This window comes from Chionomys nivalis, chromosome 1, assembly GCF_950005125.1.
Source record: "Chionomys nivalis chromosome 1, mChiNiv1.1, whole genome shotgun sequence".
In the NCBI taxonomy this organism is placed as follows: Eukaryota; Metazoa; Chordata; class Mammalia; order Rodentia; family Cricetidae; genus Chionomys; species Chionomys nivalis.
In genome coordinates this window covers 13,222,513-13,327,317 of record NC_080086.1, presented here as the reverse complement: position 1 = coordinate 13,327,317, position 104,805 = coordinate 13,222,513, and the positions used below count along the sequence as shown (strand labels likewise).

Sequence of the window (104,805 nt, the reverse complement as noted above, 5' to 3'; positions counted from 1 at the left end):
CTTGTTTCTTAATTTCTTTGATGACTCAGGTGCTCAAATGATGTTCTGAGTCCTGCATCCACTGGGGCTTTCCTGGATTTGTTCTTTGCCTGCCTATTACCACACTGGCCCAGCAGTCCACACTTCCCTTGGGTGTTGAGCCTTCCTGTGTTTACCTGGTCCTCATCCTTCCTATCTACACTGTAGGAAAGGGGAATACTTTAGAATTTGAACATTAAGGAACTTGGGTCATTTATCCTGGATGCTGGTAGATAATTTCTTGGTAGCATGCCTCTTGTATTGAAGTGAGTCTAAAGAAGTGGGGGCCTACTGGAGAGTCGGTTTAGTCAGTATAGAATGATTTCCAAGTATGAGAACCTTAGTTTGGTTCCCTCAGCACCCACATAGGGTCAGGCATGGTGGTGTGTATTTGTGAACATGCCTACATCCATATGTGATAGTTACATATTAGGATACAGGATTGCTTGGTCATGGCTGCTAAGGTAATGTATGGGTTCTTGTGTTGGGACATGAATATTTTGTCCTTGGCTGTTGGCACTGTTGGTGTTCTAGTGGGTTCCAGGTTTGTAGTGCCTGCTTCTCTTTTGCAAGGTTAAGTAGACAAAATGGTGTTATGAATATGATCTAGATAAATTCAAATTACTTAGAAATAGCTGTGTGTGGACTAGACAAGATGAGCCTCCATGAATGGGAACAAGCCAACTACTATTTAGCTGTGAATCGTGTCTCAAGTATATGCAAACCATACAACTCTGCAAGACAAACGTATTCTGGTCACCCTGTTATGTAGTAAGCAGATGTAATAGTCCTAAAACCTAGTCATTAAGTAAAGTTGAAATTTGGATGGGTTTAGCTCATTAGAGCCCCCACTTCCTAATTGCTCAATTCTTAATTTTTGCTCTTCTTAGTATACATTTCTGGCAGGATTTTCTAGAGATGAAAATGCTTTTGTATATCTGGAAACACCCAGAGCAGTTGATTCATGCTAGACAAACGCATAGCTGAGACGTTTTCAGCCGAGCAGAGACGAATCCATGTATGAATGCAGATTAGATGGGTAACGTCAGCATCGCAAGATTTCAATTTTAGAGAGCCAAGAAATTGTCAGGTAAGGAAAACGAAGTTCACAAAGGCCACAATGTGTCCTAGGTCACATATTCAATTATCCACAGGATTAAGTTTAAGGGAAAAAAAAAAAAAACCTCTTCAAGGCCAGAGGGATGAGCATTTACAGAGTGCTTGCTCTTTCATAGGAGTAGTTTGTCTCCCAGCTCATGACTGGTTTTAACTCCTGCGTCAGAGAATTCTGCCTTGGCTCTGCAGGTACCTGCACAGATGTACGTGTGTCCGTATACACACAAAAATGAAGTCGTGCCCCCCACCTTTTTCTTTTTAATGAAAGAGACCAAGTCTTTCGTCGAATGTGACAGCATCCCCCTACATTCCCAGCAGTGTGCAGTATGAAAGTTTCTGGCTCGCTGGTTCAACAAAGGCAGCCATTACAGATTCCTGTCTCAGAAACAGAAGAAGAAACCGGACGGCGGTGGTGGCGCACACCTTTAATCCCAGCACTTGGGAGGCAGAGGCAGGCGGATCTTTGTGAGTTCGAGGCCAGCCTGGTCTACAAGAGCTAGTTCCAGGATAGGCTCCAAAACTACAGAGAAACCCTGTTTCGAAAAAAAGAAAATAAAGGAACAGAAAGGGAGACCAGGTCTTCCCAGGCTCATGTTCTAGCTGCTCTTATTGAGTCTGGACTAGAAATCGCGCTAGGGCCTAGACCGTGCCTTGGCAGCCATCTGAGTGCTACTGAGGGCTACGTTCAGGCCCATCTCGTTTTGGAGAGCTCTGCCCACTCTAGAACAGCCTCTCTCGGATTAGATGGGTAGCAGTGAACGTACCATTTTAAAATGGTCCGAGGAGACTTTCGGGAGCAGAAGCGTGCTCAGGTCACGCGCCTGGTCAGGAGGGCAAGGGCAATGGGTGTGAGGTCCTGGCTGGGCGTCATGCCCTGGAGCTGCCAGGGAACCTGGTGGTGGCCAGCTGGGCCGGAGGGGCGTGGCTATGGCGGGGCGGGGCTCGGGGCGGGCCCTTGGCAGGAAGAAGGTAGGCCGGTGCGGAAGGCGGCCTTAGCCCGAGTTGGTTGTTGGCGGTTTTCACGATGGCCGCGCACTCTCGGGGCTCAGAACTCGGTAAGGGCTGGCGGGAGGCGCTCCCCGTTTCGCCTGGTCGCGTGCTCGGGGAGGAGCGGGGACGCCTAGGGCGGTCCCTGGCGGGCAGAGACCTGAATCTAGGCAGAGGACGTCCCTGCTGCCTGGCACTTTACAATCTTACCCTTTAAGCAGAAGCAAGGAAGGTTAGACCTTCCCACTTTCTAGCTGGGTGGTCGCAAAGAGAACAAACCCCAGAGAAAATCCTGACAGAGTACTGCTCGATCCACGTAGCTATACCCAAAGTTAACTGCGCTGGTGGGAGAGTTGTCATAACCTGCTTAAAGTGATTTTAGATGGCTTTCAAAATGTCCCTTTTAAAACCGCGTTTCATCTTACTGGTAGTAGTTCAGATATTGCTGGGAAAGAAAACTTAAAAATCTGTTATTCAAACGTAGCAAAAAGGTAACCGAGCCAAATGCGAATGACATACTGGATCCTCTTGTCGTGTGGTTTTGGGTAAATTACTCACTTTGTGCTTAAGCATTTTCATTTATAAAACTTATTAGGAAGCTACTGCTGTCTGAAGGTGGTTCGGATATTGCGAGGATACCGCAGCCTCTGGTCGATTTTTTCTGTACTTAGTGTTGAATATGTAACAATATTAAACGAGTCAGGAAATTCTGCTTGTAGGGGCTGACTTTGAGAAAGTGGCTGTCAGTGATACACATGACTACTTTTTTCCCTTTAAAAGGGCTTTGTTTCAACAGTCTAGACTTGAAGTGTTTACAGTTTTTCCTGAATGGAAAGTGGTAAGCCTGCTTAGCACCTAGTTCCTGTGCCAGGCTTATTTCATTTCAGTCCCTGCCCTCCATCAGATGATGGCTTCGACTTTAGTTCTATCCCTGAAATGTAAACTTTAGCAATGGCTGAAGAAACTGAGCATACCCTGAGTTGGAAGATCCTTGAAGATGGGGGTAAGGGGTGAAGGTGGGGTGTGTCCCTGTCTGTGCACATGTGGAGGGGATAACATAATTTCCCCCAAACATTTACTTTAAAGCTTCACATTTTCCTTTCAGGAGATGCGGTTAAACCATTTTCACTTCTTTGTTTTTGAGACGGGGTTTCTGTGTGTAGCTTTGACTGTCCTGGGACTGGCTCTGGATACCAGGCTGACCTCAAACTCACCAAGATGCCTCTGCCTCCTGAGTGCTGGGGTTAAAGGTGTGTGTCACCATGCCCGGCTCATTTTTACTTTCGTAATTCCTAAGTTCAGACTGGGCACCACAACACACACCTGTAACCTCAGCATTGGAAGTGTGCCAGGCCAGCCTGGACTCTATAAGAAGATCTTTTCTGTTGTAAAAGGTGAGCGGGCTGCTTTTTGTCCTGCCTGGCTCCCGGCCACCTGGCTAACTTTATCCGAAATAATTACACGGAAACTGTATTCATTTAAACACTGCCTGGCCCATAGTTCTAACCTCTTATTGGCTAACTCTCACATATTAGTTTAACCCATCTCCACTAATGTGTATCGCCACTTGACTGTGGCTTACTGGCATGAGTCTAACCAGCGTCAATCTTGGAGAGGAGAGCCATGGCGTCTGCCAAACTTCCCTTCTTCCCAGCATTCTATTCTGTCTACACCGCCCACATATCAAAAGGCCAAGACAGCCTCTTTATTCAACCAATGAAAGCAACACACAAAGAAGGACCTCCTATACCACTTTTCTTAAAAAGCCATTATAAAGCACCTCTCATTTGTTGAAGAGTAACAGGGTAGACAGAAATGTCTGCCATAGGAAATATGCTCTTATTCCCCCATGTTAAGGTTATATTTTTCTTATTATTTTTGTAGGTTAATGCTGTACCTGTAGTGGCATTAACCCTTAGAAATGACAGCTTTAATCTAAACTGCTCAAGTAAATCACATGAAATATACATATATGCCCTAGGGAAAATTGCTCTCTATTAATTTCAACATTGCTTTAATTGATGATTTTTGCTGATTGAAGCACTTTAATATTTTTCTTGAACACTGTTAATTTTTAAAAGAAATTAACTTTATTTAAACACGTTTTTATTACAAAAATTTTAGAAAGTGCAGTTATCACCAGAAAGATAGTAGAATTCATTAATCTAAGTTTTTTTCTTTTAATTTCATGTTCTTGTTTTGCCTGTATGCCCTATGCTTGCAATGCCTGTTGAGACCAGAAGAGGGCATCCAATCCCCTGGGATTGATGTTTCAGATAGTCAGGTCCTTTGGAAGAGCAACAAGTGCTCTTAAACTGAGTCCAGCCTTTAATCCAGATTTTAAAGTAGCATTTATTTATCTACTTTGTGTGTGTGTTGGGGCATGCCCATACCACTGATCACCTCTGGCAGTCAAAGTGCAGCCTCCAGAGTTGGCTCTCCTTCCTCCATTTGCCACCTAGGATTCAAGCTTGGGATGTCTGGCGTTCTGTGTTGAGCAACTTGGTTTCTATGTCGAGAGCTCCTGCAAGGAACATTGCTTTGCAGCCTAGCATGCGGCCGTGTGAAAGTTCTCCAGTGTGGATGCTGTGATTGTATTAGAAGATGGATGGAGGCCCAGCCATCGGAATCTGGTGGTCCTCCATGCCAGCTGCCTCTGCTAATTACTCTGTTAGCATGTTCTAGGCTTTTCTGACTTTGCCTTAAAATGTAGGTGTCCATAAACACGGCTTTTCTTTAGCTCCCTGAGTGACCTATGCAGATGGAAGACCCTCACAATGAGGAATAAACAACTTCCTGTTTTGGGGAACTTGTCCGTACAGCTGGGTTCTGTGTGTGGACATGTGCTATAAGTACCGCGTCTTCCTAGTTTTGGATGCCATTCAAAGGCATTTTGACGACTTCTCTATTTACAATATTTCACACTTACAAGGGTGGTGGATAGTGGCTTTGTCTTAGGGTTTCTATTGCTGTGACAGACCATGACCAAAAACAAGTTGGAGAGGAAAGGGGTATATTTCCCAAGTCAGGACAGGATTCAAACCAGTTGGGAACCTGGCAGCAGGAGCTGATACAGAGACTGTGGAGGGGCAAGCCTTGTGGCTTGCTCAGCATACTTTCTTATAGAACCTAGAACCGCCAGCTCAGGGGTGGCAGCACCTCAGATGACTCTAGCTAATGGCATGTTGACATAAAGCTAGCCTGCATGATCTTCCTTTCAAATTTGGGCATCTTTGGAGGCTTCTGGAAAGTGGAAAACATTTTAGTAACAGCTTGCTGTATGCCCGTCTGTTTCTGTTAAGAGAAAAACTTTCAAAAAGATCTTGAGAGGAAATGGGGACAGCTTAACAGATACTTATATTACCAAGAGATGGATATATCCACAATTGTGGTTGTTTGATACAAAAAGCAATCTTGGTGTAGCCCAGGAACACATACATGGCTGAAGCAGAGTAGCTCTGAATGGCCACTCTTTCTCTAGAAGAAGGGAGCTCCGGAACTCCACCCCTGCCAGCAGCACCCTGGCAGGAAGTCCCCTTGGTTTTTGTTCCACAAAGGAGGTGGCTGTGTCTCTTCCCCATTTGCTGTGGTCCAACTTCATAGTCTTGAGATTGGCTTTTTTTCAAACTTTCTTCTTGTTTATTCTTTGTGTCTTTGACATCTTGCTCCTGCTCCCACCCATCACCTCCCGCCAATAAAACAAAATAAAATTTAAGAGAAAAAAGGCAAAAAAAAAGGAAGAAAGAGAAAATCTTATCATGGAAGGTGCCTTGTAATACAGGGAGTCACGTGGTAAACTCCTTTATCCATACATTTTTACATACAGGCCTTCATCCCAAATAATCAGTGGTCTGGTTCCAGGCTCTTGGTCTCTGCTGTGCCATTAACACTGCCTGGGTGTTTTGCCTTCACATATGTCTGTATACCATGTACATTCCTGGTATCCCCTTGGAAGTTGGAACAGGTCATCACTGTCTGTCCCTGGAAGTGGCTGGAGCTTTAGAAAGTAGTGAGCCACCATGTGGATGCTGTGCCTAGAACTCGGGTCCTCTGTAAGAGCAGCCAGTGATCCATATATATATTATATAATATATATTTGGGTTTTTGAGACAGGGTTTCTCTGTAGCTTTTGGTGCCTGTCCTGGAACTAGCTCTTGTAGACCAGGCTGGCCTTGAACTCACAGAGATCCACCTGCCTCTGCCTCCCGAGTGCTGGGATTAAAGGCGTGCGCCACCACCACCCGGCTTTATATATATATAATTTATTTAACTTTATGTCATGTGCATTGGTGTGAAGGTGTCAGATTCCCTGGGACTGGAGTTACAGACAGTTGTAAGCTGCCATGTGGGTGCTAAGAATTGAACCCGGTTCCTCTGAAAGAGAGGCCAGTGCTCTTAACCTCTGAGCCATCTCTCAGGCCCCAGCAGCCAGTGTTCTTAAACCCCACCAGCAGAATACAAAATCTGAAAACAATAACAAAGACTGTAAATATGATATCAACTTATCTTCCATTTATCTTTGTTTTTTGGGTTTTTTATTTTTATGATCTATTATTGGGAGTTTTATCTACATGTGTGTTTGTGTACCACATGGGTACTTGGATCCTCTGGGACTTGCATTGCACACAGTTGTGAACTGACACGTGGGTTCTGGGAATTGAATTCAGGCCCATGCCCTTAACTGCAGAGCCATCCTCCATTCCCTGAGATGGTCCAGTTTTGCCTAGTTTGTGGTTGAGTGTGACCTTGAACTCCCAATCCTCCTGCCTCTACCTCCCAATTGCTAGAATTATAGGCATGCCTGCTTTAGCCTGGCAATGAAATGAGTCATGGTAACAGAACAGTCTGGTTCCCATGCATCTTCATCTTTCCCTTTTGTTTTTATAGGCGCCTGTGTAAGAATTAGGAGCCTAGGGAGCTCATTTCTTCCTTCCTGTGTCTGGACTCTGCTCTGCTGTGTGCATGGTGTTTACTTTACCTGTATGGACTCCCATGCCCCACACTGGACTTGTGCCCTGTCCCAAATGTGGTGGTTCAAATGTCCATCTTGTGCACCTCCTTTCTTGTCTGTACCCTGGTGGTTTAGGGCATTTGTCTAAGGAAAAGCAGAGAAAGAGCCAAGGTGCACTTTAAAATGTGTAACGGATGCACAGATGTTTGGAGAGTCCTGTACAGAATGCTGCTGTTCTGTAGCTGGTGAACATCTTGCCCCAGGGAATGGATCCCAGGGGCAGCCTGGCCTGCTCTCTGATCTCTCAGAGCAGGCAGGTCACTCCGGTGTTTGCCTGCCGTGTCTGAAGTCCTAGGCTTAGTTCCAGCACTGCGATGTGATCCCAGTTCTAGAAGGTGGGGGCTAGAAGATCAACAATTTAGTGGCCAGCCTGGGATTCATGAGACTCTGTCTCAAAACTAAACCTAAACAAAACCACCACCGACAAAATTGTATTCAAGGGGGCACAGTAAAGAAACTGCCAGCATGACTGCTCTCCTATTAGGTGGAAGGTTTTTATTGTGAATAAAGGAGAGAGAACACCCAGAGGCATCTGGGAGAGTCTAGGCAGAGAGAAGGGAAAGCAGAGTGGACATGGCCAGGGCTGGGAAGCAGGAGAGAACAGTGGAGATGCTGAGACAGCCAGAGATAGAGAGCAGAACACAGGAGAGAGCAAGGGATGGGAAGAGCACAGGAGAGAGTGGCGAGCACGAGAGAGAAGAGTGCAGTAGCTGGGTTACAGGAAGGATGAGTAACCCTGGCGAGGGAGGCCAATGGAAGAGGAGGAGGTGAGAAGCTTAGGGTGCTAGCTTGGACCGTGGAATGTCTAACAGGTTCTTGTGATATTGAGGGAGCCTGGAGGCCAGCAAGGCTTTGATATTCTGTGAGCTGTATGTCCCTTCTACCAGAGGTGTGGGAAATGGCTCCTTTTGGAGGACAGAAGACCTGTTTAATATGTTCCTGAGGAATGCTGGCTTTTACCTAACTGCTGAACATCAGACATCCTTCTATAGTCCAGCTTGAACTAATTTCTGGACATTTCGACTGGCCGAGACCTGCCAAAGAGACTTCGGAACCTCAGGAGGACAGGAAGGGATGGATCACAGCAGTCCGGGCTTCCTCCACGAGGCTGTTTCTCTGGGGATGATTTGTGCATAGGAATGAAGAGACAGCAGTCTACGAGTCTTCTTCAAACACAGGAACCCAAATGTTCAGATTTCTTGTGTATCTTATTCTGCTAGAGTGCATATAGCTAATATTTTGAAGAAGACAGAAATGCTCTAATTCTGTATATGGGTCATTCAGTCAGGATGGTGATTGTCCATTTCTAAATTTTTAGTGGGGTGTCCTTTTATGAACACTTTGATTTTGCTTTTGAAATCTGCTCCATTTGTTTGTAAGCGCACACATCAAGCCTGTCTTTTATTTTTCTGGTACTGTTTTGATAAACAGAAAACTATAAAATAATAATTGGAGTTTGTTGTGTAATTAAATAATTAAAAGTCCTCCGTGGGACCTGCTATTCTGAAACACATTTTTAATAAACGTATCTAAGCCCCGTGGATTTTAATTATTAGGAGGAAAGACAAACTTCAAGCCCTCATTGAAAATGGGCTGCCTCTGCCTGGAAAGAAAGACTACTAAATGAGGCAGCAGACGGAGCCCTTGAGGACGCGATTGAAACATGTCACTAGAAATGGTTTAAGTGGAGACTTCTGGCCCTTTTAAAACACTGTCTGTCGCTTGAGGATCGGGTCACCTTGAAATGTGTTCATCTTTGAATTAAAGGCATGAAAAGGCACTTTGAAACATTTCAGGAGACTTTGTTGTGTGCTGTGAGCGTCCGTGGGTGTACCTCTCCTCCTCCCGCCTGGCTGAAACCGTCAGTTCCCTGGAAACCAAAGTGGCCGCCAGAGGAGGATAAATGTTTAATCTCCATGCCAGCAGCCGTACATAGTTCTTAAAATGCTGGGACGCTCACATCCCAACTCCTTGCTCTTTGTGTCTCTGGCTTCGCTCCACAGAAATGGCAGGCAGAGGAGTAGCTGCTGGTAATTGCTCTCTAAAATGACTCCGCGTGGATAGTGCCGGGGTTGTTTTGGACTCTAGTTAATGATGCCAAGTCGTGGTCTTTAAAGGAAGGGGAAAATACTGAAATGAGCTGATTAGAATCCTGATTCCGATGAGCTTTCCGGTAGAATACCTAGAATACTTATGTCCTCACAGTTCAGAGTAGCGGAGTGAGGGTGCGCAGTTCGTTCAGATACCTAGAGTGGGCCAGGAAGTGGCTCAGTGAAGAAAAGCTGGGACACAGGCCTCAAGGCTTGCGTGCCGGCCTGGGAACCTGCCTGAAAACCCCACAGGCTTGTGTCTGTAACCCCAGCGCTCCTACTGTGCCATGGCAGATGGGGACAGGGCACTTGCCCAGAAACCCAATTGCTGTCCTTAATTTAGCATGGCAGAAACAAGCACCTGCTTCTAAGCAGAAGGAGCCAACTGTTCTCCGGCCTCCCCACTGAGCCCCTGTACACATGTGTCTACACACACACACACACACACACACACACACACACACACACACCCCTCATTGGAAAAGATGAAAATGCCTGCAGTTTAGTAGGGCTTTCTGTATTTTGTTATGAATATTTGAAATGGTTTGACTAGCCCAGGCTAACCTGGAGTTTACACCCTTCCTGCCTCAGCCTCCTGGCTGCTGAGATTACAGGCTAGAGCCACTACACCGGACACTGGAGACATTTTTAAACGGTAGAAAACCAATTACTTGAACACACGCAGTCCCACGGCTGAAGCAATGATCCGATAACAGAGACAATTCTTTGGCAACTTAAGTGGCAAGTAGTGTGTGCGATGCGGTTAATACCAGTCAGAGAATGGCATTGTGCCCCCTGTGTGGCCTGCTGCGAATGGCACTAACTGGAAGACTTCTGCGCTTCCGGCACTTTGGATCGGTACTCTGGGCCAAGGATGGCATGAACTCTGAGAATTAGACTTGTCCATAAAAGGGCCTCACACCTTGTGAGAACTCTCTGTGTCTCTCTTGTTTATCTGCTCTTAAAGCAACTTTTTCATTTGTTGAGTAATTTATTAGTGTAGAAAAGAATGGGTCTTGTGGTGCTATTTGCATATCTGGGTGTCGTCATACCAAGTCACCCTCTCTTATGTCCCTTTCCACAGCAGGCCAACCTGAAACCAGGCACCCTTTAATGGTCATCAGAGAGTCTCTGCTGGCTGCATATGTTTTCCTGGATGCACTGAAGTTTCTCTGTGAAGGACAAAGGTGACCTTCACCTCGAACAGGGACTTCTGTACCTGGTTTGTCCTTTCTTAATTTGTAAGGCCAGGGCACTTGGTTTGAGATATACTATGGGACAGTGGTCTTATATCCTGTAAAGATTTGTCACTTGTATAGGTTTAATAAATTGCTGATTGGCCAGTAGCCAGGCAGGAAGTATAGGCGGGGTGAGCAGACTAGGAGAATTCTGGGAAGAGGAAAGCCTCAGCCTGCATTCGTCGCCCAGACACAGAGGAAGCAAGATGAGAATGCCTCACTGATAAAAGGTACCAAACCATGCGGCTAACACAGACAAGAATTATGGGTTAATTTAAGATGTAAGAATTACTTAATAAGAAACCTAAGCTATTGGCTAAGCTATGTTGTAATTAATATAGTTTCTGTGTGATTATTTTGGGTCTGAGCCGTCTCAGCGTACAGACACACGTGCTACTGTGGTGGCGGATGTTGATAGTGGAAGAAGTTATGCTTATGTGGACATGGGCATCTTTGTGACCTCTGCTAGGTTTTTGAAAACCTAAAACTACTCTAAAAACTCTCTTCGAAACAAGACAAAAACCAACATATAATCTCTGAGACTTGGAGAATCTGTCAGGAGCCATTGTTCTCTTCAGTGGCTCTTCACACAGCCGTGGTTGTGCTTCAGTCTCCCTATAGACTTCCCCTTCCTTGTCTGGCTGGCGCAAGTCTCTCGACTTTCAAGACTAAGTTTCAGTGACATAACTGCATCACCCTTCTCTCTAGGCATCTCATAAATGTCAGTGTTCGTTGTTTTCCTTAGTTGCTCTCTACCTTATTTTTGGAGACAGGGTCTCTCACTGGACCTGGGTTTCACCATTTTGCCTAGACTAGCGGGGCAGTGAGATCCAGGAAGCCTCCCACCTTTGCCTTGAGTAGGGTTCCTCAGCGCACGTGATTGCAGGTGCATGACAGCACTGTTGTCTTTTATGTGGATGCTGAGAGTCTGGACCCGGGTCTTCACGCTTTCAAAGCTAGAGCTTCGCTGACCGACCGAGCTGTCTAAGCACAGAGCTTTTATTTTGTGTTTATCGCTCTGCCTGACAGAGCATTGGTTTTAGTTGTAACGTGTGCTTCCATTCAGTCCTCCCCTCTCTGCTAGTCCCAGGCACGCTCATTCTGTGACAACTACAGCACCTGGTGGTGACACTGCGGTGGATTCAGGATTTTTGGTCCCCTCCAGGAAAAGCTCCATAGCATTGAACTCCTTGTTTTTTGTTCTTTTTTTGTTTCCTGGTTTTTTGAGACAGGATTTCTCTGGGTAGCCTTGACTGACCTGGAACTCACCCTCTAGACGATGATGGCCTCGGACTCAAAGATCTGCCTCCCAAGTACTGGGATTAGAGACATATACCACTATGCTCAGTTTGTTTTTATTCAAATAGAACAATTACATTTACTTTTCAGGTTTTTTTTTTTTAAAATTTGATTCCTTTATAATATACTTCCATTTCCTATTAGGCATATAATCTTTATTTTTTTTTAATGTGTGTGTGTGTGTACGCGTGTGTGTTTGTGGTGGTTTGTGAGCACATGTGCAGGTGCCTACAGACACCAGAGGCATTGGATCCCCCGGAGCTGGAGACACAGGCAGTTGTGAACCTTCTGACATGGGTGCTGGGACTCAATCTCTGGTTCTCTAGAACAGCAGGACATACTCTGTTGATAATAAGTAACCAGACCAGCTCAAGAACAATAGAAAAAGGTGGGAACTCACGCTACAAGAGTGGAAGGTCCAAAATCCAAAATGGTCCGGCGAGCACTGAGTAGAGAGATCACGCACCTATCTACCCCTGTTTTCCTACCCGGGCTCTAGGCAGCCACACCCTAGCCAGATGTGATTGGCTGAGCTTCCCCATCAGTACTCTTAACTGCAGAGCCATCTCTCCAGCCCCACTCCTTAGAAATAACTTCAGCTTGGGAATCCAGTGACCAGAGTTTCCCTTGTAGTGCTGGCAGACACTGTGTGACCTTGAACTTGTAATTGAGTCTCTGATTTTTAGTGCCCTCAATCTGTATTTCTACCCTAGAAGATTAACTTAGGTCACCCCCAACTTGATGAGTGATGCTTCCTTCTTTATTTTCCTCTGAAATACCAGACCTCACTATCTCCAGTCACCATCTCCAGTCAGCACTCCTGGTCTCCGCTGGTCTCCTGGACTCTCTGTGGTCTCCAGCGTATGTATGTGGTAATGACGTTTACCTTCCTGAGGGCAGAGTCTGGGTTTGCTAGGCCTCTCTATCTCTCCCGTCACATAGAACACTGCCTTTCATGACACAACTTTGTGTGTGTGCCCAGAGTCTCATATATCCCAAATGAACCTCAAGCTCTGTGTGTAGCTGAGAAAGACCTCCAAGTTCAGATCCCCTCTTTGCCTCCCAAGTGCTTGGATTCCTATGTGCAGTGCATGCTGACGTCAGACCCAGGCTTCCTGCACGCTAGGTAAGCATCCTACCAGCTGAGCGACAACCCCATCATCTACCGCAGCCCCCTGACTGGCCCATGTATCCAGCCCAGGCGTCATCCTCTTTTTATCGGTCACTGGGCCCCATTCCTGCTCCCCCACTTGCACACCACCGTTACACGAGCCCTGTACTCTTCAGGACATCATGGCCTTTGCTTTGACTTTCGGACATGCTGTCACGGTTCGAAACGTCTAGGGACCTCGTCAGCTCTGCTAGTGGGGCTGTCAGTGGCCTTGGAGGCTAAACTTAAACCCTCCACTTTTGTGAACTTTCTTTCCATCTTTTTCTTATTCTGGGGCTGGAACACAGGGCTTCCTGTAAGCGAGGCAGGCATTCTACCTACTGAGCTATGTCCTTGGCCCTTATAAAGAGTCTCAAAGCTAAGAAAGAGAAAATTACTTTAAAATTTAACTACTTTTGTATTAGCTCTTGGGTAAAGTGGGGAATATTCTGTGGGTACACAAATGAAGACATGTGGGCCGCCCCGTTTGAATTGTTAGTTGAGAAGAACTTCAGTCAGCTGATGTTAAGGATGGCCCTGGGTGTGTGTGTGGGGAGTTTTGTTTTGGGGTGCACCAGTGTTTTGTCACCCTATATTCCACCCCTCAGTAATTGTGTGGGTGGGAGGATAATAAATGTTCAGTTCCCACCAAAGTGCGGAAGTCTGACAGTCTAAAGAGCTACTTTTGCTTGAAGAAACCAGGAAAGGCTGTTAAGAAAGAAATGACAATTGAGTGGTACAGCTTAGCATATGTAACTAAAGGGAGTGCTGGCGTGGGGGACCCTGCCTGCTCTCTGGAGCTGACATTCTGACTGCCGCTCTTCTTTGCACAGGCGATGTTAAGGACTTTCCCCCCTTCAGTTTTCTGTCTCTGTGCCTGTTAAACCCTGCCTTGCAGACCAGAGCAGGTTTCTCTGTGAGTGTGGAACAAAACCCAGCTGGTCACATGACTTCCCCCCCACCTTGGGATTCACTGGGTCAGTGGGGCTGGCAGCTGGGAGCGCATTCTCTCAGTTACTGTCACAATAGCACAAGGGGACTTCTGAGCGACCATGTCTAATGACTTCTTTTGAAGGGGCAGTGCTTTAAGGTTTCTGGTGATGGTCAACAGAGCATCTGAAAGCTCGGGGAACCAGCCCGCCTTATCAAAACCTATGCCACAAAGAACTTCCTCCTAAGGAGATCAGGTACTTCAGGAAACAGTGTTTTGAATCAGCACCCAGCAGGTGGCGATTCCTACTCTAATCCAGTCCAAGAACAGACACTCCCAGGCAGCCCTGCAGTCACTGTGCTCAGGGCTGCTTGGTTTGTTTGGGGAAATATTTTTCCTTCAAGCACTGTGCGCTTGCAGTCAGGACTTTAGCTCAAGTTGGAGGGGTATACCTACAGTCTAAGCTCCTTCTGCCTGGGAGTGTGCTTTGGGTGTGTGTATGTTTGTGTGTGCATGCACGTGTATGTGTGTATGCATATGTGTGTGTGTGTGTGTGTGTGTGCAGGTGCATGTGTATGTGTGTGCATGCATTTACGTGTGTGTGTGCATGTGTGTGTAGTTAAGCACAGATCAAGGCATTCCGGTAGAGCATGAGACTGGTAAGTTGATATCTAGGCAGCATTCAGTTATTTCTTGTAAGTCACAGGGTAGTGGATGACATAAATGTGTGTCACATGTTCAGTCTTGTCTTTCACAATGGTGCTGAGTTTGGTTTAAAGGACAATCTCGTACCCCAGTTTGAGAACTTGTGTGTTTGTAGACTACTCTGTTTAAACTTTTCTGTGAGTAAAATATATACTTTTGGGTGTTGGCTCAGTTAATTAAGTGTAGCCCCAGTCCCTGTTTTGAAAGGAAATTGGTGTGTGTGTGTGTCTGTGTGTGTCTGTGTGTATCTGTGTGTGGTGCCGTGCATACTTGTGTGTGAGTCTGTACTTTGATGTATTTAGAAGGATGCTGGAGATTGACATCCAGTCTCTTGCTAGATCCTACTCCATGTATGTCTTGAGACAGAACCTCTCCTCAGCTGACTGTTGGGCCTATAACACGTAGGCTTCCTCCTGACTCCTCCTCCCCAGTGCTAGGGTTACTGGTTCATGCTGCCAGACTCAGCTTCTTATATAAGTGCTGGGAATCTAAGCCTGAGTCTTGTTCCCAAAGATTGGGTTTTGAAATCCGATGGCCTATGATCCTGATTCTTGTGCCTTTGTTCTTTGAGGCTTTAAGACATGGTGAATGAAAGCTCGGTTGTAGGTAGCCGTGGGCACGACAGGTAGGATGGACAGGTCCAAGCTGCCCAATGTGTGAGCACGGAACTCCTTCCTTTATCCAAATACGTAGTGCTCTGGCCAGCAGGGTCAGAATAGGGAGCTGTGGACAAGGATGCGTGCTGATAGAAATAGACATGAGCTTGGGGGAGGGAGAAATCCCATAGAATGCTGGGATGCGGTGGGAGTTCAAATTAGACGTGTATGTAATACCTTCAAATGGGTTTGATTTCCTTTGTGTGGAAATATGACTAGTGGTGGATATTGTGCGCCCCGCCTTCTAGGATCTTATCCACCTCAGTTTTTTTTTTCTTGATCAGCAATTGTGTACCTTTTACACTTCTATGATCAAGATACCTGAAAGAAACCACATAATAAACATCTTGGCTGGTCACTAAAGTTTACCGTACAGTGTAGAGGATATGACAGAGTGTCCTCTGTGGCTGCATGCTTGTGAGTTACAGCCTGAAGTACGCATGGGTGCAGCCTTTGAAGGCCTGCCCCCTGTCCACTCTCTTTAGCCAGCCAGGCTCTACCTCCTTCCAAAATAGCTCTGTGAATTGGAGACAGAGCACCCAGAACATAGACTCGTGGGGGACATTCGCGATTCAAATCCCAAGGTTGAGTGTCTTTGAAAATTGGCCAATTTTCACATTATAGTGTGTTTATTCAGATAGATTCACTGGTGCCATATTGTCACCTTTTAAGATAAATAGCCAGGGATTAGATAATACATGTGTTCTTACTTCCTTTCTGTGGCTGTGATAAATACTCTAGAAGCTGCTTTGGGGAGGAAAAGGTGTGTCTCAGATTACAGATTACAGTCCATCATGGAGAATGGCAGGGAAGGAGCTAGATTGTAGTCTGTCATGGAGGATGGAGAGGTAGGAGCTAGATTATAGTCTGTCATGGAGGAGAGCAGGGTAGGAACTGGATTATAGTCCGTAATGGAGGAAAGCAGGGTAGGAGCTAGATTATAGTCCGTCATGGAGGATGGCAGGGTAGGAGCTAGGTTATAGTCCATCATGGAGGAGAGCGGGGAAGGACCTCAAGCAGGGACTTGAAGCAGAAACGGTAGAGGATGCTGCCTCACACAGGCCCATGCTCTGCTAGCTCTCTTTTGTAGCCCAGGACCATTGGCTAAGGAATCTCACCACCAGTGGACTGGGCCCTCCTCCATCAATTAACAATCAAGACATTTCCCCATCTACTTGCCCACAGGCCATTCTGATCTGGGTAGTCCCTTCATTGAGATTCCCTTCTTAGGTGAGGAGGCTGTGAGCAGTTGACAGTTAAGGCTACATAGGACATGGTTATTTGTAAACAGCAGCTTTGGGGAGATACCTAAACAGATATGAATTTAAAATGCAAATTCTGAATATGAATTTTAATTAAAAAGTACTAGTGATTCTCAATTGATCAGTTTATAGCTCTTTGCTGGGAATGTAAGGTGTCGGGGTTAATATGAAGTTATAGCTGTTAGGAAATGTAAGATAACACCCTCATAAGATCTTATTCATAGTCCTATAGAAGATACTTCCATGGATCTTCAATTTGAAAGTGGTTGCTCCTAGGAGAGGTTATTAATTGCCATAAATTCATGGTGAAGTGTTGAAGGGGAGCTGCGGGCCTACTTTTCGTCTGCCCGGCTTCCGGCCGCCTGGCTAGCTTATGCCCTGAAATAACAACATGGAAACTGTATTCTTTTAAACACTGTGTGGCCCATTATATCTAGCCTCTTCTTGGCTAATTCTCACGTATTAATTTAGCCCACTTCTAATAATCTGTGTAGCACCACGAGGTGAGCTTACCGGGAAAGATTCAGCATGTCTGACCTGGCGGCTTGCTTCATCGCCTCTGCCTCAGAGAGCAGAGCTATGGCATCTGAGCTCACTTCCTCTTCCTCCCAACATTCTGTTCTATTTACTCCGCCTATCTAAATCCTGTCCTATCAGGGCCAAGGAAGTTTCTTTATTTAACCAATGACCTTCCTCCATCAGTGAAGAATCATGGCGGTTTCCTGAGATAAGATTTACTTGGGGCAGAGTGTGGTCAGAGCAGGGCCTTGAGTACTAGGTGCGGTCACACATCTCATGAAGAATAAGTGCAGATGTCTATGATCAGTAATTTCCACCAGTGTGCTGAGTAATTTCTAGGGGTCACCCTTGCCTCAGTAGGCCATTGCTATTGCTAACCCTACTTGGGGGCCTTTAAACAGGAGTTACGGTATTTTCACAGGATTAATTTATGTAGGTTTGTTACATCATGTGTCTTATCTTGCAGGACTTGCCAGCATTATCAAGATAGCAGCTTCGTGCATGGTACTTGTTGGGTGGTAGCACTGGAGGCATATCACTACCATGCTAGGAAACACTGTCCAGTCTCATTGTGGAGTCTTTAGTGTGAAAGAGGCTTTCTCTGCAGCTCTGTGCTCCTACAACAGCCATCAGATCTTTCCAGAGGACTGAGTGTTGACTCTGCCCCACAGGATGCCAGAGCTGAATTTTCAGCCACGTGAATTTCACTGTGGTATAATGATTCTCTCTCTGTCTCTGTTTCTGTTCCTTGCTCTCTCTCCAGAGTTTCTTTCTATAGCCCCAACCAGCCTGGAACTTGCTGTGCAGAATGGGCTGGCTTTGAACTCACAGAGATCTGTTTGCCCCTGCTTCTCGAGTACTGGGATTAAAGGATTGTACCACGAACTTGACCTGGCCACTCACCATATTTAGGAACTTGGGAAAGCTCCAGTCAGTAATTTTCCTAGAGCACAATTTGTGGGAAGATTCCATATTTAGGCTAGGGGTGTAGCTAGGGGTAGAGTGCTTGCCTTATATACCAATCTGCTGTATCAAGACAAAGCCACAGAAGCAACAAATCCTTCATGTTTGGAAACACAAACATGATTTAGTAATTCTGTACTACTGCTTTTTACATGGTCACTGGAATAGTCACACGTGAAAATGAGCATATTTTAAATGGATCATTTATCTAGATGAAGGCCGTACTTCAGAGTTTTATGTAGTTATTAATCTTGTGCAGATGGGTTCAGTTCTTTAGACTCCATCTTGACGTAACAGGCAAGTTTTGAAGTAGCTGCCTTGCTTTTCAACAGGTTAAGTCTTTTTGTAGTCTGTTAGCCCTTTGCTTTCTGAGGTCCATGCTTGCAGAATGTGCATATTACAGATAATCAGTCTTCCTGAGCAGTGGAAATGTACAATTGCATTTTTCATTAAGCACACTTTTTGAGGCTGCTGGTAGGGTGCATGTGTGTATTGGATGTTAAAAGGCCTGGAGTAACTCCTTACAGGCTTGCAGAGTAGATGGGTGGTAAGAGCCTGGCCTTTGGTCGGCGGTGCTCACTCATGCTTACACTTTCCACACTCAGTCTGTCTGCTTGACCCTGCTCAATGGGGGTTTCGTACATGTTCGTCGCTTGTATGATTGGGCTCAGGCCAGGGTATGTGTATTGAATGTTTGTCCTGTGAAGGCTGGGATGGTATCCAGGGCAACTGCTGTGACATCTTGTTCAGATAGCTGTTAAGTGCTGGTGTCATTCCAATTGATTATTTAGGGAGAAGGTTTTGTGTGTCTCAGGATCCAAGGATGACCGTAGAATCCTAACCTTCCTTGTCACCTCCATGCTCTGAGTGCTGTGGTGGCAAGCTTGCACCATCATGCCTGGCTTTATGCGGTACTCAGATCAAACCCAAGGGCTTCATGCATGTTGAACAAGGTGAGTTACATCTCTGCCTCATTCTTCTCTGTTGAATGGCTCCTGGCTGTTTTTCTAGCTTGATCTTGCAGTTTCTGTTCAGCTGTGAGCCCTTAGCACCCCTCCCTTTCTGCTCCAGTCACCGAAGTAAGTTGCCATTATCTATTTTCAAGTGAAAGGGTTCTAGTAAGAGCTGTGGCACCAGCTGGGAAACGCCGGGGGACTGCATTGATTTTGCCCGTGTGTGATGTCCCATATTGTGTGTGATGTCCCATATTGTGTGTGATGTTCCATATTGTGTGTGATGTCCCATATTGTGCTTTCCCAGCCTTCTTCATGTCTGCGACTTTTCTGCATTTCCTATAGTTTAGGTTGGGAGCCTAACCTCTAATGGCTGAACCATCTCTCCAGCCCTTTCTTGTGATTGGTCACACCCTTGCTATGCCACTGTGTTTCTCGCATCATTTAGCAAAGCAGTTGGCACTTAGGAAGAGCTGACTGTAGAGACAATAGGATCTGCTCCTGGGCACTCAGGTATGTTCCCCATTCTGCTAAGGAGCTGTGATGCTAGCTGTATAACCACAGCCAACAACTGCGGCTGCAGACTTGGGGGCTGGTCACTGACTGATGTGGGATGTCCTTCTGTATATTTATTGGATAATGAATAAAGCTGCTTTGGCCTATGGCAGAGTAAAACCAGGCAGGAAATCAGAATATATATATATATATATATATATATATATATATATATATATATATATATATAGAGAGAGAGAGAGAGAGAGAGTAGGCAGAATAAAAAAGACACCATGTAGCTGTTGATGGAGAAAGGCTCCAGAACAGAACCTTACCCAGTAGGACACAGTCTTGTGGCAATATACAGATTAATAGAAATTGGTTAATTTAAGATGTAAGAGTTAGTTAATAAGAAGTCTGAGCTAATAGGCCAAACAGTGTTATAATTAATATAGTTTCCGAGTGATTATTCGGGTCGGGGGGGGGGCAGGAAACGAATGTGCTGTCTCTGCCTACAACTGAGTGAGCAATCCTCAGGGTCCTGGGAACAGTTGGACCTGAAAACCAGCTCAAGAGCTGTCCAGAAGTTTCTAGAATAAGAGACTAGGTCCTTTCAGTGCTCAGATCACCCTCCTGGTGATACCTGATAAATGGAGAAAGGCAGTTTTCCGAAATGGCAGCTGATTATTGCAGAGCAGTGGCTAGCATCTTAAGGATGGATGGAGAATAAAGGGAGGAGGGAAAACCTTAAGCTCAAGATATGATTCTGCCAGGCAGAGCAAGGTGCAAGACTGCAACCAGTGTGTGATAGGACCCGCAGCTCTCTTCTACTGTGATGATATCCCGAAAGGGTTATAACCCATTTAGGTATGGATGCAAGACACCCCAGACATGACAACTCGGTGGGAGAGTACAGACATTTGGCACAGAGGCAGAACTGTGAGATCAAGTCAGTATTTATCTTGGTACAGACCACCTACCTAAGTTGTGGTTGTTTGAAGGCTATACGAATTTATTCCTCAACCAAATTTGGACCGCTCCCTGTAGGCGAATTTGTGTTGGGTAGGAACTTGAGGGTAGGTGCAAATAGCAGAGGGAGCTGTATTGTTAGAAAGGTCCATCCAGGCTGGGCAGTATGTGCTGCCTGGCTGTAGGTGTTTGGGTTCTTAACATCTGGATTCTCAAGACCAGTGTAACAGGCAGAGTAGTAGTTTTGTCTGTCTAGTGCCCAGAAAGTTCACAGTTGCCCTCAAACCCCTCCCCTTCCAAAGCTGATAGATGGGAGACTCTTGGAAGAAGGCTCCTGATGGAGCTTACCTGCCCCCAGTTAAGGACGAGGCTCACAGCAAAGCTGATTTCGATATTTTTGGGGGCTAGAAACTGGTCAAGGTGATGTCTTCTCATTTACTGTGGAAGTTACATTTGAAATTAGCAGTAGCATCCCGGTGTCTTTGTTTCTAGCCAGCCCACCCCTTTCCAAGGTGAGGGTCGACAGATCAGACATGCTCGTGACATACTTCTCCCATTTCAATGACTGATAATCATACTAACTTGCATCTAGTGACGAGCTCTTTCTGTGTTGTACACCTGTACAGCTGGGAGGGTGTGGCTGATTCCTGGGAGGTTGCAAATTAGACCTGAAAACAAACAATACTGAAATAACAGACAGCTGTGTGGGCACAGCTAAGAAGGGTACTTGGGAACATGAATGGGTGTTAAATACGCACATGCACGTTAGAAAGTGAGGCGCTTGGAGACAGTACCAGAAACAGGTTTAGGTGGAACCGTTAAAATGAATTGAAATTCTTCACTTCTGGAGAATGTTGTTTCTAATAATGTGTCATGATTTTTGTCCCTGAGGAACAGAGGCGAAGTCAACATGTTTCTCCTCATGGAGGGTTATTATTTCATACCACACGGGTGAGGAACTATGTGAAGGACCCAAGCAAATGAAAATGAGGTGCTGGGGAGACTAAGAAGCCCCTCTGCCCACTGAGACTCAAATAAGAAAAATTAAAAAAAAGGAGAGAGAGAGAGACAAATATTTGAGAACAAGTTAATAACCGGCAGAGGGCCCAAAGTGACATTCTGAGAAAACAGCCAGGCTTTTGTCGCTGCCGCCTTCCAGTTACGGTTTCATGTCTGTTCTCCCCAAAGACCTGTGAACTTGAATCTCCTCATGGCCTCTGGAGCAGAGGAGTCTATGGTCCTGAGGAGAGTGTGTGTATTACAGTCGTGCGTTTCTCCTGGTGAGTAGACGCTAAAGGATACTTGAGTGGAATCATAGGAGTTATAAAGGACATAACAAAGGTCACACAATCCTTTCTTCCCCAGACCCCATAATAGGAGAACAAGGGTTATTTGATGAAATTAAAGAGTAGCAAATGAAGTGCTAATAAAATGAGATTGTCACTTATATAATTCACTGCTATGGGAGGTCACAGAGGCAAATTCTGTGGCTGGATTAAATATGGGGCTGGGTAATTTTATGACCATTAATGATATTTTTTGCAGCCGAAGCTGATGCTGGGACAGGTAATTCCTGCTATATTCTTAGTCGATGCCTCAGAAGGACCTATGGCAAGTGGTCGCTTCAGTGTGAGCACTGGCTTCGTGGGCTGTACCCTCGGGAGGGTGCATTGTGTTGGAAGTTACTTTTTAAGGAGAATGTGCCCAAGCATCCTGTCTAGACTTCCACCATTTTCTCTCTTTGTGACCCAGGGAGGGTAAGAGGAAGCCAGTGTCTGAACTTGGAGAGGGCCTCATCTTACTTGAGTGCCACTCACTGTCTCATACTTTGCTTGAGGTTTTAAACACCTATGGGTGGTACAGAGTTTATTAACACTGTCAGTGCTATTCCAAATAGAGGGGTGGGCCTGATAGTAGAAGGCAAAGTCACTTAGAGGAATGGAGCACAAAAAACATGCAACTTGTAAACATTAGAAAGGGCTCCTAAAGAAGGGGACCTCCCCTCTCCTTCCCTTCCCTTGGGGGAGGCTTCTTGTTCATTTCCCAGCTGCCCCAACTCCTGAAACAATCACTCAGAAAGTATCTGAAACACTGCATGGCCAATAGCTTAAGCATATTTCTAGGTACCTCTTATATCTTAAATTAACCCATCTTCATTAACCTGTGTATCGCCACGTGGCTGTGGCTTACCAGATTAAAAAGTTCTATCTGGCATCTGTCTCTGGTGAGGCTACATGGCTTCTCCTTGACTCTCTCTATATATCTTTTCCAGCCTGGCTATATTCTGTTAAGCCATTGGCTGAAAGCAGCTTCTTTATTGACCAATAAAAGCAACACATATACAGAAGGACTTCCCACACCATCCCTCCTCCTTTCCTCCCTTTTCTGAGACTGGACTCTTGTAGTCTACACTGGGCTTGAATCTGCTGTTTTGTCTGAGGATGACCTCATCCACATCCATTCTCCACATGCTAGAATCACAAGTGTTTCTCACTGTAGCTAGTTTACTATAGGCTTCTGGACTGCTAGTCAAGGGCTTGACAACTGAGCAATGTTCTCATTCCCTGACCTGAGTCTTAGCAGGTGGTGGGAGTTCACTGTCCATACAAGGAACGAAAGGACATTCTAGGTCAAGGGAGCAGATAGGACACAAGATCCAGGGAGAGAACATAAAACACCAAATCAGGAAACTTCTGGTTGTTTAGGAGCAGTGGAGCCCAATTCTAGACGGAAGGAAGGAGAGGGAAATGCCTGTATGAAAGCCAAGGGATGGTGGACCCTTTGGGTTTGCGTGAGATCTCCCACCAGCAGAGAACTCAGTGGGAGTGAGGAGTGAAGAGGAACTTGGAGAAAAGAGCCCCAGGTTTGTACTGCTAGTCCAGCTCCGCACGGCTAGCTTTACCCGAAATAATTATACGGAAAATGTATTCTTTTAAACACTGCCTGGCTCATTAGTTATAACCTCTTATTGGCTAGCTTTTACATATTGATCTAACCCATTTCTAATAATCTGTGTAACACCACAAGGTGGCTTACCAGGAAAGATCTTAACCTGCGTCTGTCTGGAGTGGGAGAATCATGGCGACTGACTGACTTGGCTTCTTTCTCCCAGCATTCTGTTCAGTCTACTCCACTCACCTAAGGGCTGGCCTATCAAATGGGCCAAGGCACTTTCTTTATTAACCAATGAAAGTAACTCCTCCATCACAGGTTGGCTGGCTTCAGATTTTGGGGAATGAACCTTATGATTCTATACAACTCTTGGCTTTACTGTCCACCAGAGACAACCATGAACTTAATCACCCATAATAATGGTCATTTGGTTGTTTTGTTTGTTTGTTTAAGCCTCTCCATTTGGGTGGAGCCCGGCTCTTTTAAGTCTTAAAGGAGCTGTGTGCATCCTCCTCTCTGTTTAGGCTTACTCCCCGGGGCTCTGCCTCAGATCCACTCTATCTTTGGGGTAGGAGGAAGGGGCAGCAGTCTGCCTGACCCAGGCGTCTGTTTTCTATCGAGTTGGCTCAGCAAAGAAGCAAGACAAAGTGATATTTTAAGGAGCAGAACAGATGGATTGAAATGTTGAAAATCTGTTTTATTAAATGATTTCAGTTAACAAAATAATTTAATCAGAAATGAAAAAAAAAAACTAAACTTGGTTCCTACTTTAGTGATATTGAATATTTGTGTAAGTCATTCTTAGTCAAATTTGGAATTGCTACCCTATTAATATTGATACCTGTAAGATCCCACAATGGAAATGGAAAAGAAAGCATCTTTGATGAAGACCACTAATTGTCCTGGGGGTCCCAGCACACTCTTTAGGATTGTGCTACTAATTGGTGTGATGCCCAGTGTGGCTGTCAGTGTGATAGGATTGAGGGAGGCCTGTAGGGCTGATGGAATACAGCTATGGGCATGTCTGTGCGGACAGCTCCAGAGGAAGGTAGATCATGAAGGCTCTGACTAATGAATGAGTGAGTTCACTTGATAGGGCCATAATTCATAGGATGGCATTAACGACAGGTGGATCTCCCTGGTGGAAGTGAGTCACTTGCAGCTAAGTATCGTGCCCTGGCCCCATTCCTTCCCCTCCTTTCTTTCACTGTGGTGTGTGTGCATGTGTGTATGTGTATGTTGGTGTGTGTTGGTGTGCAGGTACTTATGTATAGAAGCCAGAGGACATATCTCCAGAGTTCATTCTCTTTAATACCGTGTTTGTTCCAGAGGTTGAGCTGAGGTTGTCAGGGTTGGCGACAAGCACACCCTTACCCTCTGAGCCATCGCAACAACCTTGGGTCCTTTTCAGAGTTATGCTTTCTCTGTTTCCTGGTTGACCATGAGGTGAACACTTTTCTTTTGTTACAAAGATCCCACCGAGATGACATTATTTGCAAATGCACAGGGTTGTTACCATGGGCTAAACTAAGCCCTCTTCCCTTAGTTGTCTCCGGTAGGTATCTGGTCACAGAGACAGCTCACCTGACTGGTACACAGTACAGCCCGCAGTCAACAGTTCTCTAGGCATAGCAGAGAGCTGTGTGATGGGCACATATCTCCTAATGATTACACTTTGCCCACCATTGTCTAAATAAGACATAAATTTCAAAAACATAAAGTTCCTGGAGGAGGGGCAGGGATGTAGAAACGAGGCCAGCTACAGCAGATAAATGGATGCATGTCTAGCTTACCATGATGAGGCTGCTTGCTACCAGAGGTCCATGGGTGGAGTTGAAAGTCCTGGGCACCAGACATCCGACTCCCAAGGGTGAGACCGTGACTCACATTAAGTACAAGAAGCTGTTTACTAAGTACAAGAGGTGGTTCTATCTCTGCTCTTCGAAAATCCCATCTAAGTTCTGTGGCAGAGATGCATCCAGATGTTACATCTTCTGGGGAGGTAGCTGACTTTGCACTAAGGTCATTAGCTGCACATAGCCAGTGCCAATCAATACAGACAGCACAGGAGAGGCCGCGTTGAAGCAGACGTGCCAGCCATGTCTTGTGCAACTTCTGAGTGGCTTTTCCCCTTTCCCTGTTTTGAATGTCTGCTACACCGTTGTTATTTCTAGTGCATTTTGAAAAATTCTCTTTTGATGGGCTGTATCATCAGCATCTAGCAGGTATTAATCTTGTCAGTAAGTGGGTAGAGACCAAAGATGTCTTTAAGTATTCACTAATTCATTTAAGTATATATTAATCATTTGCTCGCCTGGACTGGACACTCACAAATAAGTCTTCTCTGTCAGAGGGGAGATGTGTGCCATGGGAGGAGGGCACACCCACTGCTGTGCTTATGTGTGTAATTAATCAACATGGCTTCTTGTCGCTCCAGATACACTCGAGTTTGCATGAAGTAAATCTTGTGATGACCAGCTTTACTACAAGGCTATGTATTTGTTATTGTGTGTAAAAGAAGCATGACTTTACAAATACAGTTGTTATTTTGTGCATGTGTATCGTGTGCAGGCTCGTGCATGCCACAGAGTGTGTTTGCAGGTTAAAGGTCAGCTTTGCGGAGTCACCTCTCTCATTCCACCTGCAGTTGGTCCCGGGGATTGAACTCGGGACATCAGGCTTACGCAGCAAGTGCTTTAGTCTTGCTGCTCGTAAGATGTGTGTGTTTTTTAAAAGAATAATAATGAAGGAAGGCTATGTTCTTCCACTAAAGATGATAATGGAACTCTTAACACTTAGAAATGTCACTCTTTTCCTTCTAGACCTTAGCTGGATCACCAGAGTTCAGGTGAATCAGGCGGCCGTTCTGAGGCGGGCAGAACAGATCCAGGCTCGCAGAAGCGTGAAGGAGGAATGGCAGGTACAAGCCCTCTTGAGCATTCTGTCCCCACCCACACCTCACTGTGCACGCCTCTTCCCTCAAGGCCACAGTATTGAATTTCGCTCAAGATGCATCTAAACTTAAAGGATTGCAGCTGTCCATGGCTTATTTTAATAATTCATATATGATGATGATAGGTTGGAGAAAGATAATGCATTTATCCAAACAAGTTAAGAATCTTATCACTCTTGAGTGGCCGAACCGCAAATGAATTTGAGGCATCTTTATTCATGAGCGAATTAAATGGCACATTTCCTCAACACATTTATTCAGTTTCTTCACCACGCTTTCTTCAGCTGTCTTCTTTTTTAATTTTAAAGCCATAAATATCTATACCTGGTATGTCTACTGCTGAGGCCCGAGGTAGGAGTTTTCCTCACGACTGCTTTTCATAAAAATTTCCAAAGTGCTGTCTGGTGGCACATCTTCCAGTTAGCATCTTCAGTGCTGGGAAGTCCGAGGTGTGCGGTGCAGGCCTAAAGGACTCGGGAGGTTCATGTCCCAAGAGAAGCAGACCATTGCGAAGGAGGTGTGCAAGCAATGCTTCCTATCCTGCCCATCCTGGCTGAAAAGAGAAGAGGAAATGTTTTAGAGTGGGTTATGAAGTATGGGGATTGTTTTAATAAGGAAATTGGATTAAAAAAAAACAAGGAACTTAGAGAGTTCAGAAAATAGTTCATCACTGTGTTTGCATTCCGCAAAAGAAAGTCAGACGAAGGTAGATCTCACGATAGCACATGTGTGGCTGGTTCCTGGTGGATGAGCTGGAGAAGTCAGAAATGGCAGGAGGTCGTGGGGTTTCTGAGAAAAAGTAGATTAAGTCTGTTCTTTTGTTTCATTCTGGGTAATGTTCATCTTGATTGCCATTCTCTTAAAAACATTTAAAATTTAAATTGTATGTGTGTGTGTTTCCACCCCAGCACACATGTAGAAGCAGAACAAGTTCAAGTTGTTGGAGTTAGTTCTTTGTGGGTGCTGGGGATAGAACTCAGGTCCTCAGGCCTTGCAGCAAGCTCCTTTCCCTGTTGAGTTATCTTGCTGGCCTCTGTTGGTCATTTTTGAGCTCCATTTATACCCCGTATCAGAAAATGCTTTACAGCAGCGTTGACCTCAGCTGGTAACGCTCGTATTTGTCCTGTGTTTCTCTACTCTCTGACTAGGTTTGAGGTTCACCTTAGTTTTGATTCCCTCGTTTCTCCTCATCCAGGCCGCATGGCTTCTGAAAGCTGTTACGTTTATAGACCTTACGACACTTTCTGGGGATGACACGTTTTCTAACGTTCAACGGCTCTGCTACAAAGCCAGATATCCAATCCAGGAAGACCTCTTGAAAGCCTTAAATATGCACGACAAAGGTGAGGAGCTTTGAAGTGTGGTTGCATTTTTCCTGAATATAGTGGTAATGGTTGAAGCCCGGGGACTAAATGTCCACCTACTGATGTGCTGTTGTGGCACCACGTCCCTGGTGGATTTCTGCTCTCGTGTGCAGACAGAACACTGAGATTCCTCTTTCAAAAACCGAAGAGATTTCAAGCCATGGATTCAGGTCAGATTTTGCATCTATGAATTGAAGTTGTTGGCTGAGTTTCCTCAGTTGTTCAGTTTGGGAACTTTTCTGTCTAATGGCTGAAATACAGGCTCTGAGTCCCTAGCCAGTCCCATTACTTAATGATCATATCACCTCCACGAAGTAAATGAATGCATTTGAGAATAAAACACAAATGGGAATTACTGTGTATTAGGTTAGAACTTAAAACAAAACAAACTTGAAACAAAAGAAACTTAAAACAAAACCAGAAACCAGAAACTCCTGTCACTCCCAGTGTACATGAGAGAAATGTTGAAAAGCCGCCCTGAGTTTTGAGCTTTCAAATTTGAAACGTGGAGGAGCCTAGAGGTGGAGGGGATGGTAGTGGTATTGATCGTTCTATTTTTCTTTTCTTTTCTTTCTTTTAAAAGATTTATTTATTTTATGTATGTGGTGCTCTATCTGCATATACACCTGCTTGCTGGAAGAGGGTATCAGATCCCATTTCAGATGGCTGTGAGTCACCATGTGGTTGCTGGGAATTGAACTCTGGGCTTCTGGAAGAGCTGCCAAGGCTCTTAACTGCTGAGCCATCTCTCCAGCCCCAATATTTTTATTTTCTAAGTAAGAAAACCGAGATCTGGGAGCCAGGAGGTACTGCCAGGGCCATGTGTGTTGTCACTTGTTGAGACAGTTTTGGGAGGCAGAGTTCCTCTCTATAGATGCTCCTTGTCTCTGGAGTGCCCACCTTCTGTGCGTGCAGGGAAAACTACCAAGCTAGGCCAGTTCAAGCATTGCAGATAATCGGTGGGCAATTAGTAGACCTAAGTGACTCCATCATTTTAGGAAACTGTTTATTACGTTTCTTTTCAAGTGACGTTAGAACATGACCTTTTTAGAGCTAGCGATGTAGCTCACTGTTGAGTACTAAAGGCCCTGACTTTCACCTCCAGTGCTATAAGCAAAGCACAAACCACATATACCCATCTTTTTATAGCACTAAAGTAAGACATTTTCTATGGGATCTTATGTTCCTTGGTTTTCTACTAGCTATTTGGATTTTTGAAACTGTCATTTTATTCTCCCTCCCTCCCTCCCTCCCTCCCTCCCTCCCTCCCTCCCTCCCTCCCTCCTTCCCTCCCTCCCTCCTCCCCCCTCCCTCCTTCCCTCTCTCCCTCCCTGTACTTCTTACTTGCCTTGTACAGGGTTTCTATGTATCCCTGGTTGGCCTAGAACTCATTGTGTAGACCAGGCTAGCCTCCAGTTCATAGAAATCTGTCTGCCTCTGACTTCTGAGTGCTGGGATTAAAGGTGTGCACTACCACTGCCTGACTACAACTCTTGTAAAGGAAGACATTTAACTGGGGCTGGCTCACAGGTTCAAAAGTTTAGTTCATTATCATCATGGTAGGAAGCATGGCAGCATGTAGACAGACACGTGCTGGAGAAGGAGCAGAGAGTTCTGCATCCAGATTGACAGACTTCAGGAAGAGAGAGACACTGGGCCTGCTTGAGCATCAGAAACCTCAAAGCCCACCCACCCCCGGTGACATCTTTTTCCAACAGGGCCACACCTATTCCAACAAAACCGCACCTCCTAATGGTGCCACTCCCTATGAGCCTATGGGGGCCATTTTTACTATTTTCATTCAAACGATCACAGGATCTTAGTGTTTCTTATAAAAGAGGAAGTTTAGACCCCATTTTATTGTGCTACCCTGAATTTCTTTTGTATTTTTCTTCATGTGCTGGCTGTTTGAATGCCATGTAAAGCTAGTTTTCGTTATGTGTATGAAATAAAATATTTTTAACTAAGTAGACTGTGCTGTGGGACAATGTAGAGATTTGTCACTTGTATTGGCCTAATAAAGTGCTGACTGACTGGTAGCCAGGCAGGAAGGGTAGGTGGGGCAACCAGGACAGAATTGTGAGGAGAAAAGGCCCAGTCTGCAGTCATCACTCAGACACCGAGGACACATGATGAAAGTGCCCCACTGGTAAAAGGTATCAAGACACGTGGCTAACACAGACAAGAATTATGGGTTAGTGTAATATGTAAGAGTTAGTTAATAAGAAAGCCTAAGCTAATATGTCAACCAGTTTATAACTAATGTAAGCCTCTGTGTGTTTCTTTGGTACTGAATGGCTGTAGGACTGGGCAGGACAGAAACCTTTGTCAACAAATGGCACCAAACGTGGGAAACTACATTCACATAAAACTTGAGAAAGCTTGGGGAGTAATTCTAGACACAAAAGAACAGAGTTAAACATGGCTTCATGTTAGCAGCATTTTCTCGGGTGAGCTTTGTTTGCTAGAGCCAAGGGCATCTCATCTAAGAGAGGCTTCCTGACTCAGCTTTAGCTGCAAAACCTTACAGCTCTTTTTTTGTAGTTAAAATCTATTATTATTATTATTATTATTATTATTATTATTATTATTATTATCATTGAGTTCTACATTTTTCTATGTTCTTCTCCTTACCTCTCTCCTCCCCTTCAACCCTCTCCCAAAGTTCCCACGTTCTCAATTTACTCAGGAGATCTTGTCTTTTTCTACTTCCCATGTAGCAAAAATACTCAGTAATAAAATACTGGTAGCTCTTTTAAGAGGCCCCACCATCAAACACTTAAAAGGTGATTGTGAATAGCCAACAACATGCTTCTGGGTGGTGGCAGGGACTTTGGAACTCCTTAGAGTTGTGGCAATAAACTCCCTCCAGTACCTTTGCTATGAAGCTTGAATCTCAGAAAATTAAGGAATGGGGTGGATCCACTTTAATCCTAGCCATATTGCTTACCAAATTAAAGACTCATGAGGTCAGAAAAAGAGAGATATATAGTAAAGATAGATTCAGATAAGGAAAAAAAGTTAACCTCTAAGTGGTTTACATTGTGTTTAAACATATATGTAGACTTGGGAGAGAAAAGAAAAAGGATAAAATCTTTAAAAAAGAAACAAAGAAAGAGAGTAGTTGGGTGTGGTGACCATTTAATCCCAGCATTTGGGAGGCAGAGGCAGGTGGGTTTCTGTGAGTTAAAGGACAGACAGCCTGGTCTACAGAGTGAGTTCCAGGACAGCCAAAAATACACAGAGAAACCCTCTCTCAAAAAACCAAAAATTAAAAGTAAAAATAAAAGAAATAGAGTTTAAAATAAAGCCATGTAAAGATGGAAAATAGACAGAAAATCTGGATACTGTAGGTTTTTGTGTTGTCTTTGGATTGTTTGATGGCTGAGGAACGAACAACAGCTGTTAAAAGACATTTGATTATAAATGCTGCTGCATTAATCCAACATATATACTTTGAAAATGCTTTGACTTCAAAATTTAAGTTAAAAGATATGTTGCTTTGGAGAAGAGGTTTTACTTTTCTTTCCATAGGAAATGAGAGCCTGTGGATTCATTCTGGGTTAAGAAAAATTAGGTTTGATCAAGGAAGATCCCCTGAAAAAAATCTGCAATAAGAGCAGGTGGCTTAGATGATCCACCATTTCAGAGGACCTCTGTTGGAGTTTCCTCTGAGTTCTACATCCAGAACAGCTTCAAGACTGCTGGATGAGATGATCAAACTTTACAGAATATTCCAGTCAGGATTTGACCATAATCCTAAAACTTCTTTAGGTCCCCATAAGATTATCAGTACCCTCAATCAGCAGAAAGTAGCCTAGAAAACTATGCCCACATTCCCAATAAATGGATTGTGAATGTTTGTCTTTGTTTAGAGCATTGGTTACAAGTTGTTATGTATATTGGTCAGGAATAAAAGCAAAGCAAAGGAGATTAGATTCAGAGTTCTTATCTTAGAAAAAAGGGGGGGGTGTGTGCTGTGGGACATGATCTTGTACCCTGTAAAAATCTGTTACTTGTATTGGCTTAATAAAATACTGATTGACTTGTATCTAGGCAGGAAGTTTAGGCAGGGCAACCAGAACAGGAGAAGTCTGGGAAGAGGAAAGGCTCTGTCTGCAGTGGTCACCCAGACACAGGACATAAGATGAGAAAGCCACACTAATAAAAGGTACCAAGCCACATGGCTAACACAGATGAAAATTATGGGTAATGTAGGATATAAGAGTTAATACGAAGCCTGAGCTAATAGGCCAACCAGTTTATAATTTATGTAGACCTCTGTGTATTTCTTTGGTACTGAACGACTGTGGGACCAGGCAGCACAGAAATCTCTGACAACAGACTGTTTAGAAGTTGGAAGGAAAATATTCAAATTATGTTAAATAGTCTCAAAGAATGATGTCTCAAGTTTCTATGACTAGAAAAGTTGACAGTTAGTCTGTGTTTTCAGGAGCTAGAAGAAAAAGCAAAGGAGAAAGTTTCCAGGGGTGAGAGGACTTAGGAGAGGAACTTGCTGTCAAGCCTGATAGGTTAGGATCTGAGTTTGATTCCTGGAACCCACATGGTGGGAAGGAGAGAACCAACATTTGTGAGATATCCTCTGACCTCCACATATTTGCTGTGCCCTGTGCACAACAGAAGATAAATGTCAAAAAATTAAACTAAATCCTTCCATTTGCTGCAGCCATGTGGGCAAAGTCTTTTCCCCTCTCATTTGATCTCTGCCAGTTTTGTCCAAGGAATGATAGTCTGAGCTGAGCTCCATGTTAAGTGGCTGCTATGCTCTCCCCTCTTAGGCATCACCACGGCTGCCGTCTGTGTTTATCCCGCCCGAGTGTGCGACGCCGTGAAAGCACTGAAGGCCGCAGGCTGCAACATCCCTGTGGCATCAGGTAAGACTTGCGGTGACTTTTACAAGTTCTTTAGCACAGCCAGGATGCAGTGCCCTCCATACTGTGATCGCATTGACTTCATATATTCAGTTGTGTTGATCCATGATTTTAGTATGTATTAAAATTACATAGTAAAGGGAGACATTAGAGTAGGCATGGTGTCACATATGTCGAATCCCATCACTTCAGGTGCTGGGGAGGATTGTGAGTTTGAGGCCAGTCTGGGCCACATAGTGAGATCTCAAAAACAAACAGGCAAAAGACCCCAACCCCAACCCTTAACATATTAGGTCCTAAATATATAGAACCATGTCTCCATTCCTAAGGAAATCCTTCCTTTTATGAGGATCATCATACTTATAAAGTCATGGTGTCAGCGCTACCATGCATACACACATGTCTATGCATTCTGTTGCATGTATGTGATGTAATGGTGATTCAACAGGGAATATTTCCCTAGAGTAAGAATGCATCCCAGCATTGGTGATCATTGCACTGGGCCTTGAGGGATGAGGAGAAGCCGATATTGTTGCCAAGGCCGGAATTGATCTTTAGGTAGGAGCTAGCATATGTATAGGTTCAAAAACATTCGGGGAACAGAAAGGCTTATAAATTGTAGGGTCTAAAGGCAGGATGGGCTGGAGTGGAAGTGGAAGCTGGGGAAGCTGCTGATAGCTGGTGGCCTGGGACTCTGTTCGGATGACAGTGTTAGCTCTGCAGGGCTTTAAACAGAGCATGACATGATCAGTCTCATGCTGCAGAGTTAGCTGATGTCAGAAGAAAAAACCTAGAAAAGTATGGCATGAGCTAGGGAGAGAATCAGCCCTCAAAACCCACTAGTGAAATAAAAGGTACCTCTTGCCAAGGCTGGCTGCCGAGTTGGATCCCTGAAGCCCACACAGTAGGAGACAGCTGATTTTGGCCTTACTGTGCATGCGAACACACACACACACACACACACATTAAATGAATAAATGAAAAGTGAACAGACCATAAAAAACCCAGTGCTTGTGTCTGTGGCCTCTATACTGCATAGATGGACAGATGGACAGATGGAGACAGATAGTATTAGATTCTAGTTTTTAAAAAGGCTGTGAGAATGTCCTGGTACTTTAACAGTCTGAGCCAGGTATGGTGGGCATACCTGTAATTCTAGAATTTAGGAGGCTGAGGCTAGTTCAAGACCATCCTGGGCTACATGGAAAGATCATGTCTCAATAAAAAGGAAAAGAGAAGATAGAGGAAAAGTTTATAAAAATCAACTACTTATTGTATTAATGAAACATGATTACTGTATGTTCTTTTAAGATTTTTTTTTTTATGTTTGTGCTTGCATGGGTTCTAACAAATCAGGTTCCTAGGAGCACTCACAGGAGCCAGAAGGCATTAGATCCTCCCAAATGAGTTACAGAGAGTTGTGAGTCACCATGTGGGGACTAGGAGTTGAAGTTGGGTCCTTTGCAAGAGCAGCTGTGCTTCTAGGCACTGACAATGCTCCAGCCCCTGTGCCACATTTGTCTATAGCCTGTTTGGGAGGATTGCCGACGTGTTTGACGCCTATCCCTTTGTGGTCCTTCCTTTCCCACCATCTCCGTGCCTTAGCTGGGAGGGTTCTCATTTACATACAGGGCAATGTTTGGCCTACCATAGCAGACCCAAGGAGTTTACACCTGTAGGAAGGGACAGTAGGCGTGGTTAGGATCTGAGATGGGAAGGCTGGGGGAAAATGTCTACTTCTCAGAAACATAGGTGTGTGTTCCTTCTTTGTTCTTTCATGCTGACTCGGTCTTTTCCTGAAGTGACAGGTTCTTATCCTCCCCTGCAGTGACAGGTTCTTACTCTCCCCTGCAATGACAAGTTCTTACCCTCCCCTGCAGTGACAAATTCTTATCATCCCCCGCGGTGACAGGTGCTCTCCCTCCCCTGCGGTGACAGGTGCTCTCCCTCCCCTGCAGTGACAGGTGCTCTCCCTCCCCAGTGGTGACAGATGCTCTCCCTCCAATACAGTGACAGGTGCTCACCCTCCAATGCAGTGACAGGTGCTCACCCTCCAATGCAGTGACAGGTGCTCACCCTCCAATGCAGTGACAGGTGCTCACCCTCCAATGCAGTGACAGGTGCTCACTCTCCAATGCAGTGACAGGTTCTTATCCTCCCCTGCAGTGACAGGTTCTTACCCTCCCCTGCAGTGACAAATTCTTATCATCCCCCGCGGTGACAGGTTCTTATCCTCTCCAGTGGTGACAGGTGCTCTCCCTCCCCTGCAGTGACAGGTGCTCTCCCTCCCCAGTGGTGACAGGTGCTTTCCCTCCAATACAGTGACAGGTGCTTTTCCTCCCCTGCAGTGACAGGTGCTCTCCCTCCCCTGCGGTGACAGGTGCTTTTCCTCCCCTGCGGTGACAGGTGCTCTCCCTCCCCTGCGGTGACAGGTGCTCTCCCTCCCCTGCGGTGACAGGTGCTCTCCCTCCCCTGCAGTGACAGGTGCTCACCCTCCCCAGTGGTGACAGATGCTCTCCCTCCAATACAGTGACAGGTGCTTTTCCTCCCCTGCCTTGACAAGTGCTCACCCTCCAATGCAGTGACAGGTGCTCACCCTCCAATGCAGTGACAGGTATTCACCCTCCAATGCAGTGACAGGTGCTCACTCTCCAATGCAGTGACAGGTGCTTTTCCTCCCCTGCAGTGACAGGTGCTCACCTTCCTGTCTGACTTCACCTTGCTGGCTGCTGCTGGTTGTGTTAGACATTGCAGGAAATCTGTTGCTGTAGTTCACTGAATCCACTCATGAGTACGTGGAAATCAGATCCGGGCAAATGGGTAACTCCAGGCAACCAGCTCTACTCAATCAGTGTCCGTCTTGTAAAGCCCCACCAATGGTTTTATTCCTGTCAGCTACCATAGTTAGTTTGATGCTAGTTACTAAGTGTGCTGTGCAAACATCCCTGCAGCCACTGAACTTCTGGTTTGCCAGAGAGGCTCACGGCACCATTTCCCCTAAAGCGGGTGGACCCTCACGTTCTGCCCTGCGCATTGTCTTGTGCTGCATGAGTGATGTTAAAACCGTTTATGTTTTCTTCTCTAAATGCTGTATTTTCGAACTGACCAATTCAAGTTTGTTTTCTTTCTCCGTTTATTTTCCCCCTCCCTGTTTCCTTTCTTTTTAATCTTTCCCAGTGGCCACCGGCTTTCCAGCTGGACAGACTCATTTAAAGACACGACTGGAAGAGATCAGACTGGCCGTGGAGGACGGAGCCACTGAAATCGATGTGGTCATTAGCAGGACCTTGGTGCTGACTGGCAAGTGGGAAGGTGGGTGCAGGCACTTGCTCCCAGGGGCTCCAGCCCCTCCTGGTGGGTCACGCGGGGATCTGGAAGGGAGGCAAGTTCCAGGTCACAAGTCAAAGGTCAGAGGAAGCAAGGCTAAGAGTACTCCTTTTAGGCCCTTCTTAGTTTAGCCCATTCCCTGTCTGCAGAAACTTAGGTCTGTTTGTGTAATTAGGAGCGTAGTTATTCCATGCAGTAAAACCAGTTTAAAATTTATTAATTTGCATCTCTTTTGAGAGAGTTATCACTATTCTGTACTGTTTAGTTATTCAATACATAAATCATTCCACACAAGCCTTCTAAGCAAGACTTCCTTGAGAATAGTGGGAGAGGTCACCCTTTCTGCTTTAATCTTTGTGGACTTGGAGATGTACACTATTAATGATATTATTAAGTATGTTTTTACTACCATAAATGTTATAGCATATTCATCTTTAGGGTTAGTATTTTACTGCCATGCCAGGCTGTAATAAGATAATGTCATTCTAGTAACAGGATGCTGTTTTTACAGTGAGGTATGAAACAATCAAATCGATTTTACCTATTCACACACACACACACCTTGTATCCTAAAGGTGAGAATATTAATAGTAACTAAAATGAGTACAATATACTCTGAGAAAATTACCATAGCAAGAATTGATGGAGGAAGGTCATTGGCTAATAAAGAAACTGCCTTGGCCCATCTGATAGGGCAGAATTTAGATAGGTGGAGTAAACAGAACAGAATGCTGGGAGAAAAAGGAAGTGAGCTCAGAAATCATGCAGCTCCTCTCAGAGGCAGATGCGATGAAGCAAGCCGCCAGGTCAGACATGCTGAATCTTTCCCGGTAAGACTAGAGCTACACAGATTATTAGAGATGGGTTGATCGGGATATGAGAATTAGCCAGTAAGGGCTAGAGCTAATGGGCCAAGCAGTGTTTAAAAGAATACAGTTTGTGTGTTGTTATTTTGGGGTATGAACTAGCCAGGCGACCAGGAGCTGGGGTGGCAGGAACACAGCCCGCAGCTCCCCACAACAAGAAATTTAACTAACATTTTAAATGGAACTAAATTAATATCAAGATAATATATTGTTTCTTGATAGATGTACATATCAAGTAAAATTAAAATACATATTTTAAATATGGAGGATCAGTGGGGGGGTCACTGTGAATTTATTTTTTATTTGTGTGTGTGTATGCTAGGGCTCAACTGTGGAGATCAGGGGGCAATTTTTGAGAGAAAGTTCTCTTTTCTTCCATGTGTGTTCTGGGGAATCACACTCAGGTCATCAGGCGTGGTTGTTGGCATCTTTACCACCTGAGCCATCTTGCTGGCCACTATGTGTCACTTAACTGAGATGTGTGGATCTGATAGCTGAGATGGCTTTAGCGGCTAAGGGACAGGTATCACATACAGTGTGGACATATTGGACAAAGATGTCCCACATCCAAGGCAGGACAAAGTGGGGCAGCATGAGATTTCACCACCGGTGCCATGTAAAGCCGAGGAATTGCTTATTTATGGAATCTTCCAGCTAGTAATTTCAGACGTAAGTTGTTCCCTGTTTGCTGAGACTACAGATATTGAAAGCAGGTCTGAGAGAGATGACGATGTTTGTCTGTTTAACCTAACTCCATCATTCAGCACCTGTGGACCATTTGTTAGGAAGTGACAGAGATTCAGTCAGCGAATTACACGGTGCTCAGGGGGGGACGTGTTTAGAGTGTTTTGCCAGAGACCTTGACCGGTGGCATTGTCCAGTTCTGAAGCATGCATGTCTACTACCATAGTAGGGTCCTTCTATCATCTGAGGTGATTTCTGGAGATCCAGCCTTCACACCTCTTCCAGAGCAGAAAAGAAGGGTCTATCCCATCTGAAAATCTCCACACCCTGTTTATTGCATTCTGCAGGCTTGATCTGGTTCATTTACGTGGCCACCATCAGTGGCTACAAGTGAAGTTGGAGAACATGGTTTCAGCTTGGAGCGTTAGCTGCATTTCATAGTCTTTCCCATCATCCCCCCCATCTATCCATCTACACTACCATTTTTGACAGTTCACAAACATCTTTTTTTACTTGTGCCCCCTTTCGTCTTGTTGCCGACATGTGCTTTGGGTATTCTCAATTCTTCTTAAAGGTCGTATTTTATATATATTCTTGTTCCCATGTATTTTGCTGATCTGCTTCTGGTCACGGATTTCAGAGCTGTGGATAATGTAAATATGTGTGGTAGTTTAAATTAATGTGGAACTGTATGTCCTTATGTTCTAGAAACAGGTGGAGACATAGATGTGTAGTTTATGTTATAACTTGTGCTCTTGTCTCTCACGTTCTACTAATTGAAAAATAAAATCCAATAGGAAATGGGTTTTGATGTAGTTGGTTATCCTTTAACAGACTTAGGGATGGCTGTTTTTGAGATAATAATTTCCCCAAAGTAGGCGTTTCCACAAAATATAATAACACATTTTTGTCCTAGACCACACTTTTCCATTAACTTATTTTTATGGTGTTAATAACCTCTTGACCCAAACCAAATTGAAAAGGAACATTTAATGCTAGAAATTCATTTCTAAATAGAAGCCAGCAGTGGTTTAAGCCTTTCCCCCATTGCAGTATTTTGTCTTCGTTTTGATTCTCAGTGTGATTACCCGCTGTGTTATTCACTGCCCTGTTTTCAGACTAGGTGTTTACTGAATTAGGAGTTCCATAGTAGTTTTGTGGAAGGTACTGGTGGGAATGCCCACCAGGCTCTTACCTTTCTATGTCTTGGGCTCTCTTCCCCCATGCTCTTAGTTTTGCAGGTTATTTTGTGTGTTAGCTGCTTTTCTCATTACCATAACAAATGCCCGGTGAAAGCAGCTTAAGGAAGAAGTGACTTATCTTGATGCACAGTCTGAGAGACGGTCCATCGTGGCAGAGGGATCACAACACAATCTAAAGTTATGATTCTGAGAGAGATGGATGCAATGTCTACCTCACTCTATCCTTTTAAATCAGTCTGGGACACCAGAGGAGGGCTCCTGCCATCCGCATTCAGGGTGGTTCTTCTCCCCTCAGTAACCTAGGCTAGACCTTCTCTTACAGATGTGGCCAGATGTTTCTTCCTAGAGGGATTCTAGATTCCAGCAAGTGGACAATAAAGATGAACTGGTGCGCTTTGTAAAGCACAACAGAAATAGACCTAGCCATTTAGAATGCCCTTGACTGCGTCTCATGGCCCAGAAGTCGATGGGTCCACCTTGGGGCTCTGAGCTCTGTGAGGAGACTGCATATGAGCTCCCTTTGTTAGTCCACACTCTATTGTTGTGAAGACACGCCCATGGAAACTCTTGTAAATTAAAGCGTCTCATTGGGATTTTCTGTAGTTTCAGAAGTTTAGTCTGTTGTCATTATGACAAGGAGAATGGTGGCATGCAGGCAGGCTTGGTGCTGAAGTTGTAACTGGAACCATCTGGATGTATGGAAGTAACTTAATCTGGATCCCAAGGCAGCAGAAAGAGAGAACCAGGGGGCCTGGCTTGGACTTTTGAAACTTCAAAACCAACCCCCAGTGACACACTTCCTCTAGCAAGGCTGCACCTACCCCAATAAAGCTACACCTCCTGATCCTTTTAAATAGTGCTACCACTTTAGTATTCAAATAAATGATTCTGTGGGGGCAAGTTTTTTTTTTTTTTTTTTTTAAACTTCTTTATTGAATCTTTGGGGGTTTCACATCATGTACCTCAATTCTATTCACTTCCTGTTCCCTCATGCTCCCCCTCATTCCTGTTTCATCCCCCATGAAAGAAAACGAAACAAAGTGAGCAAACAAAAGCAAGAACAAAAACAAAACAAAACTCCCCAGTAAACCAAAACAGAACAAAAACCATATAAGAAACAAAAACGTCTGCTTCTGCTTCTCTCCTGACTCTCCGTCACCTCTTCATCCGTCCTGATGGCACTGGAGGCTTCGGTGTATTATTCAGTATACCCCTTTGTTCCATCAGCTTGACTGGCATTGATCTGGTTCGAGGCCATCCTCACTGGATCCTCCCTGGAGCAATTCTGGGGTATCTTGTGTCTTAGAGATCTTGCAGGTATTGTTCTGCAGGACTGCACCCTTCATGAGCTCCAGCAGGACCTAGATGGGGTAGATGCTGGGGTGGATAAACCCAAGGTCCAGTTATGGACTTGGGTGTTAACCAGGCAGGTCGGATTGAGCCACTGGGGCCACCCGCCTTGGGTGCGGTGGCGGAGTCAGCTCCCCTACATGAATGCCCCTCAGGGTATGTTCATCCTTGCTTATGGTGATGGGTAGGGACCCTCTCTCCCAAGTACGAGGGCCAGCTCTCTTATAGTAGTGACTAGCGAGAGGCAAGGCCAGCTTTCCCAGGGCAGTGAAGGACGTGACTGGTTCAGTATAGCCCTATGATTTCATCTCACACGATTCCTAAAGCCTCCTGAGGTGACACTGGCCACAGATATCAACACAGACCCCAGCTGCAACTGGACCGTGGACCCAGACATGACCCTTGGCAACAGCTTAGGCCCAAACAATATCCTTGCTCTGGGTATCTGCATGGCCTTCGATGGTAAGGAGTATGGGACATTAGGACAAACCCTGACTGCAGTGGGGTCGTGTAGGGGAACAATTCTTATTCAAGCCATCACATTCCTAATTTTTTTTTAAAGATAGATGTATGTATGTATGTATGTATGTATGTATGTATGTATGTGTGTATACAGTGTTCTGTCTGCATATATGCTTGCCAGCCAGAAGAGGGCACCAGATCTTATTACTGATGGTTGTGAGCCACCATGTGGTTGCTGGGGATTGAACTCAGGACCTTTGGAAGAGCAGGCAGTGCTCTTAACGACTGCACCATCTCTCCAGCTTCCACATTCCCATTCTTATCTTCTTGGTCCTTTTATTTATTTTTTTATCTACATCAGTGTTTTGCCTGCATTTATGTATATGCCTCACATGCATGCCTGCTGCCCAAGGAGGCCAGAAACAGGCATCAGATATCTTCTCTACCCATGTAGAGAGCCATGTCCAGTTACACTGTCTTCCATGTTGGCTACCAGACCTCTGGGCACTAGCGTCCTCACCTGCCTGACTGTTCTGTGTGTTCTAGGCTCTGCCCACCTTCCTCCTCAGCAGTCTCACCATCACTTTCAGAGAAGCAGAGACTCAGAATCAATGAGTCCTCTTGAAATCAGGGAACCTAGCCACATGGGAAAGACATGCATTAAAATAGTTACTCCATTAACAATTTAATAAAAAAAAACTTATTTAGATTTAGTGCTCTCTTGATTATTCAGGAAGGTTTTGTTGGTGGTTGTGTTGTCTTGAGTGTGGCGATGCAGTCAAGAAATACTGAAATCCCTGAGGTGATTCACCCCAACTCTAGCAGCGCTGACTGCTGTGGTCTCTATTTATGTAGTGCTTTTGTTCAGTTCCACCCTTGTCCTTGTAGCACAATCTTTTCTGTTAAGCTTCTTCTATTAGCCATGTTTAGCTCATTCACACCATCCTGTCCTGACATTACTTCCTGGCTCCTGCTCATGCTGACAAAATGTTTATCTGTTTGTCACCTGGGACAGAGCAAGGAGGCTCTTGTTGGCTGTCAGAATTACCTGACGAGCATTTCCCCAGCTCTCAATCCAGCTCCCTTCTGTTGTGGAATAGAATGTTTGTTTAACTACTTAAAGGTATGTTGCATTTGTTTGCCTATGTAAAGATGTGTTGCTGTTTCACCTTGCCTGCCTAAAGCACCTGACTGGTCTAATAAAAAGCCAAACGGCCAATAGCTGAGCAGAGGAGGGATACGTGGGTTGTGAAGAGAGAAGAGGTAAGCCAGCCAGCCTACCAGGCCTAGCCAGCTGGTAGATATGGAAGTAGGAAAGCAGAATGGACAGTATGTGGATGAAGTAAACAAGCCTCTGGGCAGCACGTAGATTAATAGAAATGTAGACAGAGTTTTTCTATGTCTCAGCAGCCACTCCCAAATAGCCACACTGAGGCTTACTATCTATAAATGCTCAGCTGATAGCTTTGGCTTGTCTCCACCCAGCTCTTACAACTTAAATCAACCCATTTCTATTAATCTATGTGCTGCCCCAAGGCTCGTTTACCTTATCTGTGAACTTCCCATGTTGCATCTTCTGCATCTGGCTCTCAACTCCTTCTTTTTCCCAGCATTCTCTATGAGAGCAATACATACCTATAGTGTACAAAGATTGTTCCACAGCATAGAAATGGGTTGATTTAAGTTAAAGAAAGAAAGCTAACTAGAAACGAGCCTAAACTAAGGCTGAGCATTCGTAATTCATAGTAAGTCTCTACGTCATGGTCCTGCTATGTTCTTCCCACACATTCCTGGGCCAGTTCTGGTACAGTCAGAACTGAGGATGGATGCGGTAGGAGAAGAGACTCCTGGTCCTGTGAGAGTCTCCCAAGACCTCTGATGTTCTTAGTGTCAGTAATACTCCTGCACTGTGTTTTATGTACTATGAGATATATATGTATGTGTGTAAACACACACACACACACACACACACTAATGTTGACATTGACTCCTAAATTGAATTTCTTGGAGAACCTGTCAGAAGAAAGCTTTTGCCACAAGGGGCTCATCATCCATATACTTTGGGAGCGGGCTTTGATAATTGCATGCCTTCTGTAGTTGATATATATGGGAGTGCTCTTGATTCTGCTACCCAGATACACCTGATATATTAACCAGTGACTTGGAGATGGTCTCAAATTTGGACTTTGTTGGGGAGTTTAGTTCTGTGAGCTGAGGACCAGAGCTGCTTCTCTGGCCTTGAGGACCAAGTATCCATGGGGCATCTCTGGTTTTGACTACTGAGTGGTCCAGACATTGCCATTTCTGGTCTAGTGTGTTCAGTGCAGCAGTTGGGGTATTATCTGTGTCCTGGGACCTCAGCCTCATCATCTCCATCTTTCACTTGCTCACTGTGATGCTCTCTAGGCTTAGTTTGTAGCGCACACACTAACAGCGTTCTAGTTTCAGTGCGAGGGAATGACATTCCAGGAGCAAAGTCAGCATGTCTTCCATTTCCTCACATGAGCTGCACCCGAAGTTCTGGGAAGCTGGTCAATAATCTGCCTTTTGTTATTTATTTATTTTTGTAAACACAAGAAAAATGGGAGCTCTCCCAAAAGAACTTATTTTTGTTTTCCTTTATAGAACTATTAATAATAATAGCTCATCAGAAAAGCTATTTCTAAATCTATAGATACTTTCTGGGAGTGGAATCACATAATCCATGATCTAGTTCCACTGTTCCCAGGTTGTTTATTACAGAGAGAGTCCAGAGACACTTACAGCAGCTGGGTGCTTTCGTGGCTTTTGTTTTTAGGCCATGATTCTTTAACACTTCAATAGTATTGGCAAAAATGTGTGTGTTTTATTTCTTGTGGGGTTTTTTTACTGCTGGGTGATTTATAAAGCCCATCTCTATTTTACCCTTACAAGTTTAATTAATTGCTCTGGCGAATGAAACCGTGTTCTTGAACACTTGGTGACTTTTTTGGTATGAAAGGTTGCTGTACAATTTTATATTAAGTGTTTTACTGTACATATAATTATCTTAAGCATTATTTTCAGGACATCCTTGTGCAGTGTTGAACATCTCTGGCACTCAAAAATAATTGCTTAGCTTTGTTCGCTAGCAATTATTTTTAAACTGCCTTTGGGTAGCAAGAAACAAAGAGAAATTGCTTTATGACTTAGGCAGGAGTTATGGTGTCTGAAGAAGACTTGGAGCCTCACTCAAATCGGCTTTATATACTAGCATGTTTTTCTACAGTTAGAACAGTGCTTTTCCAGAAAATGCTGTGCACTCCCAGCTGCTGTGAGATGGACAACAGAAAAGCAGATGCTCCAGTTCCTAGCGATGGTGGGGGGCGGGGGGGGGGCAGCACTGCAGGAATAGTCCGTCAGCAGATCGAGGGAAGGGTTCGCCAGTGGTTAGGGAGTTAAGAACAGGAAGCTATGGTAAGCTGTTGCATGGTAGGGAGCCTGTAGACAGCAGTTCCGTGCTGCGTCTCAGAAAACTAAAAGAAAAGTTATCAGTGCTTTCACTGTAAGGAAATGACAAGTGTCTGTGGCGATAGCTATGGATGCTTTACACAAATACCAAACAAAACATGCATGCCTTGGAATAGCTCACGGTACCCCCGTTAACTGGTACAATTTTTTTTTTTGGTTTTTTTTTTTTTCGAGACAGGGTTTCTCTGTGGATTTTGGAGCCTGTCCTGGAACTAGCTCTTGTAGACCAGGCTGGTCTCGAACTCACAGAGATCCGCCTGCCTCTGCCTCCTGAGTGCTGGGATTAAAGGCGTGCGCCACCACTGCCCAGCTAACTGGTGCAATTTTTGTATTTTTATTTATCAGTTTAAAAAAATAGATGTAAAAAAAGAAAAAAAAAACACAGCAAAACCACAGTTCAATCTGACTGTTTCTGCTTCTTGTCTATCCCTTGGGCCCAAGCTATTGGTGCACACAGGCCTCTGCTGGTGTGTGAGACTGGGTTCTCTGAGCGCGGTTGTAAACACTCAGCCCACATGGCCTCACCTTTTCTCCAACCAGGAATAATGGGAGGCTGGGTTCTGACTTCCGCTTCTCGTTAGCATGGTGGTAGTGGGAAGGACCCCAGGGACAGGCTGGAGACGACTTCTGTGAGCCGTGCGAAAATATTGATTAAGTACTGCAATGTGGTCTATCCTGAGCTTCTGGAACACCCCTCCAAAGTCCGGAAAGTCTCATTATAAGTCAAAACATTTATTATCAGATTTTTACATGACGTCACCCCGCCAGCCGCTTCTCGGGTGCATGTATTTTGTTAAATTTTGCATTATTCTGACTAATCCGTGGCCGTGGTATTTGAATTCCATTTTCATTTGTCAGTCATCTTTTATAATAGCCTTCCAAATTATTATTTTTTATGGTACGTGGTTAGAATTGTTTTTTCCTCCTTTCTCTTTAAATGAGGAATTCTCAGTTTTGTAATGTTTGAATTTTTAACAATGAACATATATTACTTGGAAGTGTGTGAGCAGAAAAAAACATAACAAAGACTCTGGAGTGATGAGGTATGCAAAGACCTGGCGCCCGGGCTGCGCCTGGGACTGTTTATCATAGCCAAAGTCTGCAACCTTAGGCCTCAACAATAGGGAAATGATGGAGCACATTTTTCATCTGTATGATGGAAGATTGTATGGCCATTAAAAATTGTGTCATAGACCTATATGTAAAAACATAGGAAGCTGTAACATAAGGGCATATAAAATACGTTCCATATAAAACCATGTTTAGAAACTTTTAGCACCATAGACTGGTTGGTGGTCACAAATGCCCTCCCATAAGAAAAATACTTAGATTCTAAGCAGACTATAAAATATATAAAATTCAGTTTTAAGTTTTAGTTTTGAGTAATTTTATTAAACTTATAGAAAACTGCAAAAATAGTGTGCTGAACTCATGTTTACGTATCATGCAGATTCTACTGGTATAAAATTCTATTACTTATCTTTTTGGCTTTTTTTTGCTTGTGTACATACATACACATATGTCTATGTAAATGCATACATATATACATATATTATATATATGTATAATTTATAAACTATTTGAGACTAATTTGAATTTCTGTTGACTTGTTACCCTTGAATATTTATCATGTATTCTCAAGAAATGAAAGCAAGATTACACCAAGCCAGAGTACTGTGTTATGTCCAACATCAGATGAACAGGCTCCGTACAGATTTTTCAGGTGCCCGATGGTATTGTTAGTTCTACATCTGTCATTATGTATCCCTTTTACTTCTTCACTGGAATTGCCCTGGTCTTAAGAGTACAGCCTCTGTTATTAATAATTTCTAAGCTGTATTTCAGGGCCTGCAGATGTAGCTCCATTGATAAAGTGGTTGTCCAGCATGCGTGGAGCCCTATATTTGATCTACAGTATCTCATAAAGCAAGAGTGGTGATGCTCAAGTCCTAGCACCAGGAGGTGGGGGCAGGAGGACTGGTTGGGGGTCACCCTCAGCTATATAGCAAGTTGTAGACCATTCTGGGCTGCACAAGACGATTTCAGACACACACAGAACCTCAAGTTCAGATTGGTTTGGAGTTTTCTTCTATTGGGTTCAAGTTATGTGTTTCTGATGGGAATAAATGCTGAAGTTTCTCCCTGTTCTTTGGGAGTCACAAGCTGTTAATCTGTCCAGTTCTTGAGGACATTAAACCTTACTGGACTAGAATAACTTCTGCCAGATTTCTCCAGAATAAAATGAGGAAGTTTTTTTCATTTTAATAGGTAGTTAATATAGATTATGAACAGAGATCGTTTCAGACGGTTAATATCCCAGTTCTAATCCAACTTTTATCCAGAATTTTACCATCTGTTGGTATATCATCAATTATTATTCCGAAAGTAGTTGTTGCCATGTGGCAATTCATAGTTACATCATTTCTTCTAAACTTCTTATTCCTGCCTGCTTCCCTCCTGTCCTGCTTCTCTCTCTTTCCCCATCCCTTCTCTCCTTCTTTTTTTGCAAGAACTCATAGATTTCTTTTAAACTTACTTGGCAGTAATCTTTTACTATCGCTATGACATTTTCATAATATACATACTCATATTCACGCACAATACCCCTCCATAGGCTGCCGCTCTCCTTACTCTCTCTCTGCTTTCCAGACATACACATGTCTCTATAGAGAGACCCATATGTCTTTCTCCCTGTTCCTCTCCTCCCTCTTTTTCCCCTTCTTCTTCCTCCTATCATCTTCCTTCCATGTTTATGTCATAATATCATTGCTGGTTTTGATACCATCTGATATTTGGCCAGTGGGAGCTACTTCCTGCCAGCTCCTGTGTCTTTTCAGTGTTCCCATCGTTGAACTTTCCTTTGTTATAAAAGATAATCTGGGCTTATTTTGACTTTCTTTAAAGCCTTTACCCTATTTTCCAAGGAGCTGTGATCCTTTCATTGAAGAAGCTAAGATCTAGATGCCAGATGCACTTAGCACTGTTAAGATGCTATTGTTGCTAGGTGCACTCAGTGGTCAAATCTCACAAGTGTGCAAATGTAAGTGTAGACACAGCATTCGTGAACACATATATTGCTGTGCCTCCATCTGTCTGCCTGCCTGCCTCCGTCTAGGTATGTATGTATGTATGTGTGTTTTAGAGCTCTTGAATTCTCTATTATCTCTATCATGATGCAGACCTCAGATATTATCCTCACACTCCCTCCCATGTTTGTGTCCTTCTTTCATGTTACTGCGAAATTGGTTCCCATGAATATATGTTTGGTCAATGTTCACATGACACATGATCAGATCCGGTGTATAACACTTCTAAGACTCTTTGAACACCTCCGTGGCCCAGTACTGTCAGCTCTACTCAACAAATTCTACTCCGGAGTTCCCAGCAATCACTGGTTAGGGTGCCTCTTACTTTCCATGGCAAACTAAGTCCTTCCTCATCCTTCAAGAGTGTCCCAAAGCCACTGTGACATGCTAGTTCCCTGCCTGTCTCTGCTCCTCTGCCTTAGAGATCTGCCACAAGGCGGTTTCTGGGTTGTCTTTCTAAGTCAGTGGCAAGGCCAGCGCTCTCAGTTTTAACAGCTTGAGCTTTTAGAGTAAAGCAGCGCTTAATCTTCATTTTCTGTATGCCTCTTATTAAAGGTGGATATGAAAGAAACATAATTAGTTGATTACCTTCATAATCATCCGAATAATTGCTTTTACATCTATTCTCAGAACTTGAAAAATGGCTGTGAAATGAAGAAAAATGGAGGAGGTTGGGAAGTTGGGGAACTTTGTCAAGTGACATAACTAATTAGCAGACCCAGGGCCTGGGAAGTCCTGATATAAACCTGGGAGCGCTTCAGTGCCTTGCTCTGCCAGAGGGCTGCAGAGGAGTTAAAACTTGTGTGTATGCGTGTGGGGGACACATGAGAATGAAGGGTGTGCATGCATGCATGTGTGTGTGTGTGCATGTGTGCGTGTGTGTGTATATGTGGAGGCCAGAGGACAACCTCAGGTGTCATTCTTTGGATGCCATCCACTTTATTTGTTGAAACAGGGTCTCTTTCTGGCATTGGCTTGCTGATTTGCCTAGAATAATTGGGCAGCAACCCTAGGAACCCTCTGGTCTCTACCAGTGCTAAGATGATTATTGGCGAATGCCACCACACCTGGCTTATTTTCTCCGTGTAGTCTTCATGCTTCTGTACCAAGCACTTTATCAACTAAGCTATCTCTTTAACCCTCAAAAAATGTTACTATATGGAAGGATACAAAAATAAGTACTTTATATTCTTGAATGACCGTCTAACTTTTCGTACCCTGGGATGAAAGCCAGGATCTGAGTGTCTGAGTGTAAAGTGAATAGTTAAAGCTAGATGAGAGCTGGCCTCTTTTTAGAGTCTAGGGTTTGATTACCTTGTGAAGTCCTTCCACGTGTTTCATTTGTAGTATGCACTTATGTGTTGTGTGTGTGTTTGTGTGTGTGTATGTGTGTGGACACATGTGTACTGGACTCGCCACCAGAACTATTTGAGGATGTATAATCATTTATTTTTTTTATTTTTATGTATTTGAGTGTTTTGCTTGCACTTATGTCTGTGTACCGTGTGCACTCCTGGTACTCATGGAAGGCAGAAGAGAGCATCAGATCCTCTGGAATTGGAATTATGGATGATTGTGAGTCACCATGTGGGTGCTGGCACTCAAATTCGGATCCTCTGCAAGAGCATGCAGTGCTCTTGATCACTGAGCCATCTTTCCAGCCCGAGGAAGTACAACCTTATTCAGAATATGAAGACACGTATGAATAGGGATAAGATTTTAGGATCTCTCCTTGTTGCGTCTTTCACGTCCGAGATACATATAACCGGCAGCTGTGTTACAGAGGTGAGTCAAGCGATGCACAGGAAATGCTCAGGACTTTGAAGGGAAGATGCTTTGAAAACTTATGGCTTCTTTATGCTTTGAATAATCACACCTCAGGGAGAATTATGTTGGAAGGGGCATCTCTTCCTTTATGTTATCACTGGTGACATCATCCACTTAAATAGTTCAGCAGCCATACAGTAAAAGCATACCATATTCTTATCCTTTCCTTGGGGGGGGGGGGCGAGGAGGGTAAAGGGGGGTGGAAATCTACCCATCTCTTTCCTCTTGCTTCACTCACTTGTACCCTAAGGTATCTGTTGAGTGTGGTAAGACATGATTTGGGTGTTGCTGGGTTGTATGTTAGCCATCAAGTTCTTTGACCCGCATGTGTCATGGCTTCCCAGAGTCTATCGCTAACGTCAAGGTGCAGTACATAAAGCTAGCTGAACACCTACCTACTACTGCTTCCCTGTGGTTTCTATGGCTCAGGCTGTGCTGAAGTGGTTGGTTTGTCTTGTATGTAACATTTGTAATTCTTACTATGGTTTCATAAATCTTAGGACAATTCTTTATTTGTTTTAGCCTGTAAAGTTATTTTTGCCTCTCTGGAAGGATGTAAGAAAAATATGGGAAACTATTAGTAAAGAAAAAATACCTATGATTGCCCCATTCTCGCAGTCACATGGATTATTTAATTGAACCTTCCAGAAATACACAAGCAAACTAGCCCCTCTACATAAATAGTTTAGAGAAAAAGAGTAATGGTAACACACTTACACAACTCAAAAATTACAGTAGCTGTGCCAGCTCCAGAGTCTTTTCTGTTCAGAAGAAAAAGAAAAAAAAAGAAAAGAAAAAAATTCTGGACAGAGCGATGCCTCGGTGATTAAAGGTATGTTGCTTAGGCCGATAACCAGTTCAGTTCTTGGGCACACATGTCTTGCAGCCTCCACCTCTGCATGTGATAGATAGAAGCCTGATAGACAAAGGAAAAAAGATGATGTATCACAAACTTCCTCCAAGGCTGTTTTCTTATGTTCTTTCCAAAGAGGCTGTATTTTAGGTTCTTGAAGGGGTTCAGATTGGAGTGGGAAAGAGGTAGCGTTCATGCAGTAAAGCGCTTGAGTTTCAAGCTTGAGTCCCAGAACCCATAGACTAAAGCAGGGCTTGGAGGGACTCATTTGTAACAACAGCCTTGGAGAGACAGAAGCATGCAGATTCCTGGGATTCATTAGCCAGCAAGGCTAGCCAATCAGTGAACTGCATGTTCCTTGAGAAGCCCCGTCTCAAGGGAATAAGGCACAGAGTGACAAAGAGGGACACCCAGTGTCTTCCACCATCCTACTCAGCCACCACATGTACAGAAATTAGAATAAAATCAATCTATAAGATATTTGGTCAGGAATATATACTATTGTTATTTCATGAAATTGGTAAAATGATATGGCAAATTAATGCCTTGAGAGTGGGAGGGCACCAAGGTGCAGATGACCCTTGCAAATTCCTCCCATTTGGGAAGAACGTACATACCCTCCAAATGGTGACGTCATGAAACACACTGAAGTTTTCTGGTTAATTTAACTGCAGGTAAATAAATCCTATGTTCATTAAAAATTGTGTATTTTCCCATAGACGTGATCATAATCAATGGCTTAAGAATTTTTATTCAAATCAAAATTTGTTTCAACAGAGGCTGTAATTAAATATTTTTTAAGATTTTGTCCATATAGCAGAGTTTCTGGTCCCTACGGGAAGTGGGTCAGGCTGTGGAATAAGATATGATGTTTGTTAGACATCACAAGATGGAAACTCATCTGCCAAAATACCAAAATACTAAATTTCATAGTGATGTTTAAGCTGTTTGAGAATTCACATGTGTAGTGGGAGCTGCAGGCCTGCTTTTTGTCCCACCCGGCTCCCACATGGTTTGCTTTATTCCCGAAATAACAACACACAAACTGTATTATTTTAAACACTGCTTGGCCCATTAGCTCTAGCCCTTTCTGGCAAATTCTCATATCCTGATCAACCCATCTCTAATAAACTGTGTAGCACCAGTCTTACTGGGAAAGATTCAGCATGTCTGACCTGGTGGCTTGCTTCATCATGTCTGGCTCTGAGAGGAGCTGCCCTGCATCTGTGCTCACTTCCTCTTCCTCCCAGCATTCTGTTCTGTTTACTCCACCCACCTATGTTCTAACCTATGAGGGCCAAGCAGTTTCTTTATTTTTTGACCAATGACCTTCCTCCATCACACATGTCAGGCAATATGCAAAGTACTACACACACACACACACACACACATACACACCTTTAATCTTCATAATAACCCTGTAAGGTATGATTTACACTCTGAAGACAGGACTATGATGGAGAGAAATGTTGCCTGAGGTCCAACCGGAAGTGACACAGCTGCTTTTCAGTGCTCCTGTCTGCCGTGAAGCCTGCTGTCAGGGTAGTAGCTTACTTTAGAATTTTAACTCAAATGTTAACTTTGGGTTGGCGTTTTTGGATTTTTTAGGCTATAAGTCATTTTACCTGTGGCTCTTCAAGAGCAATGTTCTCTCTTTAGATTCAGTGTCACAAAACATCCCACAGTCACTTTCCTGAATCGTAAGGATGTCATTTGTTACTGCCTGGTGTGGGGTTATGATAGAAGACATTCTATACAGGTGTCATGGTGGGCACTTAAGGCAGACGGCTTTCCCACAAGTCAGGCGAAGTGGGCAGGGGGCTGAAGTTAGATGGTGGTGTCACCTCAGACCTTCTGTGGGGACAATCTGGAGGTAACAAGCCTTCTGTCTTACCAGGCCCCTGTGTGTAAAACAGCCTCCCCTAATACACACGGCCTTGGCCCTTGTGGTAAGATTTTCCGTTTCCTGAGTTTTGCGAGTCATTTGAGCCGTAGATAGGGAGCTGCAGCTAAGAGCCCTACTGCCGTCCTCAGAAGACTGTTATATAGTTTTTCTGAAAAGTTTCATACCATATTGGTTTTGTTTACCAACTTTTTTGTTTTTTTATTTTGGGTTTTATATATTTTTATATTTATGTTTTGTATTTATATTTATCTGATTGTATTTTGTTTGCTCATTGGTTTCTGTCACCTTGACTGCTCCCTCAATTTTATTTTGTCATGTGTCTATGCATACGTCTTTGTCTATCTGTCTGTCCATCTAATCTACTTAGCAGACTGCTTTCAGGTACTTTGGAGCTCTAGAGGGTCTGAAGGGATCTAGAGTTAGGGTCAATTGAAGGCCACATCAGAGCACACCTCTGCCAATAGATTTTTTCGTATGCATGTAGTTTTACCCTGCCGAGCGCTTCACCTCTTGGTCTGGAATATGCATGTGAACTTTCCTCAGTAGTGGGCAACCTGTTCTTTCTGCGTCGTCGTTGATAATTTCCCAAGAAGGATCAGCTGTATATCCTAGCAGGAGCCCCTGTCGCCTCTAAGTGGCATTAGTAGGAACCCCAGGGTTCTTTTCTCTAGCTTGGGAAGTGCTATAGTAACTATATGAGTGGCATTTATATGAGATGAATTTGTTTTTTTTTCTCCCTCAGGTCCTAATCATATGGAAAAGGTAGATATTATTTATAATTTACATGTCCTTATAATGATGTTTAAGAAGCTTTATGTCTTTAGACCCCTAGGCCAGCACTTAGAAACAGGTTCATGGCAGCAAACCGGGCATTCCTTGTCGCAGGCTGTGAACGGTAGCAGAATGCTGTAGGCGATATTAAATTGGGGTGATGGGTAGGAAGGGACAAGTGTTTTACGTCTCCTTAATCTGAAGTGGGTTCCTCTGGCTCTGAAGGCTTGCCGGGCACTTGCCTGCTTTGTAACCACCTCGATGATTTTCTTCCCCAGCCCTCTACGACGAGATCAGCCAGTTTCGAAAGGCCTGCGGGGAGGCTCATCTCAAAACCATCCTAGCCACAGGAGAGCTCGGCTCTCTCACCAACATCTACAAAGCCAGCCTGGTAGCAATGATGGCCGGTGAGTTTTATGGATTCAGACGGGGATTGATGGTTTCAGGAGAAAGGAGCAAATGAAAGCACTTGTGTGTTATTGAAAGTGCTAAACCCTTGGGGGGAAACTTTTGTGTGTGTGTGTGTGGGGGGGGAGGGATGAGACGTTTTGTGAATGCATACACAGAGTGAAGTGGGCAGAGACTTTTGGGCTTCTCTCCACCTTTCTGTTTTTTGTTTGTTTCTTTCTTATTTGCTTGGCATTTCTTTGCTGCACTATCCTTACATAGCAGTAGATGGCGCTCTTGTTAGCGATTTGCCTTTTGTGTGATTTGATTTTTCCTTCCTCAACACAGGCTGGGCAGGAGTTCTCTGTGACTTAAGAGTTGAGTTTTTCTCCTAGATCTGCCTCTGTGATTTCTGAAGCAGCCTCTGCTTTTGTCCCTGCACATATAAAGAAGAATTACTGTGTTGTTGGCTTTCCTGCTTCCACACAGATGTAGATTCGTTGCTTTGCACATACCTGTGAACCTTCTAGTTGGAGCTGGGCTGTACTTTCTCACTTCCGCAGCACCCGCAATTCTGCCGAATGTTTCCCCTGGCTCTCTAGAGATGCCCCTGTCGTGGGCAGACCCTCCCTACTGGATCACCTCAGCTCAGTTCTCTGTCCCTACTTTTGGCCCCTTCCAGTCTTCCCACCTTTTTGCAATTAAATGATCTTTTCAAAGTGATGATTTGATTATGGCCTTGCTTTGTTGAAAATCTTGCTGTCGGTTCCCTTCGTCTTCTGATGGAGTGGAACTTTCCTGGCTGCTCGCTTGTCTGTGCCTCTGTTGTCTTGTTTTCCCTTCACCCCTTAGAATCCGCCGTGTAGGGTGACTTGGAGCTTCCTCAGAGTGCTGGCATCCAGCTCCGTTTCATCTTTGTGTATGTTGGGTCCCCTGCCTTGAGCATAGCTGTTGGTCAACATAACTGTCCTCAGCATGTTTGGTGTCAGTAAAGCCACACCAGTGTCGAGAAAATTCTCCACTTGGTTCATCCCCTGAGTCCTATATCCTTTTGGTTAAGTCTCCATTAGGCTGCATGTCTTATTATGCTGGGGTGCTAACTGAATTTTGAGGGGGTCCTGCACTGGGATGAAGATGCCAGGTTTCTCTGGTTCAGGCCATCCGCTGTGGTCACCCTGTATGTGTCTGTACTCCATGTGCCTTTCGATGCCCTGTCGGGCCTAGTGGATGGCTTCCTGGAACTCACTGACAATCTGCCTGAGGCATCAAGGGTGCTGCTAGGGCCTGGTCGCTGCTGCTGGATGCTGTTGAAGTCGGATGCTGTTTATGTCTTTTATCGTGGAATCTCTAACATTCCAAGGCTAAGCAGCAAAGACTGTGCACTGGCTCACGGGATGCTGGTGTTCAAAGGTCTGCAGCAGCAAAAAGCTCGCTGTAATTTGGAGGGACTGTGTGAAGGCCCTCAGTGTGTGAGCTGGACATGCGGCTGCCTTTTGTGCTCTTTGACAGAGCAAGAGATTGTTAGACCCGACAACAAAGTACGAGTCGAGGCCACCTTCTGGGAACTGCAGTCAGATAGACCGACAGCCACTCGTGGTATGCCTCTTGAGGGTGCTGCTGTGTCAGCATGGGTACGAGGCACAAACAATGGGGTCACAGCTGAGCTACCCTTGAGGTGTCTCTTACCCCAACTGTGACACCATCACAAAAAAAGTATGTGAGTTCTCAAAGGTCAGCCAGTTTCCTCTCTGCACCTGCCACTCACAGAGGGAAGGTAGCACTGGCCACCTCCATCCACTCCACCCAGGGAAACCTGCCTAGAAAGCCGCCTTTGCCACTTTCCCCTTGTTGAGTTGTCCGCTGTTGTCTGTTTCATTCCATTGTTTACCTAGTCTGTTGAGGACATAGCTGTGGGATCCATCCACAGGTTCATCTTCGGTTTATTCTTATGTTTGGACCATAAGAAGAATATCCTTTAGTTGATGAAGAACATAATGGGCTTCAGGATGGAATTTTCAGACAGACATTGTTGTTGGAGTCTGTTCCTACTGGTTTTCTCTATTACTCTCTTGTCCTCCCTCCCCTCCTGCCTCTTTCCTTCCTCCTTACAGTTCATTCCCCTCTGCCTTATTTAATGTGTACACTCACGCTCACGCACACGCGCACACACGCATACACACACGCATTTTATACCTGAGAATTGCTGTCTCTTCCTTTTACCCTCCTTGTCTTTTAGGCCTCTCCGCCTCCCACGTGTTAATAGTTGCTCTTCTGCTTTCATAGGAGAAGTGTATGAGTCCTTTCCATATGAGAGGAAGCGTGTGACTGAGTAAAGTCCCATTGTGCATATATACTGCTTTTTTTCACCTAGTCTGCCTCAATTCTTTGGCCGTTGTGAGTAAACATCAACGTGCTGATGTCTCTGTTTGTGCGACTTTGATTTCTCTGGGTGTGTACCCAGGAGTGATACAATTGGATTGCACAGTAATCTGTTTTCAGTTTCCTGAGAGCCTTCTTCCTGGTTTCCACAGGGAGACCATACTAGGTTTACCGGTGTGTGTGTGAGTGTGTGTGTATTCCTGGGACTTGAAACTGGGTTCAAACTGTGCACATCCTAGACAGGTGCTGTTCCACTGAGTTCTAGCCCCATTGTTGACACACCAGTTTTAATACCCTTATCTTCACATCATCTCTGGGCTCCATGGAGAAACCTGGAATCCACTGATTTTCCTGAGATTGCAAAGCTCATACACACCTGTAGTCAGTCGTGAGCTCCCATTTACGGACTTCTCACTTGCAGGGCAGCTGTTTCCTAAGACTCTGTGCTCACTCTCATGAAGGACATGGCTCTCAGTGGTATAAGATTTGCCAGCTTCTAGCCTATTTCCTAACCTGTATTTATCCTGTCATTATATATAAATGAATTGTTTTTCAAACATTTTTAAAATGTACTGTTTTTTGTATTTTTGCTTTAGTTTTATTACATAATGCAGAAAATAATCCCTAATAAAAATAAGTTATCTTTTTTTTTTAAAACTTAAAAAGTTAACCTCACTGAGGTAAATTTATAGTAATTGAAATTTGGGTGTTAAGTGTACAGTGAGAGAAGTTTTGACAATATGTGATTGCCTGAAGCTACCTACACAGTCCAGAAGCAAAACTTTGCCATCACCCAGGTGGCTTCTGAGTGACTATCTTAGTCACTGTTCTAGGGCTTTGAAGAGATATCGGGGCCAAGGTATTTATAAAAGGAAGCATTTCATTGGGGACTTGTCACAGGTTCATCCTGGTTAGGAGCATAGTGGCAGCCAGGCAGGCATGGAGCTGGAGCAGTAGCTGAGGCAAAGAGGGAGATCTAAGGACTGGGCTTGGCAAGGGCTTTGAAACCTCAAAGCCTACCCCAGTGACTCACCTCCTCTGACAAGGCCACACCTCCTCTGACAAGGCCACACCTCCTCTGACAAGGCCACATCTCCTCTGACAAAGCCACACCTCCTACTCATTCCTGAACAGTAGCTAGGGCCAAACACTCAGATCTAAAAGGCTACTATGAGCTGGACCAGTCCCCTTCAAACCACCACAGACCCCTCACAGTCAGTCCCATGCTTTTCACAGGTTTCCTCAACTACAGAAGGATTGATCTGAGTTCCATCCAGTTCACATCATAGGTGCCCTCTTACATGCTGCTCCCCAAAATAATAACCACAAGACTGTAAGTTTTTGTGCAGGTGTTCCATTGCCACATAAATATGTTGAGCTGCTGGAATTCTGGTTGTAAAGCTGTGTGTGAGCTCGTCTTGGTCTGATGCGGTGCGATCTGTAGTTACAGCTCATTCTTCAGCCTGACAAAGGTCTGTTTTTCTCCCATGATCATGCTTCCCTCCTGATGGAGTCATGCAGGGGTTTTGCCAGTTTTATTAATTAGTCTGTTCAAAGACCTAACTTTTGACCCTGTTTTCTTTCTGTTCATTGTTAAAGTGTTTTCCACTTTCCTTTGTAAATCCACTTGTCACTTAGAGTGTTAAAGTGCCATTTAGATTGAGCGCTTTAGTGTCTAAATGTTTAGAGCTTTTCTAGTACCTGCACTTGGGTCTTCTGTGAGAGCAGCATTTGTTCTTTAACCACTGCGCCGTGTCTCCAGCCCCCGCAACTATTTTGTCAGACACATTTCCTGCCCATCCTCTCTGTCTTTCCTTCTAGGACCCTAACTATGTAAGTGTAAGACTGCTTGATACTGTCCCATAGGCTGCTTAAGTTCTTTCTCCTTAGTGATCATCCTCACCCTCCTCACTCACCCTTCTCACTGGTCTTAGTAGTGATGTTCTTCAAACAGGAAATTAGGAATTAAGACGCTATTAACATGGATATTTATTTAGGTCCCTTATTCTTTATTTTGTATCTCAAGTTTGCTTTTAAACCCACTCAGTAAAATTTATGCCACTGTACACATTTGGGTTTGGAATTTTGGTTTGTTTATTTGAGATTGTGACTTAATTACAACATTCTACTCTTCTACTGAGTCTTTAAGCTATGTTTTCCTGCATGTCTTTGAACATATTCACAACAACTGATTTAAAGAGCCTATCTGCTAACTTGAGTCTCTGAGTGATTTCAGGTCTGTGTTTTCAGCTCCCAGTTTTCCAAAGCCTGAACACATTTCATGCCACTCTCTAGTTATTAGTAACCAGTAAGCAGTTCACCAGTGTTCTGATACATCTGGAATCCTCCATCAACACTTTTGCTCCTTACTTTAAAATTAAATTGTTACAAGTCTGTGATTTACAGTCACCATAATTTTATGGTTTTGATAACTGATTATTGCAAAAGCGGTTCTTCTGGAGAAAGAATGAGTGGAGAAGCCTAAGTGTGTTAGTGTGATATTGTTGGCCACCGTAAGCACAGACTTAGCTAACCACAGCATTTGCATGCTGGGTCAGTACTATGATCCAAAGGCCTTTTCCAAAATTTGGGCTGAATTGGAGTCTCCTAGCTACTAGTATCAAGTGGCAGGGCTTCTGAGAAGTTCTCACGCCTGCCCTTATGTGTAGTTAATGCCATTCCCGCAGGTGTGAGCTAGTGTGGTGTTTGTTCACCCACTTGTGTTTCCTTCTCCATCTCCCGTGTGCTTGTGTGCCTTTCTGCCTTGTTGTGGAGCAGCACAGAGGCCCTCACCAATGCTGTGTTCCTGATCGCCCAGCCTCCAGACCTGTGAGCCAAGTTAACTTGTATCTGATAAGTGCTGTGTGCAATATCCTGTGACAGCCTCAGAAAGCAGATGGAGAATCAACTAAAGGATTCCCGTCCTACTTTTGTGTGAAGCTTATTGAGTATTTTTTTTAAATATTTCTGGTGAAGGAGCACAGTCAGGAAGATTTGGGCTCTTGTTCTTTCCCTGCTCTACTTGGCCTTATGCAGTTAAATTAATGTTAAACAATCAAATTAAAGAATGAGACTACGTTGTAAACTGTAAGTCAATAACCTTGCAAGTGATTGACATCTCAGCACGGCTTCTATACTATCCTATTAGTAAGAAAGGAGGCCCAACTGGTCTTTCTACCAGGCTGTTACAGGCATTCAGAGTATCGCTTTTCAAAAGGCATTGACTGTGCCTCCGGGGGATACGTGATTTTCAGTTGTGCTTTTCTGTACCCATCCCACCACCCCAGAGCTTGCATTTAGAGGGTTGTTCGAATTAATTTTGGATATGGACTCATTAGAAAAGAGAGCTATAAAAGGAATCCGGCTAAGAATCACCATTAGTTATGATCTGTTAGTTATCTTTCTGATACAGTTCCTGGCCTGTGTACCTGTCAGCTCTCTTAATTCCTGTACTCTGAAAGCCCTAGTCGACAGGTGAGTCTTCCAGCAAGTGGCCAAATGAAATTATCAACTGCCAGAGAAGTGCGAATAAACTTTTAAAAGGCAGGTAAAAAGAGCAGTTGATTTCCAGCTGCTGCGGAGATTCCACACCCCTGGCATTCGGGTGCAGGGCCTGAAGGGTGAGAATTCAGAGGTCCTTCTGGAGGGGTGGTTCACATGGGCCTCTGATTGGAAGAAATCTGGTGCGAAAGCAAACAAAAGAAGAACTGGGGAGGGGTAGGCAATTCGAGGGGAAGAGATTGGGGGTGGGGGAAGAGCTGCATTTGTGTTCATCAAGCTCCACAACGATGACGTGGTAACAAGCGAGGTCTACTTACCGAAGAGAAGCACAAAGTAGGCTTGTGTCCTTACGGCGAGAGCCCACTTGGAGAATGCGGAGGTGTAGCACTGCCTTTATCTTTGTGATCGTAGGGCTGTCCACACGCACAGAGGCAACAGCTAACAAGCTCTCCTCCAGGTTACTCTGGACCTTATCTTCAGGAATAATGCAGGGGTGATAAATAAGTTTGGAGTGGCGAGGCACGGGAGATGCAATCGTAATGTCATCGGGTTTGAACTGCTGACGCGGATCTGTGCAGAAAGCATTTGCAAAAATATGGGACTAGGAAGGGTGTGCCCTGAAGGAATGCGAAATGAGTTCGAACTTGGCCAGAATTTCGCAAGGTAGAGGAAATAAAAGTGAAAAGGAAAAGAGAAAAGAAAAAGTCGGAAGCAGGATGGATGATTGGAAATTCAGAGTAAGGCAGGAATAGCGAGGTGAAGCAGAAAAAGAGGAGACTGTAAGTGAGGTTATTAAATGATGAGAGAAGGGGCGAGCCATGGGAAACCCACGTGGACCACAAGAAGCAGAAACATTGAAACCATGAAGTGATTAACAGTAAATTAATACCTAAAGCTTAAATATGATTAATATGATTCAAATAATAAACAACACCAGAAGATTGTCATAAGTCATACTGAGTCCCTTGTCACATGCTGCAAGTCTTCCTTGCTCAAGGAATATTGATCCAGATGGTGCATTCTGATCCCTGTGGTGTGCCAGGCTGGTTTTTTTAAAAATAAGATCTTGTTTTTTTATAAGCAAAAGTGTTTAACTTATGAAAAGATAAGCTATTAATGTAGTCCAGCACTGGAGAAAACATAAAAATATAGAGGTCTGTTATGTTAGAAGATTGTTTGTGTAAGTTTCTGGTTTGGGGCTCAAGGGGGACAGTGAGGTGGATTGCTCTTTGGGGTAAGAGATTTATTAGAAGAGTTACCTGGCATGGGCAGACCGGCAGCAGCATTGCAGGGGCTCACAGGGAAGTTCAGGCCCACATGGCAAGAGTTGGGACTTCCTTCTTACTGGGTTCAGAGGAGCAGTGTGGGTTCTATGGTAGATCACAAGATTGAGGAGTAGCCCTTAGTACCTACTGTGTCTGAATCAACTATGGGGCCGGGACAGACAGGAATCTAGAAATTTGCTCCTTTAGTTCTGGGCCGTAAATTATTGGCAGTGGTCACAGTTCTGTTGAAGTGGTGTGGCCCTGTCTCTCATCCTGTAACTGTGACCCAGAGATTGTGTTTCCAGTACAGTCCTGAGGCATTGCGAGGCAGTGGTGTGACATGGACGTGTGTAAGAACTCACAGGTGGACCTAGAAGGGAGCAGAGCTCTGTGTTGGTTTTCTGATCAAAGCAAAACGGAGCTGCTGCCTGGCTCAGAGGAAGCACTGAGGGGCCGGCGTGGTCAGTGAGCCTTTATAGTTCCTTAGAGCAGGCCTGAAGTTAGACTACCTACAGGGTGAAAACGGATTCGCCATCCCATCCGGGGAGGAAACTTAAGACACTTCAGAATCTTTACCCCATCCACTCTCCACCCCACGAGAGATATTTCAGCATGTTCATCCCGCACACTGCCTTGCTGTCCTTTGCTGAGTGTGGAATACAGGCTCCAGGAGGCAAAGATGGCAGCTGCAGGCTTCCCTTGGCCGGTGGGCACACCGTGCCAACCTCGGCTTCTGCCATCACATGGCATCTTCTCTTTGTGTGCCTGAGTCTCTTCCGCGGACTGCAGCCAGGCAATGTACACCTTCCTCAGGGTGATTTCATCCTAACAGATTACAGATGCAGTCACCCCATTTCCAAGTAAGCTCACTTTCTGACAAATCTAGGGTTTCAGTTTTGACATTCTTTGTTTGGACATAATTCAATCCACAGCAAAAGAAGTAGGATTTCTTGCTTCCGAGGAAGACATGTCCAATCAAACTGGCAAACTTGAATACAGGGACAAAAGATTGATTTTTCTCCCCTTTTAGCAATATATGTTATGTGGAATGGGGAAATCTAGTAAACATTAAATATTTTTATCTGCAAAAAGCATTTGGTAAGATTCTCAATGGGAGATTAATGGCTAAAATAAAGAATGGGGCATTAGGAGATAAATTTGCTTATGAGCAAGCGACAGAGACTTACGGGCGGAGGAAATACCTTGCAGATTAGAAAGGAGTGACATACAGCCCAAGCCAGGAATCAGTTTTGGGACCTGTGGGTTTTGCGCTTTATTTTTTATTGGACTTTGTAATAAAAATACAGACCCTCAAACAGTCCAAGACAGAGTGAGAAATGCTACGAGCGCCAGTAATCAAAAGTTATTCTCGATCATAAACTAAATGATTAGAAATAAACACTGACACAGACTGCACCACGTACCTTGATGCTATAAAGCGGAGCCAGATTCCCCGTGTTCTCTCTTCTTCTGTGTGGATGAATATTTCTTTATTTGACTTAAAAAAAAAAAAAGCCTGAAGATTTCTAGGTTTACTTCATAGCAACAAATAAATGAAAAAAAGATGTGTTTTTTAAATGTGGAAAGTTATGTTAATGAAGGAAAAACTTGCTGGCACAAGCCAAGGGTTATATTGCCTTTTCTAAAAGAAAGAAAAGAAGGGCCCACTGTGTTAAATTGCTCAGCAAAGGCTTAGGTAGTGAGGAGGACATTCTGGAAATCACCAGCTTACTTCTGTGGCCCTGGCCCTAATGGGGGTATGCACAAAAAGTCATTGTTCTATTGCTGAAGCTGCAGATCGGAGTGGGGGTGGGGGGCCGAACTACAGCATGGAACTCCTCTTTTTTTTTTTTGGTTTTTCGAGACAGGGTTTCTCTGTGGTTTTGGAGCCTGTCCTGGAACTAGCTCTTGTAGACCAGGCTGGTCTCGAACTCACAGAGATCCGCCTGCCTCTGCCTCCAGAGTGCTGGGATTAAAGGCGTGCGCCACCACCGCCCGGCGGAACTCCTCTTTTTAAATGTTAACATAGCTTTCAAAAAGTCCGTAAACGTCAGTGATCTCATATGTAATTTCTGTCTTCCGAGCAGCTAGTTAGGCAAATGGGAAATGTGGTCTTCAAGTTGGAATTGAGCCTACAACATCTTTGTGTGTAAGTCACTAAAGCCATCTTTCTTTCTTTGCTGGTTTCTCCGTGGTGTGCCCGTCAAATTGACTACATGAATGTTTGTGTTAACTGTGGGGTCTGGGGATATAGCTCCCTGGTTGGAGTGCCTGTCTTGTGCAAAGCTCTGAGTGAGTTCAAGCCCTAGCCAAAATTAAAGAAGTAGATAGAGAATTTAGGTTGAAATGCTTAGAAAACTGTTAGGATCCTCAACTGTGTATAAAAAAAATAGGGCGGGAGGGAGAGCTCAGCTGTTCGGAGCACTTGTTTCTCTTGCAGAGGACGCTTGTTCTGTTTCCAGAATCAGCATGGTAGTTTACACCATCCATAACTGCAGATCCGGGGATCTGATGCTGTTTTCTGACCTCCAAGGCAGGCACATAATTCATAGACATATATCTACTCATGTGCGTAAAATAAAAATAAATCTTTAAAATGGAAAAATATTCACCAAAATTATGTTTTTGTTTGATTTTAAAAGAGTTCATCAACCCTTCATTGTGTGGTGAGAAAACCTGAAATGCACAATGGCCAAACTCACGGTGACTAATATTCAAACCCTTGTGGAGGCTAAACTGTTGAGAAAACACAAGCCTGACCAGGACTCTCCAGCAGGACTTTGTAGGAGGGTTTCCTGAGTGCTCGTAATTAAACTGTTGACAAGTCCAACTGCAGAGATTCTGGTTTCAACTGGTCCAGGGTGGAAATGGGGGTGGTGGTGGTTAGTGCTTCCCCAGAGTATTTATAAAATGGCCTGGGTGCAGCTGTTGGGCAGGCCTTGAACCTCTGGCCTAGAAGCCAAAGAAGACAGGACAGGAGTCTTTCTTCCCAGTCCTGCAGCTCAGCAGCTGGTTAAAGAGGGTCTCAGACTTGGATAGGGCCCTTGGTAGTTAGCGTAAAACATCAGTCTGTTTCAGTAAGTTGTTTGCTTGGCGGCAGACTGAACCTGTGTTCCTTGAGGTCCTGTGGGGCCAACTGTTCTTTAGACCAATCCAAGGACTAGACTCACGCCAGCCATTCTGTAGTTCAGTATACAATCCAAAGGCTGGGCCCGCATCAGCCGTTCTGTAGTGCAGTGTACAATCCAAAGTCTGGGCTCTCACCAGCCATTCTGTAGTGCAGTGTACAATCCAAAGGCTGGGCCCGCGTCAGCCATTCTGTAGTGCAGTGTAGACCCTAAACAACACAGGCAATATTGTTTTTTGTTTTCTTATTGTTGTTTGTTAAGGACACAAATTTGTATTTCTAGTTTTTCAAAATCATTTGTTGGCCTTCACTGCAATAAAAACAGAGCAACGTTTCTCCTCCCATCTTCTTTTTGTTAAAGACTTATTTATTAATTTAAAGTGCACTGGTATTTTGCTGTATATATTCTGTGTGAGGGTGTCAGATCCCCTCAAACTGTAGTCATTGACAGTTGTGAGCTGCCATGTGGATGCTGGGAATTGAACCCGGGTCCTCTGGAAGAGCAGCCAGTGCTCTTAACTCTCTCTGGTCATCTCTCCAGCCCTTTTCTTCCCATCTTCTACCTGTTAGTTTGGAGTTTGTGTGTGGTCTTGCCCAGTTCTGAGCTGTGCTACAGCGTGGAGAAAAGTGAGGGGTTGCTCCTGTAAGGTTCATAGTGGAGACGGGGGAGGAAGGAACGTAGTTAGTTAGTCAAGGGTGGAGGGACACCTATGGTGCTTTAAAAGAAAATGAAGTGGCACTATGAGGAGGTGTGGTCTTGTTGAAGGAAGTGTGTCACCGTGGGGGCAGGTTTCATATATGCTCAAGCCATGCATGGGATAGTCTACTCCTGTTGCCTACAAGCTGTAGGATTCTCAGATGCTTCTCCAGCACCACATCTTCCTACATGCTGCCATGTTCCACTATGATGATAATGGACTGAACCTCTGAAGCTGTAAGCCACCACAATTAAATGTTTACCTTTATAAGAGTTCCCATGCTCATGGTGTCTCTTCACAGCAATAGAAACCCTAAGACAGCACCCTTCTGCCACCTCAACACTCAGGGATGCTCTTCCTTCCATAGGCTTCTCCCGAAAGTGTCTAGTGAAGGTACCAGGTTTTCTAGATGCTACTCTGGGACTGAGAGAAGGCTCATAAGAGAAAATGGGGATGAAAAAATGAGCAACTAGGCAATTGGCAAGATAGCCCATCTCCTAGTTTGGTGAAGAAGTTAGAAGCAGAGTGCTTGATCTGCTCTGTGGGAGCGAAGGGGCCCCAGGGACATTGTTTCCATGCACCTCTTCCAGCTAACCCATTTGGAGGGAGTGAAAAGAGCTCACAGAGCTGGTGGCCTGTGAGGGTTTTAGCAGACAGATGTAAGGGAAGGCCTTTTAGATGGAAAGTCACGGGATCTGTGTTGTAGCAGTGTACAGGGGCTGTGTGTCCTAAAGCCAGGGTTGCTCCAGTTGCGTGGGAAAGAATTGGGGTGTGACTGGCCAGGAGATGGCACCAAGAAGGCCCTGCAGAGCAGGTGTGACTGTGGGCCATTGCCTGTTCCATTTCTGTTGTGATAAGGTACCCTTACCATAAACATCTGAGGGGAGTAGCTTTATCCAGCTTACAATCCCAGGTTGTAATCCATCACAGTAATGAGTAGTGTCAAATAAATGGTGCTGCCCACTGGGGGCTGGGTCTCACATCATTGAACAATCACGATAGCCCCCTCCAAACCCAGGACATGACCACAAGCCAACCTGACTTAGACAACTCCTCACTTAAGATTCTTTTCCCAGGTGGGGAAAAGAATGTCAGTTTGACAGTTGAAAACCAACCCCACAGCTGTGTTAGAAGTGAAAGCCACAGTGGTTGAGAACAGCTTCATGCTGGGTGGAGGAACGGGAAGCTCGACAACACAGACTGGTTTTGTTGGGACATGGAATGTGTTTGCAACTCAAGAATGGGGCCTCTCCTTCCTTCCCTGTGGGACCTTCATTGCCCACTCTGGTTGGGTTGGTTCATTACAGAACATGGCATAGACTAGTCATCCTTTTACTTTTCTGTTCATGTAACAGGAAGAAACAATAATAGCTCTTTAAAAATCTACCAAACGCCATGAGGGTAAGTAGGGAGCCATTTTTCTAGTTAGAACACATGAGCCAGGCCTAGCACGTAAATCCAGATGAGGACCTGGTACCAGTGCTCTAGAGGGGAAGACAGAGCTTGCTTTCACTTCAGTTCTCAGGATGATCTTTTCTCACTGTGGTCCTGAGAGTGAGTAGTGTAACCCGTTTGCTTTGTGCGAAAAATTTATCACCAGCTGGGACATCAGAAAGTAAGTTTCCTGTGCTTCAAAGCCGCTAAATTGGGCAGGGACAATGGTGGAGGCTCCAAATCGTCAGTGGGGCCGGAGGGACTGTAGATGGTGTTACACTGAAGTAGCAGGAAGCTGGTGGTAGAGCGTCCAGTGTCATTACACTGGTCTGATATTAGCTTCAGGCAAGGGGCTGGAGGTTGAGGAAGCACACACAGAGACAGACCAACACACGGACCTCCAATCGATGGTACAAAGCCCCTCTTTAATAGCTCCATGGAGGCTTAAATACCCAGCAGTCAATGGCCAACAGGTGAAAATCCCATCTTCTGATCCTCTAGGCAAAGCACAGCTTTTAGTAACTTCAATTAGGAGGCTCTAGACAGGGAAGAGCAGCTGAAGGCCGGGACGCCAATTGGTCCCAACACCTGTTTTTTTTTGTTTTTTTTTTTTATAAAAATGGAAAGCGCGGAAGCTACCTTAGCGTATGCAACGATCCCTGCCATTACATCCCTCACGTGCCGAGGCTTTTCCTCAGCCTGGACATCTGGTGACTGGAAAGCGGTCTGCATTCTTATCCTGCAGTATTCAATATTATAATGCCTTTTCAAGCCATAAAATAAAAATCTTTAAAACTGCTTTCAGGTATTTCCAGTACAGTTGGCATTTCCTAAATTGAAAGGTTATTAAGTATATTTTTCTGCTGAAGTTATTTTTGAAGTTCATTTCTCATTTCATGTTCTTGCCAACACCACACATCCAGACGTGGTTATTGCTTATGCTATTCCTGCCTTGATTTTAAACTCCAGACTCCCAGGATGTGATCGAGTTTCTTCCTATAATCAAATATGCTTTACCATTAATCTTTGTTTGGTCCTTCAAGGCTAGAGTGAAAAAGTACGATGATTTTTCATTGTTTTTTGTTTTATTATTATTATTAATTTGTTTATTTAATTTAAGATAAATGGCTCAGAGAAAAAGAATGGCCCATATAGAGGCCAGAAAAGAATTTGTGCTTACCAACACAGAGTGAGACAAAAATATGTGTCATAGCCTATAGTTTGATCCTCTTGAAGGTGCCAGCACTCTGTTTTAGGAGCTCAAGGCATGTAGGACCCCAGCAGTTCCCAGCAATTTCTGAAGGAACTGTGCGCCTGTGTAACCCAATGAGAACAGAGCTGCTCTGGGGGAGGGTGGGAAAGGGGAGGGTGGGAAAGGGGAGGGTGGGAAAGGGGGAGGGTGGGAAAGGTTGGTGGCCTCACAAGGGGGAACTGGCTGAGGAGTGCAGGGCAGTGGAGAGGATCTTAAAGATGACACCTGGACTGACCTTGACCTCCCCTTGGTCTCTCAGATGCTGGGATTATGAAGCTCAGAATGCCTCAGCCCCAGCTTTGTAGGTGACAGTGTTTCGATGAGATGCAGAGAGGGACTCCGCTGACATTCCTGTGTCTTGAGTAAACTCCTTTTGGCTGAAAGCTTATGGGTGCTTGGAGGCCTGAGAATTGGATTCTGTAGGAGTAAAGCTGGGATTCTGGCTTGCCTGACATTTGTTGTTGTCCACAACCTGGAGAAATACATCTTGATTTCAGCCAACCATGCATTTATGATCTTTGGAACACAATCCATTTTTCGGTTGGAGAATTGCATTATTAAACGGTTCAACTTAATAATTAAAGATAGAAAAATGCAGTTGGTTCATCTGTGCTGTCAAGCAGCAGTTTAATGTGTGCAGATACCATGGATGTGAGTCTAACACCAAATATTCAAAAGATACAAATAGAGAGAAGATAAAACAGCTCGCGTGATTCCCCCAGAGACCTCACATACGATGAAGGGTACCACTGCAGAAAACCAAACCAAATCAAACAAAACCACAAAACTCTTTACCACTCGCTCCGTGACATCCTAGTTCCCACCGAATCTCATTTCCTCCCTTTCTTTATAAACCCGGAAAGTCTCTTCCTTCCTGGATCCATTATTAGAAGATTACAGGTAATCTGTAATTTTTGTTAATACATTTAAAAGGGAACCTAGAAGCTAATGAAGGTAAGAGAGATTCCGCTGTATCCTCTGTGCTAAGAAAGTGAAGGAATGTCAGCCCTCCTTGGGGTTTATCGGCAGTCATTTCGACATTGGCAATCATGCCTGTTTTCCTTCAAAACAAGAGGATGTCTAGAAATACTTGTTCTTATAATGACAACAAAGAAGGGGCCTTCCTTCATAAAAGTCCTGCTTCAGAAATTCAGAATTAGAGAGAATCCTACTGTGAATGAAGAGTGAGCTGCCTTTGGAGTTTGTGGAATCGAGATTTGAACCATTGATTCATAAAGATAATTTGTGCTTGTGTCTCAGTGCAGGGGCATGGGGACTTTTGATAGCGTAATGAGATGCATGAAGCTGTTTTAAGAATTAGAGCCTGGGGATAGTTCGTTAAAGAAGAAACAGGAGAGCTGAAAATTTGGTTTCCTGCTCTGTGGAGCTCAAATTAAATTTGGCTAAAGACAGATTCAGAGTTGAAAATACCAAGTTTTCTTTCCTTCCGTTCAGACTATTTGAGAATGCATTTATGTAAACGTGACATAGTAAAGCCAACCGCTAGTGTCTGGGGTGGCCTAGGGTTGCTCCCAGGAAAGCACAGGCAAAACAGGAGAGAGTCTCCCGAGGATTAGCACTGCACGGTCAAGGGAAGAAGGGAAGCTTGTGTGTTTGGGGCCCCTCCAGCTGAAATCTGATTACGGAGTTGTGTTTGGTTAAGTAGTGTTCCAGCTCCAACCTTTCCAACAAAGGTTGTCAAGGTCAAGAACTTTGGGAGGGACACTGAGTACCATATGCCCCTGCCAGCCAGGCCCAGGATACACTCGCTTCTGTCAAAGAGTGTGGTTTATGGGACTGGTGTGAGGGCTCAGTGGGAAAAGGTGCTTGATGCCAAGGCTGGTGACCCGAATCCAATCCCCAGAACACACGGGTTGGAAGGAAGCAACCAATTCTTGCAAGTTGTCCTCTGATCTCCATACGTGCAATAAACAAACAAACAAGTAAATGTAATGAGACTTTGAAGAGCGAACATGCTTTGTAGAAATATAAATCCATGGCCTTCTCTTTAAGTCCATTGTTCCAACTTACTTTAGACTGACAAAGTTTCTATCATCCTCATTATTAACACCAGACCCATGAGTAGAGTAAAAACTCTAGATTCTGTCAGGCCCTATAGACAGAAAATTGTGCTCCGTGGGAGGATAAACGTTTAAGCAGACACAATTACAATGAGCTCATAACTCTTAAGAGTGTAATGTAGATATAAGTGGGGCAATTTGAGAAAATCTCCTCTGTAGTAACTTTGAATGTTGTTCCCTATTCCCGTGACTGGTGTCTGAAATCTGTGTGTCAGAGCCTCCCAGTTGAAGCCTACTGGGTGTTACAGCTTTGGGGGAGGCGGCATACTTGACTTGTGTGCAGCAGTAGCTCTGCCAAACTCAAAAATATTTTGCTAATAATTAAAAAAAAAAAAAAACCAAGCTCGGCTAGGATGGTGGCTCAACTTGTCATGCTAGTATTTGGGAGACTGATGCAGGAGGATTGTCATGAGTTTGAGGCCAGTCTGAGCTGCAGTAATTAGCTCCAGGCCAACCACTGTTACTTGGTCAGACCGGTCTCATAAAGCAGACATCTGTTAAGTGGAGACCCTAGGGTCTGAATCTTCCTTCTTCTCTCTGCCCCTTCTCCACCCGTGAGGGTAGGTTGCAACATTCATCTACCTAGAGGAAGAGGAAGAGAGTATTTCTCTTTGGCCTGAGCACAGTCGACACTTGAGATAGTCTGGTAGCATCGGGGAAGAGGGGCAGAGATTTCCCCAAGTTTTCTGTGGACTGAAACTGTGCTGAGGGTCAGATCAGAGTGAGAAATGTCTGGGTGATTGTGTGTGGAGCCACGCTAGCCTTCTTCAGGAGCTCCTGCTGGCCCTGGTGGGACAGGAACTCGTCATGATACCCTGCTCGTGCCTCCTGACTTCTGTTTTCCAGCTCTTCACTATGTGGTCCTGCATCTCCTGTTCCTCTCCTCCCAGAACAGCCTCCAGCCAGGGCCAGAGGCCTCTTGATCATAACTAAGTACACAATTCAGGATGTAGCACAGTTCACACTAGCTAGTAGGGCATGAAATGTCCCCAAAGCTGGGGATAGTCATCTTTTACTGACATCCAAGATTTCTAGAAATTCCTTCTTGGCTAGTTTAGCCTTAAAATATGACCTCTCCTTGGGGGGTGCTTGCAGACTTTTCTAGGATGATAATCCTAGTAGCATCCCAGTGTGTCACAGGACTTGTTGAGGGGTGCCAATCTGTTGAGGGAGGCTGCTCATTCATTCCCGGCTGCCCTGATTCGAAATAATCAAACAGAAACTATATTATTTAAATCACTGCTTGGCCAATCACTTAAGTGTGGAGCATGGGTAGGGGATGCCTGGCTCTGGGGTAGGTGTGGAGCACGGGTAGGGGATGCCTGCTCTGGGGTAGGTGTGGAGCACGGGTAGGGGATGCCTGGCTCAGAGTAGGTGTGGAGCATGCATAGGGTATGCCTGGCTCTCGGGTAGGTGTGGAGCATGCGTAGGGGATGCCTGGCTCTGGGGTAGGTGTGGAGCATGCGTAGGGGATGCCTGGCTCTGGGGTAGGTGTGGAGCATGCGTAGGGGATGCCTGGCTCTGGGGTAGGTATGGATCACAGGTAGGGGATGCCTGGCCCTGGGGTAGGTGTGAAGCACAGGTAGGGGATGCCTGCTCTGGGGTAGGTGTGGAGCACAGGTAGGGGATGCCTGGCCCTGGAGTAGCTTTCAGGAAGCTCCTGCATGTTCTACCCTTCCTGTTGCATTGTCAGACCTCACTGGGGTCTGTGGTGCTGTAGTGAGTGGCAGATCAGAACAGTAGAATGTCAGGTAAAATTTATATCTCAGAGTGTGGAGATCCCAGGGGTGTGTGTGTGTGTGTGTGCTTGCGTGTGTACATCTGTGAGGGTGTGTATGTGTGTGTGTGCGCGCAAATATCTGTGAGGGTGTGCATGTGTGTGAAGGGCAGAAATAGATCTCGAGCATCTTCCTCAGTCATTTTCCACCATGTTTTTTTGAGGCAGAGTTTCTCATTCTTTTTACCTGTATCTCCCCAGTTCAGCTAGGCTGATTATCCAGCGGGCCTCAGGGATCCATCTGCCTGCCTCTGCCTGCTCAGCACTGAATCGTAGGTGCAGGCCACCACACGGGTTATTTTAGTGTGGGTGCTCGGGGTGGAACCAGCATCGTCATGCTTGCACATGAGCACATCACTCTGTGCCGCCTTCCCAGCCACACAGCTGAGGGTTTGACAGTGCAAAGGTCACCGCTGAACCACTCCATCTGTCATCTTATGGTGCTCTCTAAGTCTTCATGTTTATAGAAGTTTATAGTCATTAATTTCTAGACAGTAGATATATAAAGAAAGTCTCTGGACCCAGAGCAGCACAGAAAACGTTCTCAAGGCCATTTGTGACCAGAGGAAAATCAGTGGGTTTCCAGATGTGGGGCAGTCTGCTTGTCTGTCATCCTACGTACCTGTTTCCTCTACAGGTTATTGCTGAAAATCTTGCTCCCCATCTTGATAAGAAACTTGGCAGTTGAGTAGTTTTCTCTTCAATCAATTTTATATTTTTAAGTTATCCATGTATGCTGTTTGGGTCTTGACATAGAATAAAACCACAGAGATACATGGGACGTATAGTTCTGAGTACAGAGGCTCTGGCACGTGCCTTAGAGGAAGAAATAGTGGCTGTACTCAACAGTAGTCCTACAGGTATACTAAATACATATCAAAAAGTCCAAGTAGGGACTTAATCTTCTAGAGCTGGAGTTACAGGTTGTGAGCCTGGGTGGTGGAAACTGATCCTGGGTCCTCTGCAAGGGCAGTACGTACTCTTACCCACTAAGCTATCTTTCCAGCCCCATCTTCAGGAAGTTTTGAATGATTTTGAATGGACTGGGCAAATGTTACAAGTTTCTGGTGACCTTTTCTGATTGTACCCATCCATTAGAAGAGATTTTCAGGGCCCTTCTCCTCCTCTTTTCTGGGAGGACCACAGTCTGGTGGTAGCTAAGTGCAAAGGAATACAGACAAAAGAGAAAGTGTGACTAGTTGGGAAATAGAGACACCATTTTGACTTGAAAATAAGTTGGGATCAGCATTGTCTTTGTAAATGGCTGGTGAATGGGACCCAAGTAGATGGCCACTGGGGAGCGCTCTACAGTAAAGGCTTTGTACCAAGAGCCCTTGCAGGGCTCCCCCATCTCTAGATCTGGGAGGCCTACGAGTTCTGTAGGTGCCTCAAAATCATCTCCTGGAGATAAAGTTCCCCACAGCAAAATTAACACTGCGTCCTTTGTGAAAGGCAGGCCACTGTGCAGAGTAACTCTCCAGACCCATCATCAATTGTTGGGGAAAAAAAGATTTATGATGACATTGAGGTATGATAATCTCAAATATGTACTGCATTGTTTTTAAAAGCTTTGTGTTTTAAATTCATAGCACTTTCTAATCCTGATAAAGTAGCCTAATTTTCTAGCTTGCTTTGTTCAGTAAAATGTATTTCTAAATCCATTTTAAGCAGCTATTTCTTCAATTTGAGTAATTTTCTCTCGAGTTAATAGATTCCACACAAGCATACCTGACTTTTAATGTTAATATATACTATACATTCCAAACTTGCTCATGACAATAGAAAGCGCAATCAAAATGAGATTCAGTTGTTTAAAGCATACCCTACCTGTTATTTTGTTAAAATGCGCCTTCATTTACTCTTCTTTGCCAAAGTATAGTGATAACCCAGCTATTTTTCACCTAGCATGGAGGTTCCTTTTTCCTCTTCCCTTGCCACAGATGTGAGGGGAAAAGAAAGGATGTACTAGAGATGTATGGTCTTGTCATTTTAAGTTGTCTTCAAAATCATCTTATCACTGGGGACATCATCTGCCCAAGTCAGGCCTTACAGCTGGGTAGGTCAGCCCAAGAGGGCTGGCCAGGGACAAATCACTTTGATTTGGATATATTCGGTATTTATAATTTGGTATGTATAGATCAGTGTTTTTATTCTGTGATGGTTTAAAGCATTTTATTGTTTTTAAAGAATTATTTTTTTTATTGTTAATCATGTGTCTGTATGGGGGTATGTGCACATGTGTGTAGGTACCCTCAAATCCAGAAGTGGGTGCTGGCTCCTCTGGAATTGGCTTTAGCGGGCAAACTGTGAGTGATGGACATGGGTGCTGAGGGCAAAACTCAGGTCCTCTGGATGAGCAGTTGATCTCTCCAGCCCCCAACACTTTAATGTTTTAGCCAAGCTCATACCTGTATAGTAAAGCTGTGGGTATTCGGGCTTTTTCTTATAATCCTGGGGCACTGCTCTGCCATGCCACGAGCTCTCTGACAACAGACAAATAGTGGTAACATGGTGGACACAGAGAAAGATTCTTTCCAACCTGTGTGGTTAGTCCAAGGCAAAGCATAATTTATGCTGCTTGAATCAGGACCCCTGCTAATGGAGTGGGGTCCTGTAAAGAAACATCTTGTGGGGCTCAGTGGGATAAGCCTTGCCTCTCATACCCAAATTTCGTCTGAGAACCCATGATGGAAGGAGAGAAAGAAGAGAAGCAACTTTCAGAGTTATCCACCATCCTCCGTGCTTGATCTGGCAAATGCACACCTGCACACACACCACACCTATCCACTCCCCCCAAAAATAGTTTTTAAGAAAGAAGAGGTCCTGGAGAGATGGCTCAGCAGTTAAGAGCATGCCCTGTACTTGCAGAGGACCTGAGTTTACTTCCCAGCACCCATGTTGGATAGCTTAAAACCACCTGTAGCTCTAGCTCCAGGGGAATTTGACCCCTCTGACCTCTATGGGCACTTGCAGTCATGTGTATGAATCCACCACACACTATAATAAGAAATATAAACAAATTAAAAACATTTCTTGGTCTTGACTGTTTCCAGCAGTTTCCATGTCTCTATGATTGGAAGCAGAACCCAATTCTTGGACAGAGAGTTAGATAGTGTCAAGAGGTCTTAGAGAGGCAGCTAGATACTGTCAGGGGGTCTTAGACAGAGAGGACAGTTAGATACCCTCAGGGGGTCTTAGACAGAGAGGACAGTTAGATACCATCAGGGGGTCTTGGTCAGAGAGGACAGTTAGATACTATCAGGGGGTCTTAGAGAGGACAGTTAGATACTATCAGGGGATCTTAGTCAGATAGGACAGTTAGATACTGTCAAGGGGACTTATTCTCCTATATCTAAACCTTTTCAACTTCCGACTCCTTTTTACCTGGAAAAAAATATTACATAGCTCTGAATATCTAGGTCTATAAAATAGATAAATAAAATCAAACATTTACTGGTTTTATTTTAAAAAAAATCAAAATTTGTCTTTAAGACAACTTGTAGTATACATGTTTTATAACTGTTTAATATAAATATCACATTTGTATATTAACTATTTAAATGTGCTTTTGTAATTTTAAAGAATCAGTTCTTGGGTGAATTAGTTGATGCTGCAAGACACAGAGTATTCTAATGTTTCTTCAGACTTGATCTATGTTTGGATTTTATAACATAAAATTGTAGAAGACTGTTTAGGACCATTTCAGAAATGGTTGGAAATTCTGTCCTAAACTGTTGTAAGGAGGCTACGTGTTGGGTCCCGACTGCTCAGCACCAAAACAATCACACAGAAACTGTATTATTTAAATCACTGCTTGGCCCATTAGCTTTCACTTTTTATTGGCTAACTCTTATATCTTAATTTAATCCACCTCCATTAATCTGTATCACCATGAGATTGTGGCCTACCAGCTGTCTTCTGTGGCAACTCCATCACTTCTCTCTGACTCCACTCTCTTCCTCCCAACATTCAGTTTAGTTTTCCCTGCCTAGCTAAGTTCTGCTCTACTGTAGGTCCAAAGCAGTTTCTTTATTCATTAATGGTAATCACAGCATACAGAGGGGAATCCCACATCACCTCCCCTTTTCTGTTTAAATAAAAAGGAAGGTTTTAACCTTAACATAGTAAAATTGCATATAACAAAACAGATATCAAGCCAGAATTATAGTTACAATATTTATATCTACTGTATCTTTTATTATAACTAAGGAAAACTGTAACTATATATTCTTCAACTCCATCAAAGATTCCAGAAGGATGTACTATTACCTAAGTAATCAGAAAGTGCATTGTAAGCAATTTCCAAAACTCTAGAATTGACAGGGACATCTTGCTGCCTGGACAATCACCCAAAGTTCTTCTGTACCATTGGGGCATCCATCTTCAGCCTACAGGCTCATAGTGTCCAGCAGACTTTTCCATGAAGCAGGAAATTTCAAAGACAGTTCCGCCTATATTGAGAGTTTGTCGGTCACTTTCTTCGGTGTCCTGCAGAATGTCTGGCAGACTGTTTCATGAAACAGGAACCCTGAAGGATGGTTTCACCTTTAGGCAAGTTCAGAAGTCATTTTTCTGTGGGTCCTGCATATTTAGTTCACATAGCATAATATCAAGCAGTCCAGGGAAGAGCAGTTTCTTGCGCAAATGGCTAACAAACTCCATGAGGAGCCCCTTCAATGCCCATCTTCCTTTTGAAGTAATTGATGCTACCAGGAGCAGATGTGTCTCACTGTCATGGAAAGTCCTAACTTCTTAAAACACTTAAATGTCATATTCTGTAGGTCTTTGAAAGGTTTGAAGAATACCTACCTAATTGAAATATATCTCTACATATCTAGAAAACCTAACTAACATGACTAGAAGCTTGATTTTTATAGATGATTATCTATTAACCTATATTTCTTAATTATATATTAAATTTTTAAATGAGCTGCATAATCACAATACCGTAATCAAGAGCAGAAATATATATATATACAAATATAATAAAATTGACCTTAAATTTGTTATCAATAAACCAAGATCCATACCAATGCAAATCTCTATAGCATATCCCACTTTAAATGTAAACAAACATTTATAAGCAATATTTGAGAATATGGGCATAATTCTCTCCATATTGCTTCCTGCTTTTTGTTGAGCAAAGTAATTTTTGGGGGTGTTCACGGTGACCTTTCAGGAGATCTTAGTGCTTCAAACCACATTAGCCTGGAATGAACCCATAGGTTCTCATCCTCTGTGGAAACAAAAGTAGAACCTTTTTTCCAAAGCAACATGTTCTTATTCACATATTTTGAAGACAAAATACCTTTAAAGTATATATATTAGTTACTTAACTCCTTCACAGACCCAAAATAAAATACAATAATATACATAATTCAGACTCTCTGCGTATTCTTCATCTTTATGTGGCTTATTTGTTTTAAGTCTACTATTTTTTAATATTTATTTTATTATTTTTACTCCTTTGGTCTATGACTGTCTGTACTCTGTCTCTTTAAAGACTTTGTTTCATTTTTTAATAAACCATTTACTTCTTTTTATAACTCTCTATACTCTTTTTCTTCTCACCCCCAAGCCTATGTACATTTTTAAAACATGTCATCTAATTTAGAGGTCTTTTATGTCTGAATCTGTCTTATTGTGCATCTGCAATTCTGTCCAGAAGCACTTCTTAAAACGCTAAGTGCTTCTTATGAACTGAAGTGGCACCATTGCTAGGGGAACTACGGCACTGCCTGCTTGCCCCGCCCAGTCCAGCATGGTGGAGCTGTTTGCTGCCTCTGAGAGCCATGCTCACAGCCCCATTTCTAGGCATATAGCCAGTCTATGTTGTCCTTAAGCAACTTGTAGCACTCTGTTCACAAACCCATTTAAATGCTCCATAGCTGGACCTCTCAAAAGAGCCAGAACCATTTGTGCTGGCAAACCAGGAAACTACTGTTCAAAACAGTTCAGCTTTTTCTACTACTGCTGAATCAGGAAAGCCTCACTTAAAGGAGCTGCAGCCGCCAACAAGAAAAGCCTATTCGGGGTGGGGGTGGGTTAAAAATATGGCTAAACTTTGTTTTTTAGTGTCTAGAATTTCTTTCCAAGTTTTCTTAGGCTTTACGTGGATTTAGTCAACCACATTGGCACCAATTTGTTGTAAGATAAGCTGCTTGTTTGTTTCCTGGATGCTCAGCAACTCAGACCCAAAATAATCACACATAAACTGTACTAATTATATCTCTGTGTGGCCCATTAGCTCTAGCTTCTTACTGGCTAACTCTTACATCTTAATTTAACCCATCTCCATTAATCTGTGCATCCCCAGAAGGTTGTGGCCTACCAGCAAAGTTTCAGTGTGTCTTTCTCCAGCAGCAGCTTCATGGCCTCTCTCTGACTCCACTTTCTTGCTCCCAGCATTCAGTTTAGTTTTCCCTGCCTAGCTATGTTATGCCCTGCTATAGGTCCAAAGCAGTTTCTTTTGTCATTGATGGTAATCACAGAATACAGATGGGAATCCCACATCACTAAATCCAGTTTTTAAATTAAATTAAATTCACTTAATTTTTTTTAAAAATGAACCTCAAGTCATCAACTAAAACAATTTTTAAAATAAAATATTCTAGCACAATGTAATGTAAAGATATGTTAGGATGACAATTATATGCTAGGAATGAGGGCAGAAAAATAGATAAATTCTTTGTTTTCTGTTATTAAGCCATGATGTATCTCTAAGGGTGGAAAATTGGATGTTTGTTGTAAAAACACTGTAGCTGATAACATCAGTCATCTCCAGTCGGAGCTGAGGTCTTCCTGGCAGTGTTTGTGGGTGTTACGTAGCACAACAGCATGCACAGGGTGAAGCGCATGTATTGTGTGTTCAGACCTGAGGCTTCAGTGAAGTCACATGATACAGCATGACTGCATGCTGCCAGAAATACTGAAGATGCATTACACATTTTATTGCAACTAACTTTTGCTTATAGAACATTCAGAAATCTCCTGTCACTGCAAATTTTTATTGACTCCCATGCTCTCTTACATTTGATTTCTTTTCCCAATTCCATATGTGTGTGTGTGCATGTTTTTGTAACATGTGGTGGGTAGGCATGCATAGGTGAGCACTTGCATGTGAAGGCCACGGGTTGATGTGTCGAATCATCCCCCATCACTCTTCCATCTTATGCATTGAGGCAGGGTCTCTCAGTCAAATCCAGAGCCCCAGTGAATGGCTAATGTAGCTAGCTAGTCTGCTCTGGAGATCCCCTTTCTCTGCCTTTGGTGCTAGGATAACAGGTAGACTGAGCATCCCAACCACATGACAGGACGCTGGGCATCCAAACTCCAACTGTACAGCAAGCACTGTAACCACCCGTCCTTCTCTCCATGACTCTGAACAATTTTAAACGATGTTTATAGAATATTGGCCTAACAGAGCAGCACAGTTTTAGCCTTTAGAGAGAGTTCATGCATAGGTAACTCACTGAGGCCTGAGAGTGGTACTGTTTAATGGACACAGCAATTGCAACAGGTTTTTTTTTTTTTTTTTTTTTTTTTTTTTTTTTTTAACAACACCCACTAATCAAATGAGAAGAATGGTGAACTAGATACAGTTAGGGTTTCTACTGCTGTGGAGACACCATGACCACAACAATTCTTCTAAAGGAGAACATTTAACTGGGGCGTCTTACGGTTTCTGAGGTTTAGTTCATTATCATCATGGCAGGGAGCGTAGCAGCATGCAGGCAGACATGGTGCTAGAGAAGGAGCTGAGAGTGCTATCTCTTGATATGCCACCAAATTTTAGCGAAGGGAAGCCTCTGAACTAATTCACCATCTTATTTTAGTATATGATCAGTTTTAACGCTATTGAGACATTTTTTTAGTATATTTTTGGTACTCAGTTGTCATATCAGTGTGGATGAACTCATTTTAAGTGCTCAGTAGCCCTAGAGGGTGAGTGGTCCCATTGTCTGAGACAAGGCGGTCCTCACAGGGAAGGGCCCGGAAGTGGCAGCCATGAGCTGGCCTTGAGAAGGTCTTTGACCACAGTTCTGTCTTTCTTTGTCTTCTCATTTCTCCCCATGAACTCACCTTTTCCTCCATTTTTAAACTTGTATTTTAAATACTTTAAATAGTCCACATAGGGGGAATGTCCAGACACAGGGAGACCTGCTGCGTTTTGAGGGGTCTGTTTTTGTCACAGACTTTCTCCTTCCACAGCAGCCTTATTCAAAAGGGGACAAAGACAGTGAGACCCTAGAATGGCAGCGTTTGTCTGGAACGCCGACATTTGCATTTGGAAACTCGTTATAGATCTTCAACATACTTTCTGGACAACTAACAATACCAGAGACTGTATGCAGCAAAGGCAAAGTCTGAGGGACAGCTGGTGTTTGCCATCGCAAGTCTTGGTTCAGAATGCTGAGTTGAGTAAAGCTTTACTTTTTTAGAATTTGTAAAACAACAACAAAACTCAGTGCTGTTTGCATAATTACGCAGATGAAATCCATTCTCAGGAGTTACTTGTTTTGGTTACTTACTCATTTCCAATGTTGTTACAGTCCTGAAATTTATTTTGAACAAAGCAACTATTTTAAATTAAAAGACACTTCTGGCTTATAAAGCTATTATTTAAAGCCCCCACCCCCACCCCCTTAAGTGGGGCCGGATATCAAGATTTCAAGTTAGCCAAAATGGCTATGACATCAGAGAAGGCCTTCTCCTCTGGATGTTCCTGCCTCTGACTCTTGAATGAGCTGTAGGTGTGTGCCACCATTTCTGGCTTTATGTGGTGCTGGGGACCAAACCATGCTAGGCAGTCACCCTACCAATTGAGCCACATCCCCAGCCAGACTGTTGTTGATATCAGTATTCTTTGAATGGTTAGTGTTGCTGTCCAGATAACCTTCTACAATATTCCTGCCTGTTATCAAGGATGATGCAGTCAGGGTCTCCACCCCACTGCCCATCTTGAATCACACTTCCTTGCTTTATTCTAAGTGGCCACACCTTTATTTTTATTTAGTGTAGACCAACTGCAAGGAGTGTGGGTACTATGGGCATACCCTTGGTGTATTAGAGGCATTTTTTAAAACCATGATGTAGTGGTTGCTTTCCGATTGCCATTCTGTTTGAATTTCCTTACAACTTACTGTGTTGCCTCATTCCTGTGATGGACTAGGCACAGTGAGAAGCATTATCACTGCTGTGTATTCAGGGAGAAAGAATGAACTAGGGAGAAAAGGTTCTCCTCCTTCTACCCTTTCTCCCCCCCCTTTTCTCCCTTCTCCACTCTCCTCCTTGTCCTGCCCTTCCTCCTCCTTGTCCTCTCCTTCCTCCCCCTTCTCCTCTATCTCCTTTGCTTTTTATCTCTGTTTCTTTCTCTCCATGTCTTTCTCTGTTTCTCTTTTATAACATCCCCTTTTCTCTCATGAGAAGATATATGAATCATTTACCCATATCCTTGTGGAGCAGTTGTTCTTAGATGAAGACGAGCATCCCCTTGCTGCTTCCAACTTCCTTCTTTAGACGTTCTTCTACCATGAAACTGGATCTTCATATCTCGCCCGAAATTATTTTTAAGCTCCTATGGAACAAACGAGTCTAAAAGGTTTTAATCTGGTGCCTCATATTTTTATACATTCTGTTTATTTTTAAAAAGTATCTCATTGCAGATTGTAAGCGTGCATTAGTGTAAGAATCACCATGCAAAACTTTCCCACTACCTCTAATGAGTAATTTCTCAGAGAGTAATAGAAAACGCGGGCTAATGAACAATGTGCTTGGGAGCTCTTATTCTAGGGTCCGTGCGACTTCCACTCAGGGACAAGCTTTCTCCGACAGCAGCCGAGTTTAAATTCTATTTTTCATTAGTAAAGCATACAATGTTAATAACAGCTTCCATTGTGTTGTCCTTTTGTGCATTGGAACACATTTTCTACAGTCACCAAGGCTTTCAGATCTTACTAGAAACTGCCTGTATCATAAATAAGATTTGTTCAGGAAATAAAAATGTATGTTTTTCCATTGTTAGTTATACTTTAAAATATAATCACATCTGAAGCTTATTATGCAGCAATAGCCCTAAGATATTATTTTTGTAAATGTACTACTTTGGTCTTAATACTAGTTTTTAATCTCTTCTTGTTTCTATGAAGTCTGAATGAGATTTTGAAAATTGAATAATAATTTGATCCGTTAATCTTTTGAAGCTAGTAATTTTATTTTCCTCTCTTTGCAGTCTCTGAGGCTCGCAAATGAATAGGGCTTCATTACTGCAGTCTGCATTTAATAACCATTATCCATTATCTTGTAATTAAGACTCCCTGTAACGAATCATGAGGACAATGCAAAAATACATAGTACATTTCTTTAATGAACTGGAAAATGTTCGTCTTGTTCTATTTAGTAATGAGTTGCTGAGTAGTCATTAAACCCACTGGAGAATAGAGTTAGATGGATTTTGAAGACTGTCTTGAGTTTGTGGTTAATCTATTAGAATTAAAATTTCATCTTCTATTTTTATCAACAGCTGATTAGAAGTCATTCTGTTTGACCAAATTGATTAGAAGACCATATACAAGGGCAGCTGTTGTTTAATGAAAGTTTTTAATGAAACTGTACCATGGAGACTTGTAATTACAGGCCACAGAGAAGCTTTGAGTAGCCTTAGACCACAAAAATAGAATTGTGCTAAAGGTGCCAAATTAGGAAAATAAGAACTACAGTTTTATGTAAAGCAGCACATTTATTATTAATTTTAATTCCAACTACTCACAGTTAGTGCTGGTCTGTTTATTGTGGTCCTTCTGACTTTCTCAGGCCTTTTCTCACCTAATGTAATCATTAGCTCATTCCATCAAATGTGTGAACCGGTTGTACGGCTTGCTTCTGCTGATGGTGAGCTATTTTCTCATTAAGGTTTTATCCCCTAAGCTGAGCATACCAAGGTAGGGTTGGCTATTGTCGCGGTCCCCCTCGGCCAGCAAGGAGGACGCACGACACACCGGAGCTCTTCTCACTGCAGTTTTATTCAGGACCTTTTGACAATTGTAAAATCTCTCTCTCTCTCCTCTCTTCCTCTGGGCAAACCTCTCCCAGCCCTTAAGTAGGCCTGGGCCGCCAACCTCAGATTGCCAGGTGGGCACTGCCCATAGGTTCACGCATATGCAAGCAGCTGACAGTCGTTGCGTGATAATAGCATAAGTCAGGCTTAGTTGATATTAGAAGTTGATTATCACAGAGAGCACTCGCTTTCGGGATCGCGGAGGGCGGGAGCCAGCACCATCAGGTGCGACTCCACGCAGCTCTCTACACATAGCCATCAGGTGTGACTCCACACGGCTCTCTACAGGCTATGGCCGGGTTTACATGTGTTAAGGTAGGGTTGACTGTGGCCAGATTCACATGTGTTAAGGTAGGGTTGGCTGTGGCCTGGTTCATTTGTGTGAAGGTAGGTTTGGCTGTGGCCGGGTTCATGTGTGTGAAGGTAGGGTTGGCTGTGGCTATGTTCACATGGTGTTAAAGGTGGGATTGGCTGTGGCCAATGAGTTCACATATGTTAAGGTAGGGTTGACTGTGCCCAGATTCACATGTGTTGAGGTAGGGTTCGCTATGGCCAATGAGTTCACATGTGTTAAGGTAGGGTTGACTATGTCCGGGTACACACGTGTTAAGGTAGGGTTGACTGTGGTTGCGTTCACATGCATTGAGGTAGGGTTGATTGTGATCAGGTTCACACGTGTTAAGGTAGGGTTGGCATGGCCAGGTTCACACATGCAGCGGTAGGGTTGACTGTGGATGGGTTCACACGTGTTAAGGTAGGTTTGGCTGTGACCAGGTTCACACACCCTCTGAGGTAGAGATAGCTGTGGCTGCATTCATAAGTGCTCTGAAGAGGGGCGACAGTGCTCTGTGCTTTTGGTGATTCTGAAAGCAGCATATATTTCTGAGGTAATTTTTGTTTTAGTAAAGGGCAGGGAAAGTAATATTAAAATGAGAAATAAGATAAAAGTGTGGCTCCCTAGTCCCACCAGAGAGTCCAGTGTTTTCCAGCAGTGGTAAAGCACAGATGTAATACATTTTCTAAACTATTCTATGATATCAAGTCTTATTTTTTTTAATTTAATGAAAGTCAGTATCTTAAATGCCTGAACTATGTGGTTCTCAGTTGTTCTTCCTGACACCCAAAACAGACTGCAAACGTAGCATCTACAAACTGGAGTCATGTCGTCAGACCTCATGGGACCCCAAGGACAGAAGCCAGATGTTTTTGGGTCCAAAACTCTCCATAGTTTTTAATGTAAGAAATGTTAACAGTAGCTTTGATGGAACCCAGGGCATCCCATATGCTAGGTAAGGACTCCAGCCCTGAGTCATCCCCAGACCAATAGCAGCATCCCCTAAAGTAGATGTTTATATAATCACTGTGTCCCCTAACGACTTACTTAAGTAGAGGGTATGCCTTATCCTTTGTGCATTTGATGTTTCTGTCTGATGACCAGGTTCTCCCGTGTACCTTCTCATCTTTCGATTTTATCTATCTTTTGGGATCTGTAACAAATTGCACCTATGCATTCCCCCACATTCATCTAGTTAAGTAAATCAATTTGAACTCTGCAGTTCTTTCTTGTCATCATCATATTTATTGGGAATACATCCACAATATTTCTTTACATATACCGTTAGGTATTGATGTGGGATGCCCCTCTATATGCTGAATATATTTTATTACCATTGGTTAATAAAGAAGCTGATTTGGCCGTTGGTCAGTCAGAATAGAGCCAGGCAGGAAATCCAACCAAAAATGAAGGGAAAAATTAGGTGGAGTCAGGGAGATACCAGCCAACTGCTGAAAAAGCAAGATGTGAGGTAACAAGCCATAAGCCTTGTGGTAAAATATAGAATAATAGAAATGGGTTAGTTTAAGTTGTAAGAGCCAGTTAATAATAAGCATGAGCTAATAAGTCAAACAGTTTGTAATTAAATATTGAGCCTCAGGGTGGTTATTCAGGAACGGCGAGTGGGAGAGAAACTTCCAGTTACAATGTATATTCTGATTTCAGTTAATATCTGATTTCTAGGAAGAAAGAACTTGGCTTGATGCTTAATACTTTGAGGTCTTACTTTGCCATTTGAGCATGACAATAGGTTGGTGGACGCTTCCCAGACAAAGAGAAAGAGTGGTTAGGAAAGACAGAACCTCTACAAACTTGAGGAGAATTTCTCATTATAATACTTGTATAATTCCAATACCAGAGAGAGAGAGAGAAAATAGAGAAAGTGAGAAACTATACAAAGGGAGTACAATGGCCACACATGTCCTAATCCAATGGCAAGCTATGGATCTAGGGAAGTCGGGAATGCCAAGGAAGACTGAAAAGACAATTGTTCCTAGTTGTAGCATATGCAAATAGGAGAAAGCCAAAGACAAACAGGACATCCTGAAAAAAATAAAGCCAGAAAAAGAAAACACATTCCCGCCCTAGGACAAACAAGGGAAGTGACGTAGTCAACTGCTCCTGAGAAAGCAGGCCAGCAGTGAGTGAGAGGAGAGACTGTGGCAGTGGCACTCTGTGGCGTGAGCTTGTCCTTCTCCACAACCAAAGCTGATGGAGGCAGTGCTAGAGATCCTGGAAGTGTTTAAAGAAGGCCTTCCGCGGGAGAGATTGCAAGCTCTGAATGAGTGACAGCAGGACTTTGACAGACAGAAGAAACAATCTAGGAGCCCTCCTTAAAAAGGTTAAGGCCCTGGCAACCCACATAGTAGTGTAGTGTTACTTGAAGATGGACTGAGATGAATTGAAAAAAATTATTTATTAAAAACTCCAGGGAAGTGTGTAATAGTATGTGTGAGAAGTATAATTGCTATACTCAGAGGAGATAAACTGGAAACATGTAGGATTCTCAAATAAGTCAGAGAAGACCCCAAGCGCTGTGAAAATGAGCAACAGATGCAGCAGGTGGAAGAGGTATAAACGTGGTAGATATTAGTCTCACAGAATCAATAATCACTTTCAATGTTAATGGTCTAAATATACCAATTAAGAGTCTTAAAGAAGAACCCACCAAGCCCCTACTGAATGTTTATAAGAAATCCACTCAAAGGTGTAGTGATATTCATTTGTATTTTAATAAATAAAGCTTGCCTGAAGATCAGAGAGTAAAACAGCCCCACTGGTCAGCCTTACAGGCTAGGCAGTGGTAGCACATACCCTTAATTTCAGTAGCCATACTAGTTTGCCACAGAAACTGGGCGGTAGTGGTGCAAGTCTTTAATCCCAGCCCTAGAGAGGATTATAAAACGGGAGGAGACAGCTCTCAGTCTCATCCTGAGAATTCCTGGATGCAGAATTGCCATTTTGGACTGAGGTAGAGGTAAGAGCTAGTGGCTGGCTGTTTTGCTTTTCTGACCTTCAGGCTGAATCCCAGTTTCTGTCTCTGGGTTTTTATTAATTGTGCTACACAAAGGTTAAAAGTAAAGGGTTGGAGAGAAACACCCCATGCTAACTCATAGGAGTAGCTATATTAATTCCACACCAAACAGACTTCAGGAGCATTGTGAAGGCTTAAAGAGAAGGCATTATATACAGCAAATAGACTATTACTTCAGCAAGGCATGAGAGTCCTTAATAAATCTGTACTTGGGGTGAGACGGTTCAGGGAATAAGGGGTTGACTCAAGCCAATCCCAAGAACCTGCATGGTGGAAAGAGAGAACCACTTCCAACAAGTTCTCCTCTGACTGCCATATGTGAACCCTGGCATATGGCACACTTGTGCACGCACGCGCGTGTGAGTGCACACACACACACTTCCAACTAGTTTGTAGACTCAGAAGAGAAGACGCCTGGTGATTTCCTTGGATGTGTCATTTCTGCGGTATTAATGCCCAATACAGGAGTACGTACGTGCTACTTTTCTTTTTGCTGTGACCAAATGCCAACAAAACAACTAAGAAAGAAAAAATTTCTTTTAACTCATGGTTTGAAGGTCAATAGTCCATCATGCTGGGCAAGGCATAACAGGAATCTCCTCAGTTCTGGCGTTGGAAGCATTTGGCTGGGACTCCTCACGCCTCACATCTTGGTGAACAGAAAGCAGAGACAAGACAGGAAGCAGTGACCCCATGTTTTGCTCGCAGTGACCACCTTCCCCCCAGTGAAGCTCAGCCCAGCCCTGTCTCCTTATAAAACTCTGCAATCTTCCAAGACAGTGCCCCCAACCTAGACCAAGCACTTACCATTCTGCTCCTGGTTCCATAGGCTCATGGCCATCTCTTGATTGTCTCAGGGCAAATCTCCTTAACAGACAGTTTTAATTGCTGTCGCCTTGTTTGCCACTGTCCTCAGTTTTAAACAGACCCAAGCTCTTTCTTGCCAAACCTTTTCTTTTCTCCATACTTCCTTCGTGTTCTCACTGTAAATCTGAGCGAACCCAGTGAACATCAGCCATGCCACGCTCCGCATGTTAGACTGTCTCAAAATTTCTTCCACCCAAAACATCAGGCAATTATTTTGGAATTCAGCCTTCCTTGGACTTTCAGGACACAGTTCCCAAGAGTCTTTGCAGTCCTGGGAACCCTCATGAGCACGCTTTCCTGTGCCTTTCTCTCAACATTCTGGTTTTCTGAGTTGCCTTCAGAATGGCTCATGATCTCTGCTGCTGCTTGCAGTACTGCGCGGCTTCTAAGGTCCAGCCCCAAACTCTTCCACAGAGGCCCTACCTAAGGGATTTAGTTGTTTTCACACAGATTTTCCCTTTTGATTCTGTGAAGCACCTAGGGTTTTAAAGACGCTTTCTAGGAAGGTGGAAGATTGAATTCACGTGGGTACCATGGGAGCTGGAACTGGATACCAGGCCTACTGCCAACTCTTCACATTGTTCCTCTAGGGTCACCATGACTTCAAAGGCAAGGACGTGCTTTGCTGTGTCTTCACGGCATGTGAAATAAAGGTGTATCTACCTGAGCCTTTCGGTGCACAGAATAGTCGTGGAAGTATCTTTTCAAGCTGACACTATAAGGGAAAATTTAGGTGGATTCTGTCTTCATGTTCGGTCCCACATTTCTGTGATAGACTCTGAGAGACTCAAATTAATTTGAAGAATTACTCCACAGACTCCTTGATGACAGCTGTGAACTTGTCCCTAATACACCTGAGAACCTTGTCTATGTTTATTAAACTTGAGTCAGTTGGCCTGTTGTGGGAACATACAACCTGGACTTCTTTTATCCAAAATGCAATTCCTTCAAACCGATAAATAAAATTGGAACATATTGATAGGGTGAACATGGGATGTTTCAGTAGATATATTCCTTGGGTAATATTCAGACCTCTGTGAATATCAGTTTTCAGTCCTTTGTCCTGTCTTCATGGGGAAAGCATTCAGAGCTCACACCCCATTTTAAAGCCATGGTATATGATGTGGCATGCAGTGTTGTGATTGGTTCCATCTCCCTTAAAACTAGACTCCAGAAGTTTCTTCTCTAGCAGTGTCTGTGGTCCCACACTGTGCATGGATGCGGGGGGGGGGGCATCAGGTTTCGAGCACTGCTGGGCTAGGTACCACCTGAAGGAAGGCTTCTCTGTTTTGGCAGATGGTGTGTGACCCCCAGATAAGTGGGTCTATTCTAAAAGGCAAGCTAAGGTAGACTGCCTTAGCAGAAATCACATGGACAGAGGAGAGAGAGAAAGAGAGAGAGAGAGAGAGAGAGAGAGGGAGAGAGAGAGAGAGAGAGAGAGAGAGAGAGGGAGAGAGAGAGGAGGGGGGAAGACTGTGATGGAGGTGGGTCTTGTATTTATCTGTTGCTTTCATTGGTTAATTAATAAAGAAAACTGCTTGGCCCTGATAGGACAGAAAATTAGGTAGGCTGAGTAGACAGAACAGAATGCTGGGAGAAAAAAGCCGAGTCAGTGAGTCACCATGATTCTCCCACCGGACACAGAGGCAGGTTAAGATCTTCCCTGGTAAGATACCTCGTGGTGTTATAAGACTGTGTCATGTGACTTCAAGAAAGCTACGTAACTTTTCTGTGCCTACGTGTCCTCTTTGAGGATAGTCAGCACTTGGTACCAGCGGTAAGGATCACCTGTGCTGACACCCGTGTAACATCTAGGATCGAGTCCCTCCCTACCGCTGTTCTAATAATATACATAAACAGACTTAAGATGCAAAAGCAGGAAGCTGTTGAAAACATCCGCAGACTGTATGTCTCATGAAAGCCTCATCTGGTTTGGTGGCCTCCTACTTCATCAACGCAACAGAAATCAGCATGTGACCGTCCTGGGGTTGTCACAGCTGTGCAGTGTGCTTTCCACTGAGTGTAGGGTGGGGGGAGGGGCAGTTCTGTGGGAAGTGTCAAGATTCATGGTAGTGAGCACAGGGCATAAAATTGTTTTTATTCATCTCAGTTATGCATTAAACAAACCAACTTGATTTTAATTGGCTGTGAAATATAGAGACAAGAGTACCAGAGTCTATGAGAATCCATCGAATGGCTAATTTACCTTATCTGATGGTGAAGAAAGATAAAATTCTTAACCTATTTTTTTCTTTTTCATTTTATACTGTGTGATGTGTTCTGATTACCCTCCCCCACCCTTCCTTATAGCCCACCCTCCCTTTCACTCCCCCTTCTTAGCACCCCCACCAACCATCTGTACTTCCTTAAGAGCCCCTTTCATACATTTGTGTCTTTGTGTTTCATTTAGTGACCAACGGATTTTAATCAGGGCCATGCAACTATGGGTTTGGAACTGTCCCTTAGAGCCTGGTGGGCTTCGCCATGGGTATTCAACCAAACACAATGACTGTTCCTCCCCAGAACCCGCCAGCAGCAAGAAGTTCAGCGGGGAGGGCAGAGCCCCATCCATGACTGATGAATGACAGGCTCAGTCTTGTACAGGCCCCGTAGTGACAACCTCTGCTGCTGTGGGACATGATCGCACTGACTGTGCTGTGCCCAGAAGACGGCAATTTGCAACACTTCTCCCTTTCTTCTGGTTCTTATTTAGAAACAGAAGTCTTTTAATGGTAGATTTTCATTTGAGTTTTTTCGCATAATTACCAAAAAGTAAAGTCGAGTTGTCCCTGGGGAGATGCGGGGGGGTGGGTGGGGGAGGCAGCATTGCACGCAATTCACTTCTTTCAATGACTTAAGTGTAAAAGTAAGTTTTTAATTAACCTGGGATTTTTCTTTGCTTCTGTTTTAGGGTCAGATTTTATTAAGACTTCTACTGGAAAAGAAACGGTAAATGCCACCTTCCCGGTAGCCATCGTAATGTTACGGGCCATTAGAGATTTCTTCTGGAAGACTGGAAAGAAGGTACGTTACTGCCAGCAAATCTTCCCTCAAAGTGAAGAGGAGACTATTTATAACTCTCCTTGCTGCCCGCACGCACGATAACGTCTCCCTATGCAGAAGGTGTGAATGAGTCGCCTTTATTAAGATAAATGTTTAATTTACTTTCATTACAGAAGAACACCTCGCTGGGGGAACGTATGCGGTTAGCAGAGCTAGCGTGAGTGTGGAGCGTGTGTGTGATCAAGATGTAAACTCTCTGTGTCCTTTTATTAACCGAAGACAATTTGATCACTGACAAGAGATTCCTAAATGGGTTCTTTAAGAAACTAATTGTGCTGCGACACAGAGGTTTTTCTGGCAAGGCGTTGGCCGTTGAAAACAGGTTAATGTAGAAATTTAACTTCCTTGCGGAAGGGCAGAGAATCGCGGAGTAACATTTATTGAATGATGAGCTGTGGTGGCGATATGAAAAGTAGGCAGTATAATGGAAAATAATCTTTTCCTGTCATTATTGAAGGACACACATAAATTGGTTTTTCTGTTGGGAAACCCCCGGTCCAGAAAAACTTATTACTTTTAATAATATGAGGTGAAGAGAAAATTCTCGAGGAGATGAACTTATTAAACAGAATAATGAAATACCGCGAAACAGCAGGGAAGTGCTAGCTTTCCGTCCTATAGCTCTTGAATTAAATATCCATTTTTCTTTTTCTTCTTTTTTTTTTTGCGTTTTATGGCAGTTGGATGTGCTGTTTGGGAGAGTGTTTAGCTGAGGAGGATATATGGTAGCTTTTGTCAGCTTTTCGAAGAATTGTATAGAATTCTTAGGAACATGCAAAGTTAAAAGGAAAAATGCATATAAAGTGTTTCTTAAAAATTGGATTTGGATTTCCCACTTCAAGTTGCTTGTCTAACCACAAATTATCTAAGAAGGATATTTTGTTTTGCATAGTTGGAAAGGTGTGTATGTGAGTGTGTGTAAGAGTGTGAAAGAGTGTGTGTGTGTATGTGAGTGTGTATGTGTGAATGTGTGTGAGTGTGTGTGTGAGAGTGTGTGTGTATGTGAGTGTGTATGTATGTGTGAGAGAGTGTGAGTGAGAGAGTGTGTGAGAGAGAGTGTGTGTGAGAGAGTGTGAGAGTCTGTGTGTGAGTACGTGTGAGTGTGTACATGTGAGAATGTGTGTGATGTGTGTCTGAGTGTGTTAGTATGTGTGAGTGTGTGTGGGTGTGTGAGTGTGTGCGATTATGTATGAGTGTGTGTGAGAGAGTGTATGCGTGAGTGTTGTGTGAGTGTGTGTATATGTGTAGGTGTGTGTACATGTGTGTGGGTGTGAGAGTGGGTGTGAGTATGTATAAGTGTGTGAGTGTGTACATGTGTGAGTGTGTGAGTACAGATAGGAAGAATATACATTGTTGCCTTCAAATGATGACGATCCACCATGAATGTCTCCTGCTTGATGGTCTTTCTGCATGGATACAAATCCGACAATTAAAAAAAAATTTCTGGTTATCAAAGAAAACTTGTATAGGGAGAAACCCATCTTTTTCTTTCAGTTGTAGGTGTCACCACTAGTTAGGCCATGGGACTCAGGCCTAAAGTCATTTACCAGTCCAACTGTGCTGAGTCCCAGAAGGTTATTGGTAGGTAAGGCATTGGCCTGAGATCATCAAAATCAGATACTCAGTTTGCCATGCATGTGGGAGATTCCCTTGGTGTCTGTTTCATGAGCTCCGCCGTTAGGGGTAAAGCATGCTGTTGGGGACCAAGGAAATAATAGTTCTCGGGTGGATGATCATGGGCCGTGCTAGCCTGTTTTGTCCGTGGGTGTAGACATGAACATGTCCCTTCCTAAGACAACTCTCGGACAGCAAGAAACAGATCTCAAAGAAGACCTGTGCTCAGCGGCACAGGCTGGAGTTCCGCTTGTCTTTGTTCCCTTCCTTATGGTTGTTCCTTCCCCCACTTAACAGCAGGTGCCCCACTGAGTGTTAAGAAAAAGCTGAGGGCAAGGCACACCCTGTTTAATTTATCACATTTCATTTTCAGCAAAGGGAACCTGTGTGTATTTGTGTGTGTGCGCCTGCAAGCCAGGCGTGGCCTGTCAGTTGCTGACAGCAAGCCCAGGAGGTCGTAGACTGTGGTTCCTCCTTCACTGCTGTAAGCCATGTTATACGGTACAAAAGCCCCCCTTCCCAGGCCACGCTTGGTACCACCCCTGAGAAGCCGCAGTTTAATATAACTGATTGCACTACAGATTTGTTTTCCATATTCTCACCCTTAAAACATAGTAGCTTACACAAGAACTTCTTTTTGGAATGGAGTTGCTGACACTGAATTATATTTGTAGAAAATCTTGATGATCTCTGACCGACATGCATGCTTCCTGTCAGCTCACTGACGTCACTCTAGTTGTTTATTCATTTGCCATTCCTCAACAGTGGCTAGTAGTATCATGCTCTTTCTGAGCGAGCTATCTCGTGTATGACTAAGGCAGGAGACCCACTTAGGAGACCGTCCATGCACTGCTCCGTGAGAGGACTGAGGGCAGAGAGAGGTTTGTTGTGGGATATCCTAGAGTGAGGAGGTAGGCTTGGCAGGAGCAAGACCGTGTGATGGCTGCAGTGGCTAAGATGGCCGACAAGTAGCCACACAAGGGCAGTGGTCGGGTTCACAGTGGGGCTTCCCGCTTGCTAATAGGACCTTTCATCCATTTCTCTATTCTGCTCACAGTGCCTCCTGCTAGTGTGATCTATCTGAAAAGAGCTCTGAGCCCTTGGGCTACAAACCGTGTGGTGTGGCAGCTTGTGTGTGTAGACTTGTCTACTCCTCCGGATAGTTCCATTCCTAAGACTAGTGAATCCAGGGGACCGGGAGGTTCTACTCATGGAACCTGTGCTTTTCCTAATGGATGTCAGGCATTGTGTAAAACCAGTGTATATTGGCTGATTTGGAGTGTGTCTTTTTTTTTTTTCTTTTTTTAGGATTTATTTGTGAGTGCATGCGTGCATGTGTGTGTGCCTATGTGTTTGTGTGCACTATGTGTGTGTGAGTTCCTGTGGAAGCCAGAAAAGGACACCAGAATCCCTGGAGTTAGAGCCCCTCAACATGAGTGCTGGGAACTGAATTCCAGTCCTCTGGGAAAGCATGGGTTCAAGGTGGCTCGCAGCGTCGCAGCCACGAATTGGCTGGTTTCTGGCCCTCCCTACAAACTTTTGAAAGCAGTATGGCTTTTTTCTCCTATGCTTATATTAACGATCTGCCTGCTTTGTAGAACTCTGTGTGCCTACAGCCTCAGAGAACAAGCCTGCAATTAAGTTGATTGAAGCCAGGGTCAGCTCTCCTTGCTGGACAGCTGCCAGCTTGATTAGGTTGACCTCGTGGCCACACTGATCCGCTCTTTAGTCCACCAGTGCCTTGCACCTCAAGATGAGGGCTCATGTGAGGCAGTGTAGACGGGATGGACACCTGTGGTGTATTTTCTTGTTGACCCTTTCCTTACAGATTTAGTCTAGATGGTGGAGGTTTACTCGTGAGGTGTGCCCTCATTCCTGTCCCTTTAGAAGCGACCGCCCAGTCCCCATTTATGGTGGAAATGTTGTCTTGGAGTGTAGTCAGGTAAAGCTCTACCGAAACAGGTACCTTTGCTGAAGTGAAGCAGACTAAGGAGGGACGTGTGAGTCAAGACTGGTCATTCACAGTGTCACTTTTGAAATCAGCCTGCTAACATGGCTACTCTTCTCTCCTCCCCTTAGGTAGGCTTTAAACCTGCAGGAGGCATCCGCACTGCGAAGGAGTCCCTAGCATGGCTCTCTCTTGTAAAGGAAGAGCTGGGGGACGAGTGGCTGACCCCTGACCTCTTCCGGATAGGGGCCAGTTCTCTGCTCTTAGACATTGAGAAGCAGGTGAGTGGGAAGCCCTTGGCCTTGGAGGGAGTGGAGACTGAGCCCGTCAGAGCCAGGTCTCTACCTCCTTCAAGCACACCTGCACCTGCTGTAGATCAGGTGCAACATCTGCCGAAAGACTTGCTGGTCAGCGCCAAGTGAGATTATTGCAGTGCAATGGGGTAATGACTAGTGGATGTGTATGGTTGCTTAATTATTAATTTATGATACTGGTTTTCTTCACAGATATACCACCATGTGACTGGACAATATCCAGCTTATTATGATCTTCCGATGTCTTAGGCCAGCAGCCAGCCCAGAAAAGCATCTTGCAACAAGTTAAAAAAAATGTCTTTTGCATAATTGCCAAGGTTGTGTAATTTAAGAATATGTAACTGACTTTTCCCCATTAAAATCTTCCCTGAAATTAACTCAAAAATAAGAAAAACAAATCAATTGAGTCTATATGTGGAACTCAGATCAAGTAAGGCTGAATGCTCTTAATTATTAGGAGGTCCACATTTACTAATTATATGAAAGTTTTCTCTAAAAAACTATGAATAAAATGTTCCTAATAGCCAATATTGCAGCAATTTCTGAGGAGAAAATAAAGTTAAATTTCCCTTGACTTGAGATTCTAGGGCAGGCAAGAGGGCTTGGCACAAAAGGTGCTTGCTACCAAACCTGACCACTGGTTCAGTTCTGTGTAACTGCTTGGGGGGAGGAGAGGGCAGGCTTCCGGAATTTGTCTTCTGATGTCCACATGTGCCCTGCCCCCTACCACTGACATATAGTAAATAAGTCAAATGTAATAAAAATGAAAATGTGTCACTCAGCCTCCCTCCTCTGCCTGGGGACGGGGGCCCCTCCTGGATGTCAGCGCAGGATGGAACTCTTTCATTGATTGCTTTGTAATGAGATCCTGATGTTGTTATAAGAAAATGTGAATACCACTGAATTTTTAAACACAAAAGTCTCTGCTTGTATACTTATTTTGTTTACTTTGGGGGGATAGGGCTTCTGTACTGGAGCTTTGAAAATGCTGGGGATACCACCCTGCCTGACTTGGCGATTGTTGTTTTTAGTCTCCTTAAATAATTAAAAAGAAAAGAGAAGAACTGGCATCATCTGCTTGTAACTCCAGCACTGAGCATGCGTCTTACTGTCCATTGTGTTACAGGCTCATGGCCAAAACCCAGGCTGACTGCATCTGAGGAACCACACAAAGGCCGGTCTCTGCTTTCCGCACGTGCTCATGCACTGACCTGCACACACGTGTGCGTGTGCACACACACAGATGAATCTAAGTTGGAGAAGTAGTCGTGGTATAGGGATGGCGTGCTTGTATAGCCTGTGAGAGAGGCCTTGGGCTTCATACCTGGAACTACAAAAATAAAGAAATAATCAGTAAGCCGGTGGGAGACTGTCTGCTGCGTCTGCACTCACTTCGGTGGGTCACCTTCAGGCAGCCAGGGACACACGAACAGAGCTGTGACTGTGACTGCCTTCACTCTTTGTGGGCTCCTTTGCTTGCTGACACCTCTACCGTGAGAGCTTTTAAAACCTGAGCTTTTCAAACTGGTGCCTTTTCATCAAGAATCAACCAGTCCTTCTCTTTCTTCTCTCCCTCCCTTCCTCCCTCCTTCCTCTGAACACTCCCCTGTTAATCAGGAGCAAAAGTGCTGGCCTGAGTCGGTCCTGGGCATCGTCTCGTCTGCAGACATCTAGCCCAGCCTCTGCCTCTCTCTCACCTTGGGACTTTGGTCCAGTCTGTGTGCATCCTTCAACCTCCGTGTTGGCCTCTGAAATGAAGGGCTGAGGGCAGGTGACGTAACAGTGCTTTCAGACCCAAGATCACATCACCCCAAGGATAATTAGAACAAATCCAAGAAAACGTTTTATGGCTGGAAAGAGAAAACACTTTGTACCGATCTAAATTAGAATTTGCCTCTCGGGAGTCAATTAAGCAATTCCCGCAAAGCCCTTTGCTAACTGTAAAAGAAACAACTAAAATAAGAACAGAAAAGAAACCCTGCTTTCCCCAGTGCCATAGCAAAATGCTGACTCCTGCCTTGTGCCTTAGCTCTGAGTGCCGTACCCAACTTCATAACATGTTGGCCCTGGTGCTCACGAGCACAGTGGCCAGTCACCTCTGGAGAAGAAATATTACTGGGAAATAATGACCCTATCACCTTCAAAGCCTTTCTAATTTCAGTGGGGTTTCTGCTTTCCTCCCATTAAACCCAGCTGGTCATTTTAGTTGATCAAGTGAGCAGGTATCATTATCTTCAATTTTAATTTATATGAGGCATCCCCTGAAATGGACCTCCATGAACAGTTACAGATGCATGCAGGAGATTAAGACTGGTGAATCTCTCAAACCCATTAGGAGCTGGTGAGTGTGGCCTGATCCGAAGGTAAATACCATTTTATTTTGAGGGACAATTTGTTCCAAGGACTTTGGGGTTCTTCATGAGGCGTTCCTGGTCCTTCTTTCCTGAGTCTTTAGCTACATACTACACAGAGGACTCTAATGGCGACATCTTGTCTGATGGAAGGAGTCATTTCTGAAGCGACCATGTTTTACTCTAAGGAGATCTGAGTACTTCGTAGCATTAGGGACAGATGATTTACAAAGCAGGAAATGAATGGCCAGGTTCTGTAAGAAGATTCAGTTAACAGGGAAGACCTTCTTCTTCCCCCCAAATGGTTATAGTGTGGCACTAAAGCATGGTTGGCCTAAACCTGACTCTTAAAAGCATCCTATGAAATAGGGACCTGAAGCGACTTCAGAGGATAGTCTAGTTCAACCCTGTCATTTTGTACAGGGGAGCAGAAAAATCTCTTTCTTGGGGTTACATTCCAGCCATAGCTGAAGCTGTGAGTGTGTGTGGGGGGGAGGGGTGCACACCTTTAAGGCAGGGCTCGGTGACTTCAAGGCCATCCTGGTCTATAAGGAGTCTTACATGGAGAGTTCCAGGCCAGTCTGGCTGCAGTGAGATTCTGTCTCAGAGACAAAGTCACAGCTGAAGCCAGAATCCACATTGCTACATCTTATAGTATTTGACAGGACAGGGTCAGGTTTTTGAAACTGAAATATTCTTGCCTGTTGATTGGCTGTACCATTCAAAATCGTAAACTAAATGTAGTCTGCGATTTAGTGTTTTAGAGGCCACCTCTACCTCGCCATTCTACCATGTGCTAGTGTGGTTGAGGTTTTATGTTGATCGTAATGTCATAATCTTGGATGACCTATATATCTACATTTTTAAAGAGGTTATATGTTGTTTTAGGAAAATTATGCAGATTCTAATTTGTGTATGCATGGGAAGAAAATGACTTGTGTAACCACAGCAGTTTAATAATTGTGAATTCTTTGCCCCCATTCTGAATCATTTCAACACTATTGAAAAATGCAGATCAATTAGCTTGCATAAAAAAATAGAAAGAGAGAGCTGTACAAAAACGGTTGTGATCTCTGGAACCATGTCCGTGTGATAAGTAGTTGCACCCAAAGTCTTGAGTGGGCCAAATCTTTACTATGGCGTGTGTAGACAGTTTACAAAAGGCAAATCAGTCCTTTGGAAGAAGTACAGTGGGAAGCTGATATTCATTTCTCTTCCATCAACCAGATGGGTTTTGTTTGTTTTCTGTTTCTGACACAACACAAACAGGGCCAGAATGTAGAGATGCGAAGAAGGAAAATTTGAATAGATCTTTGCCTGCATAGGTGGTGAGATGTTAGGCCAATTCTGTCCCAGGAACAAGCATACAAGAGTAAATCAGTTGCATGTATTTTCTTGATCACACTCAGAAGTCCAGTCTCCCAAAGGAAAATACATGTTTTGTAACCTCCACAGAGTGATCCTTTCCAGAAATGACCACGGATAACATCTGGCTGACACATAAAATACATAATAAAAATAATCATTTTTAATTGCCTCAAACCTGCTCAGGAGAGAGAGTAGAGCAATATCCATCTGGTCTGTTCTTATTTAATAGGACAAATGAGGATCAAATGCTTAATGCAATATATGTGAAATATGGTGACCTTTCAATGAACCAAAACTTTTTAAAACAAAAGCAGTTAGAGCAAGGAGCAATCTGCAGGAAAGACAAGCCTAAAGTTTGATTTGAAAAAAAAAAAAAAAAGTCTTGGGGCTGGAGAGATGGCTTGACAGTTAAGAACACTTGCTGTTCTTGCAGAGAACCCAGGTTTGATGCCCATCATCCACATAGTGATTGACAACCATATGTAACTCCAGTTGCATGGAACCCAATGCCATCTTCTGGCTTCCATGGGCACCAGCTGCATTGGTGCACAGATATTGTTGTGCTCGTGTCAGGGGACCTGGTGTAGGAGTATTGTCTGTATTCTGTCAGTCATGTTTTAAATAAATGCTGATTGACCAGGCAGGAAGTATAGGCGGGAAAACCAGACAGGAAGTAGAAATGATGCAATGAGAACAGGAGAATTCTGGGAGGGAGGAAGTTGATTCCTCCCACTCCTGCCCAGACTCTGAAGAAGCAACATGTGAGCTGCCCTGCTGAGAAAGGTACCAAATCATGTGGTTAGCATAGATGAGAACAATGGGTTAATATAAGCTACAAGAGCTAATAAGTAGCCTGACCAATTAGCCTCTGGGCCAATCAGCTTTATAACTTATAGAGATCTCTGTGTGATTTTCTTTGGGGCTTGCTGGCTGTGGGGTACTGGGAGGGACAGAAACCCCAACAAGCAGACCCTCTCATTGTTACAGGGATCCACAAAGACCACCACAGAGTCAGTATCCAATGCAAAACCCATGTGGGTTTATTGATTACAAGCTAGCTAACATGGGCCATAATCCCGCAGCAAGTGTGGGAGATTGGCCCAGAGGCTTCAGGGCAAGGAGATTTTAAAGGGAAAACCACATGGCAGGGTGGCACAGGTCCTGGTGTGTCAGGACTGGATAAAAGTATACCACTTTTGAATTCATTGGATGGGATATAGGGGAATTTCAAACCAGCCAACACAGTGGTTAATCAGGTACCTACAATGACGTTCGAAGCAAGCAGATGTTTTTGGACACCATGGTGGGTCACTGTGACCAGGGCTGGCACAGTTTCTTGGGAATGTTTATGACTTTGCTGGGCCACATTCACCCCCTAGTTAGATCCTGTCTAAAATGGAGTTCTCTCTCAAGACGGAGTTTGTTCTGCTCCTTCAGTATACATTAAGCAAAACAACCTTACAGATGAAATTTAGCACAAACAAGCCAAAAACATAAGTTTCGTGGTATTAATTTTTTTCTGAAGGAAACTTGGGAAATGCTTTTGATTCCTTAGAGCAAGAATATGATGCTGTAATAAAATAATGCTATACATTCCTCCCGTGATTGACAGGAATGAGAAAGAGCTTGAAAAACTGACTATAGGTAAAGGAATTGGGTGTGTAAACTAGTTAGCAGCATGCTTGCCTAGAGAGTATACAACCCTTGATTCGGTTCCCAGCACCTCATACACCAGGAAGTGCTGTGGGACAATGGTCTTGTACCCTGTAAAGATTTGTCTCTTCTACTTGTTTAATAAAACACTGGCCAGTAACCAGGCAGGAAGTAGAGGTGGGACCACCAGGCAGGAAGTAGAGGCGGGGCAATGAGAACAGGAGGATTTGGGGAAGAGGAAAGGCACAGTCTACAGTTGTCACCCAGATGCAGAGGAAGCAAGATGTGACTGCCTCACTGAAAGAAGGTACAAGTCCACATGGTTAACATAGACAAGAATTATGGGTTAATGTAAGTTATAAGAGTTGATAAGAAGCCTGAGCTAATAGGCCAACCAGTTTATAATTAATGCAGGCCTCTGTGTGTTTCTTTGGGACTGAACAGCTGCAGGACTGGGTGGGACAGAAACCTCTGTCAATAGGGAATGGTGGCATACATCTACTATTTGGGAAGAAGAGGCAAGAGGGTCATAAATTGAAGACCATTCTTGGTTATACATGGAGCTTGATGCTAGTCTGGATTATAGGAGACACTTTCTCAGAACAAAGAAAAAACCTAAGACCCAGGTTTTCTTCATATCTGACTATCTCAGGAGACAGCTATATTCATTTTGAGCAAGGGAAATGAAGTTAGATGAGTCTGAAATGTGTCATCGAGATTTTCCTTGTTGTTCCTGTCTCCCCAGTAGATTGCCCATTTATTGGGGTGTCTTATGCTGCAAAGAGAGTGGTTGTCAAATGCTAGTATCAGAAATACTGATCTTTCACAAAACAGGACTGAGGGCTCCACCTAAAGAGTTTGCAGTTCACGACCAGAAACTGAGAACTTGCCAAGAGAAGCAGACAATGATCCTGGAGCCACACTAAGAACCACTGGCCTAGGAGAGCTTGCCCTCAACTCTAAGATCCCAAAGTAGTGAGCGCATCCTTGAACCACTCATACCCACTGGCTGCGGGCTTTATTTCCCAAATCCAGCAGTACTGTGTATATTACCCTGTTCTTCCTAGCTAAGACTAGGAGAAGGAACAATGGTAATGACATCATCCCTTAATCCCTTCCCAGTAGGCAATGAACTTGGTTCCACTTTGGGCTTTGAAAGCAAGCATCGGAGCCTAGAATAAACAGTTTAGACACGTTTCGAATCATTGTCCTTGAAATCTCCAAGGAATTCTTGCTTGCGGCATAGTGAAATTCAGCTGCTTCATTCTCCCAATTTGGAATGCTTTAGCTTTTGATGATTCAAGTGTAGTCAAGTGCTTAAAGCTGAGCTTTGTTCTAACAGGCACCATTCTTTAACTTACATTTGGGATAGCTAACACACTCTTGGGGCAGCATGCTTTACAGACAGTTGGCTCTTTGTTCAAAGGTTCTGGGTAGGGAACCCCCCAGAGCTTATGGAGATATTAGGTGCTTAGCGTGCTCACCAGTTGAGAGTTTCTCATTTGTCTCTTGCTCTTTAAGCATGTGCTCTGTCAGTCCTGTGCACAGCTGTGAACGGTTCCCAATCCTGAACCGCAGAATTCTACCCTAGTGCACATGCGGAAAGGGAGCTTCACGTTTGCCGAGCATTGTAAAGAATGCGGGACATGTAGGGAGACAGCTAAAAACAGTGTTCAAACCACTCCGAACTGCAGGGGTTGCCTTGAGCACTTGACCCTAGAACTTCTGCCATGGTTACCAAAGATGGCTTTCTCATATTGTTCTCTTCAGTACCAAGTTTCTGGGTAATCAGTCCAATGGCTAGGGATTGAATCACCTGCCTGTATCCTGGCAACTCAGAAGGGTGGGGAGGCGCATCCTGGCTGCCGTTCTGAGGATGATACACATCCTGTTTCCGATGTTGATTGACAGTGGTGCTGGGCAGAGGCTCGTGCCTTTGGCAGTCAAGAGCTAGTGTCACACAATGGCATGGGTGTTTGCTGAAGTGGCGCTTTTAAAGCTGCCTGCCGCTCATCTCGGCTCCAAGCAGTAAGTTCTGAGAAGTCAATAGAATACTTTTTAAGGGGACTTTTTATCAGTGATGTTTACATTTTTATTTCTTTACACAACTCTCTGTCGGCTTTCTGACCAAGAGTAGCAGTTTTTTTCTGTAATTCCCCCTTCCCTCTCTCTGTTCCTCTTAAACTCACTGGACTGCCAGTTGTTCTGTAGGTTTTATGTTAAGTTCATTAGACTTGGAAGTGAGCTTCAGCTAAACTTCCTGACTTCTTCATATCAGTGATGCCATTATTATCTTTCCTGCTGGATGATGTTTGAGTTGGCACATCCAGCCATTGCCCTGTCTTCTTTCCCTCCAAACCTTTGCTATCATATTTCTATATTATTATTATGCCTTTTAAAGATGGTTTTATCACTACTGCGATGATGGTGTGAGAATGTGTGTGAGCATGGTGCATGAGTGTTCAGGAGTACCATGGTGCACATTTGGAGGTCAGAGGACAGGTTTTGAGGGTAGGCTCTCAGTAGGGCGGTGGTGGCACACACCTTTGGTCCCAGCAGTTGGGATACTGAGGCGGGTGGATCTCTGTGGGGTCGAGAAAAAGGAAATGAAGAAAGAAAGAGTATGCTTCCTCCACCATGAGAACTCAGGTCATGGGACTTTTAGCGCACACATTTTCACCTGCCGAGCCATCTTGCTGACCCCTCATTAGAGCTTTTAAAGTTTACATTCTGTCCTGCAATCATAATTCCTATAATTGCTTGTGCTGTGTCCTAAAGTTCAGTAGAGTCCCCAATATTCAACTCTGCATTGCATTGCACTCTGATTTTCAAGGTTTCCTCAAGAAGGGCTCAGTCAGCAACATATCCTCGGTGTCTGCCTCTGTCCTCGAGTGACCATTCAATGGTGTCCACTGCTTGACAGTTTCCATGACTACTTCCTGCCATCCCTTCGATGCCTTCTAATGTTCAGAACTGCTGCAGAGAGAATGCTCAGACCTAAGCTTGGTACCTTGGCTAGCAACAAATTTTCCTGTTTTCAGTAAAACCTGATTCAGGGTTGGGTGTCATTTTTGGTTGAGGTTCAGTGACCTGCATTCTGAAAATCACTTTGAAGTACATACTTAACTTTCCTATTTTATTCTTTTTAACCTCTTAGGGATGTTAAGTGTGGTGGATATTTAAATCTTTTAAAAGAAGTGTGTGTGTGTGTGTGTGTGTGTGTGTGTGTGTCATGTTCTGGTACCTATGAAGGCCAGAAGAGGCCCATCAATCAGATCCCCTAGGACTAGAATTACTGATGATTGAGAGCCACCTGATGTGGTTGCTAGGAACTGAACTTGGTTTTTCTGTAGCATCATTACAGGCTCTGAACCACCAAGCCATCTCTCAGCCCATTCAAGTGTTTCTAATCTCTCCCCTTTACTATTCACCCCAGTTGTTTTGGATGATTGGGCATTTGCAGGGCATTATGCTCTTCTCATTCCTGTCATTCTTGTTTCCTGTGTTTATCACAGCCTGTTTGTTGCTGGTTTAATGCTTGTTCCCTGGTATATACCAGATTGTGTTTCATTTCCTGATGTTCCGCCATAGCTTTCTTTGACCCTTGTATACATGCTATGAGCTCTTGCTTGTTAGGTAAGGTAGCTTGACTTGGGTTTTTGTTTGTGAGGTCATGTCAATATGTTTGATTTATAATTTTATCTTCTCTATGAAGATGCCTTTTCTGATGACTATTCTTTTCACCTTCTTTTTGTTTCTTATTTGATTTTCTTGTAGTGGCATTGCATAGATGCCCATTTTTGACATTTCTTTCAAGCCGCAGGCTAGAAGTTTTTGTATGGGGTGCATCTCATTCTAGTGGAAATTCTTGTGTTCACTCTCCTTCTGACACACATGATGTGGTTTTGTGCATTTCTTGTACCTTATCTGTTCCCAGCTGCCAGAGAGCAGCTCATGACCACGGACGAACCCATCCTCAATGACTTAACTGTCCCCAGCTGCCAGAGAGCACCTCCTGACTACTTACCAATCCATCCTTGTGACTGGCTGTCTCCTGCATACACAGCTTGCTAGATGACTTTTCTTGTAATGTCCCCTCTCTCCTAGGGTGCCAGACAGATACAGGAAAACTCTTGGCTGCCAGCCCTCATAGGCCTATCCAAAGCAGAGCTGGCTCATTGTCATAGTGTATGTCACCTACATTGATGTGCTGCCTTTCGGGTCAAGGAGGTAGAAATTGTGTGCTACACTGGATAGGGAGAGGGGCTATGATGGAGGAAGGTCATTGGTTAAAAAATAAACTGCTTGGCCCTCATAGGTTAGGTGGGTGGAATAAACAGAACAGAATGCTGGGAGGAAGAGGAAGTGAGCTCAGATGCCATGCCACTGCTCTCCAGGGCAGATGCGATGAAGCAAGCCGCCAGGTCAGACATGCTGAATCTTTCCTAGTAAGACTGGTGCTACACAGATTATTAGAGATGGGTTGATCGGGATATGAGAATTAGCCAGTAAGGGCTAGAGCTAATGGGCCAAGCAGTGTTTAAAAGAATACAGTTTGTGTGTTGTTATTTTGGGGCATGAGCTAGCCAGGCGACCAAGAGCTGGGGCGGCAGGAATACAGCCCGCAGCTCCCACAACAGGGCTATGTGTGCAATGAATAAGATTCCAGTTCTCTCTGGGATAGGGGAAGCAACAGAAACTCTGAAGCCAAGGCTGCTAAGAAATGGGGTGGAAGCTACGAGCCTGAGGCATCTGTTTATTCAATATCTCACACTCAGATAAAGCTTATCTTTCCCACTGAAATGTGGAGGGGAATAATAAATAAAACGGATCCTAGCAAGTACATGGTATGTAGGAATGGTTTGATAAATTTCTCCTGACCACCATAATGCCACAAAAAGCATAGGCTTTTAGCAATAAAAATGTCTTTTATAAAAATAGATTTTGAGCTTTTTGTGTATGTGTGTGTGCTTGTGTGTAGCGAGGGGAGAGAGAGAGAAAGAGAGAGAGAGAGAGAGAGAGAGAACAGATGGAAGTGCAGGAGTGACTGCTTTAGGGGATTGATACTCTCCTTCCACTGTGGGTCCCAGGGATCAAACGCAAGCTATGTGGTTTGTCCAGCAAATCCCTGGCACTTTGCTGGCCTATGGATCTAACTTCTCTCTCTGTCTCTCTTTTGTTAAAGTATGTGTGTGTGCATTGTGTACACAGGTATATGTGTGAGCAAGTGTATGTGTGTTTACACAGGTGTATGTGTGCTGGAGTGTGTATGTGTGTATTGTGTATACAGATGTGTGTGGCTTTTTTTTTTTTAAACAACAGCAACCACAACAACAAAAAACAAAACAAAAAGAGCAGACCTTCTGGGGATTGAACTCACGGCTTCATGCTTGCACTACAGCAGTTTCTCAGCACACAAATCCAATTTCTTTGTATTGTGCACGGGTTCCTTCTCCTCAGGCTCCACCTGCGGGGCCTCCTTTAAGCTCATATGTCAGCTAAGCAATATCAGAAAGGAAGGTTCCAAATCAAAAGACATTTCTCATGTCTAACACTGGGGCCACTTGTTTCTCTCATTCTTCTTATCATTCTTATAATAAAATCATAGGCTTGTATCTTCCTGATTCTGTCCTTTAGTGAGCAGGTTATAATGCCACAGGAGGCAGGATGAGGCAGCGTCTGGCTCACAGGGGTAGTCTTCCTCAGCCTGATGGACGGATCTCTAAACCGGAAGCTTGCAAATCTGGGATTCTGCAGTCCTGACAGTAAGAACTCTCTTCGTGTGCATGCTTAGGGGTGTGCCTAGAGTGGATATAGCTACATAGGAGGCTTCAAATGGGGCAGTCACAGAATAAGAAAATCGGAGCCGGTAGCAAGCAAGGGAAAGCAGGATGGAGCAAGACAATCGCCTGGGTGCTTTGTGCATTCTACCTTCATGGAGACACATTTGATCCAGGCCTGTGAAGGGCCGGCTCTAAGCAGCTGCTCTTCTGTTTGTGGGCTTTATTGCCCATTCAGTGTGGGTCTCTGGAGTCTGTCGTATTTGCATTCTGAAGGGAAGATGGGAGAAATGGTCCACTTTACCAATGCCTTTTTCCTAATTTGCTGATCTTGCTGGGTGAATTGTACATGTATAGAAAAATTGTTTTGAAAAACAGTTTTATTCATTAAAGTTATTTATTCAGATAAACCGATAAAAGCATTCCTCTCTCTCTCCCTGTCCCTCCCCTCTCGCTGTCTCTTCCTCTCTCTCTCTCTCTCTCTCTCTCTCTTTCTCTTTCTCTATCTCCCTCTCTTGGTGTTGATTCTACACTTTGAGTGACAGCAAAAGTAATTGTATGTTTGAAATCTTTGAAATGTGTTTTAATGCTTTTGGAATGAATTAAGAGCAGAAGTGCGAAATTCACTCCGTTCCATGACTGCGAGTTAGTTTTACTTTCCAAGCTTTATGGAACTCCAAAATATGTTATTAGATTCTGTCTTTTAAACTGCAGCCAACATCTATCTGGTGGACTGATTATAGCATTTGACACACCTGTAGCAAGGTTTTGCAAAGACAAGATATTACAGTTGTGTAAATGTTTTATTCAAGCTTTAGAAATTGGTTGAGTATTTGGGAGATATAATATACTGAAATCATACAGCCTTGGTCTTATAATAAAATTTCAACTGGTAAATTCAAGACGTATATGCTTGGCATTCATACTACAAACTGTTTTTTTTTTTTTTTTAAGAATGCCTTTCCAGTTGAGCATGGTGACTCCCACTCTTAATCCTAGAGCTTAGTAAGCTGAGGCAGGGGGATTGCAAATTTGTGGCCAACTTGGCCTGCTTGTCTCAAAAATGGGGAGGGTACCTTTTCAGTTTGAAAACCTTTTTGTTTAGATGAAACAGTATTTAACAGGTTTGCCTATGGTCCATAAAATTCATGCCCATCAGCAGCATCTAGATCATTCTGACCATCTATTAGATGTGTATTTCCAGTTTACTGGGGCCTGTATTTGCTCAGTAGTAAA

At 44.0% G+C, this 104,805-nt stretch overlaps 1 protein-coding gene across 1 annotated transcript; it reads left to right on the top strand.

The window, feature by feature from the left end:
- Positions 1 to 2,103: 2,103 nt before the first annotated feature.
- Positions 2,104 to 93,487, top strand: Dera (deoxyribose-phosphate aldolase). Its single transcript, XM_057776878.1, has 9 exons — positions 2,104 to 2,189; positions 26,077 to 26,174; positions 27,403 to 27,550; positions 32,371 to 32,466; positions 35,641 to 35,775; positions 52,565 to 52,693; positions 88,390 to 88,502; positions 92,235 to 92,384; positions 92,610 to 93,487. The coding sequence occupies exons 1-9, from the start codon at positions 2,159 to 2,161 to the stop codon at positions 92,664 to 92,666; spliced, it is 957 nt and encodes a 318-aa protein (XP_057632861.1). The 5' UTR covers positions 2,104 to 2,158; the 3' UTR covers positions 92,667 to 93,487.
- Positions 93,488 to 104,805: the final 11,318 nt, after the last annotated feature.

Bases quoted from the DNA above. Each gene is read 5' to 3' on its own strand.
- Dera (XM_057776878.1), top strand. From the start codon at position 2,159: ATGGCCGCGCACTCTCGGGGCTCAGAACTCG. The intron at 35,776-52,564 runs GTGGGTGCAGGC...TTTCTTCCCCAG, and splicing joins GCTGACTGGCAAGTGGGAAG to CCCTCTACGACGAGATCAGC. The intron at 88,503-92,234 runs GTACGTTACTGC...TCCTCCCCTTAG, and splicing joins TCTGGAAGACTGGAAAGAAG to GTAGGCTTTAAACCTGCAGG.